Raw genomic sequence first — 144,179 nt, 5'->3', positions numbered from 1 at the left:
TGCAGATATTTCAGGGGTTTCCATAAGTTCAAGGTAGAGGCCGAAGGAAAGATAACAGGGGTCAGGGCCCAGGCTCCAAGCCTCAGCTTCAACCAGGAATGTGGCATTTGTATGTTACTTATATTACAGTGCTGAATTTAGATCATTTTGAAAAAATTGCTTTAAAAACATCATGCTTCCCAGCCCAATCAAGAAACTCAAATGTACTGAAGGATTGAGAATTCACAAAGATCACATAATTGAATAGCGGTAAAGTACAGTGAAAACTTGTGCTTCTGGGTCTCAATACAGTTTGCAGATTTTGAAATTTTAATCTCAATTTCAGATTTCAAAGCTCTCTGATTAATCTCTCAAGTGCTTCTTTGCAATATTGCATAAACTCACGCTGTGAATTGATGGAAAAATTCAGTAAAAATTCATGTTGTTCTAGGAAAAGATGGCAGCAAAGTAGAAGGATGTGGAATGCATCCCTCTCCACAGATGCGTCAGGAATACACCAAAAGATGCAATAATTCCCACAAAGAACCAGCTGAACACCAGCAAATGACCTCAAACACCAGAAATGACTGCAAAGATCCTGACATAACCGGGTAGGACAGAGGGAAAAAATAAAAATGGAGAAAGAGGAGGAGAAGAAAGGAAAGGGATGGGTCCCACACCCTAAGGTGGGGGATCTGAAACAGAGAGGAGATTGCTGAATTCAAGGAAACATCCCTTATCTGATGGGGAAACCCCTTCTCCTATGGGGAATTTCTCTGGGTCAGAAGGGAGGCATTTAGGACTGTTCAAAGAGGGTGAAGCAGCTGAGCTGTGGCAGATGGGAAAGAGTGAGAAACACACGGAGGGTCTGCACCACAGCTCAGTGTGCCTGGACTGAGACGATGATTCACAGCTGAACAGGGGGTCTGGGAGCTGGAGCGTGGGAACTGTAGAACTGGTTCAGGGTGAGAAACATTGTTGGCAGTGGGGAGAGGGACTGAGAGGACAGGAGGGAAGAAATCCACAGCAGAGAGTGCCTACCACAGAAAGCGGCATGGCCATAGTGGCAGCTGAATACTGCTGACTCACAAGCAGCGGGGAGGAGCCATGGGCATAGCCTCTCTCTCGGTGCCTGCCACGGACAGAGGAAGGACCCCTGTGGGCCTAGCTAATGCACTCAGGGATAACAAAGGCCCCCAGGCGGGGCTGGCCTAGAGTGCCTGCAGCCGAGAGCCAAAAGCCTGCAGAGTGACCCAGCTCTGGAGACATTCTGTTTACACCTGAGCCGCCGGTGTCCCTCTGCAACAGGCACCACCATGACCTACTGAACCACTGTGACCCAGGCAGGGCACCACTGCTCACTCACTCCCAGGGGAAGGAACCACTATTGTACCCTCTCTTTCCCCACACACCAGTGCTTACAGACAGACGATAAAGGGAGCTCTGCTGGTTGCAGAATTATACAAAAAGCCCGAGATGGGTAGAAGGACACTTACAGTGGAGACCCCAAGGAAACAGAAATATTAGTATTAATCCTATTGATCTGGTCCATTCTGGGTGTTTGTTTGTTTTTTTCTTTTTTCTTTTTTAATTAATTACAATCTTAGTCCTAAGGGATTTACACGTTTTATAACATATTTTTTATTCTATTTTTAATTCTATTTTTATTTTTAGCCTTTTTGTATATTCCTATTTCTAGCTAAGTTTTTTGTAGTGCTGACTGTATCTCTCCTACCTTCTTTTCATCTCTATCTTTTATATATTTCTATTTCTTTCTTTTTCTTTTCATATTTCCAGTCACACTATGCTCTTCTGTTGCCCTGTCTTCTATCCTTTTTTAGTTTATTTTATTTTAATATACTTATAAGCAATATTATCGGTCTGCTCTGTTTCCTTGCTTTATTCTCCAGATGACACACTGCTTTGGTTTTTATTATTAGGTTTTTGTCTTTGTCTTAGTTCTAGGTGTAATTGTCTGATTTCATTCTGAGAATCTTCAGTCAGTCTGGTGGTACTCTAGCTCTTTATTATATTTGATCCTAGCTTTCAGTATCTCCCTGGATTTGTGTTTATGTGTGTGTGTGGTGTTATTTGTTTGTTTGTTTTTGATTTTGTTTCTGTTTTGTTCTGTTTGGGTTTTGAATTTCTGTTGGTTTTCTCTTTGATTGTCTGATAGCATACTGGGGTTCTTCTGTCAGGTCTTTCTAGTGCCTTATGTTCTATTGGATTCAGTATTTGTATGTCTTATATATGTATGTGTTTCCTTGACATAGTATTTGTTTGACTCAACACTCTGCCATTAGTCTGGGGCTTGGACAGTCTTCTTTAAACCCCTTTATTGCCAGGACAAGCAACCTCTGAAGTTTGGACTACTGTGAGAAAACAAAGAAACACCATGCAGGCAAAGGAGCAGGAAAAAAACCCCACAAGACCAAATAAATGAAGAGGAAATAGGAAAAATGCCTGAAAAAGATTTCAGAGTAATGATAGTAAAGATGATACAAAATCTTGATAACAAAATAGAGACAATACAAGAAACAGTTAATAAGGACTCAGAAGAACTAAAGAGCAAACAAACAGTAATGGACAACAAAATAACTGAAATTAAAAATACTCTAGATGGCATAAACAGCAGAATAACAGAGGCAGAAGAATGAATAAGTGAGTTGGAAGACAGAAAAAGAAAAAAGAATAAAAAGAATGGAAGACAGTCTCAGAGACCTTGGTGACAACATTAAGCACACCAACAGCTGAATCATAGGCATCCCAGAAGATGAAGAAAAAAAGAAAGGGTCTGAGAACATATTCGAAGAGGTTGTAGTGGAAAACTTCCCCAACATGGGAAAGAAAATAATTAACCAAGTCCAAGAAGCACAGAGAGTCCCACACAGAATAAACCCAAGGAGAAATACACCGAGGCACATATTAATCAAACTAACAGAAATTCAGCACAAAGAAAAAATATTAAATGCAGCAAGAGAAAAGCAACAAATAACATATAAGAGAAAACCCATAAGGATAACAGCTGACCTTTCTGCAGAAACTCTGCAGGCCAGAAGGGAGTGGCAGGATATACTGGAAGTCCTGAAAGAGAAAAACCTATGGCCAAGAATACTCTACCCAGCAAGAATCTCATTCAGATTTGATGGAGAAATCAAAAGCTTTAAAGACAAGCAAAAGTTAAGAGAATTCAGCACCACCAAACCAGCCTTACAACAAGTGCTAAAGGAACTTCTCTAAGTAGGAAACACAAGAGAAGGAAAAGACTTACAAAAACAAACCCCAAATAATTAAGAAAATAGTACTAGGAACATACATGTCAATAATCACCTTAAATGTAAATGGATTAAATACTCCAACCAAAAGATACAGACTGGCTGAATGGATACAAAACAAGACCCTTCTATATGCTGCCTACAAGAAACCCACTTCAGACCAAGGGATACATATAGACTGAAAGTAAAGGGATGGAAAAAGATATTCCATGTGAATGGAAGTCAAAAGAAAGCTGGAATAGCAATACTCATATCAGACAAATTAGATTTCAAAGTAAAGACTATTACAAGAGACAAGGAAGGACACTACATAATGATCAAGGGATCCATTCGAGAAGAACATATAACAATTGTAAATATCTATGCACCCAACATAGGAGCACCTCAATACATAAGGCAAATGCTAACAGCCATAAAAGGGGAAATCAACAGTAACACAATAATTGTAGGAGACTTTAACACCCCACTTACATTAATGGACAGATCATCCCAACAGAAAATAAATAAGGACACACAAGCTTTAAATGACACTTTAGACCATGTCGACTTAATTGATATTTATAGGACATTCCATCCAAAAACGACAGAATACACTTCTCAAGTGCACATGGAACACTCTCCAGGATAGATCACATCTTGGGTCACAAATCAAGCCTTGGTAAATTCAAGAAAATTGAAATCATATCAAGCATCTTCTCTGACCACCACGCCATGAGACTAGATATCAATTGCAGGAAAAAAACTGTAAAAAATACAAACACATGGAGGGTAAACAATACGCTATTAAACAACCAAGAAATCAAAAAGGAAATCAAAAAATATATAGAAACAAATGACAATGAAAACACAACAACCCAAAACCTATGGGACGCAGCAAAAGCAGTTCTAAGAGGGAAGTTTATAGCAATACAGTCCTACCTTAAGAAACAAGAAAAATATTGAATAAACAACCTAACCTTACACCTAAAACAATTAGAGAAAGAAGAACAAAAAAACCCCAAAGTGAGCAGAAGAAATCATAAAGATCAGATCAGAAATAAATGAAAAAGGAAGGAAGGAAACAATAGCAAAGATTAATGAAACTAAAAGCTGATTCTTTGAGAAGATAAACAAAATTGATAAACCATTAGCCAGACTCTTCAGGAAAAAAAGGGAGAAGATGCAAATCAGCAGAATTAGAAATGAAAAAGGAGAAGTAACAACTGACACCACAGAAATACAAAAGATCATGAGAGACTACTACAAGCAACTATATACCAATAAATTGGATAACCTAGAAGAAATGGGTAAATTCTTAGAAAAATACAATCTTCCAAGACTTAACCAGGAAGAAATAGAAAATATGAACAGACCAATCACAAGTACAGAAATTGAGACTGTAATTCACAGTCTCCCAACAAACAAAAGCCCAGGGCCAGATGGATTCACGCGCGAATTCTATCAAACATTTAGAGAAGAGCTAACACCTATCCTTCTCAAACTCCTCCAAAATATAGCAGAAGGAGGAACACTCCCAAACTCATTCTACGAGGCCACCATCACCCTGATACCAAAACCAGGCAAAGATGTCACAAAAAAAGAAAATTACAGGCCAATAGCACTGATGAATATAGATGCAAAAGTCCTCAACAAAATACTAGCTAACAGAATCCAACAGCACATTAAAAAAATCATACAGCATGATCAAGTGGGGTTTATCCCTGGGATGCAAGGATTCTTCAATATACGCAAATCAATCAATGTGATACATCAGATCAACAAATTGAAGGATAAAAACCACATGATCATCTCAATAGATGATGCAGAAAAAGCTTTTGACAAAGTTCAACATCCATTTATGATAAAAACTCTCTAGAAAATGGGCATAGAGGGAAATTACCTCAACATAATAAAAGCCATATATGAGAAACCAAAAGCCAACATCGTTATAAATGGTGAACAACTGAAAGCATTCCCTCTAAGAACAGGAACAAGACAAGGGTGTCCACTCTCACCATTATTATTCAACATAGTTTTGGAAGTTTTAGCCACAGCAATCAGGGAAGAAAATGAAATAAAAGGAATCCAAAGTGGAAAAGAAGTAAAATTGTCACTCTTTGCAGATGACATGATATTATATATAGAAAACCCTAAAGACTCTACCAGAAAACTGCTAGCACTAATTGATGAGTTTAGTAAAGTAGCAGGATACAAAATTAATGCACAGAAATCTCTTGCATTCCTATATACTAACAACGAAAGAGCAGAAAGAGAAATTAAGGAAACTCTCCCATTTACCACTGCAACAAAAAGAACAAAATACCTAGGAATAAACCTGCCTAAGGAGGCAAAAGATCTGTATGCAGAAAACTAGGAGACACTGATGAAAGAAATCAAAGATGACACAAACAGATGCAGGGACATACCATATTCTTGGATTGGAAGAATCAACATTGTGAAAATGACTGTCCTACCCAAAGCAATTTACAGATTCAACACAATCCCAATCAAATTACCAATGGCATTTTTCACAGAACTAGAACAAGAAATCTCATGACTTGTATGGAAACGCAAAAGACCCAGAATAGGCAAAGCAATCTTGAGAAGGAAAGATGGAGTTGGTGGAATCAGGTTTCCTGACTTCAAACTATACTACAAGGCCTCAGTGATCAAGACAGTATGGTACTGGCACAAAAATAGAAAGGAAGATCAATGGAATCGAATAGAGAACTCAGAGGTAAACCACCACACATATGGGCACCTTATCTTTGACAAAGGAGGCACAAATATACAATGGAAAAAAGACAGCCTCTTCAATAAGTGGTGCTGGGAAAATTGGACAGCAACATGTAAAAGAATGACATTAGAACACTTCCTAACACCACACACAAAAATAAACTTAAAATGGATTAAAGACCTAAATGTAAGGTCAAACACTATAAAACTCCTAGAGGAAAACATAGGCAGAACACTCTATGACATATATCAAAGCAAGATCCTTTTTGACCCACCTTCTAGAATAATGGAAATAAAGAATAAACAAATGGGACCTAATGAAACTTAAAAGCTTTTGCACAGTGAAAGAAACCATATACAAGACAAGAAGGCAGCCCTCAGAGTGGGAGAAAATACTTGCCAATGAAGCAATGGACAAAGGATTAATCTCCAAAATATACAAGCAGTTTGTGCAGCTTAATACCAAAAAAGCAAATAACCCAATCCACAAATGGGCAGAAGACCTAAATAGACATTTCTCCAAAGAAGACATACAGATGGCCAACAAACACATGAAAAGATGCTCAACATCACTCATCATTAGAGAAATGCAAGTCAAAGCCACAATGAGGTATCACCTCACACCGGTGAGAATGGCCATCATCAAAAAATCTAGAAACAACAAATGTTGGAGAGGGTGTGGAGAAAAGGGAACTCTCCTGCCCTGTTGGTGGGAATGTAAGTTGGTACAGCCACTATAGGAAACAGTTTGGAGGTTCCTTAAAAAACGAAAAATGGAACTACCATATGATCCAGTAATCCCATTCCTGGGCTTATACCCAGAGAAAACCATAATCCAAAAAGAAACATGTACTGTAATGTTTATTGCAGTACTATTTACAATAGCCAGGACATGGAAGCCACCTAAATGCCCATCAACAAATGAATGGGTAAAGAAGATGTGGCACATATATACAATGGAATATTACTCAGCTATAAAAAGGAATGAGATGGAGCTATATGTAATGAGGTGGATAGACCTAGAGTCAGTTATACAGAGTGAAGTAAGCCAGAAAGAGAAAAACAAATATTGTATGCTAACTTATATATATGGAATCTAAAAAAAAAAAAAAAAATGGTACCGATGAACCTAGTGATAAGACAAGAATAAGGATGCAGGTGCAGAGAATGGACTGGAGGACACGAGGTTGGGGGGGCAGGGGGCGAAGGGGAAGTTGGGATGAAGTGAGAGAGTAGCATAGACATATATATACTACCAATTGTAAAATAGATAGCCAGTGGGAAGTTGCTGTGTAACAAAGGGAGATCAACTGGATGATGGGTGATGCCTTAGAGGGCTGGGACGGGGAGGGTAGGGGGGAGTCGTGGGAGGGAGGGGGTATGCGGATATGTGTATAAATAGAGCTGATTGACTTTGGTGTACCTCATAAGCTGGTACAAGAGTGTAAAGCAATTATATTCCAATAAAGAGCTTAAAAAAAATTCATGTTGTTCTAATTCATTCTTGAACAACAAATCCTTGTAATTACCAAGGTACTTTATTTTCTTAAACAAAAAACTTTCAGGCACAAACCCAAATGAAATTCTCCAATTTGGAATCCATCTGAGCACTTATATAATTTATTCTAGGGATAGATAAGAGGTTAGTTAACATACCAATACAGATCAACTGATCGTGACTGATTGAGAAAAATCTTGAGGTCACCACTGGCCACAGAGATAATGCAGCAATGATTAGTAATGTCTGCCATGGACACAGGAGGAAAGTGTGGTATGACTGCTTCATCTTTGCCATCCCTACCCTCTTCTGATTACTATGCTTTGGCTTACAAGTTATCTTGGAGTAGTTCCCTTTCCCAATTAGATGATGAATTTTCAAATTTAGGGACCATGACTGAAATGCCTAGCAAATTGCTATGTGTAAATGTAGGTGCTAATAAATATCAATAAGCATGATGGAATTGAGCTAAGTTGAACCGAATAAAATCAAATTGAATCAAACTGAGTTAAATGCTTCATCAATGTGAATACTCAGTGGAGAACGCATATATACTCAGAGGCCAAAAATATTTTCAGTAATACTTAAAAATAAAAATATTCTAGATTTCATTTGAGAATATCTCTCAACCAGTTAATTTAAATTGACCCATGGTTTCCAATTTTTTTTTAATCTGTAGGGTATCAAAGCTTAGCGTCTTGGAACAAAATTAAATCTAAACAAAAGTAAATATATTTTGTGTAATTGTACTGTCTTTGGCTGCTGAGTTATCAGTAGTCATGAAAAATGGGGATGTAGGTAATGGAGATCATGGAAGATTGATTTGTGAACATTTTTAAAAGAACGATTGAAAACAAGAATGAATTAGATCACACAAGGGAGTCAACTCCCCAGAAATTTGCAAACATCATGAGACTGGGTGCTATTTTTCAGTGCTGTTATTTATGAGTTAACTGTCCTTCCCAGGGAGCTTTGCTCTCAGCTCTCCTCCACAGCATCCCATTCTCAGTGCAAAACTGAAAATAGTGTAGGAAGTGTTTGAGTCACAGTGACAAATAACAGAAACTGGGTGGCCTAAACAACAGACATTTATTTCTTATGTTTCTGGAGGTTGGAAGTACCAGAGCAGGAGGCCAGCATGTTTGGGTTCTGGCGAGAGCGCCCTTCCTGCCTCGCAGATGGCAATCTTCTGGGTGTGTCCTCACACAGCAGGGAGAGAGTGAGCTCTCTGCTGTCTCTTCTGAGGAGGGTCCACCTTCATCACCTAATCACCTCCCAAAGGCCCCACCTCCTGTTGCCACCATACTGGGATTAGGGCTTCAGCATATGCATTCTGGGGGGACAAAAATAGTCTGTCCATTGCAGGGTGTGACAAGAGAGGTGGGTCTAGGGCTGACCTTGGGGGCAGTCTGGGCTTTCCCAGCTCATGTGAAGAGGGGACGTCAGCAAAGGGCAGAAGAGGTGCGGCCACAGAGGAGGAGAGAAGCCCAGGGGGCGTGGTGGCACAGGGCCGATGGAGAAGCCTGTGTCCCCTCCTCCCTGCAGTGGAGCCCCGACAGGCTGAGGCACGTCTTCTGCCAGGTCAGAGGCAGGCTGAGCCTTGATGACTTACTTTTACTTGCAAGACTGTTAAAATCGTTTTGCTGGTCTTCAGCATGGGTTTCAAGTACAGACTCTTTCCAGGAAAAAGTCTTATTTGTGCCTACTAGTTATAAATCTCAGCCACTATGTGACCAAAAACGCACATTTGATTCTGAGCCTTGCTGCCCTGATCTCACTGGGCAGCAAAAACTGAATCTCAGCTCATTGGATGCCTCTCCCCTTTCTCTGCGGCTGTGTAAGTTCTGTGGGGCGTACATTGAGCCAAGCCACCATGTGTGTGGGAGGAGACAGGGGACACGTTAGCTCAATGGTGTCTGTTCAAGCAGGCATCTGCTGAGATCTCCCTCTGCCCATCAGGTCTGTGGTCCTCAATCTGTGCAGGTCCTGTTGACTGGCCTCTCGCAGACTCAGGGGCCTGGCTGTTCCTTCTCTCTCTCAATCTGGAGCACAGGGATAAATCTGCTTCTGGCTTGGGAACCTTGATGAGACTCACCTTGTCTGCCTGGGTTTGCTGGTCCCTCCCCAAGATCTAGCCACTTGGGCAGGGCTCTAGTGGGGCCACCACATAGATGCCCCCTCATATTCTTCCGATTTCCCCCAGGCTTTGCTGCCTTGCCAGAAGGCAGGGTACAGAACCACTGTCCAGGGAAAGGAGAAGACCAGCCACATTCTTCTCAAAGCTCCTGCTAGTCAATATCTTGTGGATGCTTGAACTCTCCGATTCCCAACAGAGATGCTGGAAACGCGAAGCCAGGAGGGAGCACAGGCTCCTTTATTCACAGCTGATCTTCAGAACTGAGGTCTATGTCAGGCACGCACTCAACAAGTAATTATGAAATAAGTTAATATCTGAATAAATGAATGAATATCTGCTCTTCACACCACCACGTCCCCTCCTGGGACAACGAATACGGAAGCACTAGCAGTGACATGGAGGGGGAAACAGGGGAAGAAAAAAAACCTAATATTTCCAAAATATTACCCCATCACATGTATTTTGACCTGAATTTGTAAGGAACTCAAAGACAAATCTCGGCTGGGCTAACAAATAACCTCCACATTACAGGAGAAACACAACAGGTGTGGCTCCTTCGCTCTTTTTTTTTTAAGATTTATTTTATTATCTGTTTATTATTTATTTATTTTTGGCTGTGTTGGGTCTTTGTTGCTGTTCATGGGCTTTCTCTAGTTGTGGCAAGTGGGGGCTACTCTTTGTTATTGTGCGTGGGTCTCTCATTGTGGTGGCTTCTCTTATGGAGCATGGGCTCTAGGTGCATGGGCTTCAGTAGTTGTGGCACATGGGCTCATTAGTTGTGGCTCACAGGCTTAGTTGCTCCATGGTCTGTGGGACCTTCCCAGCCCAGGGATTGAACCCATGTCCCCTGTATTGACAGGAGGATGCTTAACCACTGCGCCACCAGGGAAGCCCAGATCCTTTGCTCTTGCACAGTATGAGTTGGAAAACCTCTGTTCACTGTGGCCACTCAGAATCCGGGATGATCAAGGGTCCATGGCAACACTTGCCTTTATGATCTTCAAAGCTGGAAAAGAAGTGCCTCACGCAGGAAATTCAGTGCTTCTGCTTGGAGGTGGTACACATCACTGCTGCTGGAAGCACAGGGAATTGCAGTCCTACCCAGTGCTTGGAAAGAGCAGAACAGAATATTTGGGAAGAGCCACAGTGATGGCCATTGTCCTCTTGAATAAGGGAAATAGTGTTCGTAACAAAAGCTCTAGATGCTGTGGACACTTTTCTGTGAGAGTCATACAACCTTACGTGCTGTTGACCCATCCACGTCAACTTTTACAGCCACAGACCCAACTCAGAGGAAAACATCTCAGTGACCAGAATCCTCCTACTCACCCTCTTTCCTTACCTTTTTTTTTAATCGGCAGCCTTTTATGAAGATTCTCACTGCTTTATTATACCTGAACATTCTCCTCACTCCAAAAGAGAAAAGAAACTTTGGAGTTGATGAGATTTAAGATTTTCCTTGCATCGCCTCCATTTGGAAGGTCCTGTCTCTCACTTAGCCCCTGTAGGTGCAGGGGCCCTGGAGTGTGGTCAGCAGAAAAGACATAAGCAGATGGTGGTTCTGTGGCATTTGAGTAACTTGGTACGTTTAATAAGCAAAGTACTTTGTATCTTCTTGTGTAAGTGAAAGTTAACAGTTTGATTTTATTTCACATTTGGCAACAGGTTTTGATTATTTGAAATACGGGGAAACTAGTAGAAAGCAAGAGGCTGAGTTCTCAAAAGTCTTTTTAGATCTTTTCACATTCTCACTCAGTGTGCAGCCTATACACCGTTGCGTGTGTGATTATAGCAGTCCAGTGCATGTGTTGTGCAACAGTTTTTACAGACACCCTAAGAGGGCATCATTAAGTTCCTGGGAAATTCTCCCAGCACTCAGGCCTGGCTGTGTGCTGGGTGTACAATGCTGAAAAAGTTATACAAGCAGTATTCACTCATGGAGGCCTTTCCTCCAAAAAGACACTACAACTAACTTGATTTTTATATCGAAATAGATATGTATAACTTCATAATTCCTATCTTATGTATATATATTTTATTTCCACATTTAAGAAATTTAAGAAGTCGTTCTATGATGACAGCAAAATTCAGGTGATCTTCTTTAAGGAGGTTCTATCAGCAATATGTAATAAGACATTTAGAAAAGCCTTAGAGGATCCTGGTGGCTTTTGCAGGGGGGAGTGAATCTAGAGATATTTGCTTTACACTGGTTATCACAGCAGAAACCAAGGAAGATGAACTCTATGTATGAATCTTTTCTGAGCTGAGGGCTGCCCTATTGGCTCAGATCAGAGGCCACTAAAAATTAGTGAGGTTAGGATTTCAGACTAAATTAAGATTTTTGTCATTTGCCAGCTGCAAAAATGTGACTTCTGCTTTTTTTCATGAGGAAAAGACAGTCTTCTTGGCACCAACTGAATAAAATGTTAGTTGTGAGATATAGATGGACCATTGATGTAGGGACCAAGTTTCTATTTCTAAGTTGTTGGCATTCAAAATTGCAGAAAGAGGCTGTGCAAATGCACTTGGGATTTTAATCAAAACCTAAGCATATGAGCAATGGTTCTGGGTGATTAATGAGCCCATAACAATGCAGGGGTTTTATCCACCATAACATGGCAACAGATACAGGAAACAGACTGCATTTAGGAACAGTGGTTGGCTCTCAGAGAGCAGAGAACTAAGGGTAGACTGTTCGTCAGATAAGAATAGTTGTACTTTTTATTTTCTCTCAGGAACATATTTGCAAGAATGCTCAACAAAAATACTAGAAAAAATTGAAATTAACAATATATTAAAATAATAATAATACTACATCATGGCCAAATGCAGTTTATCCCAGGAATGCAAGATCAGTTGGATATTTGAAATCTAATGATATAATTCACTATATCAATAGATAAAATAATAAAAACTATCTCAATAGATAGACAAAATTCAATGTCCATTAATGACAATATTTCAAAAGAAACTAGAAATAAAAGGGAGTAAGTAGTACCCCCCCAAAATAATAAATAAATAAATAAAATTTAAAAAAAAAAAGAGAGAGTAAGTACAAGATAAAGGGAATCTACAAGAAAAGCTTATAGCTAACATCATACTTAGTGGTGAAAGACCAAATGCTTTCCTCCTAAAATCAGGAACAAGGCAAAGATGTCGTCTTTCACCATTCCTATTCAATATCACACTGGAGGTCCTAGCAGAGTGATAGGTAAGAAAAAGAAATAAGGTGCATATATATTGGAAAGAAATAAACCTGTCTCTATTCACAGATGATATGATTGCCTACGTAGAATGTCCCAAGATGACAACAAAAAGTGTCCTAAAACTAAGTGTGTTTAGCATGATTGAGGACACAAGGCTGGCATACAAAATACATTGTAATTGTATATACTAGCAATAAACAGTTGGAAATAAATTTTGTTAAGTACCATTTATAGTATTGCCAAAAAAATGTGAACTATGTAGACATAAGTCCAACAAAATATACACAAGTTCTGTATCCTGGAAACTAAAAACACTGATGATAGAAATCAAATAAGATCTATATAAATCAAAAGATATATCAAATTCATGGATTGGGAGACTCAGTACTGTTAAGATATAAATTCTTCACAAATTTGCCACAGATTCAATGTAATGCTAATCAAAGTCCCACAATACATTTTTTTTGGTAGGAATTGACAAGCTGATTCTAAAATTTCTATGGAAAGGCAAAAGAACTTGAATAGCCAAAATAATTTTGCAAAAGAAGAGCAAAGTTGGATAACTCATATCACCTGAGTTCAAGACTTATTGTAAAGCTACAAAAAAAAGAAGAAGAAAAAAAAAAAAAGACTATGGTATTGACATAAAGGTAAACCAATGGAACAGAACATAGAGTCCATAAACAGACCCACATATACATGATAAACTGATTTTCAGCAAAGGCAATCAGATGGAGAAAGGCTTGTCTTTTCAACAAATAGTTTTAGAATATCACTGCATATGCAAAAAAAAAAAAGAAAGAAAGAAAAAAAAACATCAACCTATACCTCAGATCTTACACAAAAATTAACTCACAATAGATTATAGACCTACAACTAACAGCTAAAGTTATAAAACTTCTAGAAGAAAACATAAAAAGAAGTCTTTATAATTTCTTATTTCACTAAAATCACAATTCATAAAAGAAAAAACCTGATAAGCTAAACCAGCAAAATTTAAAATATGCTATATAGAAAATACTGTTAAGAAAAGTAAAAAGTCAAGCCATACACTGAAGAAAATATATGTTAATCATGTATCTGACAAAATCATCATTTCCAGACTATATAGAACAGTTTATAATTCAAAAATAAGTAAACAAACCACCCAATTAAAAGAAATAGACAAAATATTTTAAAAGACACTTCACTTTGGTGATACCTGGATAGCACATGAAAAGACGGTTAACGTCATTAGTCAATAGGGAAACGAAAGTTAAAGTGACAATGAGACATCACTCCATATTTCTTAGAATGGCTAAAGTTTTTAAATGGACAAACCCAGGTGCTGACAGAGATGTAGGGTAACTGAAACTCTCACACACATTACTGGTAAGAATGCAAATGGTACTTCACTTTGGAAAGCATCCTGACAGTTTCTTGCAAAGTTAAACACACACACACTTAGCATATGACAAAGAAAGTCCACTCCTGGAGAAATAAAAGCTTATGTTCACACAAAGTCCTGTACACGAAAATTTATACCAGCTTTATTTACAATAACCCCAAATCAGAAACTACTCAAACGTCCTTCCATCTGGTAAATGAATAATCACACTGTGGCACATTTATATGATGGAACAGTACTCAGGAAGCAAAGGGAACGAACTCTCTACGTGGCAACAGCAGGTACAAATCTCCAAGGCATTAAGCTCACACAGAGTGAAGGCAGGCTCAGAAATCTGTATGGTCCCTTTTACATGACATTCTGGAAAAGGTGAAATTATAGAGATGGAAAACAGGTCAGTTGGTGACAGGGCTGGCTGTGGGGAAAAGGAATTTGGGGGGTGATGGAATTTAATTATATTGGTGGTTACATGACTATATGAATTTGTCAAGATTCACAGAGACGTACACTACAAAGAGTGAATTCTACTGAACAGAAAAAATTTTAAGTGACTAAAAGCACATTATACATACACACACTCTCACACAGGAATATTATTCAGCCTAAAAAAAGAAGGCAATGCAGATTGGGATTGCCATCTATACATTACTAATAAGAAAAAAAACATCAAATTGTACACTTTAAATATATGCAGTTTATTGTATGTCAATTGTATCTCAATAAAAGTTCTTAAGAAAAAAAAAAGAAGGAAATCCCGCCATTTATGACAACATGTTTGAACCCAGCGGACATTACGCTGCGTGAAATAAACCTATACTAATGATTCCACTTATACGAGGAATCTAAAATAGTCAACCTCATAGAAGATGGTTGCCAGGGACTGGGAGAGGGGAGAATGAAGATGTCAAAGGGCACAAAGTTTCAATTATGCAAGATGAATCAGTCATAGAGACCACTGTACAGCATGATGGATATAGTTAACACTGTATTATATACTTAAAAATTTGAAGAGAGGGTAGATTTTACACTGTGTCCTTATCACACACAAAAATAATAATTAAAAAAAGAGAGTGGGAGGAAACTTTTGTAGGTGATCGAAATGTTTGTGGCATAGATTGTGGTGCTGATTTCACAATTGTAGACTTATCTTCAAACCCATTAAGTTTTATATAATAATTATATACAGCTTTTTGATGTTAACTGTAGCTCAATAAAATGGTTTAAAAACAAAAAATGAAAACAAAGAATGAACTGTAGTTGGAAAGGTCTCTGGAACTTAGTGATGATTTATTACAATTGGCTATTATAGATGTATGGATAGCTGTATTAATGATATTCACCTTGTATTTGAACTGTGAAGCAGATTACAAGCTATTTTCCAACTCAGTCATTGCAGATTAGCTCAGAAATATCCTAACTACAGACAAAGCCATGAATTTATACCAAGAAAATCTTCTGGAGTGGTCAACAACTTTGTACCTCTCAGACCACCATTTGTTTTTCATTAACTAGAACATGCCCAAAGGAGAGACCACATTTTCCGATTAAGCATCAAAAGCAGAACAGAGCATTGGTCACCAAATAAATATTTCCTATACAACGAAGCAGCCCAGAAATGTTGGAATTTAGAGAGTCTCAAAGCAGCTGTGCTTCACACGGACATAGAACAATAGAGATGACAGATGACATAAAATATCCATCACTTAGATATTACTTCCCGTAGCTTCGAAAAAAAAGTACAGCTTTTCAAGTACTGTTTTAAGATAGAGTGTGAACTCTGAGATGGGCATGAACTCTATGTGTTTGTTATTCATTCACACTCGCCAGTACATGCTGTCATGGAAAGTTTGTAGAATTAAAGAAAGGATGGATAAACACTGAAGGGTGAAGAAAGCCCAACATTGTTTCTAAACATCACCATGTGCTGAGAGCACAAGTTAATTTGCATCCACTCTCCCGACATGGCCCTAGGTCTGCAGCTGGATGCCACGAAGTCCTGGGCCAGGGTGAGCATGTAGAGCCCGGGAACAGCTGGCCATGCACATTCAGTCCTGAAGGAATCTCATTTTATTAGGGCAAGACCAGCTCCCACACAAAGCTTTCGAGATCCATCTGTGAACTGTCCCACTTTTTCATCTTGAGGCAAATCCATAAATTTCCAAACCTTCCATGGACGTGGTAGTGGGGTGGGGCTTACTGGGGTCTTGTTAGGGAGGTGGGTGGCCGGGAAGCCATGCCGACGTAGGGCCAGGTGGGAGGGCTGTGAAGAGTGTGTGCCGCCCATGTGCAGGGGGAGAAGGCAGAGCGCTCCTGAGTCTGAGGTCACAGGAGGCGGCTGGGAGGAATAACCCCAGGGTCAGTCCCATGTGAGGGAGAGGCATGGGTGCATTTCCCCTGAATTTAACTAAACAGTTGAGGGCAACAAACCCAGCTTCCCTCCCTTTGGTCTCCGTAGCAGCCAGCACAGTGCTGAGTATCTAACAAAGGCTTAGAGAAGCCTTGATAAATTGAGCTAAATGAGAACCTGTTGCTGAACAAAGCAAAATTTGTCAACTAAGGCAAAAACTGGGGTGGAAAACACTGAGTTAATTCAAACCATCATTTCTCCTCTATTCTGACCACATACTATGGGGCCCTGAGAATGAAAGTTTAGTTTTTGTCAGGAATCAAAACTAAGAAACATTGGGAATTCCCTGGCGGTCCAGTGGTTAGCACTCTGCACTTCCACTGCAGGCGGCATGGGTTCAATCCCTGGTCAGGGAACTAAGATCCCACAAACTGTGTGGCATGGCCGGAAAGAAAAACCTCTAAGAGACATTTACAGGGATGAGACAGTGCAGTGTGGAGATGGCAAGCATGTTGACTACTGGTACTGCTCAACTGAGAGCACTCCTGGAAGGTCCGTGTTGACACTGATGCAGCTTCTTCTGCCTTGATCGAGCAGCAATGTCTGTCACAGTCAGGGAAGTAGGAGTGGTGGCCACGTGCTCATATCTGCCGTTCCTGCTGCTGGGAGAGCAGGGCCTGTAACTAGGTGTGTGACTTTGGCCGGTGATTTCAGCTTTCTGGGTTTCAGTTTCCTTAACTATATAATGATTTAAACTAAATGTTCTTGAAAGTCTCTACCAGCTCCAGGAAGAGAAGGGAGTGCGTAGGCCCTCGTCCTTAACTAATTTTTGTTATGATATCATAATGGCCTAAAAGTAACGAATGATTGCGAAAAGTGCATTATCGCTTCCCAGAGGGGACGGAGACCTCTAATGTTGTCTCCGCAGATCTGCTCTCTTCCTTTCTTCACTCTGCTCTCTGCAGCTGGGGCCAACCTGTTTCAACCGCATCCACCGGCCTCCTTGCCACCTGGCTTCCAGGTGGGTATGGGTAATGAGGACTCTGGCAGGAAATAGCAGGGAAGGTGAGAGGAAGGGGAAAGAAAGAGAAGAGGAAGGGAGGAGAGTGAGCAGCAGAAGCCTGGGCTCCCTCCCTGCAGGGTTGCTTGGTCCCTTAAGTGGGGTCATCACTTCTCTAAAGCCAGGCTTGTCTGTCAGACTCCCCTTCTGGATTCTGCAACCACATCTCCCTCCGGCCCTCCAGGCTCCAGGAAGTAACAGCCCACTGATGCACTATTCCTTGCGGTCCCCACCTGCCCCTGCATAAACAGTCCCTTTCTTAAACCTCCTTTAATTATCCTAATTTGAAGGCGATATCTGTTTACTTGTGGATACTAACCCATCATCACAGGGCCTCCTACAAGTTAGTGAATAATAAATGTTTGCTTAATCAATGAAATATGTATAAGGTCTATATCTACTCAGATAGCTGTATTATCTTTGAAGAAACTGGACAAAGGTTGCAGACAGCAAGAACAGAGAATTGTGGAGCAGAAACCAAGGTTTCTGATTGAGTGCAAACATCTGGACCAAACAGAAGGATGTGGTGTTTGTAGGTCAGCATGGCTCTTCTGGCATCTCTCTTGTTCTCTGAGCCTCTCTCTTGGTTTCACTGTTGAAAATCTTGGTGGTGTTATTCTCCGTATCTATCTATCATCTCTCTATCTATCATCTATCTATCATCTATCTATCTATCTATCATCTATCATTTATCTATCATCTATATATCTACCATCTATCTATCATTTATCTATCATCTATCTACCATCTATCTATCATCTATCTATCTATCTATATCTATCTATCATCTATCATCTTTCTATCTATTCATCTATCATCTATCTATCATCTATCTATCTATCATCTGTCTATCATCTATCATCTATATATCTACCATCTATCTATCATCTATCTACCATCTATCTACCTATCTATCATCTATCTATCATCTATCTATCTATCATCTATCTATCATCTATCTATCTACTATCTATCTATCATCTATCTATCTATCCATCTATCTATCATCTATCTACCATCTATCTATCATCTATCTATCTATCTATATCTATCTATCATCTATCATCTATCTTTCTATCTATTCATCTATCATCCATCATCTATCTATCATCTATCTATCATCTATCATCTATCTATCTATCATCTGTCTATCATCTATCATCTATATATCTACCATCTATCTATCATCTATCTACCATCTATCTACCTATCTATCAGATATCTATCATCTATCTATCTATCTTCTATCTATCATCTATCTACCATCTATCTATCATCTATCTATCTATCCATCTATCTATCTATCTATCTATCTATCTATCTATCTATCTATCATCTATCATCTACCTATCTATCACCTATCATCTATCTATCTATTTATCCACCTATCTATCATCTATCTATCTATCATCTATCTATCATCTATCTATCACCTATCATCTATCTATCTATTTATCCATTTATCTATCATCTATCTGTCTATCATCTATCTATCATCTATATATCTACCATCTATCATCTATCTACCATCTATCTACCATCTATCTATCTATTATATATCTATCATCTATCTATCTATCTATTCATCTATCATCTATCATTGTCCATCTATCATCTATCTATCATCTATATATCTACCATCTATCTATCACCTATCTATCTATCCTCTATCTGTCTATCATCTATCTATCTATTCATCTATCTATCTATCATCTATCTATCTATCATCTATCTATCATCTGTCTATCTATCATCTATATATCTATTGTCTGTCTATCTATCATCTATCTATCATCTATCTATCTACCATCTATCTATCACCTATCTATCATCTATCTATCCATCTATCATCTATCTATCTATCATCTATCTATCTATCTATCTATCTATCTATCTATCTATCCATTCATCTATCTTCTTACTACCTACCTACCTGTCAGCTCCATAAAGGGGTGTGTAATCTGATGGATGCATCTCAGTGTTCCCTATTGTCACTCTCTAGTTCCAGAACCATTCTTGTCCAGCAAGAATTGGAGAGGGTAGCCAACTTTTGCTCTTTCAAGTGGATAGAAGTGTAAATTGCAGGCGCTCGGAGGGATCCTGTCCTGTCCAGTACAAGGGGACTGCAAAGGCATGAAAGACAGGCCAGAGAAGAGCAGGAAGGCAAGAAGTCAACATAGAGATCCATCTTTAGAATCTTTCTCACCACCCCTTCCCTAGCCTGAGACATAGCTCCCACCCAGGCCCTTCCACTGCCTGGCATCAACTGGCCTTCTGGAAGCTGGGGGAAGGAGTAGACTTCTTGGGGTCCCTATTTGCATGGGTTTTTCCTCCCCTGCTCAATTTTTTTTGCCCCAACTACAAGTTTTCCTGCTATCAGACAGAAAGAAAATAAACATAATAACCTTGATTTACAAGCCTTTTATAGTCTAGGTTCTATGTTACAATGACATGCAGTGTATCTCATCTCCAATTTCTAAATGGAAAAAAATCACAAAAATCAAAAACATTGTCACAGACCTGGAAATAAGCTAACAGAAGACCATTGTCAGACACTGGCCAGACTTCTCCATGGCAATGGGACTTCCTTGAGAAAATGATCTTGACCTCAAATGCTCTGAAACAAAGTGAACAGGGCCAGCAGACTGAACAAAATAGGACACGTCAAAGAAATGCACCCAGAAGAGAGCAGCAGAATATCCATTCAGTTATTCATTTACTCATTCACTTGCATTCAAGAGTTATTTATTGAACACATGCTATGGGCCAGGCTCTGGGTTAGATGGCAGGATGTGATATAACAAATGAAATAACAGATGTGGCCTTGTTACTGAATCAAACTTGGGTCCTCTCGGTCACACACAGCAAAGCCAATCTACTGATACTGGGTTGTGCTGAAAGAAAGTACAGCATTTATTATAGGCGCCAAACAAGGAGTTCAGGCAACTAGTGCTCAAAAGATCCGAACTCCACAAAGGCTTTCAGGGAAAAGTTTTAAAGACAGGTGAGGGAGGGGGTTGTAGGGTGTGTGACCTGCTCATGGACATTCTTCTGATTGGTTGGTGGTGATGTAATCATCATCAACCTTATGGTTCCAACCCGTCTGGGGTCTATGTGCGTGTGGGGAGCATGCAGTTAACTTCTTCCACCTGGTGGGGGTTTCAGTAGCTGTAAAACAGCTCAGAGGACATGGCTCAGAGTATTATCTACAGCCCTTGAGGAGGAACAGAAGGTTCTTGACTTTGTTTAAAGGCTAAACTATTATTGTTTTGTCTTGCCTGACTGTTTTCCTTTCTTTCTGCATTTTCTCACTTCTCTGACTAAATTTATTCTTTGACTAAAATTTTTTTACTGAAAAAAAGGCAGGCAGAGGACCCTGGGTGGGGAGGGGGTTGTCTGTTCTGGGAAGGCCCCATAGGGTCCTGCTCGGTTACAGCCTCTGCTTTCATAAAACTTATAGTTTAGAGTAGTGGGAATTGGTATGATGAAATTCCAGACAAGATAGACACCAGTCAGTTTTTCTGTTGGAGGGGAGATGTCAGCTCATCATGAGGTGAATACCTTTTTGTTCTGGGAAAATTGCAAAAGGACCCTTTTTCCACCCAAACATAAAGTCAGTAGCCAGTCCCTGTTGAGAGGAGGGACAAGGCCTGGCTGGGTGCTCTGGGTGGAAGAACTTTGCTGTCCCTCTCCTCTCCCCTGTCGATGTCTGGAAGTTGAAGATGGGTGACTAGTTGGTTGGGTGGACTTGGATTGGGGTCAGCAGTCCCTTGAGTGGGACAGGATCAACACCCTCTCTTTTATGCTGTAAAAATTTTAACAACATAACAGGCCAACTAGGTTAGTTCTACGGAATTCAAAGATCAGAAAATGAGCATTATTTTATTCTTGCTTTTAAAATTCAAGCCTGAGATCCCACTTGCCAAGGTAGAAACCCTTTGGTCTCAGATGTTGCCAGTGCTCCCTCCCTGCCCAGGCCCCTTCTCCCTAGCCGTTGAGGAGTTCCTTTGCTGCCTTAAGTCCCCACTTGCCCACGATACAGTCATCTGCTCTGTTTATTCCATTCACTTCCACCAGCTGACACCTGGTTACTGATTTGTGTGTTTTCCGTCTGCTCCGCTAGGATACAGTCTCCACGAGGGCACAGATCGTGTGTGTTGGTCACCCTACAGCCTGGAAGAAGGTCTAGAAGGATGTCTGGTGCATGTTTTGGATTCAGTTGACATCTGCTGAGTAAATGAGATGAGTGATTGTCACTAATGTGACATCTACCACCCAGGTCTCCATGACCCCAGAAGGCAAACACTCTTCTGCTCCCCTCCCCATGGGGTGGGACAAGCTCCGATGGGGTGAGCTGGAAGCCTCCTCTCACCCAGGTCCAGCCTCGTCAGCTTCCCACAGTCATCCTCACGCCACTGTATTCCCAGGGAGATGGAGAGGGTGTGGTCTGCGGGGCCCTGCTCCTCACAGAACTCAAACTAGCATTCTCCCCCCAGCTTGCGGGAACATCTCCACTACTCTCACCCGTCTTCCCCCTCCCACTCCACAGAGACCCCAGAGCACCCACCTTCCTCCTCTCCCACCTCAAATAATCTCTTTGTGTGTTCAGGCTTTTGAAAGAAAAGCCACGGGAGAAGTCACCGTCAGGTCTGTCTGTGTTCACCCTGAAACACCAAAGCCCCTTAAACAAGGACTGGGAAGCCCTGGCTGCCGTGTGGAGCTGGGAGGGAAGAGCCAGGCAGGAGATGGCTCTAGAAGGACATGCTGTCAAGAGCTGCCAAAAGGTCACAACAGAAACAGCCTGACCAGTGTCCACTGGATGCAGCCACTGGGAGAGACCTGGGAGAGCTGAGCCGGAGAAGCCAGGGTGTGGCCGTGTGAGAAAGGCAGGGGAATGAGGGGGGGTGGGGTGGAATGGGGCTGATTCATTCAGGAACTGAGCTCAAAGCCAGCACAGTGTGACGGGAGTAGCCAAAGCGGAACATAGGTGTTGAAAAAATTTTTAATTCGAATTAAAAAATTTTTAAGATGAGAAGGACTAGAGCACATCTGAATTTTGGGGGAGGATCTTTCAAAGGGAGACCCTGAAGTTATAGATCAGGGTCTGGCCCTGGGCCTGCGGGCGCAGCTCTTTGTGAAGATGGCAGGATGGGCACGGCTGCAGGTGTGTGATCTGCCACCTGCCTGTGAAGTGAGGCGGGGGTCTCCCGAAATGGGAGGGGAAGTGGATGGAAGTGAGTGGCGATGAGGGGTGGAGTGTGAGGACCATGGGGACGGTCTGACAAACCGCTGTGGAAACCTTCAGGGAGCCGAGAGGGAATCAGACGGGCTGGCAGGCTGGAGGGGCACACATTGCTCACTGAAAGAGAGGCAAGTTATTTCCTGTCCTGAGACCACGTGGTCCAATCTCACATAAACCCTTTCCTTAACACTTGAGGGCATTTCTATTCTTGACCAACAATCTCTGCTTGAGAGAGAATTGTTTTCCCAATTTGGACCAAGAATTGTCTTTGTGTGTTAAATTTATTGGCCTCCATTTCTATGTTGATTTTATTTCCCTTTTAGCATAAATCCTTATGTACTTGGCTCTCATCATGACTTTTAAAATGTGTACATTGATAATCTTACAACTAAGATTTAAAACTAGATCGCCATTCATGACAGGTATGCTTTGTGTTTTCATACAATTTTCCTGACTTAGCCTAATCTGAGAATGGGGACTTGGGGTGATGGGAAGGTATTTTACTTTTTAAACTCACTTCTTGTCTCCAATTGCAAAGTAGTTACTTCTTAAGGAGATGATTTTAAGGCATTACACCTGTAATCTGTTGCAGAAGTGTGGGATGATTCTATGAGTAGAATTGTTCTGTTGTTGTTGTTGTTTTAGAATTTTGTGAGAAATACATTCGTGTGTTTCATTAAGGAAGGATTTTTGCATTGAGTTTCACTTTTCTACCTGACCTTAAGATGACTATACATACTGAAAGGAACCTCACTGAGTCACAAGGCTCATTCTGGTCTGATTCACCCAGTTTGATGCTGTGTATCTTTTTTTAAAACATTAATTAATTAATTAATTAATTGGCTGCATTGGGTCTTCGTTGCTGCACGTGGGCTTTCTCTAGTTGCAGTGAGTGGGGGCTACTCTTTGTTGTGGTGAGTATGTTTCTCATTGAGGTGGCTTCTCTTGTTGCAGAGCACAGGCTCTAGGCTCTTGGGCTTCAGTAGTTGTGGCACATGGGCTTAGTTGCTCCGCGGCAATGTGGGATCCTCCCGGACCAGGGCTTGAACCTGTATCCCCTGCATTGGCAGGCGGATTCTTAACCACTGAGCCACCAGGGAAGTCCCTGCTGTGTATTTTTGAGCATTCCTTTTCTTCAGTTTCCTTATCTTTATTTTTTTGTTTTGTTTTCTGCCATGCTGCACAGCATGCAGGATCTAGTATTCCCCCGCCAGGGATTGAACCCATGGCCCCTGCAGTGGAAGCTCGGAGTCCTAACACTGGACGGCCAGTGGGGTTATAATTATGCATAGTGACTAAGACCTGTGTTCTGTGCAGAGATGCAAATGCATTTTAACTCCATTCATCACCACATTCTCAAATTCCCCACCCTCCTGGACTGACCGAGATATATGGCTTCAATAGGTCAAAAAGGGGAAAAATTAAGTCAAAACTCATCTGGTAATCTGGAAATTATGTTTTAACCAAAAGGTTATATTAAATATGCACGAAGTCCCCTAGAGACCATAATACTTCCTGAGACCACAGCACAGAAGGCTTGACCAACAGGAAACTGGGGACCCAGATCAACCACTCAATGCAGAGTTCAGATTTGATAGTTAGACAATAAACGTAACTCAAGTCAGAGAAGAGCCAACAAACATCTATTAAGTAGCATGTGCTAGTTTTAAACTATGGAGTTTGCTAAAACCCTCTTTAAACCTCAAGAAAACTCTAATCCACAGCTATAGAGACTTCGTCTTACAGGGTAAATATCTGAGGCCTTGGAACCACATATGGTCTCTGTTGCCCATTATTGTTTTTTTTGCTTGGTCTGTTTGCTTGTTTTGTTTACAACCCTTTAAATGCATAGAAAATCCCTTACGAGCTCACAGGCCAATTAAAAACAGCCTGAGGGCCTCAAATCACAAGTTTAGACATTTCCAGCTGTATTTAAGGTTTTTCAGTGATGAACATCTCAGTATTTTACAACAAGGCTCATTTGGTAATTAAACTCTTCTAAAATTATTCTAGAATTCTAAAACTTGTTGAGCCAACTCTTCTTTTCTTTTAATTCCCACTTTGTCTACTGTGACCTCCGGAGCTGGCAGACTCCCTTCCTCCTAGGGCCTCCAAAATAGATGAAGTCTTTAGGAAAAGTTCCATTAATTTTATCCTAACTTGATGTGGAATGGTTTCCAGACCCTCTACTATCTGAGGGCCCCCTTCTTGGCATCTCGCTGCCAATGGAGTCCCTAAAACATGTCCTCCACAACCACACAGTACTAGAAACTTGATGAGACTGCTGTGGACTCATTGGAACTACTGCATAAGCTAATTTGGAGAGGATCTTGAAAATAGTATCTCCTTTGCATAGATTCAGTGTTTTTGTTTTTGTTTTTGTTTTGGCTGTGCTATCAACTGGGATTTGTAGTAATTTCCATAAAGAATTACAAACATCTCTTTGTAATAAAAGCTCAGATTTCTAGAATCAAATACAGTCTAAGGTTCCAGGCAGGGCTCAGAAAACATCGCATGAGTGAACACCAGTGAAATTTCTTAAGTAAGCATAAAATCCTTCTGAGGGAAAAGTGTCCTTTTGTGTATGAAATGAGCATGAAACCCTTTGGGGAGAGGCCAACAGGGCACATGACACTGAATGTTTGAAAGTGTGGATCACAGAGGAGAGGTGCCTGCATCTCTGTGTTGGGCTCAATCCCCCGTCTCTCTGCAGGAGGCCCCATAATGAAGTCTGGCTTATTAGGAAAATTTCTTATACTTAAAGATCTTACCTTCGGCTTGGCATTGTGAAACATGTTTGAAGGTTAGTGTGAAAAATAGGTGTTTTTTTTTTTCTTTTTTGAGCCCTTTTAAATAATTCCCCTTTTATGTACAAGAGCCCCAGAAATCCAGAAGACTCTTATCCTCATCTTTGCCCAGGCCACCAGATCGCCTGCATTTTCTTTACTGTTGTTTACTGTAGAAGGGGGATTATGGCCGCTGGGGAAGATGTCAGCTCCTGCTGCCCCATCACAAAGATGCCACAGTGACTTGCTTCCTGTTTCACCTTCAAACCGACCAGACACATCAGGCTTCACCTCAACAAGGCGCTGGCACCGAAAATAACGGACTGCAGCAGCCAGGCTGCTCTCTGCCATTACATCACTTATGTGGTGGTACAGCCCCCGGGCCCCAGAAATGTGTCTGTCTCTGGCTTGTTCCTACAACTGACTCTTCTACCCTGAAACTTAGGAGAGAAGACAAAGCCTTCGTTCCCCAGAGCTGCCCAAGGACACCACATTTTAAGCACACGGAAAGGACACCACATTTAAGAAAAATTAAAATAAAGTGTCTAAAGAAACCTTCTTGTGCTGTGGTCAAGAGGGGTAAGATGCTTCTATTTCAAGGAGTAGATACTGAGCTAGGCAGGAAAGGGGAAAGGAGTTTTTTAAAACTGGATTTTAAAATCATCTGGGACCTAAAATCTTAATCTAGAAGCATACTGGGTATGTCCTCACAGAGACCACCAGTCTGTATTTCTCACGAGGACGGGAGGTGGAAATCACTCCGTGTGCCCCTGCTCACGGCCAGCATCGCTGCATCCCAATCATTGCCACAGCTCAGCAGCATTCACAGAAAGCACACACACCGTTCCACACTTGCCGTGTTACACAGAGCGCATGTTCTTTAGACCCTTCCAAAAAGATGCTAATAAACAGCACCTCTGCTCCAAAAAGTCCCGCACACGTTTATCTCGTGAACAAGTACAAATGCAGCGATTTTAATCAACGTCCTTGCAGACAAGAGTGGATATGTATATGCATATATACATATATATATCAAAATTGAGAATTTACAAATAAGGTTTGATACATTTGGTCTAGCAGTGGGTACGTCCATAGAATAAATCTTAAGTAGGCTACATTTCCTTTGGTGGCATTTTTAGTAATTCAGTTCTACTGCACAGAAAGAGATCCAAAGCTTAAATTTAGCTACTTTTGGAGGAGTGCAGTGAGAAAAAAAGAAAGCAGGTGGCGTTCCACGAAGCATGCACAGCGCATTTATGTCCCTGGAGATACCGATGTCTGAACTTTGTGCCTAAGAAGTATGAAAATCGCACCGGGCAATCCAGTGGCTGCGCATTTCTTCTGTCTCTGAGATGGGCTATTATAAGCAAAACACGTGGAGAAGCAAAGTTAACAGCAACACTGAATCCTGTGTGTGGTCCAGGCCAAGAAGTAGGACTGAGCTCGCAGATCGATGATGCCTGAAGTGTCCGGTGTCCGCCGCGTGGCCTGGCTGACACCGGGGACAGTGGGGCTTGGGACACCATCTCTCCTCCCGCTCACAGGCCCTAGTGCAAGGAAGTCGAGGAGGCCAAGCAGGGCGCACTTCCAGCATGACCGTCCTGTGGCTACCACTTCCCTGGGATGGTGACCCCACACTCGTACCAGCCCACGTAGTAGAAGGGGGTGCCAAACCCTATGCTGCCAAAGCTCACTGGCTCCTGGCGGTACTGGCGATAGTAGCCTGGAAGGTAAAAGGAGAGAGAGGGAAAGAATAATCAGTGATACTGTGATTTATAACAGAAAATGTATATTTGGTCTCCATCCCCATTCCCGGCAAAGAGCTCCTAAAACCCTTGGAATTTCCTGAGTGAAGAGAGCAATAAAGGCGGCTGGCATATCATTATCTTCACGGTAACCCTCCTTCAACCACACCTGAGTGCATGCTCATGACGTGACTTTCGGAGAGCACTTAAGGGTGAGGGCTGGTCACCAGAGGAACCAGTTGGGGGATGGTAGGGTGGGGACTTCCAGCCCCACCCCCACCCTCCGGGGAGGAGAGAGGGGCTGCAGACTAAGTTCAGTCACTAGCGGTCAAGAATCCCATCCATCAGGCCTATGTGATGAAGCCTCCAGAAAGCCCCCAAAGGACCAGTTTGGAGAGCCTGCAGGTAGGTGAACACAGAGATTCAGGGTGGGTGGCGCTTGAAGAGGACACGGACGCTCCCTGCCCATCCCACACACCTTGCCCTGTGCATCTCCTCCACCTGGCTCTTCCCAAGTGACCTCCTTTTACAATAAACCAGTAATTTAGTAAGTGAAATGTTTCTCTGAGTTTTGTGAGCCCCTCTAGCACGTTAATCGAATCCAAAGAGGGGGTCGTGGGAACCTCTGAGTTACAGCCAGTCGACCAGAAGGACAGGAGATGATGGACTTGTGACTGGCACCTGAAGTAGACAAGGAGGGGCTGCCTTGTGGGACCAAGGTCTTAAGCTACGGCATCTGATGCTATCTCTGGGTAAATAGTTTCAGAACTGAGTTGACCTGTAGAGCACCCACTGGGGCTGGAGAATTGCTTGGTGGTGTGGGAAAAAAGAAACTCCCACTTGGAACTGGTGTCCGAATCGTAGCACCAAAAGCACCTGAACCAACAGGAAAACTTCTCATGCTTACCACCTCCTTTCAGACTGAAGATTTCAGATAAGCTGTTCTTATGACAAAAGTTACATCCAAAGAAATATGACCATTTTCATGTGGAGTCACAACACCCTCTGAGGTTTATCCCAAGCATGATTTGTAGGATAACCTGGTCCCCACACTGTGGCACAGGTAGGAAAGCGTGTTCATAGTTCTGTCTCTCTCTGTCTCTGTCTCTCTGCAGAGGAAGATTGTTTTCATCAATCACTGTGGGACACTCACAGCAGGGCAGACCCTGAGCTGGGTGAGCCGCCGTAACCAAGTTTCCCACAGAACTTGGGGTCCTCGACTTGCCTAGCACCTCAAGCCTTCAAGATTTACTTCTTGGAATCTGCAGTAGACTTGTGGATCTTCCAAGAAAATCTCTCAAAGGAAAGAATCCTGTAGAGGTTCTGACCATTTCTCCCTTCAAGTAGAAGGGATGCTCCAACCTCCCCCCCAAAATGCTGGCAATTCAGCAACTGCTCTCACCCCTTTGGCCCTGTTTCCTTCTGTGAGACGAAAGGTTACCTGCCATTCCAGCAGGGAGGTTCTGAAGTGCCAGCACCTCTGTTCAGGGCCAAAACCACGATGACATTCACAGAAACACAGTGAAATACAAATACTGCACAGAACACTAACCCTGAGGGCACTGCAAGATCCTGAAACAACTAAGAAATGTGGAATATTGTGTACGTTTATTGTGATTGTTAGTCTTAGGTGTCAACTTGGCTAGGACATGGTACCCAGGTATTTGGTCAAACGTTATTCTAGGTGTTTCTGTGAGAGTATTTTCTAGATGAGATTAACATCTAAATCAGCAGACTTTGAGTAAAGCAGATAACTTTACTCCACAATGTGGGTGGGCCTCATCCAATCAGTTGAAGGCTCTAGTAGAAAAAGACTGACTTTCCCTGAAGACGGGGAATTCTGCCCCGCAGAAGCCTGCCTGCAGACTAACTGCAACATCGGCTCTCCCCTGGGTGTCCAGTGGGCTTGCTGCCCTACCCTGGAGATTTTGGCCATGCCGGTCTCCACAATCATAGGAGCCAATTCCTTAAAATAAATCTTGTTCTGTATCTCTCTGTCTCTCTACCTCTCTGTTTCTCTCTCCCTCTCTCTGTCTCCTATTGGTTCTGTTTCTCTAGAGAATCTTGCCTAATATACTTGTTTGACTGTTTTGTGTACTTTAATGTACAGTAAGTCCTCTACATATGAATGAGATCTGTTTTGAGAGCACGTTCGTAGTCCAAGTTTTTCGTAAGTCCAACAAAGTTAGCCTAGGTACCCAACTAACACAATTGGTTATATAGTACTGTGCTGTAATAGGTTTATAATACTTTTCACACAAATAATACATAAAAAACAAACAGAAAAAGAAAACATTTTTAATCTTATAGTACAGTACTTTGAAAAGTACAGTAGTACAGTACAACAGCTGGCATACAGGGGCTGGCATTGAGTGAACAGGCAAGAAGAGAAGGGAGAGGAGGTGGGAGGTGGTAGAGCTGAAGGATCGACAGCAATAGGAGACGGAGGGCAAGCTGCAGTGTCACTCACGCCTGACGCTGATGGCACAGGTTCTGGCTCCTTGCTGGATCCAGTTCTATCTACCCTCTTGAAAAAATGATCCAGTAATGTCTGGGTAGTAGCTCTTTTTTTCTCATCATAGATGACATGGTAGCACTGGATTGCATTCTGAACCACTGTTGCAACCTTCGTGTACCATTCTACGTTCAGGTCCTGTGTCTCAGGAACTAACAGTGCCTCCTCAAATAAAGAAAATCCCCTTGCATTTCCTGCATCATGAATCTCTTCAGTTCTTCCATTACTTCTTCTTCCTCTTGTCTCACTTCATCCTTTCTCTGGGCCTCCAGTTCCATCAGGTCTTCATTAGTAAGCTCCATGTGTTGCACAGCAAGGAGTTCAGTGAAGTCGTCTTCCTACAGATCTAGCTCCAGCTTCTCACTCAGGGTCACTATGTTGCTGAAGACCTCTTTGGACTCCTCAACCACATTCTCAAATCCACGAAAATTGTGAACAAACTTCGGGCAAAGGTTCTTGCAAACCCCATTCATGGTGACAGCCATAACCTCACACCAAGCAAAGTCAATGTTTTTTTATGGCCTTGTGGATGTTATAGTCCTTCCCAAATTGTCACAAGGTTATTCCTGATTCATCACTTGCCTTTACTGCCTTATGAAAAGTGTGACATAAATAATATTTCTTGAAAGCCGCTATAACTATAACTGCCTGGTCCATAGGTTGGATGAGCAACATAGTATTCAGTGGCAGATGCACGACTTTGACGTTGGGATGAAAGCTGTCCATGAATGGGGGTGGCCTGGGGCACAGTTGAGCAGCAAAAGAACGTTGAATGGGACGTCCTCCTCCAAGCAATATTTCTCTACCTCTGGGATAAAGTGGTGGAGAAACCAGCCCTGGAAAATGGCCTGTGTAACCCAGGCTTTGGGGTTACTCTTCCAGGAAGAGAGCCCTTGGCTGTGTTTTTAAGGGCCCGTAGGTTCTCCAAATGATAAACTAAGAGAGGCTTCAGCTTCATATCGCTGGACACACTGCCACCAAACAGCAGGGTTAGCCTATCCTTTGCTGCTTTAGAGCCTGGCATCAACTTTTCCTCCTTATTGATGTAACTTCGGTCTGGCATCCTCTTCCAATACAGCCCTGTCTCACCCACATCAAAAACCTGCTCGGGTAAATATGCGCCTCCATCAATAATTTCTCGAAGCATTTCAGGAAATTCCCGGGCAGCTACCGCACCTACACTTGCTGTCTCACCACTTACTTTTACGTTGGGAGGGCTGGCTCTAGCTTTGAACCAATGAAATCAGCCATGGCTGGCATTAAAAGATGCACCCACTGATTCTACGCCATGTGTATTCTTCAAGTCTTCATAAAGGGTTTTAGCTTTCCCTTGAATCAGCATTAAGCTGAGTGGAACTCAAAGCTGCTGCTGATCCTGCATCCGCACACTGAGACGTCTCTTCCATCTCCTTCATCACTTTTCCGTGCTTCTTCGATATTATTGTTGACATCACTGGCACAGCAGACTTCGCATGTTCCATGATCTTGTCCTTTTCTTTAGAATCGTGCCAATGGTTGAACAATTCATGTTATAAGAACAAGTGACATGGGCTTCCTAGGTGGCGCAGTGGTTAAGAATCCGCCTGCCAATGCAGAGGACATGGGTTCGATCCCTGCTCCAGGAAGATCCCACATGCCACTAAGCCCGTGTGCCAAAAAAACAAACAAACAAAAAAAAGAACAAGTGACATCTACCATCTTTTCGCCTTGCTCCATTCTCTTAATTATTTTCACTTTTGTTTCCATCATTGTCGCTTGGCGCTTCTTAGTAGTACCAGCCACATCACCACTGCTTTTACGCTTGCTGCTTGCTTCCAGACATCCTGGGCTTGAAATAAAGATACTGTACTACTGTACTCTATACAGCACCACAAAGTACACAACAGCACAACCACTTGTAAAGGATGCAAGCACGTGACAATGTACGCCAGACACGTGGACTAACTTACGTGATTGGACATGCAAACACACGTCGGCATCTTGGAAAGTTTGAAACTTGAAGGTTCGTATGTAGGGGACTTACTGTATCTTAATTCTTTGAAAATCGGTGATTTTTGTACCAGCTATGGTATTTTTTTCCAGACTAAAAAGTTTGATACATTAGAACAGCTCGTGTCTTGAAAATGCCAGATCACTAAGAGTGTTGGACTTCATTCAGTTGTTCTATTTGTCTGTTTGGGGTGTTGGGGGCATTAGTAATGTATTACAAGTAGTTAACTTTGAGATTAATGTACTTATTCTCACCTTACAAAGCCATTATGAAATAGCTGATACACGATCTCCTGAAGCATATCATGGTTAGTTTGCATACGTTTATTTTTTCTTTTTCTGTACTCTTGTTCATGACATTCTCCACCTGGAAGGCCCTCTAATCTTTGCACATATTTTTATGACTCAGCCCAGACTCTGCCTCTTCTGTAAACCCTCCCTGGCATCCTCAAGTAGCTGCCTGAACTCAGAGAGTGACTATAATCTGCACAATACCCTGACAACGGGACAATCATATGACATAACTCTTGTTATTATTTGTACTATAAGTTGCTCTTAGTTACCTTTTACATATTATCTCCTCTTCCCAAATTACTGACCATGTTTCCTGAGAGTAGGGCTAAGGTCTTACATTCCTTTGTATCTCTACCTCTCCCTACCACGTGCTCACCCCAAACCCAGCGCATGATAGAAGTATTTGATTGATTCTTGTTTTTATGATCCAAAATGCTGCTAACATCCGTCTTTAAATGGTAAACCAGGGCTTCCCTGGTGGCCCACTGGTTAAGAATCTGCCTGCCAATGCAGGGGACACAGGTTCATGCCCTGGGCTGGGAAGTCCCACATGCCACAGAGCATCTAAGCCTGTGCACCACAACTACTGAGCCTGCTCTCTAGAGCCTGGAAGCCACAACTACTGAGCCCACTCGCCGCAACTACTAAAGCCCGCACACCTAGAGCCTGTGCCCCGAAACAAGAGAAGCCAGTGCAATGAGAAGTCCGTGCACCGCAACGAAATGAAGAGTAGCCCCCGCTCTTCCCAACTAGAGAAAGCCTGTGCACAGCAACAAAGACCCAACGCAGCCAAAATAAATAAATAAATAATAAATCTTTAAAAAAAAAAAAAGAACCTTATCTCACTTGTTCACAATTGTATCCTCAGTATCCTGAACAATGGCATGCGCCCAATAAATATTTGTTGAAAGAGTGAGTTAGTGAATAATTTCTGGTTTTCTGACTTGTGCAAGTAGACAGAGAGTATGTATAAAAAAAATTTTTTTAAATCGTAAACCAAAGGCAGAGCTACACTGAATTTTCTGCTTATATTAGCTCTCCTCCCCCTTCACGTTACCTTGAATGGTAGGGAGGGCTTCTATGTAGGACTGAGGCCCTGTTCTTCCATCAAGGTGTGAATCCACAAATTGACAATGGTCTTCACCTCTTCCCCAACTGTCCCCAATGCTGTAGAATGTATCTGCATAAAGGAAAACAATGAGTCAGTGATTGGTCCCAAAACCCCACAGCTGGCTTAGGAATTTGCACAAGCTTTGAAGTGGGCACATTACTTAAACTCTGTGCGTCATACTTCCCATGTTTGAAAGATGGTGATAATGGCACCCGATTTCCAAGTGTTGTAAGGATTCAGCAAGGTCATGTATGCTAAATACTTAGCAGGTGTTCATTAAATGGAAACTACTAATATTATAGGCATTTTCAGCCTGTAAATGGGAGACTTTTCTACTCTTTGGTTTAAAAAGAGGAGGAAATTCTGATAATCAGAGAATATATTAATTATGGAAAGCATGAATATCTATAAAAATAGAAAAACCTATTTTCACACATAACTAGAAGTAGGGTGTGTGTCTGTAGCATGAGGCGCTATCCTTGGTCCTGAACCAGAGCTGCACAGTAGGGCAAAGTTGTTTCTCTCAACCCTGGGATACCAGACATGGCTGTGTAATCTCTCCCAGGAATTCTGAAGCAGAGGAGGAAAAGGGCAGTGTGGGAGAGAGAAAGAAAGAGCAGAGGGAAACAAACAGACAGTGGATGTTGGGAGAGCCATATACACCGAGAAATTGCCAGAGTAGGGGATGGTTGGGGAGATTTTGACCATAGAAATGATAACCATTAGCAAGAAACAAAAGAAACAAACAAAAAACTGACCTATGACAAAATACAAACCAGCTGAAGGAAAGGTTTTTTTTTTAATGTACGTACTAAAAAATTAAAAGTTGTGCAAATTTTGAAATACAAAACAATTTTGTGTAGGTGGGTGAGTGAAAACCAGCTGGGTAGAAATGGCATTTTGAAATGTTAGTAGTTCAAAGTAAATGCTTATGTTATTCTTTGTTTTAATCCCCTGCCATGATGAAAATAGTCTAATTTTTGCTTGGACACAGAACAAATAGTGCAGTTCATATATGTTTCTCTACCTACATTGTTTCTCTGTAAAGTTTTTCCAGTGGCAAAAACCGCAGGGGGTACTCTTCCTTGCTACTTCCAGCTTACACTCATACCTACTGTTATAGGATTAACAGCAAAGAAAAATTGCCTTTCCGTTTCTAACACAATTTTGGATTTCATTCCTAAAACGTAGATTTAAAATGTACACATATATTCCTGGGTACCAACTTAAATACTAGTCACTCCAGAATAGAGCCTGCAAAACTGGTTTGCATTAGAGAAGGACTGAGACGTGATGGGTCCATACCTCAAATCATTCTGATGCACCTGCTACGTAAAGTTAGTATCTAATAAACTAAACACTTTCCACACCTTCCCACAGCACACCATCCCCAAAGACCTACCTTTCAGGTTGTCACTGAGGTAGATCTTATACCGCAGTGAATTACAAAGAACGACTCCCACAAACTTTCTATACCATGTCCGCTTCACATACTGCCGGCCGTGGCAGTCCGTGTAGCCAGGGTCATGTTTGAAAGCAAATGGGATCCAGATGGGCTCACCACCTGGAAAACACACAGCACACCTTCTAAGTCATGGCGTTTCATGGTGTTTATTCTTGCACAAAATACCAGAGAATTTGATGTATTCACTGGGCCTCCTGCTCCTCTCAGGGCTTTTCTGAGCAATTTCCCCACCTCCCGATGGTCTCAGTCTCTCTCTCTCTCTCTCTCTTTCTCTTTCTCTCCCTCTTTCTCTGTCTTTTCTTTCTTTGTACTGAAGTACAACTGGGGAGTCCCTCGTACCTGAATGCAGTTAATGTATTTGCATTTCTATAAAGGATTCTCAGAGTAAGAAAAAGCCTAATTTAAGCCAAGGAACATAAACTATAATGGCAAATTTGACCTTGCAGGGCATGTCACCCTACCTCCCTACCCCCAAAATCCCTCAGCACAGGCGCCTCCTATTCTTGTCACTCATAAGAACTGTCTTGAACTTAAGCAGTAGGTCTTTCTCGGTTACTTAAAAAACAAAGTAAAATTTTTTTGAACACAACGCATTTTGCTATCTTCTCAGCAATTTAAAATATTCAAAGGGTTTATGAAAATAGTTATCTACTTTCTTAGATATTGGCCACCCATAAAGGCTTTTATAGATATTGGCTTCTATGGCCCTATTTAAAAATTTCCAGAGCATTCTTTTCCCTAGATTAGGATTATGGGTGCAAAGAAACCATAGAAGTTGTCAGAAAATTATTAAAATACAAAAACAGTTCAGCATGTCTACTTGTAACCATAACAACCTCATATTCAATATTCAACTTGATTACTAGAATGTCAAGTTTATCAAGAAGAGAAACTTACCTGGTGGCCTCACAACAAGCAGAGGATTGTCTGTAGAATGAAAAAGAAATAATTGACTTCACTATTATATCACACAGCCATGTAACTGTTGAGATGTGTGTTTGTAATTGAAAGAACTAACAAAGCTGGAATAGATAAAGAAACTGTAAGATTCGTTTGACAGATGCCAAGACTTTCCCTTAGTTCTTATTTTCTGTGCATTTCCTTTTGAGAAATACTCTTTTCTATTTATATTGCCTTGTTATTCATATAGAAGCTGTGGGTCCCTGAAGATAATATTTTGACATTGGGTACTATAAAATAATTCAATACTAATTATGTTTTAAAATGTGCCCATCTTGGGAAAAGAGTTCAGTGGTTTCTTTAAAAGATAAAAACATACACCTGCTATGCAATCCATCCATTCTACTCTTGAGTTTTACCAAAGAGAAATTAATGCATATGTCCATATAAACACTTGTACATGAATGTTCATGGTAGATTTATTTGTAACAGCCAAAAAGCAGAAACAACCCAATGTTTATTAACAGGTGAATAGATACAAACTGTGGTGCAGACATACAATGGAATACTGCTAAGTAATAAAAAAGAATGAACTACTCATAAATATGACAACATGGATGGATCTCAAAAGGATGCTAAGTGAAAGAAGCCAGATGAAAGAACTCACACTGTGTGGTTCCATTTATACAAAATTCTAGAAAGTGCAAATGAACCCATAGCAACAGAAAGCCGATGAGCGGCTGTCTGAGAAGAGGGGAGAAGATGGGCATACGGGGAGGGGCAGGAGGACTGGACTGTACAGCAGCAGGAGGAAACTGTTGGGCTGGTGGAGCTGTTCACCATCGCGACTGCAGTAGTGGCTCCAAGGGTATAAATATACCTCAGAACTTCCTCAGTTGTGCATTTTAAGGATGAACAGTTTACTGTATGCCACTTATATCTCAATAAAGGTGTTTTTAAAACAGGTCTGTATCTCAGCCCAAATAATGCCACTTAATATGAAACTACTTTTTAAGGAATTCTGCTTTAGAAGAAGTTCATTTTTATAAAATATCACAGGCCAGATAAACATGGGCCATGCTTTTGTTTTTAATTATCATAGAGTAAAATTACTTTTTTAGGGTACACATCCTATGAATTTTTAACACATGTGTAGACTCATGGAACCCCACCACAACCACACGGAACATTCCCATCACTCCAAATCTCCTCTGTGCTGCCCCTTGGTACAGATCATTCATTCTGAAATCATCTACCATCTACAAAATAAAGTGACATACCATTAACTGTAAGTGTAAACGCTCACTTTACTCTACTACTCTTAGGAAATAATCTACCCAAATGGAAGCGACAGCCATGTTAGTGTGGAGCTGACCCAGCTGGGCTTCTGCAGGTGCTTGTCTTGGGGCCGCAGGTATCAACTCTCCAGCCTGGCTTCCTATACAGAAAGGCTGCCAACCCCAGACCTGCCACCATGGGCCAGCTCTGTGTGTACTGCCTCAGACCATGACCATGGGGACATTTCACTCAAGGACCTGAAAGCTCAGCACACCAGCACCCCAAAGTAGGGACATCCTCTGAGTGACATTCCTTGCAAGATGGATAGGATTTTAATTAGACCCTCCATATTTAAGTAGAGGCATCTTTGTCTCCTAGGAAAGGAAGCTCTGAGAGATCTAATTGAAAGAAGCAACTGCCCCTCAGGTCACATGACACATGCTCTTCAGCTGTTTGCAATTAAAAAAAAAGGAATTATATCTGTAACTAAATCTCTACAGATAGATTCAAACTTCTCTTTCCCACATAGTTAAAAGCTGGATTTTTTCCTCCTTTTCATTGGAATTTGACCTTTTCAATTCCCAGGCAGTTCCAATGAAGATTATTTTAAATTTTATTATCCAACTTTTAGACTAGCAGAAAGAAAATCATGTTTATCTTATAAAATGACATCCAATGTGAATGGACTAAAGATAAGGATTTTACTCCTTCAGTTTTTATTCTATTGTAGACATGATTTCAGATTATTTGTTTTTAAGAAAAGGGAAAAAATGAGAACATGAAGTCACCCATACCTGATTCTGTGACAAACGAGACCGAAGGGCTGATAGGTCCGTAGCCATGAGGATTTTTGGCTTGAACTTTAAAATAATACCTGAAATTGGAAGAAAACATTTTTTGAAAGAGAACCTTGTATAATTTTTGTGTAATGAGACAAAACACCCAAACTACTGAGCACCTACTCTGTGCAGGGTTTGAGTCTTATTTTTTATAAATGCATACACCACTGCTATTTCTTTGTGTTATTTCTAAACTTTCTTATTTTTGAATAACCTTTCAAAACAATACATGTGACTAATGGGAACAGAGGGGCGTACTGGGCAAACAGGTCACTTAGATTGAGTGTGTTATTTACAGAATCCAGGGTTGAACCGCCCGTGCAAGACCACCTCACGCAGGCACGTGCTGGATGGAATGGTCCTCTCCTGTCCGATCCTGAGTTCTACTGCCTGAGAGGGAGAAGCTGGAACAGAGAAATGCTTACTGAGCAGAATTCCAACTATAACCTAATTCTAATCACTGGACTTCGTGGGAAAAAGCAGAATGTTTGACAGTGTGATGATGCAACCCATTGTTGGCAGGGAGCGGGTAAAGCAGTCTGGAGTCTGGCCTCCTCGGGGGAACTAACACGACAGCACTGTTCTGGGCTCAGGACAAGTGCTATGCTTGGCTCTGGAGGCTTAAGTCACTGAATTTCCAGCTTCTGTGCCTCGAGGAAAGAGAAGCAAGCCTGGGAAGGGGAAGTGGAAAAGGCCTGGAGAGGCTTTGCTGTGGATTAATCTTTGTCTTGGAATAGAGAATGTACTAGAAAGCACATTGTTTGAATCAGCCTGTTCATCTAGAGGGAGACTGACAAGACTAGGTTGGGAGTCCCAGAGCATCTCACTTTGGACTCTGATGAGCTATAGGACCAAAAGTGGTGATGAGAAAATACCGGAAACCGACACAGTTGAGACCCACTCTACCTAGTGTTAATCTCTGTGTGGTCCTCCCCTCTGGGATTCCAGATATTATCTGTGCCCTTTTAGTCCCTAACAATCAATACTTCCAGGTAAAGAAGGAGGGTAAAAAAGCCCTGGGGGGATGGCTCTCCACCACTTCAGAGAGTTCAAAAGGAGCCTTGGCTTCTGGCCAGCAGAAGCTATATTTCACTGTTACAAAATCCTATATTTGATTAAGTCAGACATACAGATCATATGCACTAATTAAGATGCACTAAATATTTAAAAGGAGAATTATTTACATTGAGAGAGAGCAAAGGTCTGTGTCCGCTGCACCTCTGCCCTGGCGCCAAGTCTCCTGAGCTTCTGAGGTCCCTGAGGGAGCCTCTGGTCTCACAGTTACACAGAGATATCTGACTTTGGGTTTGTTAAATAGAGAGCAAAGAAAAGCCTCATTCGGTAGAATCAAGCCTTCTTTTAAGTTTTTGAAGAAAGTATATTCACATCTCATTTAGGACAGAATCATTTTTTAAATTTCATGTTTTTTAAAAAAACACATGCACAATTAAGAACATATGAGTTCCCAAATCTCAATTCACCCAGCACGTCATGTTTTCTCAATTGTGCATACTTTTAACTCAGCGGTCATGGAGTTATTTAAGGCAAACTCTGCTGGCAGCTCAAGCAGCGGGTTTGGCATACATCAACAACAGTCAAACTTTACAGATACTTTTTTTCCTTAAAAAAATAGGAAATCAAAACCTAGGGAGTGACATTGATATTCAGAGGCTACAGCAGATCTTCCTGCTGAATATTTCTCAAGCCATCCCTGGAGCCAACCTGGTACCTCTTCCCCAGCTCCACAGAGGGACGCACTCTGTGCAGTTAAGGAGACAGCAGAGGGATGACCCATCAGCTGAGAGAGGCTATTCCAATTTCTTAGTTGTATCCATTTTGCTTTACCACTGAGACCTAAGTGTTCTCCAAATCTACACAGTGATTCCAGTCCTTCACAAAGCCCACATGGCCCAGTTCTAAAGATGTATTTGAGCTTCACCTAATATGTCAAAGTAAGTTTAAATATGCTGAGCTGAAAAACAACATGGAATTATGAAAAATGTAAAATTCCTATCTTCAAAAATCACATTAAACTTTTTCTACAGACTAAAATGTATATTTCAAACCCCAAAGAATCTCTGTTTCACCCAAGTAACAAAAGCAATCTATGCCTTGCCTTCTTATATAAGCTTCTGGCACCTTCTTTTGAATAGCCTCCGGGTGACAAATCTTTGTACTTTAGGTGTGGGCTTAAAATATGAAGATTATGAAGATTCCAGAAAGTGATTCGGGGTGGAGTTAGGTGAATAAGGTGGACAATGCCCATTTAATCTTGTCAAAAACAAGATTCAATTATAAAGAACCAAAGCCAGTTTTTACACCCTGTCTCCTTTTGCTCAGACTGACTTCTGCGTCTCCTACAAGGACTCTGCAGGGCGTCCTGAGAAGCCCTGAGGATTGTGCTGAGAATGCGGAGACGCAGCCTCCGTGGAATAAGGACGTGGACACTAAAGTGAGCCCAACAGAGACGCTCTGCGATCGGGTAACGCAGGGGAAAATGAGCGTCCTTACATAGTGTCGCGCTTCCCGAGCTGTAAAAATTCAGCAGCTGTTGGAGGGGTCTGGAGGAAATCTATGTAGGAGGAAGCACGCGCGCTCAGCTTTCCAGCCAGCGCGCTCCCTCCGCAGAACGAACGACCCGGCAGGCATCCCGGGGAGAAGCCGCAGAGGCAGCAGCTGCCCCCAGCCTGCCTGGGGTGCTCCGTGTGGGTGGACACAGGAGTCAAGCCTCAAGGGACACTGGGGCCTCCTGGGACCGGCCAGTCCAGCCTCCAGCCTCCTCTCCTCCCCACGGCCCCCGCCCCCGCCACATCAGCCTCCTTCTCTTCCTCAAACACACCAGCATCCCCACACCCTACCTGCCTGGAGCAACCTAACCTCTCACCCACCTCCTCCAGGTTAAATGCTACTTATCTTATTCCCACGGAAGCTCACCTGACTGCCCCCTACCCCCCAAGCTCAGGAAACAAGCCCCCTATTATACACTCAGAGCACAGCATACCTCTCCCTCGAAACACTGGCCCAGGAAAGTTCATATTTATGTGCTTATAAACCATCTGTCTCTACCAGACTGTGAGAGACGTAAGGGGCCGTGGTGTATTGTGTGCCCTTCCCCCACCCCTCCCCACCCCCTCCCCACCACCACCGTTCTTTCCTGAGGGGGGCCTGGTGCCTGGCCCCGGTGCCTGGCCCTGAGCAAACACTCCGTAAGCTCTTACTGAGTGAATCGTGGGCACTCGTTCATACCGATTGGAAGTATGAATAAATCATCCTACGTGACCATCCCTTGATACTATTCCAAACTCAGTATCAAAAGTTGGTACCAAAAGTTGTGGCAAAAACGCTAGACTGTGGGGGTGGGGGTGCAGGAGACTGGGATTTGCAAGCAGCTAAGAGGTCAAATATCTCTGAGGCCTCTTTCAGCTGATATGGAGGCAGTGTTGTAAAAACACTCACTCTGCCCACAGTAAAAAAGATGGGATGCTGACTTCGTTTTCTTTAGTGTTGTTCATGTTTTAATGAATCAACTTTTCATTACTATCAGGCAAGAGCTAAGAAAAAAGCCTTCTGAGTTTCCTGGTTTTTCACTTGCTGAATCCCTAAATTAATAAGAGTTTATGAAAGCTCAGTTCAAACGAACCCAAGACATTAAGAGGCCCTGAGCAAAGTTCTCCGCTAGTTCAGAAGTCTCCCGGTGCCCAAGGCTACTGTCCAGTTTCTATCGCTTTCAACACATTTCTCTTTTAAGGAGAGCATTTTGTTCCAATCTACTTTGGGTTCCTCTGATTGTGTAAAAAATGGGAGACCTTGGGCCCAGGTCGCATCACGTAAAACACTTTGCGTGGAAATACGGTGGCGTGACGTGACATTGTGTGCTGGGGCCATTCTACAGGCTTCAGGGAACCGGTCGTTAAATATCAAGAATTCTGCAGGCCAGGGTAGCCTGAAATTGGCCACCGTGGGGGAAACAGAAATTGACAAACACTATAAACCAGTTATTACTGTTGGGTGTTTTTTTCCAGAGAGCCAGTTTACAAGCACACCACAGCTCGATCATCGTGTGCTTGGTGCTTCGCGCATGTTCCCCCACCAAGGAAGCTTTCCTGAAGGTCATTACCAGCAAAACCAGTTACTATAAAAGAGGAAACGCACACCGACTTGGACCCTTGAAACAAGTTCTGCATATTTCACCCTGAGGGCTATAAACTCACTCCCAGATCGCCCTCTGGCTAGCGAGCCACTGCCCCGTTTAGGAAGCCATGCTTCCTGTAACCGTTATTAATGTGTAAAATACATCTTTCTTGAATGATCTGAACTTGTACAGCATAGAGCTTGAACACCTGCTGCTCCAATAATGTCACATACAAAGCTTGTGCCGCCTAAAGCCACCACAGGGGTTACTGCAAACGGATCAATCCCCTTTCAAGACACAGAACAACCTTCCCTTCCCCAGTGGTAGGTAGTTTTAGTCTCTGGAAAACAGGTAACAAAATATAAACACAATAATTTAACAATTACAATGCACATAGTACTTTCTCCTAAGAAAAATACATGACATATGGTAAGCATTCATTGATAGTCTATGAGAATTCAAAAGAAATCATAAAAACATTTTTAATTAATCCTTTCCTTTTCAGCCTGAGGATATCTGTGACCATGCACACAGGTCTCATTTTCTGTTCGTAAATGATGGACACATCGTACCTTGTGTTTGGCTTCAGATTCTCAATGGGCAGGTGAGTTACTGAGGAAGCTTGGGTGGACCACTTGTTCCTAATGAAGTCTTCATAGGATGCACTGTAAACCAAGTAACCTACAAGTGGAAAGGAGGCAGAACCCAATGAGCATCGGGGAACCACATCACACCACAGGCAAAACCCAGGGGAGGAGGCAGTGGTGCAGAGGCATTCCTGTGGGAGAAGTCAAGAAGGGGAGTAAGCAGTGTGTTGGGTTGGGATGGGGTAGAACACTGGTACCCACTGGTGAAACCAGATGCAGATAACAAAATTAAAGACACTTCCTGATGACTAGCTAGTTCCCTACTTCTCTTCTTTCACCTCATCTCTCACATTCCCTGGCCTTTCTCATCAGAACTAATACCATCTAACTGTGAATGCACGGCAGAAGAAAAGAGCAGTGACCTCCACCCAGGTATTTAAGAAGTTCCTGGTAGAGGTACTGTCCTTCATGTGAAACGAAGAAACCGTGATGGCGAATGCCGTGGTGTGTGTGACTGAAAGACCCCAGACTCAGAGTGGGTGGTCCCCTCACCTACTGCTATAGGCTCTCCTTTGGTTTCTTTTTTTTTAATTAATTAATTAATTAATTGGCTGCATTGGGTCTTCATTACTGTGCTCAGGCTTTCTCTAGTAGCAGAGAGCTGGGGCTACTCTTCATTGTGGTGTGCAGGCTTCTCATTGCGGTGGCTTCTCTTGTTGCAGAGCATGGACTCCAGGCATGTGGATTTCAGTAGTGTGGCACGTGGGCTCAATAATTATGGTTCATGGGCTCTAGAGCACAGGCTCAGTAGTTGTGGCGCATGGGCTTAGATGCTCCAAGGCATGTGGGGTCTTCTGGGACCAGGGAATCGAACCCGTGTTCCCTGCATTGGCAGGCAGATTCTTAACCACTGTGCCACCAGGAAAGTCCTCTCCTTTGGTTTCTAGTTGTTGAATATCTCTGGCTGCCCTTGACCTCGAGGTCTAGTGACAATAGCCAGGCAGCTCTTCTCTCTGCCTTATCGGCTGTTAATGGATCTCAGCAGGTGGGCTCTCAGCCCTGACACCTGCGAGGCTTCAAGGCTGCCTCAGGAGGCCAAGTGAAGTTCACATCACAGCTTCACATATCCTTTATTCTGGGTCTCTGGAAGGAAACATTTGTCAAGTACTCCTATGCGCCAAACATTATGCCAAATCCTTGGGGTTAAGTTTTACTTTGATGAATTCTCCTGATCCTAGCACATCAGTTTTCCTGACCCCATTCTGACACATGAGGACACTGAGTCTTGCGAGAGGTTAAATATCTGGTCCAAGTTCACATTCGTTCATTCATTCAACAAATATTTTGTGTGCCCACTATGTGTCAGATACTATACTAAGTGCTGGAGGTCAAACAGTGACTCATTTTATCTAAAACTCCAGGAGCAGTAGGGCAGGCAGGCAAACAGGCTTATACAGCTGTGATGAGAACTAGGAAGGGGCAGTTCATGTGCTGGGGGGTGGGGGGTAGGGAGAGCTGACCCAGCCAAGCAGGGCACGGAAAGCGTCCCAGGGGCCATGAAATGTGGCTGATAACCGAAGGATGGGGAGCAGTTAAGATGCATGCTAGGAGGTGTGGAGGATTCCAGGTAGAGGGAATTCCTGAGCAAAGATGCTGAAGAGGGAGGAAGCAGGAGAAGGAGGAGCTCCAGAGTGGTGGGGGGGGGGGGGGGGGAGGGCGGCGCGGACAACACGGAAAGAAGCCGAGGAAGCACAGAATGGAAAAAATATGCAGGGTCCTTTGGTCGTGAAGGCTTTTGCTTTTCATTCTAGAAGAAAGGGAAGATATTAAAGGGGTGACACAACCAGACTGTCTTCAGTGCATCTCTCTGGTGCAGAGCAGAGAACCGATCGGGTGTGGGGTGTGGATGGGGTGGTCTAGCTAGATGGCTGTTACAATATCCAGGGGAGAGGTGGCAACAGCTCAGCTACCGTGGTAGTTAATGGAGAGAAATGGATACGTGCAAGAGAAATCTGAAAGGTAAAGTTGACAGGATTTAGTGATGAACTGAATATGGAGGGGAAATAAAATAAGATTTTAAGATGACTCCAAAGCTTCAGGCTTGCAAAAATGGGTGGAAAAGTGAGGGTTTCTCCGAGATGGAAAACCCAGATGAGCAGGTTTGGGGCTCAGAAGGATGAGGAGTTTGATTCTGGATGTGCCTCATCCCACATGCTACGCAGGTTTCTCTGCTTATCCTTGGGTCTGAATTTTATAAATGTGCTTTCCGAGCATGTGTAACCCCTGCTTTCTCTGTTCTTATCAAAACCAGTCCTGAAAAACTCAGAGGCCATCACGTGGGTGAGTTCCCACAGACTCACTTCTGATGGAGTAATCGCCTCACTCATTAGCACGGGTCAGGGAAAGCAACGGGTCGCAGGCCTATTCACTTCTGCAGGAGTCTCATGTCCTTTGGATACCATCCGGTTCCACGCTGACTTAACCGCTTGTAAAATAAAGTACGGCTGGTGGAAAGCAGCAGCTCAGCATCCCGTGCAGCTAGCAGGACCCAAATGCCCTGCAGTGGGGCCGGAACTGTGATGTTCTGTTTGGGTCTAGGATGTATCACAGCTCAGCATCCCGCACAGCTAGCAGGACCCAAATGCCCTGCAGTGGGGCCGGATCTGTGATGTTCTGTTTGGGTCTAGGATGTATCTGTGTATCTACTTTGCCTTGTTGTTCTACAGCTAGAAGAGCTGGTGCTTGATTCATTTGCTGATGAAGAGATCCCATGATTTTCTCTTTTAGCCTCTGGGGTCTGATATGCTTCTCCTGCATATTGCAGGGCTGTCGTGCTTGGAAATCTTCCACAGTAAACAGCTTGGCAGGATCAGCTCAACTTTCTATTGGGAGTGCCTGAATCCCTGTAAATACCTCAGCCATAGTATTTATGCTCGTGGCATGAGTACTCATGATTAGGGCACTGAGGTTTGGTGTGGGGTTAGGTGTAGGGTATATAATGATGAGATGACCCCACAGTCTCTGGGGAGCTTTGGAAGGCTTGGGATGTGAAGTTAACAGGAGCGCGTGTTTCAGAAGCACCCCCTCTATGGGATGATACGGGAACTGCATCGGAGTTAAGTCCAGCAACATTTACTGGGAGTTCTCCGAAGGCTCCTCACGCTCCAGCCCTTGAGGCACGTCTAAGGTGGCTGGCGCTCTCATCCTGTATCTAAACTTCTGTTTCTCAGAAGCCCCATGGCTCAGGGCACAGTGGTATATTTATGCTAAGTAACATCTGTTATGCAAGAGATCAAAAGCTAAATAGCTTAAGATAAGATTTTCCATTATTTTTTTCTGTATGCTTACTTGCTTGCTTTTTAAAATTGCCATTCATAAAATCATATTCAGTTAATAAAAGGATTTTCTGGCTGTTTTGACTACAAGCTTTCCTCCTTTCATTGATTTATTTGCTTTCTATTAGGAACATGCTGGATTTCACAGGAGCTGGCCTCTGCAGCCCATGCAGCTCACAGGCTGTGGGGACCAGCACTTACAGTTACATCAAGACCCCGCCCCCTTGATCTGTACCCTTGCTCTCCCCTGGCCCTTCCACCTCACCTGGCACAATACCCAGGCACTCTTTCCTGTGTTCCTTATCCTGGCTTTTGGGCTGTTGTGCAAACTCCATTAGAAAAGTTGTTTTGGATGTGCTTGGATATTTTTTTTTAACCATTTTAAGAGATAATATTGGTGACATAAAGCAAAAGCACTACAAATTTTGAATTCGATGAACCACACTAGCATAATAGTAACAGATAATATGTCAAACTCTAACTTATACCACCATGCCCAGCCTTGAGGCAGGCACACGCACACACACACACACACACACGTTGCTTCCTCTTATATAACTCACTGATTCAAAAAGAATCATTTGTAAAAGAAGGGTCTATTAAAAAAATTCATTCTTTCCTGTAAGAACTTGGCTCAACAAATTCATCCTCAAATATATCCTTGGCAGAGTCAAATGAACTCATGAACATCTCACAGGTCAAGACCTAGGAGGCTCAAGATCCCTGGACATTTTCCCATCACATCCAGGTCCTACCTAAGGAATTCAGGAACACCGAGACTGGTCTGGAAGCACCCAGCAAACACGGAAAGAAGGAGCTGAGTCACGACCCCAGGGTTGACTGTGACTCCCGGTGGCACACAGTAGGAGCTTTTTCATCACCCATGCTGCAGGATCTCATCTTACAAGTGGCTCCGTGGACTCCCTGGCTATTCGTAGGATTATAGAGTATAAAATATGTAACCATATTTTGCATAGGAGGAAACCGAGGTCTAGAGAGATGAAGTAGGTAGCTCAAAGTCATACAAACCAATCTGGGACTAGGATTCAGGACTTCTGACATCCATCGAGTGCTCTTCATACTACCCCACAAGGCTTCCCTTATTGCCTATATTTCATCCTTTTAAAAGAAAACGTCTGCATTCATCCATCCCATTCAGCTATGTACCATCCATCCATATTTGACTTACCCATCCATCCTTGCATCCATCCGTCATTCATTTATCCAATCCATTTATTTATCCATCAATCCCTCCATCTGTCCATTTTCCATTCATCCATCCACCCACCCATCCATCCACTCATCCATCATCCATCAATCCCTCATTGTCTGTATTTCCCACCTACAGGTCGATGGGAACTCTGAGCATCAGCTTTGGACAGACCTGTTATCGTATCTCCCGGGGCGGCTTTGTCCCAGTCCACAATGACAAACGAGTGGCAGCCTTCCACAGCGACCACGGTGATGTTGCGGGGGGTGTGCTGAGGGGGCAGGTCACTCTTCTTCAGGTCATTTGGAATGATTTCATCCAGGCTGTCCACTTGGAAGTGATCCAGAGCATCAGTCAGAGAGCACGGGGCAGACGGATCTTTATTTAGGTACGTCACATAAGGAGCTGGAAAAAAACAAAGATACCCAATTGGGTTGCTGAAGGCTTCCTCTGGAGACAGAAACATGATGTCTGCTCCATGGAGTAGACCCACCACTCAGTCTCTTCCTGCTAAACATCAGCTCTGATGCCAGACTCAGACACACATCCCTAGCTCTCCTGAATGGATCTATGTATTTATATCTTTCAACCTGGTGATTTCAAAAGACCTTATTGCCCCATCAACATTAACGATTATGCCCTCAGTGGTTTTGAAACATCTCTGAACTACAACTTAACATACTGTAAACCTGCAGCATTCTGCCATTCCTATGCCCAAACACTTGGAAAGGTGTGAATCAGCCCAACTTAGAGTTCTCTCAACACAGTTCAGTCCCTAGACTGTCTTGGGACCAGAAAAAAACATACACTGATCAAGATGTACAGCCTTAGCCTCACTCCTGGGTGGCCTCCTCTGGGGCTTCAGGGACCCACATAACCCCCTGGGATGTCGCACAGGCCAGGCCTGAGCTGCCTTCTACAACATTACACTCAGGACGATAACACCTACTCACAACATTTATGGATAGGCTCAAGCTTTCTCAACATGCAGGATCTCAGCAGATACAGGGCGCCGAGACTAAGGCAGGACCAGAACTGATAATCCACACTCCAGCTGACGCTAAAGGTGCTGACAGGGGCCCACAAAGCAGGCAGCAAACAGGAGCCTCTCCCTCTAGTCCACAGCTCTTATTACATATGCTCTAGAAGTTAGAAAAGCCCTGAAACTGGATTGGGGCTTTATACATTCAAGACCCCCAAGTGCTCCCAAGTAACAATTTCTAGAACTTTCTAAATTTCCATTGCCTCTTTTCATACAGGTTCTCATTCTCAGTGGCTGTGAGGACTGAAAGCAATTTTCAGCTCCTCTATTCTCCAATACTGTGTATAAAATTCGGCCTTTCGAGCTTGTTCATGGACCTCATCAGGAAGCTTGGGGGAGTCGTCTACTACGCTTTATAGAGTTATAGGCATATGAAAATAGCCAGACAATAGTAAGCCTTTCAGTGTTTGAAGAGCTCTTTGGAACAGCTAATAATAGCACTGAAAGCATTTCAGTTTCTGTCATGGAACTCCAGAGAGAAAAGTCGGCACATTCAGTGAATTCAGCCAGGCTGCGGCGGGCCACAGCCAGCATTACCGTCTGCCTCTGGACTCCTCCTTCCAATTAATATTCTTGTTCTTCAAGTATGTGTGGTTCAGACACTCAATACCACATCTTGGCTGGCAAGAGCTGTTCTCTGCTGATGGCAGAACATTTGTTTTGGAAACAGAAAAGTGTGATATTAGTTTAAGCTGTTGCCTGTCTCCATTCAGTAATAAATTATTTTTTTTCCACTTAGTAACATGTTAATCTGTCTTGTTAGTGAAGTTCATTAAGGGCATTGGAAAAGAAGACTCCCAAAGGAAGTGAAACACAGTTTACTGAAATAGAATTTCCTCCTGACATTGTTTTAATAATTGAGAAAGATGGATAAAATCAATTTCTAGGTCGCAAGTCCTTGAGGCTCATGAAAACTATAGGCAATAAACTGAAGGGCAAATGAACCTATTTACAAAACAGAAGTTGAGTTCACAGCTGTAGAAAACAAACTTGTGGTTACCAGGGTGGAAATGGGGTAGGGAAGGGTAAACTGGGAGATTGGCACTGACATATATACACTATTATATACAGAACAGATAATCAACAAGGACCTACTGTACAGCACAGGGAACTCTACTCAATGCTCTGTAATGGCCTATATGAGAACAGAATGTGAAAAAGCGTGGAAGAAAAAAACGGAAGGAACACAGCTTCAGTTCTTTGAAACTGTAAGATGTACTAATAGCTCAATTCAGTGACCTGCTCATCTTTTAGGAAAAAGTTAACAAACAATGTGCAGGCGAGGCCTAGTAGAAGCCTCATCTCAGAAAAGTTGCTACAATAAAAATATTCATATTCCCTGGACCTGATGATTATTAAAAGTGTTCCTCACTCTTCTTCTACACAAGGCAATCTCTCGAAACTCTCCTCTGCTGGGTATCAAACATTCTTCTGCATGCACCCCTCTCCCAACTTCTGCGGAAAGCAAGTTCGTGTGCATCTAAACAGGACTGACTTGCTGAATCAACCCAAATGGAAACTTCACTCTGGGAAAGCTTTTGCTCCAAATGACTGTGTGAGCCAAGCCAAGAGATTAGTTCTGCTCTTCTTCCAAGAACGAAAGTTAAAAACCCATGTTTCTCTGATTAAGGAAGTTCTATTTACCAACAAATCGTTTCTTTCCAGCCAGATCGAATTCTTCTTCGGGGTAGGAACTGATGGAGCCTTCTGGGGGCACAACGGCTGGCGTGGCAGCAGTGGTGGAGGGCCTGGTAGTGGCCGGTGGCTTTGAGGTTTCAACTTCATAATCTGAAATGATGTGATGGCTTTGTAATTGGGTACTTCTGGGAAAGGGACACCGTGTGCCATCCAAAGATACCTTCTTAAGATTGAACTCTACACTGAAGTGTGTACATACACACACACACACACACACACACACCCCAGAATAAATAAATGTTTAACAAATGAACAGAATTTGTTGCTAACAAAACAGTATGTCCCCTCATTTCAGTCCTCTCAGAAAAGCAGCTCCTGGGAAAAGAAAGGAAGGAGAAAAGGAAACACAAGGACCAGAAAAATGAGATTTTAGGGTCAAAGCTGGACAGAACCTCAGAATTCGCCCAGGTTAGCATGCTCCCATTACTGGTCCAAGACCCTTCTCTGCCTAAATAATTTCCCCTTTTAAAGCCATAAAAGATTCACATGAGAAAAGAAACTTGATTTTTTTAAAATTTATCTTCTGAGTACGGGCTTTTCTCTGGGATTAATCCTATTCAGAGAACTAATCCCTTAACAAAAAAGAAAACTCTGGTCCCTTTTCAACAGCTCAAAATCAAGAAAGGTGCTATTTTCAAAGGTGCTGAGAAAGCTTCCTTTGCTTTCTCACATCTGCTGTTTTTCTTTTAAGTTCATTTTTGTTTGTTTGTTTGTTTTTGCAAACTGAGGGGGGGTTAACCCACTACATCAAATGATCCTGATTGCATCAAAGGTGACATTATTCCCACATTCATGATTTAAGGACCTTGAAATACAGACAGCAGCAGGCAGGCGGAGCACAAAAGTAAGGACAGATCTCCTGAGTGTCAAAGGGCAGCACTGGGGTGGGGACAAGATTTCCACGTGAATTCCCTCCATTGTGCAGGCAACTTACAAAACACACAGAACAATCACAGGATCACAAGAATAATGATAGGATTAGTTACCATTAATGGAGAGACGGTTCCAGATGCCATGCAAGCCATGAGGATTCTTCCTCTTAGAAACTTACCTTGACTTGAAAACATTCTATGATAAAAAAAAAATCAGCACATCTACAGCATTGCATTTTTTATGCAATTAGAAGAAGAGAGAAAGGAAAGAAGGAGAATGAGAAGAGCCAAGAGGGGAAGCTGAGACTTGGTTAAACCAAGTTGTTTTACTAAGAGTGTGGGTAGGGGTGGGGGGTGCCCTCAGACTGAAGCAGCTCCAGAATTTGTAGAGGAAGGAGGGGTTGAGAGGGAGGGAAAGGGGGGCTCAGGGAACTTGTCTGGAAGCAGCATCTGTGTATCAAGTGCACGGTTTTCCTTTAGATCAAATTTGTATTGGGGGGTAACTTGGAAGGGTGGGTACAACCACCCTTCCCTAGGCGTCGCCCTCCAGCCCCAAGTGCTGAGGGAAACGGAAATTGAGGTCTAAGATAAGATTCTCCGATCAGAAAAGTAGCCAGAGAATGTGTTTAAAGTCATTAATAGCTTCACAGAGACACAGCTGTAGAGAGCAAACATAAGGACACCAAGGGCGGAAAGCAAGCGGGGGTGAATTGGGAGATTGGGATTGCCATGTAATATATACATTACTAATAAGAAAAAAAATCAAATTGTATGCTTTAAGTATATGCAATTTATTGTATGTCAATTATATCTCAATAAAATCTTTAAAAATAAAGTCATCAGTACCTTCATCATAGATCACGTACGCCTCTTCTGTGGGCACTGCCGTGTTGGTCTCCAATCCTGAGAACTCATCTGCTGAAGGAGGAGGCGGGAGAGTCAGCAAATGCCCCAGGGTGTCTTCTCAGCATCGGGCCAAGGGCACAGCGATCCGGCCCCATGATGGTCCCAGGGGAATAAGCCTCCCCTGCCAGGGCCTCCTCAGCTTCCTCAGAAGGAAGAGCCTTACAACACGGTGATGGAACCCAGATTTTCTCTCCTTTGTGCTCATGAGAGGGCACTTGGGATGCCCTCAAAATCAAAACAAAGACACCTCCCCTGTGCTCCCCACCCTCTAGCACAAGGGGCTGCTCCTGACCCTCCTCCCACCTCCGAGGTGCCCACGCACCCCGCCTGCCCAGGGGCCCCCGGCCCGGGATGCTGCAGGCCCGAGAATAGGCATTCTCGGAGGCTGGCACCCAGGATGGGGACAAAAATCCTGCTTCTGGGAGCTCCTTTGCTCATGCACCCTCATTCTCTCCATCCCCCTGATCTTGCAGTTCCCATGTTCCAGAAGCAGGTGACCTCCTGCCTCTCCTCCATGCTAATCTGGCTTCACTGCCTCTCTAAGCTCCCACCCTCTCTCACTGACTCAGGAGATAAATCTGTACTGATGAGACCTCTTAATAATTATTTCCAAACTTCTCTTTACAGACAGGTTGGGCTTTACTTACAAAACCACGAGATCTCTCATGACTACAGAATTATCCTTCAGATGCAATTTATAGACTTTTATGTGTGATTTTTTGATGTCTTTTAGAAAGCCCTAATTTTAAGAACCATTGTTAAAATGACTATTATTAGTGATGGAACTAATATTATGAGCATGGATGACAACTTGGTTAAGAAAGGTGAGTGAAAGCAAAAACCACATATTTTTGCCTCCATTATCCGGGTACTTTAAGCAGAGGCTTTTTTGAGAAGATGGGAGCAAATCAATATATTACTTCTCTACTTGGGAGGAGGCAGATGCAGCTGAAAAAGGGAGAATGTTCCTCTGTAGTTGGTAAAATCTTGAGGCGAAAGATTTCCTAACTCGAAAAAAATTCGGAGGAATTCCTTTCCTCCTTTTGACCTGAAGCCACAGCAATTATACAGATCTCTCAATTCAAGGCACACGTAAAAGGCAGGGGGAGTGAGGAGACAGGAAGCAGAAACTAGGATTTACCACATGCCTTCTGGCATCAGGCACTGTCACGTATATATTGTCTGAGTTAATCCTCACATAAAATACCTGGGGTTTATTATACCCACTTCTCAGCCATGGACACCAAGGATCTATAACATGCCTGGAGTCACACAGCTGGTGAAGGACAAAGAGCTCAAACAGAATTGAACTTCAAGGCCTCCGCTCCAAAGACTATGTACTTCATACTTCATCAAACGGCCTCCACTGCTTAAAAGTTGGACTAACCAATCTTTTGCTTGTAAACCTTCAGGCATTTTGTTAGAATTGTCATCCTGCAGCATAATGAAGGGGGATTAAACTATAAAGTATACACACCCCCTTCACTAAAAAATTACAGGCACCAATGTTGAATTTTTTTATTGTGAGGAAATCACTGATCATTCCCCACAAATACGCCAATGTAATCATTCTACTAGCCTTTTTTGAGCCTACTTTGGATAACTTCAGGAACGTGTTGCTGCCAAAACAAACTCCACCAGCAGAGGACAATGGCAACCTCGCCTCTCCTGTCTGGCCCCTCTGCCGGGTAGACACCGAGGCCTGTGAGATACCCCCACCCGCCTCACCACGGGGGGTGGTGACACTGGAGGCCTTCTGACGGGGCCAGCGAATGTCAACAAAGTGAAGTTGTAAATGTTCTGCCCTTCAAGATGGGCATTTCAAGAAAAACACCACCTAACATTTGGCATTCTCTTGCTGTTATTTCCCAGAATACCATTTTCTTTCCTGTGTCCATTTAATGTTCAAGAACGTAGTGTTGTTTTACCTCATTAGCAGCTCAGATTCATTTCATTTCATTATCATTTTTGGTCAGGTCAAAATGAACAAATTGTACATATTTTGCATCCCAGAGTGAATGAGAAAAGGGGGAAGTATAGGGTTTCCTTCATGAATTCCTGGTACTAAATACAATTCCTTGAGGAGCTGAAATGCTGTGGTCCAGCACCAGGCCACAGAAATGATGCCTTTCACCTGCGAACTTGGATCACTTCTTGAGATGAGTGACAGTTAAATCTTCCGACAAAAGTAAACATCCTACTGAGTGATTTAGTGCTCCTTTTTTTTTTGTTTTAAGACCAAATAAAGTCAGGCGTAATTTTTCTAAAACAGCACCATCTTGATTCCAAGTAAAAGAAACTTCCAGACGTAATGAAATAGATTTGCAGTTTTGGGGGGAAAGCTGGCCCTCAGAATTTGCCCCACCTGAATGCCATTTTGAAGCATTTGGAGCTACATAAAACTGGACGTTTTATGAGCCAACCCAGAATCAATGTCAAAAGCGTCCACCTCTTCATATAAAAGTAGCTGCCAGCCACCAACCATGTGGTACAGTTTATTTTCTTAAGTGGTTTACCCAAATGGTTGTGAAAAAAATGAGTGCAAAATGTTCAAGTCTTATTTCCAGAGATATTTTTTAAAAACTATTAAGAAAAAAAAAGATTCTCATCAGAAGTTTAGAGAGAAGGTAAATTACAGCCATTTGAAACCCAAGGATATCTGCAAATTATTTGATTGTTCCAGCTCAAGTGAATTTTCAATTATTCTTTTTGTATTTTCTGTCTTGAGAGTGAGCTGTGGCAGGAGGGAACTGTTTTCCATAATGACTGATGTTCTTCTAAAATATGCCCTTAGGTCATGTTACAAATTGTTGAAGATGTTCAGCTGGCTCGTAACATTTCCAAACACACACGATACCATCAGATCCGCTGTCAAAATGTAACCTGAAAAACAAGGATCACTGGTAAAAGACTTCTCAGTAGAAAACAGAGAATGCGTATGGCTTGGGGTATGGTTTAGGTATCCAAAGATGCATAATTAGGTATCATGAAGAATCCAGGATGAAGCAACGGATGCTGTCTCTACTGCAAGGAGTTTATTATTTAACGGACAAGTCATAGCAAGCAAAACAGTGTGTGTGTGTGTGTGTGTGTGTGTGTGTGTGTGTGTAAAGAGAGAGAAACAGCACCAATATGCTGGAAACAAGCATATAATGTGCATCTGTGCTTACAGGAATATGCATACAATATGGCATCTATAACAAATACTTAAATTACTGGAATGATCTAACGACACAAGGTTATTCCCAGAACACTACTGTAAAGCAGTGTTTTCAAGGGGAAGAGGGGCATGATTTAACCAAGGGAGCCAAAACCATGAGATCTGAAAAGATGATTTTAAAGTTGGAGGGCTAGAAACAAAGTTTTAGAACTTCGCTAATGGAAGGTAATAACAGATGGTCAATTATATGGGGGTTGAAGAGGGTACTCGTGGAAGGGCAGGTATTCTCTCAGTGATCACAACACAGGTTCTAAATCATCATCCTTTCAACAGCAGTTTCAGGTTACTTGGCTACAAAGTGCCATGGCCAAAATTTGCTTGGTAAATAAATATTGGCTGTGTACACATGGAACCCCAGCACTTGTGGGGGTACATTATAGACTGAACTACAGTGGTCCCTCGATATACACTGGGAATTGGTCCAGGAGCTCCTACGAATACCAAAATCTGTGGATGTTCAAGTCCTTTTTATAAAATAGTGTAGTAAAAGGAATCCAAGTTTGGTTGAATCGGTGGATGTGAAACCTGTGGGTACAAAAGGCCCACTGTACGCTGAATATAACAAAGAAAAGTACTTGAGAGAAAACACAAACACGAGAGCAGAGGAAGAGGCAGGGAGACATGGTACAGGTGGTTCTGGGGGTGAAGTGTGAGGGGGAGAGTCAGGACGATCCCTCCACTGACATCAGCACCTGTCCTCAGTGTCATTGTCGCATTTACAGAACGCATTTTTGCACGCCAAGGCCATTGCAATGTATTCAACCAAGAAATGGCAAACTCTACTGTATTTTATAGATGATGCAGAGGATTTTCGTGAATAATTTTTTAAGCTCTTTATTGGAATATAATTGCTTTACACTCTTGTACCAGCTTTTGAGGTACACCAAAGTCAATCAGCTGTATTTATACACATATCCCCATATCCCCTCCCTCCTGCAACTCCCTCCCACCCTCCCTATCCTGGCCCTCTAAGTCATCACCCATCATCGAGTTGATCTCCCTTTGTTATACAGCAACTTCCCACTAGCTATCTATTTTACAGTTGGTAGTGTATATATATCTATGCTACTCTCTCACTTTGTGAATAATTTTGACTGTGATATTTAAATTACAAGCCATCTTCAGAAGGTAATTCCCCACTGAGATGCTCCCTTTCACCTCTACCTCTCTCCAGGATTAGCCCTGACAGTTGCATTCCAGTGACAGATGAAGCAGGGACTATGCTTTGTATTTCCAAGGCAAGCGCAGTGCCTGGCTCAGAGTCACACTCAAGGAATGTGTGTCGAGGTGCACATCTGGCTAGGAGGCGCATGGAGGCTGGTGTAAGGAAGCCCAATAAGGATTAATAATTTGAGTGTTGGGCCAATAGGGCCAGCTTAGCAATGGCAGTGTGAAATCTAAGAAATGTGATGGAGGAAGAATCAGTGGAAACTAATGAGACCTGACAACAGAGATGAGAGAACAAAGGGAGACGAGAGACACCAAAGTCTCAGGCCTGGAGAAACAGAACTCTATCCATCTTGCTCTGTCATAAACATAAACATAAACAATGTGATTTCCTAATGAGAGGGAGCTGTTTCTATCTGCTGAAACTTCAGGTAGATTATGAGTTAGATTGTGAAGTTTCAGAGGCACAGCTATGTCACCTACTTTTCTGTGTTTCCCACAGAACCTGATCCATGTGAAGTAGATGATTAATGATCATTTGCTGATTTTATTTTCCAAAATTATGAATGAAGGCAGAAAAACAAAAACAAGAGCTATTCCATCTTCTTTAAATTACCATATGGGTTTTCTCATAATGAAATCAATGTAAAATGATAAAGAAACAGATGAATTCACTAAATTAGCGTTCATCTAGACACAGGACTTCATCAGGTTCACTTTCAATTTCAGAACCTATATATAGAAAGTATGAAAAATAGCTATGTCAACATCATTAGTTATTAGAGAACTATGAATCTAAGCTACAATGAGATACCACTTCACACCACTGTGAATGAAAAAGACAGATAACAAGTGTTGGTGAAGATGGAGAGAAACTGGACACCTCATACATTACTGGGGGGAATAAAAATGGTAGAGCTGCTATGGAAGACAGTTTGGTGGTTCCTCAAAAAGTTAAACAGAGAGTTACCACTTGACACAGCAACTCTACACAAGAGAATTAAAAACAGGAATTAAAAAAAAATAAAACTGTACACGAATGTTCATAGCAGCATTATTCATAACAGACAAAAGGTGGAAAGAACCCAAATGTCCATCAACTGATAAATGGATAAAATGTGGTCTCTCCACACAATGGAATATTAATCAGCAATGAAAGGAATGAAGTACAGATATAGTCTACAATGTGGATGAAACTTGAAAACAAATTATGCTACTTGAAAGAAGCCAGACACAAAAGGGCGCATTTCACATGATTCCATTTACATGAAATGTCCAGAATAGGCAAATATAGAGACAGAAAGTAGCTTAGTGGTTTCCTGGAGTTGGGAGGAGCAGGGAATGGGGAGTGACTACTGATGAGTGTGGGATGTGTTTTGGGGGCTGATGAAAATGTTCTGGAATGTGATAGTGGTGATGGTTGCACAACTCTATGAACAGGCTAAAAACTGTACACTTTAAAAGGGTGAATTTAATGGCATGTGATTTTTGTCTCATGAAAGCTGTTATTAAAGATGTTTTTAATAAAAACAACTATGGTTAGAAATAATACTAGGAAGAAAATGTTTAATAAAGTTTGTTAGTGGAGCAGCAGAAATAACAAAGGAAGGTAGGCCATACAGAAGTGTTTTTAAAATAATAAATTATAGTACATTATTATATATGTTGCCTCTCCAAATTTAATTTTTTTTCAAGACTTTGTACTTATTTTCAAAATGCTGTCTAGAGAAAGATTATTTTTTTTTACTACCACTGAATTTCTTTCTTTCCTTCTTTCTTTCTTTCCTTCTTTCTTTTTTTATTGGAGCTTTTAGAGGCAAATTATTATTAACACTTGGACACTGATTTGGCTTGGGCTAGGCTGTCAGACAAACGGACAGAAGCAAAGTAAAAACAATACACACCTCTATCATGATTTGCAAAGAAAAGATGAAACAAAAATACCAAGAAAAATGTTGACTTTCAAGCCAACTAAAAAGCCCCAAAATACAAAGGAAATGCAAAGAACATGCAGTAAGGCCTACATCAAAGGAGACGAAAGAAAATGTAAACTATTAATAATAATAGTTAGTAGTAATTAGAACCAAATCCAAAATAGTCACTCTTCTGTTTACAACCAATTATTAAATAAATATCTGTTCTAATTATACTTCAATTAAAAAAATAAACACATCAATGTATGCAGAAGCAAGAGGTCAAGGAAAGTACATAATATTTCCATACCGGAAACCCAAAGGTAAATTCCAATTTGTACTCACTGGGTTAATTGGTAGTGTGAGAATTCTCTTCCCAATCGTCACCTTCTTCAGCGTGTTCATTGTTCTTTGGTGTGAATTTTTCAGATATGTCGAATGTTCCTGTTTATTTGGAACTTTTCCATGGAAAAACTAACTTCAAATAGGATTCCCAATTTGGAGATAGCATTCATGTTCAAATTGGTTGGGTTTATCACATCAATGAGGCATGCCTGTGATTCCTGAAATGAAGGGTCTTCACTCTGCATTAGCTTAAAAAGACAAAAGTTTTACAGCCTGCATTGCAATTCATTTCAACCTCAGGGAAAGGGGATGAATTTGCCTTCTCGAGCCTGAAGCAAATACAGGATGACCTCTTCTGAAGCAGCTTGAACAGGGACCGTGGCATCTCAGCTCCACCACAACTTGGCTGAAAGTGTCCGAGCTTCCATTCTTTAGGGGGAGCGATGGAGGGAGGGGGTTCTCAGTAGGAAGACACAGCAGGGGTGCAGGAAAGCCGTGACTGGGCGTCCCAGAGCCGGGAAAGGGCTCAGTCTTAGCCAGTGAATGGCTCCTGCTGCCGTGAGAGTCAAGCCACACAAGAATGAGCATTTTCCAAAAGGATTGCCAATTAAACGTGCTTGGGAAATGCTAGTTTTCTTGGAGATTCACAATAAGACTATTCACTGGTTATAGTCCAGCAGTAAGAAATTCCTTTAACCTTGTTTAAATCACGTAGCTAATCACAGAACCTTTTTTAAAAAATTATAATTACAGGAACTTCCCTGCTGGCACAGTGGTTAAGAATCTGCCTGCCAATGCAGGAGACACGGGTTCTATCCCTGGGCTAGGAAGATCCCCCATGTTGCACAGCAACTAAGCCAATGCGCCACAACTACTAAGCCTGCGCTCCACAGCCCGCAAGCCACAACTATTGAGCTCAGGTGCCCCAACTACTGAAGCCCGTGCGCCTAGAGCCTGTGCTCCACAACAAGAGAAGCCACCCCCGTGAGAAGGCTGAGCACCGAAGAGTAGCCCCTGCTTACCACACGTGCAGCAACAAAGACCCAATGCAGCCCACAAATAAATTAATAAAAAAGTTAATATTATAAAAAGTACTAATCTACTAATATCCAGTGGGACACACTTTGGGAAACACTGCTCCAAACTAACAATGTCCCATGTTTCAGCCAAATTTTTGACTTGGGTTGGGACAAGGGTTGCCAGATACAACAGAGGATGCCCACTTAGATTTGAATTTTAGATAGTTTTTCATGTTAGCAAGTCCCATGCAATATTTTTGCTTGCTAAATCTGACCTCCCTAGTTGTGACACAGCACCGTCAATAAACCTGGTGAGTTAGAAACGTCCCCAGCAGCGGTGCACTCACCCCACCCTGCAGCCTCTGTCTCTGACCGCAGTGTGAAATGCAGCGCTCTAGCACATGAGCTACTAACAGAACAAAGATGGTTACCTTCCTCAGGGGAGCACTCCGGGACCCCATTTGAGCCCATGATGAGGTTGCCATCTTCGTCATGTCGTTCCAGGGTCCCAGGGGGACAGGTGGGGATGGGGGTGGTGGGCTCAGGGGGGGTGGTGGTGGTGGTGGTGGTGGTGGTGGTGGTGGTGGTGGTGGTCTGCGTCGTGGTTCGTGTGGTTGTTGGGCGCGTGGTGGTGGTTGTGGTGGGCCGGGGGGTCGTGGTGGGCTGAGGGGTCGTGGTGGTGGTGGGTCGCGTGGTTGTAGTGGGGGCACGGGTGGTTGTTTTGATGACCTCCAAGCCCACCAGGGGCTTCCCTCCAAGACTCAAAATGGGCTTATCCTGGGCACTGGCCAAGGGTTTGCCATGTCGCCCCTGCCCAAAGAGGGGGAGGCCATCGGGGCTCACCACGGGCGTCCCTCCCAGATCTGAAACGAAATCAAACAAAAGCTGTGCAACAACGTGAAGCAACCAAGGGAAGTAACAAGCAAGTGGAAATTGTCTTCTCAAAGCTCATGCGGTCTTATATTTTCATCCGTAAAAGGCAAACAAATAGTTAAAATGATATCAACTGAGGCAGCGGTTATCTGCTGCTATCCAGAAATTTCTGGGCTTTTTATATTGTCCATTACTCTGTACTACATTATATAAATATATAAATATTTCACTAATATATCCCATATCCTGCAATAACTCTAAGTCTCTAGTAAAGAAAGGAATTCCCCCTACACACACACTTTCATTCCTACCCCTGAGGACTTCAGTGTTACTCTGGACCAGTGGTGACAAACTTATTCTGGAAAGGGCCAGAGAGTAAATATTTTAAGCTTTATGATGCCACTACTCAGCTTTGCCACTGCAGGGCAAAAAAGCCATAGACAGTACACGAGAAAATGCATGGTTCTACGCTCCAATAAAACTTTGTGTATGGAGAGTGAAATAAATATTCACGTCACAAATATTATTCTATGATTTTTTGGCAATCATTTAAAAATGTAAAAATTATTCTGAGCTCATAAGCTATACAAAAACAGGCAGCAGACAGGGTTTGGCTTTAGAAGCTGCTTTGCTGACTCCTGCTCTCGGCCGCCCAGTCTCAAGAATGAAGTCAAGGGCCACCTTTTCTGGAAGGAAGACAAGTGGACATAGAAAAAGCTAAGTGCCGCCCTTTCAGAAGCACTCCTTTCCACCTGGCTAAAAGTAACTGTACCAAGCCCTTCCACTAAAACTTAGGAGGAGGAGGAAGAGAGAAGTTGTTACTCTACAGCTAACTTAGGACACTTCTGTTCTTTAAAAACCATTCTCACTTACCCACAATGGTTCGACCATCTCCTCCTAGTTTAACCCGAAGAGGATTTCCTTGTGAGTCTTGGAGGTGCCTTCCTTCTGCGTTCAATACTAGCCCACGATCAAGATCCACTACCTAAATCCATGACACAGATTAAAGAGTATATTGAACATTTCAAAGTGTTCACCTTAATGCAACTACATGAACATATGTCAGTAGGAAACTATTTTTGTCAGCATCATTCATAAGGTTTAATAAGAATAAAGTATATTTCATATTATAATTGTTATTCCATATACTTTATAAATTGTTTTAATTTTTTTCAAATATTCAAAAGATGTTCAAAATACTTTTGCCATTTAGTATGTTGTGTGTAAAAAGTAGGAAATGACCTAAGTGTTCATCAATGGAGGAAAGAGATTAAATAAATTATGGCCCATCCTTACAGTGAAATACTACAGAGCCAATGAAAAGGATTTGGAAATTCTGTATTTATCCTGATGCAGACTTAGACTACAGGACTGATTATTTTGCAAAACTAAATAAAATATATTCATTTGTGTGTGTGTGTGTATATATATATATATATATATATATATATATATATAAGCTTAAAAGTGCGGAGAGAAAATTCTGGACAGATTATATCCCAAACTGTTAACGGTGGTTATTTCTGAGAAGTGGTTTGGGATGCTTATTATCTTAATTATCTTTTTCATACATTTATGAATGGTTTTAACTTCTTGAATATGACATGTTTCTGTTTGGTGGTTAGTGTTAAAAATCAACGTTGCTATAACAAAACCAATTTAATTTGCAATTAAATTGACTAATACAGTATGTATGCAAAAAATCCACATTCTAAGGAATTATAAAGCTTGAGCAAAAGGTATTAACATCTCTGTTAAGAAATAACTCATGCTCTACATGGTGGTTCTCAAAGTGTGGTCCTGGACCAGCTGCCCCAGCCTCACTTGGGAACTTGCTGGATATGAGAACTACCTGGTCCACCCAGACCATGTTGACAAGCCCCCCAGGAGTTCTGATGCTCACCAATGTTTGAAAACCATGACTCTGAACAATCAGGCCATTGGAGGAACCCCTGCAAGCAGGCCACTTTGTTGGGTGCTGTCTTGGTAATTAAAATAAAACATATTCATATAAACCCTACTTTTGAAATCCACTCCATACCATTTCAATTCAAAATTCTTTACGACACTCTGCTTTAATATGCACTCTTCCTTCCATAAATTTCTGTTCCTTTGGGAAATGATAAAATGTATCTTGAGGTAATCTATGACTGAAAATTCTTTAAAGTTCTTCAATATGTTTTCCTAAAACTTACTGTTATAAATGGGAAGTTCTGACTGGGAATTCTACTGTGAATAATTTTTTGATTCTTTGAAAAACTATTTTAAAACTCTGAACACTGCAAAGTGTTCCGCCCATCACCCTCAATCTGCCAAAAACTCCCAACATGTATCTTAACCCTAGGAAGGTAAAGTCATTCAGCTTAAACATACATAAAGTACCAATATTTATTTTTTATTTTGGTCAAACAACAATTGTTGGAAGATTCAAAAATCCCTATTTGATTCAGGGATTTTTGACTTGTTCGATTGTTTTTACCCTGCTTCTTTTTACAAAGGATTTGAGACAGTTTACAGACTATATGTATACTGTTTAATCAAAAAATAAGCAGAAAATAAACTAAAGCTATCAGGCAGGATTGGGAAAATGGAAGATGGATTGAGAGGCTGTGCCTCAGGTTCTCCGTAATTGATTGGCCCATACATTTGTGTGTCCTTTCTAACCAACTAAGGCAAATGGGAACAAAGGCCCATTCCTGACCTAGTTAGTTATGAGAAGAAAGCAAACTAGTTACTCAGGAGAGTCAAAGATTTTTCTGAGCACTGGAAGAAACAATATAGTATGTGTATACTGACATACAAGTGGTTAAAACTAGAGAAAAAAAAAGACCATTTCATTTTTTATTACACAATGCCCATCATTTTTCTCTTCCCAGCAGCATGAAAACAATCGGTACGTGTAAAGAAGTTTACCCTACCCACTTTGTTCCTTGAGGGCCATTGATAATTCTTTGTCCACTTGGTTTTCCATTACTACCAGGAAGTACTCTCCCTTCTCCATTGGATCTGCCATTATAACCTATACAGTACCAAAAGAAAAAAAAAAACACAACACAACCGGAACCTGGTAAATTCAACATTGCTGGAAAATTGGCTTCATACCAAACTGTAAATAGTAACACACCATTTCAAACAGAAACACTAGACAGAATTTTAAACCAATAGCTTGAATATATTAGATAACGATAGTCTTAAATTGTGACTTCTACATGGCAAATATGAACGTCTATGAAGAGTATGGTAAAGTCACAGTTTTCTGGCATTACTGTGGGAATGAGAATGTTTAGAGTAAGTAAATTTCCAGATAAAGCTTAAGACAGCAGTAGCTGTAGCTTTATTTTAGCCAGTTCGAAGGTAGAGGGAGGGAGAGTTGGAAGAAAGAAGAAGATTCTCTCTAAAGTGTATGAGAGCTGTCTTGCTCTCCTCCGAAGATCATACTAAACACGACCACTATTTCTAGGTGACTCAGGTCCCGATCATTAATCGCAGAGTATAAACGCACAGGGCTGACTCAAGCCTTGCTGACTTCAGTGGGGCTGCTTGAGAAGTACTTGCTCAGAGAGGAAGAAGCAGGCCCAGCTGGCTGCCCTTCAGGTGCTCTCTGTCTGCTCCTTGCACCTGCCTTCTGTCTTCACTGCATCAGCTGCAGTTTGGTCAAGGACCCCACTGGGTGCACTCTGCTCCAGCCTGGCCTACTGGATAAGGTACTTGGGCTTCCCAACAGCTATTTGCAGTTCAGAGACATTTTTCTTGCTCAAATAGTTAATGAAAGTTTAAAAATGTACTGAGTTTTTAACTATGTACAAGGGAATGTGGGTTTTACATCTATTATCAGGGTCTTAGGTTTGCGTAAAATAGTCCATTATAATGGAAAACTGACCTCCACATGGGCTACTGTTCTGTCTCTACATTGGGCTAAATGAACAATATATTGCACAGATTAGCAAATACTAATACATTCATTCAAGAATATACTGTTGGCTGTATAACAAAGGGAGATCAACTCAATGATGGGTGATGCTTTAGAGGGCCAGGACAGGGAGGGTGGGAGGGAGCTGCAGGAGGGAGGGGATATGGGGATATATGTATAAATACAGCTGATTCACTTTGGTGTACCTCAAAAACTGGTACAAAAGTGTAAAGCAATTATATTCCAATAAAGAGCTTAAAAAAAATAAAAGAATGTAGTTGGACTTCCCTGGTGGCGCAGTGGTTGAGAATCCGCCTGCCAATGTAGGGGACACAGGTTTGATCCCTGGGCCGGGAAGATTCCACATGCCTCAGAGCAACAACTAAGCCCTTGTGCCACAACTACTGAGCCTTTGCTCTAGCGCCCACGTGCCACAACTACTGAGCCCACGTGCCACAACTACTGAGCCCGTGTGCCACAACTACTGAAGCATAGAGCCGGTGCTCTGCAACAAGAGAAGTCACTGCACTGAGAAGCCCGTTCGCCACAACGAAGAGTAGTCCCCACTTGTGGCAACTAGAGAAAGCCCACGTGCAGCAGCAACAAAGACCCAATATAGCCAATAAGTAAATAAATAAATAAAAATAAAGTTAAAAAAAAGAAAAAGAATGTACTATTAAGCCCCGATTTCATGCAAGGAGAGTGCAAGGCACCACTTAACTGAATGCAGATTTCAGGTAAACACCTTAGATCCTGCCCTGGGGTCCATGTAGACTCCAGTTCACAGCTGCCTACATTCTGTCCTCCACATAAGTCACACATCTGTGTGACAATCATTTTAACATGCCTTTTCTGGAGGCTTTAAACAACATTCACTGATTGCAACGTCTGAGCAATCCTCACCCAAGATATGTGAATTTGTCTCAGGGTATTTTCAGCTGAGGGTTTTATATGCAGATTAACAAGAACAAGATCCAGCCTACACAGGGGGCTAATCCTCCCTGTGGATCCCTTACTATGCCCTGGCACAGGAACAACTAAAAATAACCTAAAGCACAGGAATCTGAGTTTGGCATCATGGCTGTGACAGTTTCACAGATTTAGAGCATATGTTAAGGAACTCAGAGAAGTAGTATGGGATAGCAGGATGGCAGCGGGCTGTGGAATTAGCGTTTGGGATTGGAATTGCAGCTCAGCCACTTCATAGCCATCTGGCCTCCAGCAAACCGCTCAGACCCTTAAGCCCTGGCTTCCTCATCTGAAGACCAACAGAAGCAATACAAACCCAGGAGATGGTTAAGAGGAAAGGATCATGTTACGTCTGAAAAGCTCCTAACACAATGCTTGAACAGAGCAGGTGCTCAATAAAATAAAAGGCTCTCAGGAACTGCTACAAACACTGCTGACAACCATAAAGAAAATAAGTTGAAAACAAATTACCTTGTCTGGAAGGGGGTCTCACAGGCGCCCGCGAGAGGGGGTTCCGGAATCTTGCGTTCATCATGCGCTGGCGCAGGGAGAGCATCGGGGTGGTGGAGGAGTAGACGGCAGGGGCGCGCGTGGTGAACCGCGGCGGGGAGGGGGTACCCACCGTGGGGCTTGGGGTGGCAGGGGTGCGAGGGGGGTGTCTGGGCGGGAGGTGCGTGGCTCCCGGGGAGCTGCCCGGAGGTGGAGGAGGAGGACGCTTCGCCGGGGTGGCGTCCTCTTCCTGCGGGGAGCTCACTCTGGGGGGGGCGAACACGACGGCAGGCTCCCCCTTAGCGATGTTCCCATCCGCGTGTTTGCCGCCCCTGGGGATGAAGGAGGAGGGCCACTTTGGAACAGAGGAAGACAGTGGGTCTTTGTCCTTGTCCTTTCCGCCTTTAAAAAACATCACGTCTTCATCTTCCTCCTCGACCGAGACCGACTGCTGAGATTTTGACGGCAGGGGCTCCCTTTTGGCTGGCGTGGCCTGGGACGCGCCGTACTTCTTCCCCACCGCCTGGGGCCCTGCTCTGCTGGGGACCCTGGTGCGGGCGTGGGGGTGGAGGCTGCCGGGGCGGCCTGGGGGTCTGCGCAGGTGACTGTCGCCTGCGCTTCCTGCCTGAGCCTCCACCTGGCGGTGCTTGGGAAGGGACGGGGTGGCGTCCTTCGCACCCGCCGAGTATGCGGGAGCCCGGATGCCCCCGGTCTCCGCTTCTGAGCTGTCGTCGGATTCCTCCTTCTGATTCTGCGGAGAGGTGGGGAGCACCCCCCGGGAGCTCGCCGTGAGGGAGGACTGCCTGGCCTGGGGGAGGGCGTGCTGGGGTTTGGAAGGCGGATGCTCCACATCCTTACTCTGCGGATCCTGGGGCTGTTGCTGGGACGCGGAGACGGCCGATGTAGGCTGCTTCTCCAGAGCGGCGGACTCGGCACTCACCCTTTTGGGCAGGCTGGACCCGCGGTGGTGCGGTGACCGTGGCGCAGGAGACAGGTGCGTTTTGGGAGACCCGCCCTCCGCGCCCGCGTCTGTGCTCTGTTGAACATCCTGCGGCTTAGAGGACGGAGATTTGGCCTGAGGATGAACCCCCGCCCAAGTCCCCGCGGATTTGGGGTTCTCTTCCAGGGGCTCCTTCCACGGCAGGCTCGCCCCTCTCTGGGGGCCTCTTCTCAGATGGTCCGCGCCCCGGGAGGCAGGCTGCCTGGAGGAGGAAGACACGTGGTCATTCACCACGGTGGCAGGAAGTGGCTGTTCGTCTTCTGCCTCCTCTTCGCTGTCTTCACGGCCACCCGACCCTCGCCTATGGTCAGCAGCTGGGTGAGAATTCACCCTCGAGTGAATGCGGGGGGACACGGTGGACGGCGGGGAGCTGGAGGGCTGTAACCGGGGCCCCCGGCCGCTGCCAAACCTGTGTGGATATCTACCGTGGGCAGCAAAGGGCCTGTTTCTGAGCAAACTGAAATGTCCAGAGACAGGCAGCCGGGATCGAAATGTTGGGGCCGTGGCTTCAGCCTGTCTCCCTTTACCTGCAGCATCCTCGTCACCATCTCTATCAGAGTCATCTGCTCCCTCAGAGGCCTGTGTCCTTGAAGAGAGATGAGAGGAGACCGAGGAAGGCTGGGTAGACCGTGACGCCGAGGTGGACTTGGCAGCTGGGACGTCGTGACCGTCCCTCCAGCCCCTGTAGAGCGGAGACCCGGGCTGTTGTTCGGTGGACAGCAGCCGAGATGACCCCCCATGGGATGGAGAAAGTCTCAAAGGTGGGGCCGAAGCCCTGGAGTTTTCCTCCCCATCCTCAGAATGGGGCGCCCTCCTCGCGGGCAAGGCTGGTTTTGTACCGTGGTGCGCGGAGCCTCTGTCGCGCAGGGCGCTCCAGGCAGGGTGGCGGCTGGGCGACAGGGCAGCCCGAGTGTGGGCTGCGCTCCTGGGAGGCAGCTGCTGGGAGGCGGCATCCTTGGGGTGCGGGGAGCCTGCGGTTGGTTCTTCCTCCTCTTGGCTCACTGAGTCATTATCAGTAGAGCTGGAAGGGCGGCGAGCGCTGTCCTCGGGGGATTTGGAGGGGGCAGAAGATGCGTAGGGGGGCGCGCCTGGACGAGGGTGGGAGATGGGCGAGGAGCCACGCCTGTCCGCGCCTTCCTTTCTGGGCAGCACCGGCATTCGGGCTCTCACTGGAGTCCTCCCAGGAGCGAGGACCGGGTGGACAGGTCTACTTGGTGGCCTCTGCTGGGGCTTCTGGCCTTGGGTCTCTGAGGGTGAGGTTGGGGGGTCCCCTCGGGAATCCAGCACTTCCTCCTCAGTGATTTCTGTCGACTGAAGATCCACCCTTTCACTCTTCCGAGGGGGAAGCTGGGGTTTTCTGGGCAGCCCTCCATTAGCCAATATTTTGTTCTTCAAGTCAAGAAGCAGGCTCTTGCCATTTCTCCCTTGGGGAGAAACAGGCAAATGAGTGTGTTTTGAGGAAGCTGGAGCTTTGAGAGAAGATGAGGAAGGCTGGGGCTTTTCCGGCTTGTGATGATCTTCCCTGCCGATTTTCTGCTGAACATCAGACTCACTGGTAGGGGCTGTAATAGATTTTAAAGAATTTGACGTCAAAGAAGAACTATGAAAGATGTGCAACGGAAAATGAGTATTTAAGATGGCAGTATGGAGGTGTTTAAAATTAGTAATAATTGATAACTTCTCCTTTAGACATTGGACACATTTTCCCAATCATAGCAATCTCCTTTAAAGTTCCATTTTGCTTTAAGTAATATAGTTCTAAAAACTATATATATTGAGTTTCTATAAATTGAATCAGGCTATGTATGCCACAGCTTATTTGAAGGAATTCTGAAATGAGTACTTTGAAGTAATCCATTGATTTTGTAAGCACAAAATCTTATATAGGACTTCCTTGATATAACTGTCAAGATATTACAAATGCACTATAGCTGTTCTTTGCAATGTAGGCTAGAAATACACATAAGCCTGGCACAAAATGTTGAGTGATCTACACTGAAAGCCATATGGAGATATGTTGTGTCTAATTTGCAAATGACTGGGTGAGCTACAAATTTGTAATTTTTGAGGCATTACAAAGAGTTCCCTATATCACATAACATGTCCTTACTTGCTTTTTTCTTGGGTAAAATCCCTTTAATAATGGATACATTTGTAATCCCACAATAAAGCCTAAAATAAAAAAGACCCCAGGGTAGGCAAAACGTTATATTATGTGTACCCTACAATTTATCCTTTCTTGAGAGCAGGGTTGAATGTGGGAAGGGATGCTGTAAGGGGAGAAGGATTTATATAGCAATGGGGGACCAGAGAGAGGAAACTTCATCTATTTCAGGTTTTTTTAGTTTTGTTTTGTTTGTTTGTCTGTTTGTTTTTAGGATAGAACTGTTTAATATCGCAGTATACTGTAGCTCCTCACAGCATGTAATGAGGGAGAGAGCTTCCAATATCTGGTGTAAATGTGGAGAAGCAGGAAAGAAAACACAGTCCAGAAACACCCCACTCCAATTTTGGACTTTATTAACCTGCTGGGGTTTGATACTGAGCAGATAAACAAGGTAACTGAAATTCTTCTCAGTAAAGTTGCACTCCAAATAATGGAATACAAACTATAAAAATTTTATGTGCTATTTATTCATTAAAATGAGCTAACAACTAAAAATGTCACATTATGCCTGTAAAAATGTTCTTTCCCTGTCATCATAAACCCCAAATTACATACTGATATAAGATTAATCACATAATGAATACATTAATCACATAATTAATACATAATTCATAATTAAGATTGTAATAGTAATTAATGTTATCAGCAATCAATAACATTTTAGTGTTTGGGGAGACAAATTGCTAGAGGGACCACAAAAATATTTTAGACCTCACTTATGGTACCTTAACCCCAAAATTCATCAACAGCGCATGATTCAAAGGAACACACCACAATTAGCAGTAATGAAGAGAGAGAAAGAGAGCCACAAATACACAATGCTTACTTGTTGGCAGAGCGACAATGAAGGCTTTGGAATGAGGCCCCAGTCCTCTCCTGTTTGCGGCCCGGATTTTGAAAAGATAGCGTTCCCCAGGCTGCAGACCATCCACTAGGGCAGAAGTAGTCTCTCCAGGGTAGGTGAGGGACTTTGCTCCGAAGGGTTTGAGAGCCGGGGCGTATGAAAGAATGTATTCTGAAATGATTTGGCAGACGGTTGGAAGGAGGAAACTGAAAACAGTCCTGTGTCCAGTAGACAGACTGTATGGGCAGGATGAATTAGAACGTGCATTACTAAAATTAATACTCCAGCGATGCACGCCAAGTCAGCAGCTGGAGCATAAAGACACAGTAGGAGGTGAACTAGCAACTCAATCAGGCTACCAGACAGACCCGCCAAGTCAATCAGCTGGCAACTTTCCACTTACAGCAAATGAAACACATGGACCCCAGGAGGCCAGTCTTCTATACAGTTAACCAAAAATATTTACACTTGGGTTTGGGTTTTTTCTTCATTGTGTTTATTTACTAATTTACTATGACAGACTATATGCAGAAGAAAAGAAACCCCAGGAAAAAAAATGACAACTCCTAGGAACTGATTCTGAATAGCTGCTGACACCTTTAAGAGTTACATTTTATTAATCTAGGCTATTTGCATTTGTACATTAAGCTAGATAAATTCCATATTTGGAATATAATTTCACTTCTATAAGAATTATGAAAGTTCTTAATATATTCAGATAAGGATTTTTCACGTATTTAAAAGTGTGAGGAAAAGTTGCTGAGTCATATAGATTTATGTTATGTTCAGTGTTTCCATCCTTAATTGGCTATATCTTTAAACATATAATGCCCCGGGCCTTTGGAAAATCATAACAAATTCAGTCCAAGGAACTAATATATCTGTATGCTTATATGGAAATACTGCAACATAAGGAAGCCACGTTTTAAAGCGTAATTTTCACCCTCAACTAGAAACTGTCATGCCTGTTTTCCTGCTAATGAACTCAAGATTTACAAAACTTATCAAATTAATATGAGTAGGAGCTAACCAAGGAAAATAATTTGAACTACAGAATGACCAAGCAATTATCATACTTCCTAGGAAAGTGTGGACGATCTTTCCTTTTTCCTAAGTTCTAATCTTTACAAAGTACATTAATTTAAAAATCTTTACAAAGTACATTAATTTAAAAATTTCAACCAAAAATGCTTTTGCAGCATTTGTCTGAAAAAACAAAACAAAACAAAACAAAAGCCAAAAAAACCCCAGCATTCTTTTATGGTTGAAAATGAACAAACTAGTCATTTGTGGTGGTCAAAAGTAAGAATTAAAAGAACCCACTGTCTATAAAATTTTGTAATTCAGATTTTTGTGTGTGTGGATTCAATTCATCTGGAAAAAATTTAACCACGTCAAAGTATATTCTTTTATTATGTTTTCTATTTCTTAGACATAAAAAATGCCCCAGGATAATTGTGAATTTACAAGCCTCCCACTACACCTTTAGGTTAGTGAGGTACATGAGTTCTTTCAGACATAAAAACTCAGTAGCTATTATTACTTCTGGCAATATTTAATGGACTACCGGGGAGATTCTTTTGCCAAAAAGCTATAAAAATAAACTAAGATGTGGGAGGAGGAAAAAATAAGTAGCGTGGTAATAAGGTCACCAAAGGAGCAATAGTTGACTATTTTTTAATAATTTTATAACTTTTTTATAAAAAAGGTAGTCAGCTAAAACTATCTTTATTCGTTTCAGAAATCTTTTCACCATCATAATAATGATACAGAAGCCAACGTTCAAATTGTCATGAAAAGAACAATTAAAATGGGCTATTCCAACTGTTCTTTCTCTTCGTTTCTAATTTATTCCACTGAAAAATTGAGCAAGAATAGTACAATATATTCTTTAAAAACCTGAGAAGTGAGCAAGCATTAAGTTTAGAAAATACAATCCTACCTCTACCTTCTGTAATTTCTATAGTTCAGTGAAAAGATATCCTTACAGGTCAGAAAAGACAACTTACGATTGAATACAAAAGAGAACCATCCAATTTCTTCAATTAAGAAATTCTCAAAGGAGATCAGTGATAATTTCTGAATTTCCTTAAGCTTACACAAACTTTCCACATTAAAGTTTTCTTCAGAAATCAAGCAACAATAAAAAGTACCCTTAGAGCATATTTGTAGAGGGGATGTCAGGAGAAACCCTTAACACCACCCTTTTAAGTGTCTCCAAGTAGATTTCCAAAAGGTTCTTGAATGTTTGTACATTAAAAAGAAATTATCTGTGCTTTTATTTAATGTTCTCAACAGACTATTTTAAAATTTAACTAGTTGTGGATATTTTATTCTATTTTCATTTTCTTAAATCTACAGTATTTTTTTTTCTATTTTAAGGTCATATTTTCATCAACACCTACCCCCCCCCCCCGCCAAATCAGCTGTTTAAAATGCTGACAAATAGGGAAAAATCTATTTAACATTTTGTTTTATTACTTGATTTTCAAATCTATTAAATATTTATAGTCCCATTCGAGACATTTATGGTCCCATGGTGTTCCTGCTCCCTCCTACCTGCTGTGATCTTACTGGCACCATGACAAGACCCATAGCATGAGAAACAGGGTATCATTTTGTTTGGTTAAAGGTTATGAGGCCACATCTATATGATTAAAAACAGTCCTCTAGATAATTGCATCAAAATCCCTGCACACAGGGAAGACGACGTCATCTTCATAATGACCTGGGTCTTGCTGACAATGAAAACTCTGCATGAAACAGCTTTGTCCATTGGCTTAGCACCCCTTATACTTATGTTGCTTCCCTGTTGCTGTTGGAGTCACCGAGCCTACGATTAGAACCAATGTTTATCATAGTCGATGCACATAGCTCTCTTTGGGGTATTTCATTCCCACATGCGCCTTATACTTTAAGAAATGAGGTTCCTACCTTTCACTCTCCCCTCAGTCTCAGGCAGTGCATCCCAAGCTACAGTGACAGCCGTAGGTTTGCCATTGACTGGCCAGACGGTTAAATTTTCAGGAGCTGTGGTAGGAGCTACAAAAGGACAAGGATCCAAGGTTTAAAAATGCCCTTATGGGTATTCTAAAAGTAAATGACATATGGTCCGACATACACATTTGTTATTGCAGAGCTACTGTGTTAATTTTCATTATACATGAGAGAAAATTCTCCACTTGCTCTTTGTGTATGTAGTGATTTATGTCAGTTTTACCAACTCCTATATTAAGGTTGGACATACATGGGGAAATGCTTTTAGGAATTCAGAATTTCTCTCGTTGCTAACTGTTGAAATATATAAAGAAGATTAAAATCCAGCTCCAACTTCTTTTGAATAAGGTTTTTAAAGACACATTTTAAAAGAAAATAATTGTAGCCTTAAATATAGAACAAATTTCTCCCCAAAAATCAAACATAACCTCAGCCTTAAGAAAGAAGAGTCTCTCCTCTATTCTGGAGCCACGTGTTGTCCAGGGGCATTCACACATACAGCGGGGACTTACGGAGGCTCCACGTGGTTTTAATGTGCTCCGCGTGTCGGAATAACATGCTCATGAAAATAGCCAGTGAAGGATAAAACATGGACCCAAGGAAACGTCTTTGTGTTCATACATAGAAATGTTTGCAAGATTTAGGGTTAATGTTACTTTGAAAAATGCCTCTGCTGGCCTTTATCACTACTGGCTTAAACTGTCTTGAAATCTTCTTTTAGGGGTAATTCCCAAGTTGAAAGTCCAAAGGCCATTCTAAATACAGACCAGATTCCGGTGTTCTCTGGAAGACAGATGTACTCCATTTGCCATCGCGTTCACCCTGTGAGATGCGGACTGCAAATTCATACATGGTGTCTGGAATCAAGCTCTCAATCAGCACACGTCTGTTGGAGACCTGCTTGTAATCCCACCTCGCTGATTCCCCCTTTTCTCGGTAGCGCACCGTGTACTGTCTGTAAGAAAACGCAAGGCAACAACACACCCCGCTAACCAATTCTCTGCACCTGAACACTGGATTCCTTGATGTTTTCCCTTCCCCGTAAGTGATGACTTTTTGGCGGTAAGTAGAGAAATCAAAGAGGAGAAAATTCTAAACTTTTGATTTTGTTATTGGCTCAAAGAATCTACTTAAGTTCCAGGGAGATGTGTCTAAAATAGCCCAGGAAAGATGGAACTTAGTGCCTTTTCAAGACCAAAACGCCTTATTGCTCAAAAGGTCAAGCAGAGATTAAAAGGAAAGGATATAAGGGAGACTGTTTTTATGAGGCAAGGTCCTTATTAGGGGGGTGGGTGTGTGTGTGTGTGTGTGTGGCTATGTACACTACTTAGTCATTTAACACACAAAATTTTTACAACTATATTAATCTACCAATAACTAGAAATGGTATTCACCGGTGGCCATTGTTTTAAAAAAATGGTCTTTTTAACACAAAAATTATTTTAACCTTATGATTTTTCTTCCGTTGCATTGCAAATAAATATAAAAACCAGAATAGCATAAGGTCATGGCTTAAGACAAAATACAGTGCACGTTGTTACACACAGAGGAGCTGGACAGGAAGCAATGCAGTGTTTGAAGACTGTCGAAAGAGGAACTGCTGTGAGCAGGGCATTAGACAAACGCCCACCACTCTACATAGGACCCTTCCTGCTGCCACTCTTCCCAGATAACAGGAAGACGGTAAGACTCTTCCCAAGATGGACCCACGTCTTCTGTGTGTGAACAGAACATTCATGAGACAAAGCAAAACACAACCGGGGGCAAAGAAAGAAACAGAATCTAGGAAAATTCCAAACACAAGATAAGACTTTGAACAGATGAGATGTGAGGTCCTGCGGTGTGTCTTACACACATCTGATTTGTGGGCAGTGTATACCATACTTGGGATTAATTAGCTAGAGTGTCATAGAACCATCTACCCGTCAGCTACAGAAGAGGTCAGCATTCACATATGTCTGAAAATACAATTGTTCAAATAAATACATGTCTCTTCAGGGCCAGAAAAATCATGTCTCTCATATAGACAAAGAAACAAGGAAAAATACCTTGATGCAACAGTTTTCTTCTGTTTTTCCAAAACAGGATCCACCCAGGCTACCAGCACAGATTGTGACGACATTACCCGAACATTGATGTCTTCAGGTAAGTCCAGTTCATCCTCTTCTGCAATGACAATGGTGCACATGGAAAGGCTGTCCCCAATAATAGGCTCTGCCCTGAGTCTCTCTGGTCCCCAGAGCTTATTTTTTTAATTGCTTATGCTTGAGGTAGATAAAATGAAATGAAAGGCAGTTATTTGATTGGTCAATGCAGAAAACCGAAAATCCCCACTCTTCCTCTTCTTAAGCACATTCTAAGCTGCCTAACCCAATCCACATAAGAATAGTAGCACAAAAGGAGGTGCTCTGCCTTGGTCAGAGATGCTCCAAGTCACTCAGCGTTTTCTCAGTATACATGGTGAGTTTCTGGGAAATAATGCAATTTTTACAGGAAGCAAAAGTTTAGGGGAAGAAAAGCTCAATTCAGAGCATTTCCTGGGCAATCATGGCATGAAATAAAAATTCTAGCTCAACAACTGCACAAGTCAGATTGAGTCCAATGTCCTCACTATTTAGAACGTGTGATTCCAAGGCAGGTTAAAAGTTATGTTCAGACAGAAAAGAGAATTCAGCCTGCCAGTTTCCAATGGAATACAGTAAAGTCACAAAGTTTATAGTTTTTGTTCAGTCTGTAATATTGAGACTCACAAGATGTCTTCAATTTTGCTTTTAGTCTCTTGGAGTTTTGGGGTTTTTTTGTTTGTTTTGTTTTTTCTTTTCATCTTTCAGGGATCGTGTTTCAAAAGGATGTGGCTTTTACTACAAGTAGGGGAAGGTAGAAATATGTAGCCTGTTAGAAAAATACAGGGACTTCTAGAGCAGCAATTAAAGAATTTAAAAAGTGAAACATCATACATGTGGGACTTTTCTTACACAATGTACAATTATACCAATTATCAATATAAAAGTAGAATATATAAATATATGCTATATTATAGAATTCAAATAAATTGTGAATGCATGAAAATCATTATGCTGTAGGTTGCCTCTTTAAATTAAGGCACATGATCCCGAAAAGGTAGGTGTGATTTGTTACTATATGATTGATATAAAAATATCTGAAAAGAAATCTGTGAATGGATGTGGAAAAAAGCATCCCTTAGTAAGTAACCAATGATCAGGCCATTATTACAATTTTTCTCACTCTTCTCAATATTATTTTTAGGCAATTTTAGCTGAAATAAAGTTTGAGTGTGTATCTTCCATGCTGCCCCCCAACACCTACCCTTCTTTCTCTTTGTTCCCAGTCTATCACCAAAGGCAATTTATGCGTGAATCAGACTGTGCCTGTAAATGGAATACATGCTTGGCGCTCCTATCATGACAAATCTGAGGCCATTCAAATATACACAGAGATAGATTTCATCACAAGAACACTCTAGCCTCTGAGTAGAAAAGAAACACACATGCCTCCAAAATGTGACCAAGTCTGTCCTGATGTTTCCTTTTTATACTCAGTAAAATCCACGTACATCGTCACCCAGCCAGCATCATTTGGAAACAATGAAGCCCTAGACCATGGCTTGACCAGATGCATCCATGGAGACATACCTGAAATCTTCCGCTTCGTTAGGGCAGCCCTGTAGACAGGCTGACTCTGCCCCCGGGAGTTCATGGACTGCAGGGAGACCACGTATACCGACTCCGAGGCTGCGGACCAACAAGCAAGGGATGAGGTTCTGCAGCTGGTTTTCTGGAAAGCACACCCCTGCTCGTCTGTGTTCCCTCCCCTTACCTCCTTCCCTTCTCATCTCTCTTGGGCATTCCTACTTATCCAGGACAACTACAGATGAGACCAAGAACTGTAGGGACAAAACTCAAAAAGAACACGATTTATGTCGGGAAATGTGGAAGTGATTTTTACCTACAATTCCTGAAAAATGGATTTCTAGCTCATTAGCATCAAAGAAAGATGAACAATGTTTAAAAAAGAAAAGAATAGTATATTTACCCACACAATTCCCTAATTTCTTAACCTCCTAATAGAGAGAGGAAATGACTCTGTTTTTATTTGTTGTCAAAAAGAAGGGAGAGAGACAAGAACAGCCAGTGCACCAGGCTCGCAGCCCAGGAGGGATGCTGTGCCCTTGAACTAAAATCCTCAGGACAGGGTCTCTGAAGATTAGCTAAGAGCAAATGGAAGAGTTGAAACTCACTCTTTATTTCTGGAGTGTTCTTTCAGTTAGTTCACCCTGCCCCCACCCCGCCCCAGTTGTGCATCGGGCCAACTAATATCCAACTTAATCTGGACTTGAAAACTTTATTTGGAAACAAATTACAGTATTGCACTAAAACTTACAACTCTCAAGTACTGTGGAATCATGGAGTCTGAGACCTAGCTGAAACCTTTGCTGTCTTCCAATTTGACCTTCTTATTTTACAAACAAGAACACAAAGCCATAAAAATAGATTGACTTGAGGGTCACATCCCTCAAGGGACTCAATCTTCCCGAAATCTAAAGTTGCTAATGCCCAACTTCAAGTTCTATCGACCTAGTTTCCTGTAGCAGCCTTGATCAATTCAAAAATAAAAATGAGGACACCTGACATACTTCTGACGCAGACAATTGTATCATCAGGTAATACTCAGCACATTAACAAGGTGGCACTAAGACCGTAAAGGAATCTCCTAGCACTGGTGTCCTGCCTGCAGGAACTGCAAACTTCCATATGGCAGTGGGAAAATAAGCCTGTCATTTTTACAAACAGTGTGTCAAGTTAAACATAAAGGGAGACCCGTGCTCCAAAATACTCACACTGAGAGCCCTGTTTATGTAAACTTCTATAGACTAATCACATTTCTTTTTTTAAAAAATTTAATTAATTTATTTTATTTTTGGCTGTGTTGGGTCTTCGTTGCTGCTCTCAGGCTTTCTCTAGTCACGGCGAGTGAGGGCTACTCTTCCTTGCGGTGCGTGGGCTTCTCATTGTGGTGGCTTCTCTTCTAAGCATGGGCTCTAGGCATGCGGGCTTCAGTAGTTGTGGCACGTGGGCTCAGTAGTTGTGGCACACAGGCTTAGTTAGTCCACGGCATGTGGGATCTTCCCAGACCCAGGATTGAACCCTTGTTCCCCTCATTGGCAGGCAGATTCTTAACTACTGCACCACCAGGGAAGTCTCCCTAATCACATTTCAAGGGAAGGGGCAATACTTGACTACCTGCTCCCTTCTGTGTGTGTGTGTGTGTGTGTGTGTGTGTACACACAGGGCAGGTAAAACTCACACTGTGACATGAGTAAATTATTTAGACGGAGACTCTTACGTTTTATTCTATCAGAGAATTTTGAAATGTATGTTTCACAAAAGGGAAAAATCAAGTTTGTAACACCTGAATTCACAGAACATCAAATTAAGCTTGTCAACAATGGAGTCCCTTCAGATCTGTTCATTTCTTGGTGCTATGGCAAATACCCCAAATGTCAACAAAGAAAAAACTGCCATTCAACCTGCCATATAAACTCTGCCATCTATACAGGAACATGTATAAATAACTAAATGTGAAAAGCAGTGGCTCATCATTTACCAGGAACCACCAAGAAAAGAATAATTTCCGATGATTGACTCTTACGTATCTTCAATGCATTTCTTAAGGTTCTTGGATTTACTGAATGCCCAGATTCTTGATTTGCTGTGCTATCCAAGTCAGCGTGGCCCAAGATATCTCGAAAGAACAGTCTGCACTGAAGTAAACTGTAACAATGGTTCACACATACTGGGTCTAATCTCTGTGCCGTGTTAAGTATTTCACATCAATTCTTCATTTAGTCCCGACAAAGCCCCACGAGGAAGCTACTCTCATCATCTTCTTTTCACAGTTGAGGAACCAGTTCAGTGGGGTGACATGACCCTAAGGTCATGGCCTAAATGCAGAGCTGATCTCCCACCCAGGTCTGTGTGGCCCCAAACCTCCTGCTTTGTTAACACAGGTGAGGAGGGGGCAGGGCCCAAGGCCAGTGGCAGGGCCCAGGGCTCACTGGGCACTGGCCCCAGGGCCGAGAAAGCACCTGACAGCTGGGTATGCAACAGTTCATCTTTTTTTCATAGAAATATAATAAGGACACAGTGGTATAAAAGCTCGCTTCTTTCTGTGCTCCTGATTATTGAATAAAGGGTAGAAATAAAGTTTCCAAAATGACTGCAGCATCACCAGCCCAGGGACCCCTGGGCCCCCAGGCCCCACCCCTCCTTGTCAGAGGCACCGTTTTCCCTCACTTCCCGACCTCGGTGTGATGTGGCAGAAACTCTACTTCTGAAGGTCCATGGAAACTTTCTGAAGGACTCCAAACGTGTGCTCATTCATTACTGTCCGGCTCCCACCTCACCTGGGCTAACTACCTCCTCTCCCTCTGTATTCCCATACCCCCGGGGACTCCTTTGAACAGGAGTCAACACTGACACCCTCCCGCCCCCAGAGACCCAGAGCTTCCTGCCTCCAGTGCCTGCTTTGCCCTCTCCAGCTGCTTTCACAACAGTGAGCGCTATGTACTCTGGGTACCATCTGCCCCTGTGAGGGACCACAGAGGAGCTGGTACCCGGGATGGTGCCTGACATGGAAGATGCCCAGGAGGACGTGTTTAATGAATGACTCCAAGAGCAGGGTTTCTGCTGACAGGACCACAGGCCCACTTTTCTCCAAGTTTCCTTAATGTTTGGCCATTCCCTTCAGTACCACACTTTCAATGGCATCTCAGTTATTAATGGAATTAAAATCCTATGCAGGATAAAAAAGGAGACAGGCATCCCCTAACACAACAGGCCACTCTGACATCCCTGGGAAGTCACATCATCCCATCCTCATCCCATCCTCCCAGCCAGGCGGGAGCAGGTGTCCAGTGAGACCCCCTCCTCATGGTGACCACTTGGATCATTCACAATGGCAAGTCCAACGCTTTGTATTTGGTGAAAATTCCAAAGCTGGCAGATTGTACTGGAAGCCCCAGAGTCCTGAGCTGTCAGCTCAGGCTGGGATTGGGGCCCAACCCCGACCTCAGTTCCAACATTTGCTCTAGTTCAGGAAGCAAAAAAAAAAAAAAAAAATCCTTCTGCTACACTCAGGTGAGCCAGGGGTTCACTACTGAGAAAACAAAATGTTAACAGAACCAGTCAGATGAAAAACTTTTTGACACCAAAGGACATTTTAATGTGTGGTGTCTGTGAAAGATGCAGAACAATGAAAACTTTCCACTTACAAGATGATCTCCTGCAGTATCAGAAATGAAAAACTGGTGACTACGTGTCTGCTGATATTCTGGGTAGAATTTGGCCTGAATCACCAAAACAGAGCCACTTAACCTGCACAGTACAACCATCAGGGCAAGGGGTAGGCCCAGGAATGAATGAATGAATGAATGAATGAATGAATGAATGAATGAATGAATGAAGAGCCCCTAAATTATTCTGTGGCTCCAGGTGTTGAGCGTCTAGCTCTGGGTCTCGCTGCTAATAAGGCAGCTGGGCTTCACAAAGCACGGACAGCTTGCACTCCTCCATTCCCTCCCGCGACCCCTTGTGGTCCGTGAGGCTTTGGAGCAGACAGGTACCTAGTCTCTTCTGGCTGGAAAAAGCCTGGAGTCTACTTTGAGGCTTCGATGCCATGCCTGGCTCACTGCTGCCTGTGCTACCCCATGGAGACCCCATAAAGTCCACAGAACAGCAGGCTGACCCTGCGCCACGAACACCCAACAGACTTTTCCAACAGCGGGTGTCTGAGCAGAGCAGCTAAGGTAACTTCTGAGAATCTTCCAGGAGTGAACGCAGCCTGGCCTCCCGTTCGTTGTCTCCACCAGCTCAAATCTGCCCTGGTCGGTCTCCAGCCCCCATGGCGTGGGCTGGGGGCTGAGCCACACCTGAGGGCACATCTTGCAGAGACTCTGGCTCCCGCTGGAGTCCCAGGAGGGCCCAGTAAACCACTCGTTCTTCCTGGCCTGAGCACTGATCCAATGAGAAAGTGAACAAGAATAAGCAGTGGAGAACAAAGTATCTGTGGCTGGTACAAACTAAGCTGGAGAACACAGGGCAGGTGTACATTCTAACAGCAAACCCCCAAGTCAGACCTTGCTGCCCCAGCAGCCCTGGGCCCTCCACGACTGGGCACGGAGAAGCAGAACAGAACGTGTGCTCTGCAGCCCGGCTTCCCCCAGGGGAGGCAATAGGAAGGCGCCGAGCCAGGCTCCTCCAGCGCCTCCTGCCAACCTCATCACGCAGATAAGGGGGCATGAGGGAAGGGAGAAAAGCAGGAGTGCTGCAGGAGTGTTGCAGTGTCTCTGCCCCTAGGAAGCGCCAGGCACAAGGGATCACTGTTGCCCCCTGGAGCGTGGCCCGGGTCCAGGCCTGTGGATGAGCAAGGTCAGCAGAGGTCAGGCATCGAACCAAGCAACCAAGCACATAACCTCTCCTGCTCACAGCAAATGTTCCCTTCAGCCTCCACAGCTGATGCTCCCCACGCTTCCTTCACGAAATGAGGGTTTGCAAAGAGGAAGGAGGGCAGGCTTGGTCTGCAGGCTCTATCAGCTGCCACCACATTTCATCTCGATGGGACGCAAAGATCTAAGATGAAGCTCAGAGAGCAAAATGATGAAAGCAGTGCCAAGATGGGAAAAGCATTAGCCCACCCCCAACGTCCAGAAAAACGACCCGAGTCAAGGAATCGGCACGACTGAGTCAGGAAGCCGCTGATGGGCACTTGTTGGGCAGCCTTGTCCCGCTGCTAACGGAAGGTGGAAAGGATGGGGGGCACAGACGGAGGACAGAACAAAGAGTGAGTTTCTGAATAATTGTAATACCTGTTACAAACAAGCTTCGAAATCTTGAAATGATCACCAAGATTATTAAAACATCGAATAGCAATGAACATGAAACTCACCTAGCTTTTTAATTTCATGTGTTCGCTCATCTCTTGTCAGTGGAACATAATTCATCTTCCGGCCACTTTCCCCGTAGCCCAGAAGGAAACCCCGTGATCTGCGTGGACTCTTGGCTCCAGATAGGCGCGGCGCCTTCCACGCCACGGACAGCCGGTCATCGGAGGAGCGGACTCGGACCCGCAAGGGCTTGTTGGGCACGTCCTTTTCTTAAAGAGGACACGACACAGAGACCATTAAACAGCAAACCCCGGAGCTCACCACCGAGGATGGAAAGTGTATCCAAAGACTGAGCCGACACAATTAGCAGCTGGGTTTAAAACATCCATTTTTGGTAACCAATTCTAGTAAGAACATTCTTCCCCCAAGGGCATCGACACTCCATGTCCTCAATCCTCCCCACAATGCAGATTGAGAGGTCTCAAGGACTTAAAGTGAAAACATACCATGTGTGAGACTGCCAGCCAGAAATCTTGGATGTTTTACAATGTTCCTTTTCATCTATTTCCTCTTGCCCCCTTAAAGCCAAAACTATATATCCTCCGGTGAAAGCGAAAGGTCAGCGTAAAACACAGCAAACATTTTCATGCTATTTTTAACTTCCTCTTGGAAGCTTTTCCACTATAAGTTTGAAAAACTGCGGGCTTTCCTTGTCTTTATAGTGAATCACTAAGAGCTAAATACCGGTTTCTGGTTTTGATCTTCTCTTATGTGTCCAAGTCTTGCCCCTTCAGACAAACCCAGCTGCTATTTCCCATGTCCGCTGTTGCCTTCCTGCTAAATGAATCCATTTCCAGAACTCCTCTTACTAAACTGACCAATCTCAAGAATCGCTCTCATTGTTAACCTTCTCAAAGCAAGGCATTCCAGAGGTCAGTACTTAGTGTTCAAAGTTTTGCTTTTACATCAATGAAGAACTGCTAAGTTTGTGAACAAGAGCTATGGACCATGTGACGACTACACTGCCTGGTTCTGACAGTGGGCCACGTTCTAGCCCTTTTGGGGGATCCAGTTTCCTAATGAGTGTCTCTCTGGTTAAGTAAGCCAGGTACTTCTCAGGCATTCTTCCTCCACTATGTACATCAACCCCATCATCAATTCTGTCAAATTTTATTAGACTGGAAAATTCCCACCTAAGCTAACATTTCAACACTAAGACAAAATACAAAAACAAATGTCATCAGTTAGTGTGAGTTTCAATAGCACAATAAATAGCCATTGGAGATGGTTATTCCAAAAAGTGAGACACATGGCTCCAATGTCTCGAACCAAACCAAAAGGAATATTCTTTTGTATATTAGCTGGAGCTATCTAATCAGTCACTAGGTACCCCCATTCCTAAAGGCTACAAAGAGAATACCATATAATGGTTCAGCAAATATTTTTCCCAATACACAAAGTAGTGATTACTGAGATGTTTTTGCTTTTAATTCAATAGCATGGTCAATGAACTAACTATATAAAACTTTGTCTTGCACCCTGGTGATGTGAGTGTAGCCACTTTCGCTGGGGTTATACTAAACTGATTTCAGTTTTATTCTAAGTTCAGAGGTGGGCTCTCCATTTCAATCTCTAGCCTCTATAAAAATTAGGGACCACCAAGCAATTATGGAAATAACAATGCTCATCACTATAATTCAAAAGAAAATAATCTGCCCAAAGTGTTCAGTACTAATAGTCCAGCTCATTAATGGCATGGCATTGATTAATCGAACAAGTTCCTATATTAATCCTATGAGTTGCTTATTCTTATGAGTTCCCTATGGGAATCTCTTGTTTCATACTGATAACAACATGATGCCCAAAGTTTCTAGAAAGATCCAGGCAGTCAAATCTTGTTAAGCATCTGAGTTATCTGTGGGTGACTGTGGACAGGGATTTCTCCATCAGCATGTGTCACTGTTGAGCAGACTCTGTGTGGAGCTAGGGTAAGAATAGTTTTTTAAAAATAAATAGGGAATGGATAAAGAAGATGGGGTACACATATACAATGGAATATTACTCAGCCATAAAAAGGAACGAAATTGGGACATTTGTAGAGACGTGGATGGACCTAGAGACGGTCATACAGAGTGAAGTAAGTCAGAAAGAGAAAAACAAATATCATATATTAACATATATATGTAGATCTAGAAAAATGGTACAGATGAACCAGTTCGCGAGGCAGAAATAGAGACACAGACATAGAGAACAAATGTATGGACACCAAGTGGGGATGTAGGGGCGAGGGGGGATAAATTGGGAGATTGGGATTGACATATATACAGTAATATGTATAAAATAGATAACTAATAAAAAAATTAATGGAGAGAGCCCTGCCTTCACCCTTCTAAAAATAAATTAATAAATAAATAGGGAACATGTAAAAGCAACTTACGAAAAGCAAAATCTGGACAAGGAGCAGCAGGTTTAATCTCGATGAAACTTTGGTTTGGTTTTTGAAGTCAGCACATTTTGGGAAGACATTCATCAGAACAAAATACACAACTGAGTTTAACTTTTCTGGAATAGAGTTCGTCATTTTCAGATTTATGCAAAGTTATGAAATAAACTTGAGCCATCAGCCGTGGAATAGAAGTCAAGAGAGGAAATTTTAAAGGAAGCAAAAAGCCTTGCTTTGTTCTCGTCACATCTTCTGAGTCCTGTTTTACTCTGTGTGCCTCCAATACAAACAGTTGCCACCCACAGAGCGTTGTTTTAACAGGAGCCCCTCTCATGAGTGATGCCACAGTCTCTCCAAGGTGGACACCCTGAGGTTGGTGTTTGGTTCTAGAGTGCCCAGCTTCGGGCAGGGGTCAGGACTATGCTTTTTAAAAAGTCTATAAGGTGAAAATGCTCTCTGCCAGTGACATATGATGTTTATTTTACTTTTAAGAAAAGCTCATACCTCCTCAAGGGAACGTCAGTGACTTGGGGGTAAGAAATGATGCCTGTTGAAGCTGCCACAGGCCATTTGCACTGCTCGCTTTCCCGACAGGACTGGCAGGTTTCCCCCAACCAACCTGGCTGCCACAGTCTCTCTCCCCAGGGGCAGCAGTAAACGTGGTGGGTTTCCACAGTGCTGTCACTGACTCGAATGGCCTCAGGGCTGCCCTCCACAGCTCTTGTTTTAAAGCCCCATGTGACACAACCACGCTCCCCTCCATTTCAGAAAGCAGCACATGAGCACGGGAGTTCTGGGATGATCTCCAGCAAAATGGGCAAATCTGCCAAAAACACATGCGTGGGTCTCGCAGGAGTCAGCTGAAAAGTAATGACTGACCAGAGGTGGCATTCCCCGCTCTGTGGCTCTGCCCCCATCCTGGGATCCTTCCAGACACCAGTTTTACAGTGGAACCAGCATCGGTGGAGAGCACGCTGTTACTGTGGGGCCTGGGGGAGTGTTGTAGGTCTGTGCTCTAGGACAAACAACCCCTGACACAAAACAGCAAAATTCTGAACAAACAGTAATATGGAAAAAGACCACTGGAATGTCCTAACATGACAGGGTCCCTGAAGAAGAGGAAGGGATGAGGTTCCAAGAACAAGGAGCTCGGTCTCAGACAGCACACGATTTTGCCTGAGGTCCTGACCCACGCCGCCCATCGGCAGGGTCAGCAGGCGCCCCCTCGGACTGTACGGGCTTTCCCCCAGGCTCCCGTCGGCTGTCTAACCCCCCACACCAGGGTTCGAGAATAGGCCAGGCCTGCTGAGCAAGCTTCGGGAACAGGGCTGAAGCTAGCCCTTACAACCCACCATGCTGCCTACTCTCTACAGAACGTCACAGGTTGTCATGAGCTCTCGCATGGTTCATTTTAGTTGTCCTTTCAACATTTCCCAGGTGAGGAGAATAGATGTCATAATCCCCAGGAGAAAACTGAGGTTCAAGAGGTGAAGTGACTGATCCAAGGCCACATGGCTAAGTGCCAAGCAGCAGTCTGAGTCCAGCCACTCATGCCAAGTTCCCTTCTCGTCCACATAGACCCCTTCCATTCTCGGTCTCCCCACACCCGTGAGCCACCGCACCAACCACCCAACCTCTCTGCTAATGAGTGTGAGATGAGGGTTCTGAGCTGGACAGGCCCCCTTCCCAATGACAGCATAACGCCTGGCACAGCAGGTATTACATTTGCATGTGTTTTGGTTTTTTTTTTTAATGGATCAGACAGTATACTCAGCAGGTAGCTAAGGAAGCAGAGAAGGCCTCTTCCCCAAGACTGTCCTGGACAGCTGTCCCCAGACTGCGCGGAGGCCACTGACTGGAAACCAGAGTGAGGTGACAATGTCCCTCTACACACAGACCTCCATTCTTCAAACCTCTCAGTTTAGAAAAGCCAAGTACTTTGAAAATTTCCTTCCTTTAAAATTGTGTGTGATACATACTGGCAAGCAGCTTTTCCAGATCTTTTATAGATCATCTGGGAGTCCTCTTTCAAGCCGATGTGCACATGAAGAAAATCTGTTCATATGGTTTGAATTCACATGCAATGAGATTATCTAAGTGTTTTCCCTAAGTTGTATGTGATAGCCTCACAGAAGCCTTCTGAAATTTTTCTAGTAAATCCCTGTAAGTCTTTTATCTTGAAAACAGGAAGTCACAATTGCCACGAGTAGTCACGTTCACATCCACCAGGGCCGAGTGTATTTTAAACTTGGCAGGACACACTCCCTCCACTGCTCTGGGTACCACGTAACCAGGTAGATGTTGCTCAGAACAGGTCGATCATAGAAGACCTACAGCGATTAATTACACACCGTCCACGAGGCAGGTCAGCAGGTGAACCAATTACCATGTAGATTACAATGAACATCTGAGAGCCGGGCAAAACTAGAGCATCTCTCCTGACTTGTATCGCCAGCTATGCAAATTGGGAAGTATCCTCAAATTGGAGAGAATCAAAATCTGTTCTTATCACAAAGAAAAAAAATCCAGAATTCAATATGATGCTTTGCCCACTTCCAATTCAATGCTAGTTAAACGTGTAGCTTCTGAATTGGGCTTCCACAGGCTCAAAAGTCTTGGTTTGAATCTGAATCTAACTCTCACTGCCTGTGTGACTTTGAGAATCCTCCCCAAACCTCAGTTTCCTCCTCTGTAAAGTACTGTCTAGCATATTTGGGTTTTGTAATCTAATCCACATAAAGCATTTCACATTGTTCTGGCATCTATCAAGCACACATTAAGTGCTTGTTGTGTTTGTGGTCATGATAAAAATGAAATCGCCCATTTGTCAGATTCAGTGGATGGGTGGGTGGCTCCTTCCAGAAAGTGAGCTGTGGTTGCATCACAGAGCTTTCCATGAAGCCTGACACACAGTGGGCACTAAAAATAATGGTTTCCAAGGAACCAGACACAAGCTAAAGAGACGGACTTATCACTAAAGACTCTACAAATATGAAAAGTACAGTAGTACAGTACAACAGCTGACGCTTCTTAGCAGCCCAGCTACATCACCACTGCTTTTACACTTGCTCCCAGACATCCTGAGCTTGAAATAAAGATGCTGTCCTACTGTACTCTATATAGTACTGTAAAGTACACAAAAGCATAACCACTTGTAAAGGACACAAGCACGTGACAATGTATGTCAGTCATGTGAACTAACTTCCGTGACTGGACACGCAAACGCCCTTCACATCTTTGAAAGTTCTCAACTTGAAGGTTTGTATGTAGGGGGCTTACTGTACCTGGTCAGCCACCCCAATGGCCTGGCTGCCTGACTCATCCCTGGAAGCAATGTGGACACCAAGGGGAGAATTAGTGTGACAAGCACACGTCTCACCATCCTTTAGAGACACCAGAACAGCACTCCTAAGCCGTCACCTGGAGTCAGTCCATCGTTGCTGCTTTTTCAGGGCTTGGGAGAAAAGACAAGGTCTTGAAAGAAAAAAAAGAACCTTGATCTCCCCCGAGGTAATCAATACCAATTACTAATAACATTAAGGGTTGGGGAAGATTTTTATAAAGCATTTAAAACTAACTTTTAAAACAAACAAACCTAAGTGCCCTCAGTTCAAGATTTCTGCTGCCCCCGTCCGGGTCTTCACAGAGATCCCTCTCCTCTGCTTCCTAGGACCATGCAGGGACATCCTGGCTGTCACCAGATGAGGAAGCCACAGGGAATCCTACTCGACATGGGGTATAGAAAGGGATGATGTAGTCAGAGGCCAACCCCACAGGCTGGCACAAAGGCTGCCAACATCTGTGCCCCCAAATGTGGTCCTCAAAGTCCAGCAGGACTGTCTCAGAAACAAAGCAAATGCATCCTACTCAGGGCAGTGACGTAAGCCTGGAACAGCGACACCGGCTGCCAACATCCTCAGCCCCCTGAACCAGGGTGAGCCCTTGCCTGGCCCCAGCTCAATGGCTCCTCACCCCTGGCCCAGCCCCCACTGACTCAGCGTGGAAAGAAGGATGGGGACCTGCAGGTGATCAGCTGCAAAGTTCCCTCCATGAGGGATGTGAAAGCACATCATTAGAAACATCACTCTGGACCCATCTGGTGGTGCTCAGTTTCCAGCTGCACTTCCCAGGACTCTTGAGGGACACAGAAAGCAAAGGAAGCAATCTTTCTTTTCAGATCTCCTCAACAGCTGAAATGCGCACATCTGGCGTTTCCTCACCCCACAGCAGACACAGAGGCAGCCTCCTGGTCGATGTAAGTCAAGCAAAAGGGGTGTTAAATAGTCTAAGGAAAATCATTCAAAGGTTTTTTCAGTTTGGTTTCTTTTAGTTTAAAGCTCTTCTGCATTTGTTTCCTTTGGGAGTAGGATACTCGGCAATGCAGTTGTTTTCTGGGTATGAAAGATCATTTTCTGTTGAACGGCTATGATTATTTCAATTTTTAGTGCTATCCAACATGTATTTGCAAATGAAAGGTCCGGTTACAACATATGAATAGGCTGACAACTGAGAAAAGAAAGTGCTTTCTTTCAGGACTGACATCTACATTCACAGGGAACCTATATAAGAAGCTGCATCCCTCTTCAGCGGCATCACCGCCCCACCCTGCCCTCTTCTTCACTCCAACATCAAAAGCAAAGCCAGTGACAGATACACAGTCAGAAAGTGGCATCCGGTCCCCAAGATGCTGGCCTTATCGGGATGTCAGGTTTATCAACTGCTGCAGGTTCCTTTAGGATCTGAGGGCAAGGCTGACCAACATTCCATTCAATGCCACACATGTGAGGACAGTGGCCACAGTTCATCTCCTCAGCTGTCCACAGCCCCTGCCCCGCCCACTCGAAATGCCATCCAGCCCCCTCCAAGAAACAGGGAGCAAGAATTAGGATCTCTGACTAATGACAACACCACAAAGTGGCGACAAAGCGGTCTGCCCAGGGCCACCCCCAGAGTCAGCGGCTAAACAAGACAGGGGGTGCCCAACCTCCTGACACACGGCTTATTCTCCAGAGCACAGGGGCAGAGCAGAAGCCGCCTCCAAATGCATTTCACTCCGCAAACATTTCTTGAGCACCTACGATGTGCTTGGCCCAGGCTCTGGAGATACAAAGGTGAGTAAATCACTGTGCCCTGCCCCCGAGGCACTCACCATCCAGACCAGACCACAAACCAGGTCTGCCCTGCAAATTGCACACTTAAAAAAATGATAATAATAATTGCATGAGAGAGCTACTGAAAAAATAATGTCACAGACATTATTAATTCCCTGTGGGCCAAAGATTTTTTAAATTAAAACTAGTATGCGAAAAGAGGACAGTCCATGATTCATAATTAATGTAAAAACTGTGAACTGGGCTACACTTATAGTTCAAGTCCAACACTCAGCAGCCCCAGGATCTGGCTCCAGGATTCACTGACGGTGCACCCGAGGGGCCAGTGCTGTATGTGGTTTGCCTACTGCTGTACCGCACCGGATCCTCTTACCCAGAGTCACACACACACACATCAGTTTAAGTGAGTTAAGCTGTTTCCTTGGCTCATTTGGCAGGATGCCTGCCATCTGCACCCAGAGAAGGGGAGGGCATCACTTCCAGTGTATGACTGGAGACAGTTCTTTATCCTGGGCACCTTTGCGTATTCCGTCACAAACCCAACAACCAGAAACTATATCTCAGTGTTTCTTCCTTGGCTAATACGGTTTTTGGATTTGCTGACCTAAGACACTCCAAGTAGGGTGGAGACCAAGGCAAACAGCCATTTCTCAGGAATTCTTCCCAACTGCTTGCAAAGCTTAGGATCACTCATTCAAAGTGCCTTAGTGTCATGAATTCATGAAATCAAAGCTGAAAGGAACCCTAGAAGCTTAGAAGGAAGCTTAGAACCTAAGAAGGTTCTTAAAAAGGTGCCTGGAGCCTTCCTGGGGAGCCCCATCATTGTACGGCTGAGGGACTCAGAAGAGCCGTGCTCACTGTGGGCTGAGCCTGAGTCTGGGGTGCAAGAGTGAGCAGTGGAGGTGGTCATGATTTGATGGGTTAATTATGCTCTTAAGTCAAGAGATTGGGAAAGGAGCCCATCTCAAGACAATGGGGTCAGAATGTTCAAATTCCACGTCAATCACATCTATATAAACCAACTAGCAAGAAAATGGACCTGCAGATGGGTGCCCATTTTGACGAACTATGGATAGAAAAGACCAAAATGAAAGCTTGGGGCACGCCTTCCCAATACGTCCACAGATGTTTCCTATGAGAGGAGCAACAGAGAAGAAAGGAAAGATGCCAAGCTTTGGTTTCAGGGTGTCATAGTTCCACTGTTTCAGTGTCAAATAATCTGACACCTGTGCACATCAGCTTTTGAGCCAGGTCCTCTGGGGGAGGGGAGGCTCCAAAGACGAATCCAACCCCAGAACAACCCTCAGGTCTAACCATGCTTGCAAAGAAGCTTTACATGTCTGAAGCCAGCCTCAAAGAGAACTGGTGACAGCAACCTTTCCTCAGAGCCAGGAGGAGGGAGGGGAGCCATGAAGGCTTAGAAATCAAGGAAGTGGGACTTCCCTGGTGGCACAGTGGATAAGAGTCTGCACTCCCAGTGCAGGGGGCCTGGGTTCAATCGCTGGTCAGGAAACTAGATCCCACATGCATGCTGCAACTAAGAGTTCACATGCCACAACTAAGGAGCCCGCCTGCCACAACTAAGACCTCGTGCAACCAAATAAATAAATATTTTTTTTTAAAAAGTCGAGGGAGGGAAAACAAGAGATGTCACCCTGATGAACTTATTTCCCAGGGAGGCAAGGAACAAGGTCACCTGCTAGAAGTGAGAGGAAGGCAGGCGGAGGAAGGAGCCTGAAGCAAGTGGCCAAATGTTGGACTAGCCATTGTGGGAGTAAGAAAGGAAACTGAGTAAGGACAGATAATCGCCAAGCAGAGTCAAGGGCCCAGATGAAGTTAGAAGACCAGCTGTAAGAAGCTGTCACGATGCAGATCAGCTTAGCTCTTTATTTCTCCCACACGGCTCAGCAGTTAGCACGCAGGAGGGAAAACCAGAGATCTGGGAGGAGGACAAGGGCGCACTGGCATAGCCGTGCAGGCAGTAGTGCGGTTGAAATGCTGGGAACCAGATAAACTAAGCAAGAACTGAGCCAGAAGACGGCTTCTGGACTCTGGAAAGGGGAAAGGTCTACAGACCCAAAGCCTGATTGGATCTGAAATAAGCTTCTGACACGAGGGCACTGAAGAAGTGAGATGCTGGGGAATTTCATGATTCTAGATTGTGGAGGGGAGCAACTCTATCCTAAGTGACAGAAGGTGAGACTATCAAATGGACCATCGTCACAGAGGTGGATGCCATCCAGGACACAGGTATGGAGATGTGTATCATGGACCAAGTGCCCTCAAGCTATTTGGATCTGGGGAGCAACCTGGGGGTCAGGGAGTGACCGTGATAAGGAAGGAAATGGCTGGACTACAGGTATCATGACAGGGTTGGTTGAAAATGGCCTAAGAGAATTGTGAACTCTATGTTGAACTTGAGTCTGAGCTATAATTTAACTTTAAAAAAAAAAGTAGTAAGCTTCATGAACTAAAATATAATGTAAAGAAAATAAGAGGCATAAATCTGACTTTTATTTTATGTCTAGTTTGGGCAGAATAGCTTAAGGAAAGCAAAAAGGACTAGATTTTCAGAAAGCCATAACATTATTAAAAATACATGTGAGGGGGAAAAAAAAGATGGTGGCGAAGTAGAGAGACGTGGAGTGCATCCCTCTCCACAGATGCATTGGGAATGCACGGAAGGACGCAGTCATTCCCACAGAGAACCAGCTGAACACCAGCAGACGGCCTCGGACACCGGAAAGGGCTGCGGAGAACCTGACATAGCCGACTGAATATTCGTCTAATCCAATACTTGGACATTAGTCTGAAGCTTGGACAGTCTTCTATAAACACCTCTATCACCAGGACAAGCAACCCCCAAAGCTTGGACAACCATGAGGAAACAAAGAAACACCATGCAGGCAAAGGAGCAGGAAAAAAACCCACAAGACCAAATAAATGAGGAGGAAATAGGAAAAATGCCTGAAAAAGAATTTAGAGTAATGATAGTAAAAATGATACAAAATCTCGATAACAAATTAGAGAAAGTACAAGAAACAGTTCATAAGAACTCAGAAAAACAAACAGCAATGGATAACAAAATAACTGAAATTAAAAATACTCTAGATGCTCTAACCAGCAGAATGACTGAGGCAGAAGAACGAATAAGTGAGTTGGAAGATAGAATGGAAGAAATAAACGCCACAGAGCAGGAAAAAGATAAAAAAATAAAAAGACTAGAAGACAGCCTCAGAGACCTCAGTGATAACCTTAAACGTACCAACATTCGAATTATAGGCATCCCAGAAGAAGAAGAAAACAAGAAAGGGTCTGTGAAAATATTTGAAGAGGTTATAGTGGAAAACTTCCCCAACATGGGAAAGGAAATAATGAACCAAGTCCAAGAAGCACAGAGAGTCCCATACAGAATAAACCCAAGGAGAAATACACCAAGACACATATTAATCAAACTAACGACAATTCAACACAAAGAAAAAATATTAAAAGCAGCAAGAGAAAAGCAACAAACAACATATAAGGGAAAACCCATCAGGATAACAGCTGACCTTTCTACAGAAACTCTGCAGGCCAGAAGGGAATGGCAGGATATACTGAAAGTCCTGAAAGAGAGAAACCTACAGCCAAGAATACTCTACCCAGCAAGAATCTCATTCAGATTTGAGGGAGAAATCAAAAGCTTTCCAGACAAGCAAAAGTTAAGAGAATTCAGCACCACCAAACCAGCCTTACAACAAGTGCTAAAGGAACTTCTCTAAGTAGGAAACACAAGAAAAGGAAAACACCTACAAATACAAACCCAAAACAATTAAGAAAATGGTAATTGGAACACACATGTCAATAATCACTTTAAATGTAAATGGATTAAATGCTCCAACCAAAAGACACAGACTGGCTGAATGGATACAAAAACAAGACCCTTCTATATGCTGCCTACAAGAAACCCACTTCAGACCAAGGGATACATATAGACTGAAAGTGAAGGGATGGAAAAAGATATTCCATGCAAATGGAAGTCAAAAGAAAGCTGGAGTAGCAATACTCATATCAGACAAATTAGACTTGAAAGTAAAGACTATTAAAAGAGACAAGGAAGGGCACTACATAATGATCAAGGGATCCATCCAAGAAGAACATATCACAATGGTAAATATCTATGCCCCCAATATAGGAGCACCTCAATACATAAGGCAAATGCTAACAGCTCTAAAAGGGGACATCGACAGGAACACAATAATAGTGGGAGACTTGAACACCCCACTTACATCAATGGACAGATCATCCAAACAGAAAATAAATAAAGACACACAAGCTTTAAATGACACATTAGACCATCTCGACTTAATTGATATTTATAGGACATTCCATCCAAAAACGACAGACTACACTTTCTTCTCAAGTGCACACGGAACATTTTCCAGGATAGATCACATCTTGGGTCACAAATCAAACCTCAGCAAATTCAAGAAAATTGAAATCATATCAAGCATCGTCTCAGACCACAATGCCATGAGACTAGATATCAATTACAGGAAAAAAACTGCAAAAAATACAAACACATGGAGGCTAAACAATTCACTATTAAACAACCAAGGAATCACTACAGAAATCAAAGAGGAAATCAAAAAGTATCTAGAAACAAATGACAATGAAAACACAACAACCCAAAACCTATGGGACGCAGCAAAAGCAGTTCTAAGAGGGAAGTTTATAGCAATACAGTCCTACCTTAAGAAACAAGAAAATGATCGAATAAACAACCTAACCTTACACCTCAAACAACTAGAGAAAGAAGAACAAAGAAACCCCAAAGTGAGCAGAAGGAAAGAAATCGTAAAGATCAGAGCAGAAATAAATGAAAAAGAAAGGAAAGAAACCATAAGAAAAATAAATAAAACTAAAAGCTGGTTCTTTGAGAAGATTAACAAAATTGATAAACCATTAGCCAGACTCATCAAGAAAAAAAGAGAGAAGATGCAAATCAACAGAATTAGAAATGAAAAAGGAGAAATAACAATGGACACCTCAGAAATACAAAACATCATGAGAGACTACTACAAGCAACTATATGCCAATCAATTGGATAACCTGGAAGAAATGGATACATTCTTAGAAAAATACAATCTTCCAAGACTGAACCAGGAAGAAATAGAAACCATGAACAGACCAATCACAAGTACAGAAATTGAGGCAGTGATTAAAAATCTCCCAACACACAAAAGCCCAGGACCAGATGGATTCACAGGCGAATTCTATCAAACATTTCGAGAAGAGTTAACACCTATCCTTCTCAAACTCTTCCAAAATATTGCAGAAGGCGGAGCACTCCCAAACTCATTCTATGAGGCTACCATCACCCTGATACCAAAACCAGGCAAAGATGTCACAAAAAAAGAAAACTACAGACCAATATCACTGATGAATATAGATGCAAAAATCCTCAACAAAATACTAGCTAACAGACTGCAACAGCACATTAAAAAAATCACACACCACGATCAAGTGGGGTTTAACCCTGGGATGCAAGGATTCTTCAATATACGCAAATCAATCAACGTGATACATCATATCAACAAATTGAAGGATAAAAACCATATGATCATTTCAATAGATGCAGAAAAAGCTTTTGACAAAGTTCAACATCCATTTATGATAAAAGCTCTCCAGAAAATGGGCATAGAAGGAAATTACCTCAACATCATAAAAGCCATATATGACAAACCAAAAGCCAACATTGTTCTCAATGGAGAAAAACTGGAAGAATTCCCTCTAAGAACAGGAACAAGACAAGGGTGTCCACTCTCACCACTGTTATTCAACATAGTTTTGGAAGTGTTAGCCACAGCAATCAGAGAAGAAAAAGAAATTAAAGGAATCCAAATTGGAAAAGAAGAAGTAAAATTATCACTCTTTGCAGATGACATGATACTATATATAGAAAACCCTAAAGACTCTACCAGAAAACTGCTAGCACTCATTGATGAGTTTAGTAAAGTAGCAGGATACAAAATTAATGCACAGAAATCTCTTGCATTCCTATACACTAACAACGGAAGAGCAGAAAGAGAAATTAAGGAAACTCTCCCATTCACCATTGCAACCAAAAGAATAAAATACCTAGGAATAAACCTGCCTAAGGAGGCAAAAGATCTGTATGCAGAAAACTTTAAGACATTGATGAAAGAAATCAAAGATGACATAAACAGATGGAGGGATATACCATGTTCCTGGATTGGAAGAATCAACATCGTGAAAATGACTGTACTACCCAAAGCAATTTACAGATTTAATGCAATCCCGATCAGATTACCAATGGCATTTTTCACAGAACTAGAGCAAGAAATCTTACGATTTGTATGGAAATGCAAAAGACCCCGAATAGCCAAAGCAATCTTGAGAAGGAAAAATGGAGTTGGTGGAATCAGGCTTCCTGACTTCAAACTATACTACAAGGCCATAGTGATCAAGACAGTATGGTACTGGCACAAAAATAGAAAGGAAGATCAATGGAACAGAATAGAGAACTCAGAAGTAAGCCCAAACACATATGGGCACCTTATCTTTGACAAAGGAGGCACGAGTATACAATGGAAAAAAGACAGCCTCTTCAATAAGTGGTGCTGGGAAAATTGGACAGCAACATGTAAAAGAATGAAATTAGAACACTTCCTAACACCATACACAAAAATAAACTCCAAATGGATTAAAGACCTACATGTAAGGCCAGACACTATCAAACTCCTAGAGGAAAACATAGGCAGAACACTCTTTGACATCCATCAAAGCAACATCCTTTTTGACCCACCTCCTAGAATCATGGAAATAAAATCAAGAATAAACGAATGGGACCTCATGAAACTTAAAAGCTTTTGCACAGCAAAAGAAACCATAAACAAGACTAAGAGGCAACCCTCAGAATGGGAAAAAATAATTGCCTATGAAACAACGGACAAAGGATTAACCTCCAAAATATACAAGCAGCTCATGCAGCTTCATACCAAAAAAGCAAATAACCCAATCCACAAATGGGCAGAAGACCTAAATAGACATTTCTCCAAAGAAGACATACAGATGGCCAACAAACACATGAAAAGATGCTCAACATCACTCATCATCAGAGAAATGCAAGTCAAAGCCACAATGAGGTATCACCTCACACCAATCAGAATGGCCATCATCACAAAGTCTGGAAACAACAAATGTTGGAGAGGGTGTGGAGAAAAGGGAACTCTTCTGCACTGTTGGTGGGACTGTAAGTTGGTACAGCCACTATGGAAAACAATTTGGAGGTTCCTTAAAAAACTACAAATAGAACTACCATATGATCCAGTAATCCCACTCCTGGGCATATACCCAAAGAAAACCATAATCCCAAAAGAAACTTGTACCATAATGTTTATTGCAGCACTCTTTACAATAGCCAGGACATGGAAGCAACCGAAATGCCCATCAACAAATGAATGGATACAGAAGATGTGGCATATATATACAATGGAATATTACTCAGCTATAAAAAGGGATGAGATGGAGCTATATGTAATGAGGTGGATAGAACTACAATCTGTCATACAGAGTGAAGTAAGTCAGAAAGAGAAGGACAAATATTGTATGCTAACTCACATATACGGAATCTAAAAATGGTACTGATGAACTCAGTGACAAGAACAGGGAAGCAGATACAGAGAATGGACTGGAGAACTCGAGGTATGGGAGGGGGTGGGGGGTGAAGGGGAAACTGAGAAGAAGCGGGAGAGTAGTACAGACATATATATACTACCAACTGTAAAATAGTCAGTGGGAAGTTGTTGTATAACAAAGGGAGTCCAACTCGAGGATGGAAGATGCCTTAGAGGACTGGGGCAGGGAGGGTGGGGGGGAATCGAGGGGGGGGCGTCAAGGAAGGGAGGGAATATGGGGATATGTGTATAAAAACAGTTGATTGAACCTGGTGTACCCCCAAAAAAAATAAAAAAATAAAAAAATAAAAAAAATAAAAAAAAAAAATCTAAAAAAAAAAAAAAAAAAAATACATGTGAGCCTATTGAGAGCTAAAATTTCCCAGATGAAGAGCTTAATGAAAGCAGATGAACTGCGCTCTGAGTCCCTGGGCTGGTGGGAAGCAGAGGTGGACCGCGGTCCTCATCCTGACCCCCATGCCTGGCTCTGCACAGAGCTGACTGCCCAGATCCAGTCACAGAAGATAGCTAAAACAACTTCAGAAAAGTCTGCAGGAAAGCGAAATGATAGGATTCCAATATGTGAAGAGACTTGTGACATTTTTCCCTGGGGACAAAACAAAGGGATATGGGTTTACATCTCAACAGGAGAGATTTTACATTTAAATACCAAGAACACTTTCTAACAAAAAGATATGAGATGAGCTTCCCAAAGAGGAAGTCAAAATTTCTGCCCAAGAGTTGCATTTTTGCTTAGTCCTATCATTTTCTGAGTGCTAAGAGTGCCCACATCTGCATGAGTGACCTTCTGAGAATCACTCAGGTCCAGCCCACCTCCAGGACTCCCTGCACATTCTTCCTCCCTCTCGTGTGGCTTCTGGGACAGTCCCCACAGGGGCTCAGCCTGGGGCCACCATGTCATTGGCACCTCCCAGGCTCCCCCGCCCTGCTTGTTCTATATCACCGTGCTGTTTGTTCTTCAAAGAATTTATGATTATGTTACAGGCTAAATTTTGTGTCCTCCCTCTCCAAATTTTTATGTTTAAGACCTAAACCCTAGTTACCTCAGAATGTGACTGTGTTTGCAGACTGGGCTATCAAGCAGTGATCAAGCTAAAATGAGGTTACTAAGGTGGCCCTGATCCCATCTGACTGGTGTCCTTAGAAGGAGCTGAAATTTGGACACACAAAGATACCAAGGATTCATGGCCACAGAGGGAAGATAAGCCAAAGAGAAAGACCTCAGGAGAAATCAAACCTGCTGACACCTTAATCTTGGACTTCTACTGTTTAAACCAGTCTGGGATATGCTGTTATGGCATCCCTAGCAAACTCATAAAGATTGTACGCATTACTTTTTGCTTACATGTTTACTGTCTTTCTTTCCCACTAGAACAGAGTCTTCCATAAGGCAAGCCCTTGTCTATCTTATTCAGTATTGTGTCTTTTGCACCCAGAACTCTGCCTGGAAAGCCACAGGCCCTGAATGAATGAATTAAATAATTAAAGTCCTATTTTTAAGTAAAGACAATGAGGTCAAGACAGATTTCACCAGCAAAGGAGGCCTTCTGAAATCTGAACTGAAACCACTGTTTCCAGCACAATAAAAGAACAGATTTTCCCTTGGTTTCAAATAAACACTGGAAGAATGTGAGGTATTACTGATCAAAGCACTAGAGCCAACCCTTGGGGCCTCACACCAGGTGCAGCTGCTAATGTCTGCGTTTCTCGGACGAATCCCTTCCTTTGCATGAAGATACCTGGAATTCAGAAGAGTACTACTTTTGTTTAACAGGGTTATCATATAGTAACCACTTCCTCGGAACAGTAGCATAGCATATTTTCCAGGCCATATTAAAAAAGGTACAGATGCGTGTTTGATCACATTGATAAGTTCTCATAAATTATTTTTATTAGTTTCATTAACAATGAAATGTAATTTTTTCTTTTGGAGCACTGTAACCAAGTCTATGCATTCTGGATATGCATTTTTTTTAAAGTTCTGCTTTATATCATATGCTGCAAAAGGTTTTGACAAGCGATTTCTTCCAGTATCTTTTCTAACATAATATATGGCAAATACAGAGTTCTGTATTATAGCAGACCATTTCTTTGGCAACTAGGGCCTACAGAGGGTCCTGTAGAGAGAGGTTAAAGGATCTCACAGTCCATAAAACCAAGAGTGAGCTGGGGCATGATTGTCTGTGATTTCCAATTTGCAGGGTTTCTGTAACATGTGTTACTCAGAAAGCACCCCCCCACACACACACCCCCCTCCCTGTTTCTATTAAAGAAGGCATAAGAAATTAACTACTTAAGAAAAAGTAAGAAAATTACTTGTTCTAAAACTGCCACTCGGAAAACTCTATCAGGAAGGTGATAAAAATAAAACAGTTATTTAAAATACAAAGTAGAAGATTCAGATACAAGGCACAGTACATCTGACAGTAAAAGGTATATGTGTGCCTGTGAATGTTTACATGTGTGTCTTTAGGGGTAGACAGCCTCTGAAATAAACGTCCTTTCCTATTTTGCACATTTTCTAGGTGTACTACCTTCTTGGCTCTTTTACTATCAACATCTTCCAAGGTTTGATCCTTGGCTTCTGCTCTCGTCTCTCCTAATTCTCACTCACTCATCACTCTCCCTACTCTGACTCTCCCTCTACAGCATGACTCCTAAATCCATGCCTACCTCTTGCTTCTCTCTTCCAACCTCCATGTCCTCATCTCCAATCACCTGTAAGACATCTCCGCTACATCCCCTCACGTCAACATATTTGAACAAGAACATATCACCTTTCCTAGAAACCCAGTTTCCTTTTCTGGTTGTTTTGTTCTTCCACTCCCTTCGTGTATAAAGTGAACTTTGAAAACTGCCTACACCCATCAAATCTGACCTGAGAAGCAGATTATGGTCATTGGTTTCAACATACTCACCTTCCTCTCAACAATAATACCACATTGATGTATTTAAAACACCCCTCCTTGCCACATTGCCTTGGGATATTACCCATCCACACTCTGAAATAACTGCTTTCATTCTGCATTATTCTTTAACCAATAATTATATTCAGGAAACACACAATAAATGTTGTCAACACTTCTCTCAACAAGTAAAACAATATGGCCAGACAACATCAACATTCAAATGATAAAACACACATATATACAAATATGGAGCAGAGATGGAAGGCAGGTTATCTAATATATCACAAAATATCCCATGGATAAGAAACTAGAGAAAGCCCTGATGTCGCATATTAGCCAATAAAAGCTACTGTTTGATGGACCCATTCATTTCTGCATCCACATGTGGAAGAGCTGTAAATATCCTCATCTGCCATCTCAACCACCATATTTGCCTGTTAACAGAGCAACAGCAACCCCAGATGTAGACGCGGACACCAGAACAGGAAAGAGCGGTGAGGAATGAGCAACACTGGCTGCAGTCTGGTCCATCCAGTGCAGAGCAGATTGACCAAAACTGTGTGGCATGTGTGTTAGTTTAGCGATGGGAACCAAATGAAGGTTTGTGAGCACATGTGTGTGACAGAAGCACAGCCCTCTTTCGAGATGGTGCTTCAGTGAAGACATGAACCGAAGGAGCAAGTAGTACCTGTGCCGGTTTCATTAAATGATCCTGGACCCTTAATGGGAAAACCATCAATCTTGATCCATTCACCTCCTAAATTAGGAAAATGCAACTTGATAGTTAGAAAGGAGGACTATTGGATTTTCCACATTTCAGTGCATCCCTAAACGTACATTTCAATGGTCTTCTCAACAATCTTCCAAAGGATCTGCTCGGGCCATACAAGTGACTAGGCCCCTAAACTGTACGGACAGCGCACATTTTTGGTCGTTTATCCATGGTTTACTCTAGTGAGTACTCCAAAATTTAAGACAAAATGCCAGGAACCTACATCAAAATTATTTTAAAAGAAGGGATAAATCTATCCTAGTTTTTAATCTTTCAGCTTGCTATACAAGTCTAAAAATTTCCTGTTTGGGAACTCTTTAATGATTCTAAATTTGTATTGACCTGAAAGCAAAGACTCTCCCAATCTAAGTCACAAAAGTACAGCCTCCAATTCTAGATAAGACTTACCAGGCAGGCTTTCAGCTCTGTAAACTGGACGGCTCACTCCATTGTTGTTTTCTGCAGTAACCAGCACAAAGTACACTACCCCCGGCTCTGAAATATACGGTTTACATCAAGCCACCGTTTCAAATCTCCAAGAATGACAGTTTAAGCCACCATCTTCCTCATACCAGTTATAACCAAATATAAAAATCTGAATTAAGTGACCAGTCTAACTATAGCTTTCTCTCTTTTCTTTAATCAAAACCACTAACATTTATCTCAGGCAACTGAAGCACACCTGACCAAAAGAACACAAAATTTATTTAGTACAAAGTACATGACATGCGTAATAAACCTGGATTTGTGAGCAGTCAACAAAAAAAAAGCTTTTGAGATTTTTAATGTGAAATTAATGTAGGAAACAGGCACGCACTGTCCACCAGATAACTGTTTTAACCTACAGTGTTAGCAACTACGAAGAACATTTCCCAATGGAAACTCCAAATGGCAACCTCCAAAAAATAGTAAGAAAATTTCAGTGTAGCTCATAAAATTGAGTTCATGGGAAATCTTCATTGCAACAAATAGAGCATCATGGAAGTTTCTTCTTTTCACAATAAAATATTTCCCTTACTAAGTGTGCATGTTGTCATTGACTATTTCAACAAAAATCTAGAAAAACATTTCCTGGGATCTTGGATATGCTAAGCTTGAAATAATTGGGCTTCACTTTTTGCATCTACGGGTCAATGACACGTAGCAGAGGTCTCTTTGGCTGAGATCCTGAAGTGGCTGGGATGTGAAAGGAAACCCAGATGCTGTGTCACAAAGTGAGGGTACCCTGAACTGGCAGCTTCGAAAATCAAAACTCTAGTAGTGCTGATTTTCCTCAAAATGAATTATTATCTTATGAAAGGTAAGCGAAGGTGCCAATTCCTTGAAGAGATGAGAGTCTGTGGGCATTTGAGAGCATGAAGGGTCAGAGGGGTAAGAGTTCTGTCAAAGGCAGTAATGATAATTGCACTTCTCAAAGTGAGGAGCGTTCCTTTCACAAAATTTCAGTTCTCAAGCCAGAGGCCCAGGAGCAGCGACGCATCTGGGACCCCTGCTATGCTCAAGCCTGGTCTGCCTTCCGTGGGACCACGGCAGGGCCTGGGGGCCTTGAGGGTATGGCATGACCTGCCAGACTAACTGGCAAATGCTCTAGGTTCAGACAAAAAGCAAAACCAGGCTTCGCCAGGCACCTTCCCTCTTCATTTTGAGCTTATTTGTATTTCAAAAAAATTTCACCCACGTATCTCTGATTCTGTTCAGTTAACTCATCACAAAGATGCTTGGGAGACACTTTGTTTTCAGTGAGTTCTAGAGCTCTCTGTCTGCATGTTTTTCTTCCCTGCAGCAATCCTAACAACCTAGAGGTTGAGCAAGCACATGCAACCCTGCTCGCACCTTTGGTCACATAGAATCTCCGTTTAACGTCACAGTTGGACTCTGTGGGGCCCTAGTGACATGGAGGAGATTCAGAGAAACGTAAGTTTCGCTGGAACCATGAAGACGGGAATCTATCCCCCTTTGTCTCCCTTCTGGACATTCTCTGCTCTGTTACCCAGAAAGCCTAATATCACAGCACAGGAGGTGGAGGAGAAATAAGTGTACTGGACGGTGATTAGGAAACTAAGGAGCCACGAGTTGGTTTTGATCCACTGAAGGAAGGCAGCAGAATGCTGACGTGGCTGGGGGGGTGGGGGTGGGGGGACCTGGCTGTCACAGGCACTGACTTCTGCTACTTCCTTATAATCTATCTTAAGGCTGGGCCATGAGATGACTGGAGAATAAATGGGGTTTCAGGCCAGTGGGACCGAAAAAGCAGAAGACAGAGGATCCGCTGGAGGCAGCTCAAAGCCTAAGTTCAAAACCACCTATACCTGCACTTGTAAGAGAATATATGTAGGCAAACTGCTAAACACCCCAAACTTCCAGAATCAAATATAATGGGGAAAAATGTTATGTCTCTGAATCAGATGTGGCAAAGCAGGGCACATCACACACCCCTACAGGGACATATTACTTGAGTAATCCCTAATTATAAAATGGTTTATAAATTAGAAATCTCAGGATCAGGCTACAAACTTGTCTGATAGTCAAGTTTCTATGAGCTAAAAAAGGATCAACGTATTTTCCAGAAGCACATCCAGAAACTAAAAATTGTTTCCTACATCAATTTGGAGAGAGATCCAGGAATACTGGATTCAAATGCAAGATGGGAAAGCCCACGGGCAAAATGAAGGCTGTTGCTTAATAGCCTCTTGACCTTGGCTACCCATCCCCAAAGAACCACTGGGAACCATTTTCGTCTCACAAATAGCCTGAGAATGGAAGGAGAATGTAGGTGTACAGTTAGTTCTGACCAGGAACAAGACCAGAGTGTCACTTACCCACATCCTCAATAAGGAAGGAGTGTGTCTCCGCATTCACCTTGATGTATTTAAGACTTTTCAGTGACTTCCCATAGGCAATGTTGTAATGCTCCACAGGTCTACTGGTAGCATCTTTGGGTGGGTCCCACGTGACTTTCAGGCCCATTTTAGTGGACAGCAGTTTCACATGCCTTGGCTTCAGTGGGTGGTCAGCTATGCAAACAGCGCAACTATCAACTTACGGGAAGGGCAGATTGGGAAAACGAATTTTTTCCAACGTTCTCTGACATGGTTAGCAAAAGAGCAAATGACTCTCAATCGGTCTGATCCTAAACACTTTAATGCCGCCATGTTTGGACATCATTACAGTGTGAGAGCAAAACAAACATACCAAGCCCACAAGGTTGTACGTATTTCGGGGAACTGTGGGTGGCAAATTTAAACCAAAAGTGAAACAAATCAAAATAAACTCCGGCCTGATTATGTTGCCTTGCTAGTGCAAGATTAACAAAATAGTAATTTGACGTATACTCCGGAAGCATCCATATATTAAATAAATTCTTAGGATTTTGCATGGTACAGCTGGACAATCTTTAAAACAACTCTAAGAAGAATAACTTAAAACTCTCAGGATTGAAGAACATTCACTGTACCCAAAGTGAGATAACAGAAGCATTCATTTCCACAAACCAAGATCAACACCTTAAAAGAGAGATAAACCTCTGGTTTTACCTGCATGTAGCTAATGTAAATGTTTCCATATTTTGTCCCAGAAGAAGAAAGACAAATTATTAAGAAGCAAAACACTTTTATCTATAGTTAAGAAGTTCCAAAAGAGTATTCTTGATTTTCAAAAATAACCAAAATGAAACATAACATTTTGTCAAACAAAATCTCCCAGCTCATAATGTAACTGATATTGCAATGCAACATAATAAAAATAGATGCTAAATATTCACGAAACAGTCAATTTGGGGGCAAATCTGGATCTGAAACTGATTACTCAATGATGCAAGGCATTCTCAGGAAGGTGGGGAGTAATCTTAAAAACCCAGAAACATTCAAACTTAGTAACATTAAGAAAAATGAATTTAGACTCTCATATAAGAAAGGGAAAAGGGAGTGTTTTGTGATAACATATAGATTGGTTAGTATGTGGTTTTTAACACTAAAGAAGATTCTGAACAAAATAAGTATGTCAGATTCTAACATACATCACTTATTCTTCCCAAAATTGCCCCACTGCCTCGGGAGTAAAAATGATAAGAAAAGGAGAGAACTCCTGGGATCCCACTAAAGAAATTCAAGGAATGAAAAAATAGAGTATGAATATGATAATTTTCGAGGCACTAGAGAAAGAATGTCCACTTTGGAGACAAAAACACGACGTCAGAGGATAAGCACAGGCCAAACCCCAGACAGCATTCCTTCCTCTGGGTCAGAGGTGAGGGTCCTGTAAACCCGAGGAGGGAGAAATCACAGACAAGAAGCCTAATGCCATGGGGGAGATCTTGAGTGGAGGAGATGATAAAAACAGCACACTAGTGAGTTTCTGGATATTTAAAATTAGCAATCATGGCGGTTCTGCCATAATTCTCACAGGCCCTTCCTCGCCTACAAGAAACTTTTCAGGATTTACTTTGCCGGAGGATGGGGGTTCCCTTTCCTCAGTTTCCTTTATTTCTCCCAAGGCTTCAAGTACAAAAACCTCCCCTCCTTCTCTGCCACGTGTTTGCCCTTCTCTAGTTGCAATCCCCATTTCCTGCAATAGCAGAAATCATTCCCAGGAATCCGATATTTCACCCTGACCAAAAGACCGGTGGAAACAAAGGAAGGACTCCGACACCACGAAAGGATGCTCATGGTTAGGTGATTCGCCTAAGGAAGAAAACAAATGAGTGAATATGTGAATAACGCTTTTCTTTACAGTTCAATTCCAAACCTCCCTTCAGGAAAGCTCAATCCTGGACAGACACTGAAATATGAGACTGGCAAAGCCCTAACATAGTCACATTTTTTGCTGGGCACGAGTGATTCCATCAGTTCATGATGGCCTCGGCCTGAAGATGACTTACATTCATTCCTGACATCCGAAAACAGGAACAATCTATAGATGTGCTCATCACTCTTTCCTGCTCTGCCTTACCTCTGTCCTTGGACACAGCAGGGAATCATTTCTAAGTCACATGAGAATGACAGTCAAGTGGTTGCAACAGCCCAGCATAGGGGGGACGTCCAAAATCTCAAGGAGCTCCAATAAGATGAGGAAAGTAAGGAAGAACAAGGGGCAAATCCTCCTGGGTCGCCAAAACCTAATGCACACCATTGCCTTCCGCTTCTCCCATCAGTTTCCAAATGCGTCCACACATGAGTCTGTTTGTTCTCTTCTCGCCAATGATCAAGTTCCACCAGCGTGTCTCAACTCAGATAACTGCCTCTGTCAGCACGTGCATGCTGAGAAAAAGCCCATGTGGTGTAAAACAACTCTAAAGTATAAAAATGGCAGAGGGAAATAAACAGGAAAAGGGGGCTTATTAAATGCCTACCACCTGCCACATTCTGCCCTGAAACTTACACTGCATGAGGTGCTCTTAACACACACAGCCTGGGAGGTGTCATTTACTCCCTCCATAGGACAGATGAGAAAAGCAAGGCCTGGAACAGAGAGGTGAGGAGAACAGCCCAGAGTCACACGGAACCTGTCCCTGCTCATAAATGACCAATGATCACACCCATGGAAAATTAATTTAGGAAGCCACTAGTATTCTAAAACCAATTGTGAGGCCTCCAGCTGTGCTTACCGTTTCCTCCACCCTCTACCCCACCTTCCCACACCGTTTTCCCTCGGGGGCTACTCCGCACCCACCTACAGTCAGCTCACCTCTTGCTGCCTGTCTTCATCCCCTCCTCTGTCCGGAAGGAATGGAGTAAGGGAACAATATCCACGTTCTTACCACAAAATCTTAGGCCAAAGGAATAACTTTCTAACAGTGACATTTTAGGGCTTGGAGAGTTACCTAACGAAGGTCGTTTTTGAACACAAAGGCATTTGGAGGACAGAGGCGTCCACTGAAATCATCCCCTAGAGGCAGCCTTAGGGTCCAATCTCCTTGTAAAATCAGTCCTGAATTTAAGGTTCTCCAAAGGCCTTTTGTACCATAACCCCCTCCCCCAACCCAAATCCCCAACACACACAAATTGGGCCAATTAAACAAAATACTACAGTGACTTAAGAGACATTTTCATTCCCTGAATTCTCATCAGCTTTGATATTCATAATTGGTGTCATTGCTGATGCTGCCTAGTCAACGTCACCCATGCCTCGTCCAGAAAGGATTGGACAGGATTTCCCTGGTGGCGCAGTGGTTAAGAATCTGCCTGACAATGCAGGGGACACCGGTGCGATCCTTGGTCCAGGAAGATCCCACATGCGCAGAGCAACGAAGCCCATGTGCCACAGCTACTGAGCCTGTGTTCTAGAGTCCTCGAGCCACAACTACTGAGCCTGAGTGCTGCAACTACTGAAGCCTGCAGTGCTCTAGGGCCTGTGCTCCACAACAAGAGAAGCCGCTGCAATGAGAAGCCCGCGCACCGCAATGAAGAGTAGCCCCCATTCGCAGCAACTAGAGAAAGCCCGTGTGTAGCAACAAAGATCCAACACAGCCAATAAACAAATAAATAAATAAATATTAAAAAGAAAAAAAAAGAAAGAAAGGATTGCATAAAAGAAGAGCAGGAGGGCTAAATGAAAGGAAGCTTGTGGTCATTCCGGGCCCACTCCTCACCCTCCCAGTGCCTTAGCTCTCAGTATTCATCAAACCAGCCTCTATCTAAGGAAGAACCACTCCAGGCAGGCACAGATCAATGTGCATGAACTTGGATTACTTGACAGAAAACTTATTCTCGGGGTTAGAAACACGGCAATGTGTTCTATTCCCGATCACTGTTTTGTAGGTCTCACGACTTCATTCCTTAAATGTGAAGTAGAGAAATGAGGAGTGTGAAATTGGTTTCAGGGTCTGCAGACTGCATTCTGGGTTCTGCGTTTCCGGATCGGCATGCTGGTAGCGTAAAGTTGATACGTGACATATTTGCTTTTAAGTGCTCTTAGAAACTTAGAGCAGACCAGCCTCGCTGCTGGATAAATTAAGCACAGCACCCTCTTGTAATAGTTTTCAGTACTCTCATCTAATGAAGATGATACAGGGTATACTCGTTAAAGCCATGTATGCCATGAACTGCTTCTCCAAAGAGAAAAAGGACAAACCCAAAGTCAATACAACAGGAATCACATGACCCAATACAGGGGACCTCAGGAGGGCCCCTCACAGAGCATGCATGACAGGTTAGGGCTGTGACAAGCTGTTTTTCCATCGCCACTGAAGGCAAAATGAGGAAGCGAGCTCGAGCTGCAGCCTAAGGGGTTTTAGACGAAGCAAAAAAAATTCCCTGTCTGTGTCCTTCCCCATCTCCCCCTCATTCAAGGCTGTCTCTGACTGGAGACAGATGGTAAGGTGCTCGAGACGAGAGCAGCAGCCAGCGGAGTCTGCCACGACTCAGGCACAGTCATCCTACAGTTCATACCACTAAAGCTCGTCCAGGGTGGACACTATTTTACCAGGTACTGAGTGGCAAAATGGTATTTTGATGATATTTCAGACACCTGGTAATGGCCAAGCTAGACATCTCCGTGCCGTGGCTCCCATGAGACCTCTATCGGTCTGTTTGGGAATGAAAAATAAGGGACAGGCAGCACCCAGAGTTCTTACTAAGCTCCAAACTCCAGGTCTCATTCAAGAGACGCCAGGAGGCCAACGGAAGGGTCAAAGTATGAATCCTCATCGGTTCAAGGATGGATTCCAAGACTGCAAGGGCTCTGCAATGTCGATCTTTGGAGAGTCCACAGAGCGGCCTCAAGGGATCCTCCAGGGCTGACGAAAGCCCTCAGGAAGCCTGAGTCCAGAGCCGGGTCTGCAGGGCCCATTTATCATAGTGGACGGGGCACAATCCCTCCCCTGCCCCTTCCCCGCCTCCCCACTCTGGCATCTCTCTGGGCATCGGATACTGACCACACGCTCAGTACTCACTGAAACGGCTGATGGACCGAAGAGAAAGACGTTAAGACGGTTTAGATGAATGAGGTCAACCAAGGGTCCCCAACCCAAACACCTCCAAGGACCAGGAAGATGAAGCGTGTATTAAGGAACGTACACTCTGTCCAAACGCACAATTTACTTTCTGACACCTGTTGACAAAAAGGAATTCAGGGTCCAAATTGTCCAATATTCTGTGGATTTTTTTCTAAGAAGCCGGAAATCCTGATTTTTGTGTGAAATTTCCCAATTTTATACTAATTCACTTGTTTTAAAAAACACTGTATGAAGAAACACACACATACACACATGCCAGCCGGCCAGACTCAGTCCGCTGGCAGCCCACTGGTGACCTGTACCTTAATTCCAGGAGAAACCATTTAGTTGCTGATCTTGACAACTTCCTAATGCCCTATGTGAATGCGGAGACTGGGTCCATGAGTAAGGGGTCCAGGTTAAGGTGAATGCTGGAGTCTGGAGAAGAACCAGCCCTATCCCCTCCCCCAAAAGTGTAAGATACAGATCTGTTCAAGGACTCATCTCCCACCTCCAGAATTCCCTCTCTGTCCCAGGAGACCAAAAAGTGGTGAAAAAACTGGCCTGGGCTCCAAGGAAGTAAGAAGGACCCATCCTAGGATGAGTCTGGGGAGGGGATGGTGAGGTGCTACCTAGGCTTCAACTACTCGTACAACAAATGACTTCCACGTGCCCAGCTCTGACTTAACCATCCCAGACCAAGAGTCCCTACTGCCTATTTGAGAGGCCCATGTGCATTCCAAACTGAATGTGTTCAAAATGAAATGATCTTGGTTCAGACTCACCACCCATCCTTAAAGGTACATAATCATCCACAATGGCTAGAAATAAATACATTCCTAGAAAGAGAGCTCTGACAAGGGCTACTTCTCAGATTAAGAGAAGGAAAGCTCAGAATCCATTCATACAATGAATCGATGGTAAGAGAGATCCCAAAATGACATAATCCATGGAGAAATCCTGCTTCAGGCTGTGATTCAGAATAGTGCCCAGATCTTTCTGGATCCAAAGGGCTGTTTTTGTTTGTTTTGTTTTGTTTTAACTTTAAAAAAAATCCTACAATTACTTTATTACCTTCTCCACACAGGCAAAAACAGAAGGGAAGGTAGACGGATGGCAGACGTGAGGGAGAAGTTGTGAGACCACTGCTAACGTGCCTGCGTGCTTCCTCTGTGCCTGCTCCATCACAGCTTCCCAAGTTGACTGACTTCAGCCAAATCTGCTACACCAAAGCGTTGGCACAAAGAGTTCAACAAATACCAGAGGAATGCGTGAATACTCCGAGCTGGATTTACAGCCAACCTACCACCTAGAAACAAAACAGTAGCTGACAAACATGCCCAAATCCTTTCATCTCTGTGACTTCACAGGATGGAGCTACCACTCATGGATCACCGCAGACAACGAGGCTGCACCCCACAGCTGAGGTAGGAAAATCCACCGATAAAATGTTGATTGGTAGAACCCAGTGTTTTCTGAGGCAATAATTAATGCAATCATTGCAAGAGAAAATAAAAGTATTTCTTGAGTTTTCTACTGCATACTCACTGAGGGAAATGACTCAAACAAGAGCAGTGTGATTTGACTTAAAAATTAAATCTGAAAAATAGATTTGGATCTCAAAACTCAAGGTCATATGGTACTACACAATTTATAGACTGCTGTTAAATAGCAACGAAAGACAACAGTGAAAAACGGCCTAGATGTTTCTCCTGAGCTGATAAACAACAAATCACATATGATTTTATCTCACCTGACTAAATGCGTGAAGGAGCTCTTCCGGGATTTGAAGGACAGGGGACAAAAGTGGTCCTTAGGACCATCTGAGCTCAAAACCAATTTGAGAAAGTAGCTAAAGAAGTCAGAAATCAAACTTTCAGTTTTATTAGTGATGAGGCTGCGCTGGAGAAAGTGGACCTAGTGTGTGACCACCATCATGCCTCCTGTGCCCCCTCCCATCTCCAACTCTGGACCCTCAAGTGGACACAGCTAAGCCTGCAGAGCAGACCTGCTCAGGACCACTGCCTCAGAGGCAGGGTGAGAGCGGCAGGCCTAGGCCTCCACCCAGTGCCCCCCACTGGCAAGCAGGAGTGGAGCCGAATGCATCCTTCCTGCAGGAAAGCTGACTCCGAGAGGACACCTGTGTGCCTGTGTCTTCTAATCTGTGAATGCCACCAAGTAAAGAAAGTAAACCAATGGAGGCTGGGCTCTCACCACCTACCCCTTCAATCAGCACACCTCAAGGAGGGGAGGAAGTACGGGATGAGGACAGAGGCCAAACGTGAACATGAGGAGAGGACAATGGAAGTCCCCGAGCATCCCCAGAAGCTTGTTCCCTCACTCCACTGGGCATGACCTCAACCTGAGGTCAAGTGTGGCTGCATCTTCAGAGCAAAGGTCAGGACCACTTGCGCCCCACCCCCACCCCACTGAGAGAGTACTAATCACTGTCCCACCAGGTATCCTCCTGGGGTTGTAGGTGGGGACTGCCCCATCTTGGGTCCCCAAAAAGCTCTGAAATGAGGAAGGCTCCAAAGCCAAGCTGACCTCTAGCCTGAAAATCCACTCCTGGCCTTTCCTATTTCAATCCCAAATGTTGCCCAGCTCATGGTGTCCAAAATAGCCCACGGGATTTCAGCAATGAGAGGAAGGGACAGGATAAAGTTACTCTGAAAATATAATACCAGCAACATAAAAAAGTCCCCACTTCAATATAAGTCCGTCCCATTACGAAAGTCCCAAGGAAAATGTAAAGTTCCAGAGCGAAGCCTTCTCAGCCTCCCAGCTTAAATAAGATAGGAAGATTTGAAGTCCACATTGCTTTACTCCCTTACTTCTTATGCTGCTGAGCCTCCGCCAGAAGAGATTAATTCGAATGCCCAGAGGGGGTCAGGCTTCTATCAGAACTGCGATCTCTGCTGTTTTTTACTGGAGTTGGTGTCGACTCTTCAGGATTACCCAGAGTAAAAATAATTCAATCCAAAGTCTCTCAGCTGCCTACTTTCCTAAAGAGTCCTAGGACCCGAAAATCTCTGCAAGGCAGGGAACCCAAAATGTGCTGTGTGAAGGACACATATTATTTTTCTCTACCCAGTGAAACCTCCCCCAGTTCTTCTGGTAACAGACCTCTGGTCCTGTGACCCAGCCGGTGCCCCAAAGACTTCAAAGGAATTGTTCTATTCGGAGCTGAACCCTGGGCACTGCCTTTGCTCTCGGTTGGAATTAAAACCAACAGAGCTGTGGGTGACCAGCTCTTGCTGACACACAGAGAAGAGACCAGAGATGGAGAGGAAGAGTCTAGGCATCCCTAAGACCAGCTCAGTCCCTGTCCTTTCCAGTGTATTCCACAAGCCAATGAATTCTGGGATTTAAATTAGTTCAAGTTGGGTTTTCGCCACTTGCAGTCAGAACCTAATGGATTAAGAGCCTATTAATCAAAATCTTCTAATGGAAGTAAAAAATAACGTTTTTGAAGCTACCCCAGCAGCCAGTACATTTGGTCACGAAAGGCTGCCAGTACAGACACACCCAAGGAAATTAAGGCAAATACCAGCCAGGGATGGCTGCCATTCTCAGCCGAGGGCGCCCTGCAGCCCACCCAGTCTGGCAGTGGAGGCCGAGGAGCAGGAGAGGACAAACTTGGGTAAGGAGAAAACCCCAAAGGGATGTTGAGAGCTTTGGAAATAAACTGGTCCCTTAAAGCCCAAAAAAGCTAAAATTATTTCGTAAGCATACCAAGTATTGCTCTTTAATGCAAAAAAAAAAAAAAACTTCATGTTTATGTAAGTCTCCCTCTTGCTTCTTTGTTTGAAATTCAAGTTTGACTTTCCACTGAAAACCGCCAAATACTTCCCAGATTCTGAAACGAAGAAAACACAGATCTCAGTGTAACCACGAATGTTTGACCAAAAATCCAGTCGATAGGCCAGAAAAGGTTAGGATGTACTGAAGTGCAGTGTAGCTTGGGGGAGGAAGCAGTGTGGTCTACAAATCTGACTATGATTCTGAGGAAAGCTGGAAAAATTCAACAATTATCCATAAGATACCAGACAGCACAAGACTATCCAGAAATGCGGAAACATCCAGGTGGTTGGCAACGTGCGGGCAAAACACTGAAATGACTGCATTTTAAATAATTTTTCAAATGAATGTTGGAATTCTATTCGCCAAATAGTTATGACCCTTCCCTTCAAAAAAAAGCCGGGGGGGTAGGGGGGATAGTACACAGTGTTATGCAACTGTGCAAAGTAAAACTGATACCAGTAAAATTTACAGATGGTCAACTGAGTTCTCCACCTGGAAATCTGGGGTTGGGTAGACAGAGTCTGGGGATTAAAATAATGGCCTGGCTCCTCTTCTGACATTTCACGCTAGGCATGGGGTTCAATCAAAGTGTTCCCGACAGCTGGCCTGGTCCTTTAGGGATAACTGCACAAAGAATGAAACCAAACTCTAGGTCTTTGGAGTCTTTAAATGCAAAAAACACTCCCAGGAGCTGAAAGAGCTTTGCAAACAGAACCTCTGACCCCACCACGGGGATCCACACAATGCCGGCCTCGTGCAGAGAGAAACACCAAGACAAGCAGATGTCCCGGGTCCCTCGGGAGGTCAAGGGCAGCCAGGGCTCTCCGAACTTTACTTCTGCTTCCCATTCCTCAAACCCAGTCAATGTCTCCAGGTCACGGTGACTTACTGGTGACATGCCCCCAAACATGGCACATATGCCCTGTCACCTGGTGAGGGTGTATATGAGTGGAGAGAGAAGCTAGAAGACTTCAAATGGCCTGGGCAGCACTTGTGTGTGGCCAGAGCACGAGTCCGGGTTTCCTAATGACCAGAGAGGCCAGCCGGGCCCTGGGCCCAACTGCACTCTTGCTCACCTCGCCTCTGCTAAACCTGAATTCCCTGCAAGGGCCCCAGCCCCTAGGGCATTTTCCAGTATTCTGATAACAGCAAAGCATCATTTTATTCAGACAAAAAGGCCAAATGCGCATGTGTACTTGCCAACGAGCTTATAAGGGCGCTAGATGGTCACTGAACACAGTGGAGAATCACATTTTTCTCTTCATCAGCTCCAAGAAGCCAAATGGTGAAGCCATCCAAATCTCAAAATTCGAGCCACTGGCTAGTCTTTAAGCAGAGTCTGTCTGAGTCGTTTCCATCCTCTCTTGCCTGGCAGCGCTACCACACCCTCCTCCGGCTCCAGGCAAGCATCCTCCGTCTCCAGCCAGCTTCAGGCAGCCTCAGGTCACGGACAGAACTGATCCTCACACTTGGCTATGGGAAACTTCTCCCCTTGGGGGCTGCAAGCAAGCTGGTCACACCCAAGGCCACCAGGCACTCCTGCGGGCATGTGGGGACTTCCCAGTGCCACATGGGCAGCGCCTTCTCCTTTGTCCCCTTCTCCACAGGAGATGGCCCCCAACCTCCCGCCCATGGCCACTTGCACCCTCAACGCAGCCACAGTCCCCCGATGCTGGTAAACAACACTGTCATTCAAACACTCGCAGCGCCTCAAGGGTTAACAGCTCTTGATGGACCAAGTTTGCCTAGAATGTTCTAGATTCTAGGTTGTTTGTGTGTGTTTGGGGGGATACTGGGGTGAGGAGAGGAAGACAGAGTATTTGCTAATATAGTTTAATCTCTTTTTATTACCCTCCATTATCTTCTTTCTTCCTTCTCTCCCGACCTCCACCACCTTGGGAAAGATCTACAAAGCAGAAAAACACAAAAATGGACCAAAAAAAAGAAGCGGCAAAGAATTCTATCTCAAGACAAACAGCAATTGGCAAAGCTAAAATCAAATTCTCAAGCCCAAAGGATACTCTTAAAATAAATCTGCCTTTTCCCTCAAGATGTTTTCTGAGACGTTTTAAGTTAAATTTTTATTAGTCCCATTCAAGCCAAGTTTCCCAACTAATTAAGAACAGTTTAGCAGTTTGCATTGCATTCAGAAATGGCCGTGTAGACACTGTGGGTTGGGTACCCAAGAGCCACGCCCAGCTTCTTCTTTCTCCCTTGCCTTCTTCTACAGTAGAGGCTGAGGATGCTGAATATTCATGACCCTTCAGCTTCCCTTGTTGCTAGGGGTGATCATGTTGTCAACTCTAGCCAATGATACACATGAGGAAGTGACTGCTGCCACTTCCAGGAAAGCATTATCAAAGGGTCAGGATCTGCCGTCTGTGCTTTTGCCTTTTGTATCTTTCTCCATCTCCCCTGCCCTGGGATGTCAATGTGATACCTGGAGATGCAGCAGCCATCTTAGAACATCAATCAAGTGACAAGTCTGAGAAGGATGACTTGGCCTGGGGTGGCAGAATAGAAATACAAAAAGACCCTGGGTCCCTGAGAACCTCTTTGCTCCCGAGTTCATTGGTGAGTAAGATACACAATTCCCTAACCTGTTTAGCCACGGCTCACCAGATATCATGTTATCAGCAGGCCAGTCCTTTGCTACCTGATATCATCATTTCTGGATCCATAAAAACAAGTCTTTTCTCTTGATTTCCAAATGAGAACTGCTTTAATTTCTTTCTGTTTGTTGCTTTTAAGGGATCCACCCGGGGAATTTAATTGTGACAATACCAATGCTTTATTTGTCAGTATGCCATGGACTTCAGTAAGTACATCTACCCAGATCATGGTGCAGCCAGAAATCAGAGTGACCTTAACCAGCAGAACTGGCAGAATTTGATCATTAGGAGTCAAGGTTTTAAAACCCTTGGCCATTTTATTCAGGAACCAATGTAAGCAAAAGCTACTATTCCAGAGACAAAAAAAGAATTTTTCCCCATCTAAACCACCAGCTTTCCAGAATGCTTTAGGAAAATGTAATTGGAGGAATTCCATAGATATATTTATTTACCACAACAATAAGGAAACAAGGGGTCCTAAAAAGAAAATGCCTAGGTATGAGAAGGGAACACAGGACTCCTGTCCGCGGTTGATCGGTATCAGAGACCCTACGAGAAACTGGTACTTTCCAGGTTTGTGGGATCCTTTGCACATTCTTCAAATTCAATTCACAGCTGAGAAATAGTTTCTTAAAGAATTACCATTGTTTGCTGGTCCAGCTTAAACTCAGCCTACTACAAACTGCTTGACATGCCAGCCAAAAAAAACTCCCGGAAAACTCATTCCTTGTCCCAAAAATGTGAAAGTCATTGTCTAACTATGCTAAACACTTGGGCATTACTGTCGCTAAAATCACCACTCGTCTTACTCAGGAAGCTCCCTGAAAAATACCCTTAGAAAAAAGGCCAAGCAAATGCTGTGGAGAGGAAGGTACGAAACAGAGTAAATGAGGCAGACGTGACCAGAAGCCAACCCCACATGGACCCAGTGACAACCCAGACTGCTAAGGATAATCACTTTCTAAAATGCGTTTTTGTATTCAAAATTTTTTAATATTTCAGAAAATCACTTCCTGGTCACAAATGGGCAAATACTCTTTCAATGAAGATGAAAAAATGCACCACACACCCAATGAGCAAGAAGTTTTAAGTTTTGCAATGGGACCATTTGCAAAAAGGAAAAAATAGAGCAAGGAGTAAAGGAGAAGAAAGGAAACGAACATGTGTTGTGTACCCACTAAGTGCCAGCCATTTCATTTTCTTCTGCACCAGATACTTACCGAGCACCTATGATGTGTCAGATTCTGAGCTACTCACTGGGGATCCAGAGGTGGTTAAAACGCGTTCACATGGTCATAACCACTAGCTCTTCAGTCTCCAGAACGACCCAGCGAACTGTGCTTTGGTATCCTCATTTTTATTCAATTTTGTTTTTACTTAAAGCATAGTTGATTTACAATGTTGTGTTCATTTCTGCTGTACAGCAAAGTGACTCAGTTATACATATATTTACATTCTTTTTTTATATATTCCTTTCCATTATGGTTTATCATAGGATACCGAATATAGTTCCCTGCGCTATACAGTAGGACCTTGTTGTTTATCCATTCTCCACATAAAAGCGTACATCTGCTAACCCAAGCGGTATCCTCATTTTTACAAATGAGGAAACTGAGTCTTAGTTGAGTGACTCACCAAGGGCACACAGCTAGTAAGTGAAAGTGGTGAAACCCAGACCTATCTGAAACCATAGACCATGCTCTTCCTACTATATCTGGTTGCCTCTCAGCTGTAATTAAAACTACAAGGAATAAACGTAGGCCTGGAGAGAAATCAAAACCAAAGGTATAAAACTAAAAGTCATTATTGGAAACCGAATTCACGGGGACACATGAGTTCACTGCACTGAACGAGCTCTTGTAATTGTCAGGAAGACTCCATGTTGCCATATCCTCTTTCTCGGTCCTTGACTTACTCTACTTCCAACAACAGCTGAACGGTGCTCCTCTTGGAAGCACCTCTCCTGTCCTCCCTGACCCCACAGTCTCCCATCTTCCAGGACAACATACTCCCTGGTTTCTCTTCCCCATCACTGGTCTCCTTTGCCAGCTTCTCCCCTTTTGCCAGAACTCAAAACGTTCAAGTGCTTCCAAGCCCACTCTGGACCACCCTCTTCTCCATGAGCACTCCCCAGGCCTCCTCTAAGTTAGCACATCCAGTCCCAGGACTGCAAACACCATCCACGTGCTGATGGCTCCCAAGTTCATAACTCCAGCCCTGGCTTTTCCTCGGAGCACCAGCGCATCCAACTGCCTACTTAGCATCTCCGATAGAAGCCAAAGAACACTGGTGTCTAAAGGATGACCGGGATCAAGATGTTTTAAATATGAAATTTTAGTGATAAAGAGGAGAACCAGGATTCGAGTTGCATCATGGGAGACAAGAGCAGAGAGATTTTCAGGAAGAAGAGGATGTCCATCGGTGTCAAGTCAAGTCAAGGCTCAGAAGAGCCCATTTTTCTCCGCTTGTAATTAGGACACGTCCACTCCCATTCAAAGCCCCCAACCAAGCAAATATGCCACTGAAGTTTCACTCTGCAAATATCAAACTTAATTTGTTCCTTTTCTACAGCTACCCTCCAAGGCTTTTTGTGAGAATAAAACATGAAAGAAAATCATAAAGCACTCAATAAATGTGAGATACAACAGTAAGAAGAAGAGCTACAGAAGGACCAATGTCACCTATTACAACCCAATAGAAAATGCCCTGGCAGGATTCCCAGTACCTGGGCTCTCGGCCAGGGCTCCCTCCTCACACAGCAGGACGGCGCTTTGGGTTCTCATTTCCCTCATTCTTGGGAATTATATTTACAGAATGCACGTATTAGAATTTTAAAATCTTGACAGTTGAAAGGAAAGTTGGGTATTCTGATCTAATCTCCCCTCTTCAATCTGCCAATCAACTGCGTGTCTAAAATGGTCTTCAATACTTTCCATGACTAGACGGTTCTAGCCAAATTCCAATAGGTTTCCCCCACCTTCAAAGGTAAACATCTATGCGTGTGTCACTCAACTGGACGACACAGGTTTACTAAGCAAGGCACAGCCCTGGGATACAACTGAAGTAATCACAAACATATAAGAAAGGCAAATGTCTTCAGTCTCCCGAGGGAAGCACTCTATTGGCATCTGAAAGGAAGAGCAAGGGCACCCGACATTAAACATCAGCTGAGTACTACTAACAATAAACAACATCAGGGCTCAGAAGGTCCTCCTCAGGTGAGGATGATCAGAGAACAAACTACAGCATCAAGGGGGATTCAAGGGGGGCCTTTGCTAGAGGTTTCTCCCATGAGTAGAGCACTGGCCACTGCTTCCCACAGCTTGATTTCTAATAGGACATTTAATCTCTTAAGACTCCAACTCAGCCTACCCTTTATCCCTCAGAATGTTCCTGAATCGCTTCCTGCAAGAAAAACTCATTACAACTTCAGAGCATCATCAGACCTTAAGGAATTCATCCCAGAGACCCCTCATGTTCTACAAGAGAGACACACAACCTGCTCAGACAATAGCCTGTGCCTCATCTCCCAGACCTCTTTTTCCCCGGGTGTTAGAGTCAAAATGTCGTCATGACAACTGTAAAATAAGATCAGCCCAGGTATTAGGAAGGTCAAGGAGCTTAGTATTCTCTGCCCCTCTTTTCTCTTCCCTTTGACTGTGATGTGATTGGATATCTGTAAAGGTATGTATGTGGATTCTGAGAGTTACTCAACATAAGAAGATGCTTCAATCCTCCCAGTCTATCAGAAAATAATAGAAATAAATTGTTGGATAGGTTTGAAAATGGTATTAAAAACAGCAGGGTCAGGGAGGTCTTACAGCAGAAAGATAGCGGGGTGGCTTTCTATCACATAAAGAAGATCAGGGAGTCAGACACTCCTGGAGAGCAAGGCTGCCACATCACACAACCTAGAAGTTTCCACGAGAAAACAACCTAGATAAAAGAAAGGTGGCAACACATCTCAACTCTTACTAAATAGGAAAAAAAATGTATTTTGCATCAACTTCAAAGTGCACCCGGCAGGCCAATTCCTTGGACAAATCTGGAGATTTCTCTTCCTGATCCTACTATTCTATGTGCATCGGTGTAAAAACATTCAGAACCTGACACTCTGTATGGCAGGTGGAAGTTGATTAGAAAGTACAGATGATGCTGTATTGCTACACTGATCATATTTGATGCCAGTATTTATTGTTACATCAATCCCAACTTCTTTATTAAGTCTTTGTAGCCTTTGCCTTAGAGCCTAGCAGAGCTACTTGCCCATAGAAGACCTGAGTTAACTATTTAATTACTTACTTTATGAATGAAGGCTCTAGCCAGGCTGGATCTATGAACTAGGCTCATTGAATGCGCGTAGGTGTTTGGAGCTCTGGGCTGGCAGTTCAGCACACAATGCAGCACAGTGACTCATGTCTGCCCACTTCTCAACTATGGCCCAGGCTGCATGAATTCTTTCACCTACTGAAAAGGAATCGTGTTGGCATGTGGGCATACCATATGTTGTGGGTTGAATTGTGTCCTCCAGAAAGATATGTTGAGCTCTGATGCCCAGTACCTGTGAATGGGATTTAGAAACAGGGATTTTGCAGATGTAATCAAATTAAGATGAGATCATGCTTGGCGAGGGTTGGCCTTAATCCAATATGACCAGTATCCTTAAAAGACGACACATAGGGAGAATGCCATGTGACCACAGAGACAGAGATTGGAGTGAAGCATCTACAAACCAAGAAACACCAAGGATTCTGGAAATCACCAGAAGCTAAGAAAGCAAGGATTCTTCCCTAGAGCCTTCAGAAAGAGTATGACCTTGCCCTGCAGATTTCAGATGTCTAGCCTCCAGAAATATGAGAGAATAAATTTCTGTTGTTTAAAGGGCCACCCAAACTATACTCCAATAAGATTTAAAAAAATAAAAAACAAAGGGCCACCCAGCTCATGACACTTTGTTACAGCAGCCCTAGGAAACGAGCACACCACACAAGTAAAATTCTTCATTCCTGCTGCAGACGGGACTTCCAGCTCAAGCCAGCAGTCCTCAGAACTCACGTCTGACTCCACAGGTTAGGGGGAGAGGGATGCCAGGGCCTGCCCCACACCTGCCAACCCCACATATCCTGCTGGTGTCAGGCCAACATACATAAGCAGATTTAATGTATATCATATGCAATTAATACCAAAGAAAACACATCCGATCATTCGGTGAATATTTATTAAGCATTCACTACTTGCAGGTAGTGTTCCAGGCAATGGGGAGACCTCAGTGGAAAAAACTGACACCATGCCGTGGGGTCACAGAGCTTCAGTTCCCGAGGAGGAAGACAGGCAATTACCACCACACACGTGAAATACACAAGCTCTCAGGTAGTGACAGAGTTTGTGGAGAAAAATAAAGCTGGGATAAGAAGTGCTGCAGGGTAGGGATAAGATTACACTGTTAAGTGGTGAGGAGTGGTCAGATGAGGCCTCACGAGAAGATGATATGGCATAAAGAACCTGAAGACGGTGAGGGATATCCCATACATGTTTATGGAAAGTTGTTTAGACCAAGGGAACAGCAGGTGCAAAGGCACTGGGGCTGGAGGGTGCCTAGCACATGAGGGAACCAGCAAGGAGGCCCAGGGGCTGAAGCTGATGGTGAGGGAGGGCCTGGTGAGGAAGATGATCATGTGTAGCCTTGAAAACTTGCTAGGACTTCGGTTTTTATCTGAGAGGGTAGAAGGTTCTGTGACTTCATGCATTGTGAGAATCACTGTGCTGCTGTTTTGAAAATAGATGCAGGGGGAGAGGGCAGGAGCAGGAGGACCAGTGAGAAGGTTATTGCAATAATCCAGGTAAGGTGGCTTGGGCCAGGGTGAGCACAGTACTTCCCTGCCATGACAAATTACTCATCGCAATATCTCAGTACACACAAAATACTTGCAAACTAAATATAGTGATCTCAAGCAGAATGGGCAAAAATATGTACTTTTTAAAAATAGGTTTTACCAATCTCAAAGGTTATATACACAATTTCATCGATATGCCATGACTTTTTTTTGGCTGCACCATGCAGCATGCAAAATCCTAGTTCCTCAACCAGGAATTGGACCCCCCACATCCCCTGTGGTGGAAGCATGGACTCTTAACCACTGGACTGCCAGGGAAGTTCCTGATATGACATTCTTGAAATGACAAAATTACAAAGATGGCGCACAGATTAGTGGTTGCCAAGGAGGAGGGGAAGAAGAGAGGTGGGTATGGCTATAAAAGAGGAGCAGGAGGGGGTCCTTCTGATGAAATGTTCTGTATCTTTACTGCGGTGGTTGCACAATCTACACGTGTGATGAAGTTACACAGAAACACACACACACACAAGCACATGAAACCGGTGAGCACTGAAGAAAGTTGATGACTTGCACCAAGGTCAGCTCTCCGACCAGGGCAGTGCACCGCAGTCATGCAAGATGTTATCTTCGGGAGAAACTGAGTGACAGACACAGGCTCTTTGCATTATTTCTTACAATTGCAAGGGAATTTACAACTCTCTGAAAGTAAAAACTTTTAAAAACCACTAAAAAAATAATCTTTTACACCTATAATGTCATCCAAAGTCCTGACCCTCCTGCCTGGGGAAACGATCACATAAAGCTATCTTTAAACAGACCCACAACAAGCACAATACGCCCCCTGGATTCTGCGTGACAGGCTCACCTACGCTCTCCACTTTCTCGGTGGAAGCATAAATGTGACGACCACACAGCTGGGCCATCACTAGTCCGGAGAGGCTGAGCCTTCTCTGCAGAGGATTTTGTTTTATAAAACACTGCGAGGGACTTCTCTGGTGGCGCAGTGGTTAAGAATCTGCCTGCCAATGCAGGGGACATGGGTTTGAGCCCTGGTCTAGGAAGATCCCACATGCCGCAGAGCAACTAAGCCCATGTGCCGCAACTACTGAGCCTGCGCTCTAGAGCCCACGAGCCACAACTACTGAAGCCTGAGCACCTAGAGCCTGTGCTCTGCAACAAGAGAAGCCACCACACTGAGAAGCCCAAGCACCACAACGAAGAGTAGCCCCCGCTCGCCACAACGAGAGAAAGCCCGCACACAGCAACGAAGACCCAACACAGCCAAAAATAGATGAATAAATAAAATTATAAATAAATCTTAAAAAAATAACAAAAAAATTTAAAAATAAAATGAAACCCTGCAAGTAGTAAATATTTAGGCTTAGCCTCTCCAGACTAGCAATGGCTCAGCCATGTGGTCATCACACTGATGCCCAGGGAATTATACCATTATCTTGTAATAACCTCTAAGGAGTATAATCTGTAAAAACACTGAATCACTATGCTATACACTTGAAATTAATATTGTAAATCAACTATACTTCAATAAAATAAATAAATTGAAAAAAGAAAAACAACAGTTGCGAGGATGAGGTGGTGCTGCCCTCAGGAGATCATGCCGGCAGCTTTCCCCTCCATCTTTTTCCCCTCTGGTTCTTCAGATCGCAGCCGGCAGGGCCTGCCTGGCCCAGCCTGGCCGGGGTTGTTCCTCTGAGCTCCCAGGAGGCCACCCATGACTGCACAGGTCTCCCACCTTTTTGGTCCTGCCCAGCCCTGGACAGGTGGTCCAGCTGCAGGTGCCTGTCAGTGGGATTGCATCTGCAGACAAACGTGGTGTTGTCTCAAATCAGGAGCCATGGCTGCACACCTGCTCGGATTGTTTATTATGATGCTAACTGGTTCCAGCCACAGCGCTGAGACACAGGGACCCACCGACCACCCTTCTCCCAAGAGCAACACAGGCGCATCCCTGATGCATGTCTGCTGGCTTTGACCAATCATCTGCCCAAGACAAAACAGTCTTCAAACCCTGAAATGAGTCGATTTTTAAGTAACCTTCAGAATGGAGGTTTAGACTTTGTAAAAGTCTACATAAACCACATCCACCGATTTCCTCTTTAATCCGAGTTACTTACAACCCTCCCCCTGCCCCCGCGAACCCCTAAAATCACTCACAGCATTTTCCCTTGGAAACCGCACTGAATTCTGCCCACAGACTCACCCTTGACCCGAAGCCACTGCACTGACCGTTGATGCTCTGACCCTAAATATCCTGTCTACCCATCTGCCCACCTGTGGGTGCATAAGAGTCTGCCCTGGGACCCTCTCCACAATGGACTATTTCAGAACATATGAGCTCTTTCTTCAAACACGGAACAAAAAAAGATTCTTCAAATGAGACAGGACTGAAGGTAAAGACTGCAGTTAGGTCAATATTGTAACAAAGAAACCCCCAAAACCCCAAGTAAATCAGCAGAGGTAAAAGAACCCCTAAAGACAATGAACAGAACGGTCAGCTGCCCCACCCACCTGACTCCAGCGCCGTTCTCCACCCACGGGACCTCTCACCAACTCGCACCGCGGACCCTCCTCCAGCGGCCACGGTCGCTCTAGATTATGGCCAAACTCCAGGCCCCTCCCGAGCTGGCTGCTGCCACCCCTCTAGCCCGAAATTCAATCAGTCCCCCAGGGGCCACTTGCAGAAGCCACCCAGAACACTCATGTTGCCTCTGGGCCTTCAGTGCATCAAGGTCTGTTCCTCCATCTGAACTGTCCTTCCTCACCTTCCTTCACTAACTAACGCCCATCCCTTCTTCAAAAGCCAGCACCAGTACCGCTGACCTGGACCTTCCAGTCCTAACATGCACCACACACCATGCCTGTGCTGTCTACAGACAGACTGTGTTTACTGGACTTGGCATCCCTGTGCTTGCTGAATGAATGAATGGATGGATGCCTTTCAATGGAAACTCCCACAAAATTAGAGCTGGGAAGGGCCCCTCACCAGATCTCTTGTCCAATCCCCTCATTTTGCAGATGGGAAAACCGAAAGCTGAAGAGTCATGACCTGCCAAAGGTCACAGTGCAAATGAGTGGCTGGGTCAGGGCTAATGGAATGAATGAAGAGATGTGATGCCAGAAAGTAATCCCTAAAAGACAAATCCCAGCATTTAAATGACACATCTCTTCTGAGAATTGCAACACTTTAACGCTCTTATTATTACAGTCTCACCAGACAGACATCTGTAAACATCACAGATTAGCAGCTCCTGTTTCTCAGCACTCTTCCTTGTTTAACTCTCCGCTGTAAACAAACTTAAATTCTGGGAGCCTCCTGGTTAAAATCCAAGGCCAAAGGTTCAGGGTTGTGAATTTCATCATATGGATCAAATGTTCACAGAGAACCCCTGCATTCAAGGTTGAAGGGTTCATGTAACAAACTAGACACAGAGCACTGACCTCAAGGGCAAGTGTTAACAGGAGCCACTAAGTAGAGGGCACTTCCCACAATGAGGATCTTGCTTATAGCCAAACGCCAAATTGATTCTGTAACAGGGAATGGGGTTCTGAAGTTAAGCCCTACCGGAGTTAAGCACGCTTCTGTGTACGACAGAATCATCTCTCAACAGCAATGTGACCAAAGCATAGATGTGGAAGAGCAAACAGAGCAGATCAGAAAAGGGGGTGCTAGCCTAACGACGAGAACAAGGGGAATATAGGAAAAGCCCAGGCTGGCTGGGGGGGGGGGGGGGCAGGGAGTCTGCAGGAGGAACGTGGGACCTCAGTCCAGAAGACTGGGGTCCAAATCCCAGGACAACCACTTAACTAGATGGCCAACTCTGGGAAAACCAGTTAACCTCTCTGAACCCAGTCCCCTTGGGGTAAGATGAGGATGTTACCAACTTCACGAGGCTACAGTGAAAATTAAATGAAATGACATACAGGGAAATGGTAAACTGTGGCACTTCTAGCTTCCAGTTCATATTAAAAAGAAAGTAAATGCACACCTAAGAACTCCTCATGAAGATGAACATAGAATTGCACAGACTGTACTTTAAGGATTATAATTTTATCATTGCCTCCACGTACAGGAGGCCACAGGAGAAAAATCAACATTAGCAGCTCTCCAGTTATTTCACTGCACTTATTAAACCTGTCTTAGGGTTTGTATTACTCTCCCTGAATACAAAAAGAATCCGCTGAGTGTGGAGGGGAGATACTGAGAGCGACAGATTCACCAAAACTCACTTAAAACTGACTTCCAGTGCCCAGGAGGCAGGTACCACCCCTCAGGGTCCCTTGTGCTCACCCATCACTCAGCTGCTGCAGCTTTGTCCTGAACCTGCGGATAAACCAGAGGTACCCCAGCAGCTAAAGGGCCACTGACCCCAGCTTTAGGTTTAGGCTTCAAATATTTCTCACCAATGATCAGGTGAAAATTGCTAACTTGCACTCAGTGAGTGATTTTTCCTTTCCAGCTTACTACTTGAAGCAAGTTCCAATGAGCAGCAAAATTGAAGGAAAAAAAAAAGGCAAACACTAAGGGAAAACCAAATCAGGTAACTGAACTCGTGTCCTAAGTTTCTTGTCTCCATAAAGGCCCAGCCACTGGGGCTGGAAGGCGAGGGGCCAGCGAGCAGCGGCAACGCCGAGGGAAGGCCCAGGGCGCCCTCTAAGGGCCGTGGGCCGCAAGTGCTGCCGCCCGCCGGGCTAGGAGCCGAAAAGAGAAGTGGGAAAAAAATGTCTTCCACATGACGTCACCTGATACTCAGGGGCACAAAAATTCCTTATTCGAAATTTCTAAATTTTAATCATCTGACCGATACTGGAGAATTTTCCTTAATAAGATGATAATAATAACACAATTCCCCCAAATTACATTAATCTTCTTTGTAACTAAGACAAGGATAAGGTTTTAGAAGGAAAAAAGGATGTTCGCCATGTGTTTAACAAATATCTCCCTGATTCCAAATGCTCTAAAGTATGTCTACTAAAATAGTTAAATAATATCCACCTCCACCCCCAGCTACCCAGTTCTCCCCAAAGGCAGCCGAGGTTTCAATTTCGGATGTATCCTAACATAAATATTCTATGGATAAACATGTAAACACACATACATATATTCTTCTCTTTCCTTTATCTTTATACATTTAAATATTCACCTCCATATTTTCTAACTTAAATAAAAGCTTCTGATAAGAAGTTTTACTATAACTCAATAAATTCTTAAATTCTATAGGAACCAATGAAAAGAGCTCTGCTCCTTAATCGGCAAATCATGATAGGGCCTTTCCTGAAATGTTTGCATCTAGGCTCCCTTTACTCCCACCCTCACCCCTTGCACTAGCAGAATAATGGCCCCCAAAGATGTGCATGTCCTAATCCCAGAACCTGTGAATGTGTGACCTCACACAGCAAAATTGACTTTGCACTTGTGATTCAGTTAACGATCTGGAGATGGGGGAATTGCCAAATGTAATCGCAAGGGTCCTTATAAGTGAAAGAGGGAGAAGTAAGGTCGGAGTCAAAGAAGGTGATGTGTGGTTGGAAGTGAAGTGATGCCACTGCTGGAGGGGCCACAAGAAGGGTTGCGAGCACCTCTAGAAGCTCGAAAAGGCGAGAACCGGACTCTCCTTAGAGCCCCCAGAAGGAACACAACCCTTGACATTAGCCCCGTGAGACCCATTTCCGACTTCTAACCTCCAGAACTATAAGATAACAAATCTGTGTTATTTTAAGCCACTAAGTTTGTGGTGATTCATTATAACAGCAACAGGAAACTAATACACCCCTCTACTCTGCACCCCCAACAGGGCCAGTTTTTATGGGTCTTTATGTCTTAAATAGAGCGATGAATGGTCTTGGCAAGATGATGAACTGTCCGGTGGTAACTTTCCAGGGACATAAATTGTCACACTGCAGTTCTATCACAACCTCTAATTCCTACTAATGAATTGTGTGCTCAGTTGACAGATAAAACAGTTCTTTCATCTGGGGGTGGGGGGGTGCCCTCCAATGCACAAGATAAGAGGAAAGGGTGTGTTTGTTCAGCCCCTCCTCTCAAAGAGGATAAAAGTAGGAGGGAAACCCCACACAGCTGCAGAGCCACAGGAAAGCCTGTGAGGGCTTCCAGAGGTGGAAGGAATCTTTCCATTTGCTTGGTCTAGTGGGGACTGACTCACTGGGCTGAGGCCAGTGAGTCAGCAGGTGAACCGCAGCACTGAGACTCAAACCCAGGTGCCCTGATGTTGAACCTACATCCTCTCCATACAGCAGTGGTGATCAAACTTCCTGTTCTCAGGTTCCTTTCTACTCTTAAATTAATGAAGCCCTCACAGAGGTTATGCTTATGTGGGTTTTAACTATCCATATCTACTGACCAGAAATTAAATCTAGGAAGAGGTTAAACTACCTACTTATTAATTCATTTTAACATAGCAATAGTAAACCATTACAAGCTCACATAACAAACTGTATTTTATGAAAAATAATTTTTCCAAACAAAAAGACATAATGAGAAGAATGGCATTTTTTGGCATTTTGGCAAATCTCTTTCACAGAAAACAGAGGGATCTCCTACCCAATTATGCCTTCAACCTATTTCAGTATGTTGTTTTGGCTGAAGTACCTGAAGAAAATCTGGCCTCATACAGATATTGGAAAAGTATTTTAATAGCCTTACAGATAATTTTGGAAAATCTTTGATACTACACCAAAACTCATCAAGTAGCAGTTTCTTAAAGGTTAGTTGCAATGTACAATCTGAAACCATATACAGGATTTTTCACATTTTGTTATATTAAAAATCCACTGGGTTATTTTGCACTTTGATGGACCTTTTGCTCAGGCAAGATTTTGTAACACTGAGCATCCGTCACCTTGGATTTACCAGTTCCCTTGCTTATGCAGAGCATCTAAATGTTGACACATTTTATAATACACTATTTAAAAGTCACATTCATTCATATCACCACCCATCTTCTTAGAAAAGTTTCTAAATACTGAGAAGATTTCCAGCCTAGGATGTTGAAGTTGACTTGGCAAAATTCTAATTTTCACTTGACAGCTCAAATTTTCTCACTGGCAAGACATACTGGCAGTGAGAAGTGGCAGACTGCCTTTGTTCATTTCTTGAGATGTCTGCCAAATACTCAAGTCAAAGTGACTGGTTTGTCTGCAGCCATTCTTTCTGGTAAAGGTGGCATTCCACAAAAAAAAAAAAAAAACAGCTAGTTCAGCTCACAACTCAAACTATCACACAACTGCTTTTCTGCAGGATGAGTGATGAACTTGGGCAGTCAGCAGAAGTGTTTTACGTGCCTCTCCCATTTCTTCACACGGAATATTAAAAAGACACATATACAAGTGTAGAGATTTGGTTAAATTAATAATTTTTACTGTTGCACCAAGGACATTCTTCATTGAAACTGGCATGTCCTTTCTTAACTTCAAAAGCCTGAAAAGCGCAATGACTACCAGCTCATGATTGCACCAAAGCTGATTCACAATAGAGCACCTGCAGTTGCAGTTTTCTCAATAAGCTTTTGTACCCTCCCTACAGACATCAACAGTGTGAAAAAGGCAAACTGTATCTTAGTATTACTTTGAAAATCATTTTGACTTTGCGGATTCCCTGAAAGAGTCTTCAAGCTTTCAAGAAAAAAACTTTTAAATCACCCATAACCATCCTAAGATAATCACTATAAATGTATGAGTCACGTGTTTTTAGAAAAACATATCTTATCAGACTGGCAAGCACAACCATAATTTTAATGATTCGTAGTATTTTATTACAAGGATGGGGGGAGGAGGTATCACTTGCTTATTTTGTTTTACATTTTAATTGACCACCAAGTTGAAGGGTTTATTTAGATCTTCCACAGGCCCTGCAAATCACCTCTGTTTTAAGGAAAGTTCCTCTCAGCTGTGGTGGGTCTGCCACTAGGAATGTGGCTCTGGGTGATTTCATGACAGGGATTCTGGTCCCCAAGGTTTGCGGGATAAGAGAGGACCTGCCTCAAGTAGCTTGCTTAGCCCATGCATTAATTCAGCGACAGAGGAAGCAGTGTGTCCATAGCCCTGCTGTAAGTACCAGAGTACAAGTCTCGAGCAGTGACTGTAGCTATTACAGCAAGAGAGACAGGAAGCCTTCCAGAGAAGCAGATGAAATAAATTACATGCCCCCTGATTTCTTCCCCAGCATGGGGAGCTCTCTGCAGGTGACGTCTGTTCCTTCCCGTCTATCATTTAAATGCAGTAGATATGCATTTCGAAATGTGCTTGTCCTCCTTTGTCTGCTTCTAGTCTGGTCATCATTTTACTGCAAATCCCACGTCAACACAGTAGAGAGAAGTGCCAGCACGCGTTCCAGCGCCAACATTCCACAGCTCAGTGATTTACAGAGCAGGAGGCAAGAGAAGGAGAGCGCGGAACACAGCAGGATTCCGGCAGCAATCACAAGCCGCCCTGACTCCCGACCCACTCAAATGTAACCCATCGGGCAGGTGGCAGTGGAATCTAACGGGTACAAGGCTGTAAAACGCCAGTGTGGCACTGGTTCTAGTTTCAGTCTGTTTTCTGATACAAAAACCCTTTCAAATTCAGAGAATTTTAATTTAGGGGGGAAAAAAAAGCCATGGGTTTTAGGTGGGGAAATTGAAAGACTTTAAGGTAGTTTTACTCTTGATAAGTACTATAAAAATACTCACTGAATGCTTTCCTAGAAGTAGCTAACAGAGAGGAAAACAACCTACAACTGGAACTTCCTTTTATGAAAAAGTGGCATTTAGCATCCCAGCGCTTGCCATAATCCTGAAACAAGCGTTATGCACGATGCACCCACCAAAAAGACTCACAAGGCAACGTGACCCCCGACTTTCCCCCTTTCCCTTGTAGTAAGGGGGCAATGGAGACACTAAACAGCATCATAAAGCAAGTAGCCCTCCTTAGCATCGCATCTGAACTTTTATAACCCAGCTGGGAGTGAGCAGTATCAACAGAAATGTCGAGTTCTTGGATTCCCACAAACCGATGACATAAATAAAAGCCACGCGGTGTCAAGTGTGAAAATGCCTGCACAGGAGGTGGAAACAAAGGCCACCAACGGCTTAGGGATGAAAAATGTGTCTCTCTCTGCTGGAAACGTACAAGGAATCTGAAAACAGCGCGCTGGCATTTTCTGAAAAGCGTTGCTCACATTTCAGCCCCCAAAGAACTCTTCCACCGCGTCTCCAGCCTCAGCCTTCGGGGAAGGGTGAGCTTCTCCCAAATTGACTCTCCCTCTCTCCTCTCCCTCCTCTCAAGACAAAGGTCCCCTTCCCAGCTGCAAAGTTCTCACCGAGATGCACCATTAGAGCGCGGCTTCTTCTTGGGCACCGCGGTACCCGACCGCTCCGCGGCGGCTCACAGCTTTCCCGGTGCGCTTCTAGAACAGTCCCGCCTCTCCGCTTCCCTCTGGTCTCCGTCCTTTACCAGACATCCCTGCCTCGGGCAGGTGAACTGGAGGAAAGACGGACGCCCACGGGGAAATCCTGGGCAAAGGAAAGCGTCACCCCCTCCCCCACCGCAGCGCGGAGAGGTCGCTTTTCTTTTCCTTTTTTATTTTCCCCTTCTTCTTTTCTTTGCCTGAATGTTCGAGGGATGTTAGACTGCTGAGTCTCCCGACTCCGGGGGTTCGACGGCAAAGTTGTAACCGAGGGCGCCGAGGTCCCCTGCCGCCGACCGTGTCCCCGCGCCCGCCTCCCGCGCGCGAGGTACCGAATGCCCGGACCCGCGTCCCCAGCCGCCCCTCCGCGCCCCGACCCGCGAGCGATGAGGACGCACAGGTTAGTGACAGGACATGCAGCCAGTACAGAGCAGGGCGGCGGTCCCCCGAGAGGTGAGCGGGTGAGCGGCGCACGGAAGGTGGACGGAGAAGCGGCGAGGAGGCGCGGAGAGCCCGGCAGCGGAGCCCGGGACTGCGCGTACCTGGAGCCCCCGCCGAGGAGACGACTGGCAGCAGCGCGGCCAGGAGCAGCAGCGCCGCCCAGGGCAGCGGGCGCGGCGCGCGCCGGGACGCCCGGACCTCGGGCGCCATCGGGAGCCCGGGGTGCGCGGCGGGCTGCGCCGGGCAGCTGGTGCGTGGGCGCCGGGCGGGAGTCTGGGAGCGCAGAGGAGCCGCCGTCGGGTCCCCGCCGTCGGTGTGCGTCTGAGCGCGCTGCGCGGTGTCCGCGCGCCCTGGCCCCGCGCCGATCGCTCCCGGCCCGCGCACCGGCCGCCGCGCTCGGCACTGAGGCCGCCGGCCGCCTGCCGCGCCTTTTAGCCGCGCGCGGGCGCCCCCTGCCGGCGTTCGGGCGGCGGGGGGTGGCGGGGTGGCGGCCCGGGGCGGGCGGGGCGCGGGGCCGCGGCTCAGGGTGCCCAAGCGCCAGGGAAAACCGCTGGGCCGGTCTGAAAACGCAGTGACTGTGCGCGGGTGTGCTCCCACTGCCTAACCTCTCTGGTTTTCTGGCTCAGGAAATGGCCCATCACGTCCAATCCTTGGCCAAGCCCAAGCATGCCCTCTGACACCTTAAATAAATACCTCTGGCTTCGACGTTGCGGACCCCAGCCAGGCCCCTTCACCTCTACCTGCGTGTTGCGGCCGTTCCTGCCGCTCACCCCGGCCTTCGCCACACCCCGCGCCCGGGAGAGGGGGTTTTAATGTCCTTAGACACTGCTGCTCCAGGCTGTGGTATCTGCGGAGCGCGTGAACGGGGTTCAAAGGGAGCGTTCTGGAAGCGCGCGAACTCAGGCCGAGCACGTGCCTCGCCTCGCTTCCTCCCATCTCTATGATGTTGACACTGCTTAGGGCTCCTGATCCCTCCCGATCCCCACCTGTCTGGTCAGCTCCGCGCCTTGGAAGCCTCGCCGCCCGTCACAGTGGCCTGGGAGCGCCCCTGGAGGCGACCGGGACGCCTGCGCCCGGGCAGGTCCGCGCTCTGGGCGCAGGTTGCCGCTGTCGCCCAGCAGCGTCCTCGCAGACTTGATCTGGCTGCAGCGCTCAACCTAAGGTGGAATCAGGCCTCCATCGTGACAGCCCACAACTTGACCAGATTTGTGTACTTCTGCAGAGAGGAAAAGATGGCGAGACGAATTCTCAACTGATGAAAAAGAGACACTGCATTTCTTTTCTGAAAGAAAACGCCACATCCATGCTTTAAGCCTTGGCAGGCGTCTCTTGCCCAGTGAGCACCCAGGAAAGGCAGAATTCTATGGCCTTCTTTTTGGGAAAACTTTCCCCTGGGTTCCTTCTTCATTCATCCTGCAAGTTCTATGCGCTCCCAGAACTCTTCTTGTAGTTTGCAACCGCTTTAATGCTGAATTACTCCCCAGTTTTGCAGTGTTTCCCCACCACTGTTTAGTAGAGCTATGGCTTTGGTCTGCACAGCAACCTCCCCTCCCTGCTCTTATTTTGGGAGTAGTAGCCCCCTCCTCTACTCCAGCCAAGCAGCTCCGGTGGGCCCTGTCCCCTCCCAACCACCCTCTTTCCCACCCCAGTTGATCCTAAGATCACCAGTGGCCCAAGCCAGGTCAGTCAGAGCCAGGACTTTTCTAGCTGCAGCTGGTGAAAAATTTTTTCCCTCGGGTCATTCATGGATGCTGGAGGATGGTAGCTGAGGTAGGCTGAAATATGCCCCACCCCTCAAAGATGTCCACTGTCTTAATCCCTGGAACCCTGAATATTACCTTATGTGGTAGGGTGTGAAAATGTGATTAAGTGAAGCATCTGGAGATGGAGAAGTTATCCTGGATTACCTGGTGGGCCCTAAATACCATCACATGCATCCTTATAAGAAGGAGAAGGAGATTTGAGATACACAGAGGAGGAGACAAGGTGTGCACAGAGGCAGAGATGGGAGTGATGCAGCCACAAGCCAAGGCACGCAAGCAGCTGTGAGAAGCTGTGAGAGGCAAGGACCAGATTCTCCCCTAGAGCCTCTTCAGGGAGCACAGCCCCGCTAGCATCTTGATTTCAGTCCAGTGGAACCAATTTCAGGCTTTTGGACTCTAGAATTGTGAGAGAATAAATTCTGATTGTTTTAAGCCCACAAACTGGTAATTGTTACAGCAGCCGCAAGAAACTGATACAGTAGCCAAGAGGGGCCTGTGTGTCTGGCTCCAGCCTTGAGGGGTACCATCCAGAGGGACTGAAGCCAAAATATGGAGAACAACCAATCAGGGAGAAGGAATCATGCAGGTGGGCAAGTCCTGGGCTCCGGCCCCAGCTCTGCACGTCCTGAAGATTGCTTCTGGGAGACAAAAGTTTTCTTTGGCTAAACCGGAGTGGGATTTCTATCCCACAACCTATGAGTTCTAACCAGTACCTTCCCCCTGTCCTTAGGAGGATGAGAATCAAGATTTGCCTTACATCCTGTCTACCACCCCAAAAGGCCATCACAGTACCAAGCACACAGTAACTTCCAGGAAATACTGATAGATCAGGTGGTATTCATTTGTTCACTCAACCGATATCTATTGTGTATCTACTTCATGCCTGACACTGCTCTAGGCACTGGGGATCTAAAACACTCAAATCAGCAGTGATTAAAAGTTAGAGGAGATAAATTTTAAAAGATGAGTGTCATCGTAGTAAGGACATTGCAGACTACAGTAAGGACTTAGGCTTTTACGCCGGGGGTGAGAGTGGGGGTCCGCATTGGAGGATTCTGATCAGAAGAGTGACTTGACAAGATTTACGTGGAAGCAGAAAGACCAGTAAGCAGGCTCTTATAGTCCAGGTGAGAGAAGACAGTGCTTGGACTGGAAGGATAGCCATGGAGGAGATGAGAACTAATGAGACTCTGGGTACAGCGTGAAGGTACAGATAGGATGGATTTTCTGACTACCTGGATGAGAGGGAACAGAGAAAGAGAATTGGCGATACAAGAAATCACACTGTTCTTACTCTGGTCATTAACTCTCCATTAGGACTTTTGAAATTTCAGGATTTCACATGTCAGTTTAGTTTTAAGAAAATGACCAGGTGACATAATCAGCAGAAGCTCATGGGGAAGGCTCATCAAAGGGTAGTTTCCTTCCTTCCTCTTGAAATACATGTGTGTTCACCTACTTCCCGAGCATGTTCATTATGAGAGCCACTTTCCTCTTTGGACATCTCAGAGTAAAGTACAATGCAAAATCACCTCCAGCTTTAGAGTTTTGATGACTAGATCACAACAATTGGCCATGGGCTGTTCAATAGTAAATGAAATACCTAACCTTTAAGAGTCTGGATTCTGACTTGATTACAAACTTAAGAGTGTGTTTGATCTTAAAAGTCCTAAGAGAAATTTCAGAGATTTTAAAAAGATTTTAAAAATCTTTAAAAAGACCTCAAAACCCCTGACCTAAGAGCCATGGTCATCTGCCCTGAATGTGATCCTCCCAAAAATATAAGCTCTCTGAAGCGTCCTTCCTTCTGGCCATTTCTTCATCCGCTCTATTGTTGCAATTGTCCTGATAGACTTTATTAATTTTTTCACATAATTTCTTAAGCTCCTGGTTGATGCTTCTATTTTGTTTGTCAAAATAAAATAGAGCAATGTCATCTCTGGGCTAGGCAGATCATCAGCTGTTTAATTGTGAGCCTTTACTAGCCTGCCTCCAAGTTATTTCTGTGGCTATTCCTAGCTTTACAAACCAGTCTGTGTGCACGCACGCTATCTCTGGTTCTAGTTAATTGTTAAATAACGTACATTCGGAGAGGTCAGCACTCTGCATACACGTTGTCATGGATTCCTATGCAGCAGAGTAGATTAAAATGCTCTTCTCCTGTTTCGTGTGGAGAAATAGAAACCAAGTCCTGATGGCCTTCCAGCACCAACTGCAGTAGTGTTGACGGTGCACGTCTCATACTGTCCTCTGACGTCAAATCTTGTTCAGGCTTCAGTTTGGCTCGTGGCTCTTTAATTCCCTTTTAAGCACTGCATTTGAATGTGTCCCTGAGCTGTGACAGCAGCAGGACATTGTACAATACCCATTACACAATAGTGATGTGCACACAACTTTTAAAAAACTCTAACTAGAAGTAGATTGAAAGAGAGGGCGTACCCACAGTGCTTGGAGTGATGGGGGGAGGGGAGAGCATTAATTCGGGCACAACAGACCTGGAGGAAAATATCAGTCCTCAGAGGGGAAAGGGAAAAGAAAAAAAGCAAATCAAGATAAGCAAGTAGATTCCACCTTGACACGGAAGAAAAAAGATAGAGGTTGCTTCTAACCAGCAATAAAATAACGCTTCATCAAATTTCCTTAAGTAGTAACCATTTCATTCCATGTGCCACAGTAACCTCAGAGCCATCACTCTGATTTTACAGAGAGAAAACCAAGGCTCCAAGAGGCTGTGTGCCTTGTCCACCCACACTAGTGACCCGTGAGGGTGAGAGTCCAACACGTCTAACCCCAAGTGCATGTCTTTGCCGCAGCACCGTGGCATCTCTGAAAGCTCCCTCTCTATCAGATTTTCAATAAAAGCATCAGGACCAAGGCAGAGAGTGCAAATAAAAATGTTTTGCCTGCCCCATATCCACTATAGATTTATCAGAGACACCTCCTTATCATCCAAATGGTGAGAGATCCTTCTGAGCCAACAATTACCAAGACCTGAATATTACATCATTCATCATCTCAGAGTTTGGAAGGTGCTCCTTAAACAAACTGCTATAAATCCATCACTGCCTGAAATGTGCTTCCTCTGCACAGATGTTCTAACTTGTTCCCCCTGCAAGGCAGTGCCAAGGCAAGTTCTCTTTTGTACAAATATCCTGGGAATTAGTGAAACATAAAGGATTACGATGTCAGATACCCAGCCTAGCATAGAAACTGTTCAGGATTCTAATTGAGAATGTTTCTCTTGCCATGATGTACAAGCCCACAGACCTGTATCCCAGGGTCTTCAGTCCCACATATTATAAGTGGAAGCAACTAGACATTTCAATTCTATCATCTACCCCTTGTCAACGGGCTTAGGGCTTGGACTGTATTGAGAGGAATCATTCATTAATCTATTTTGTGTCAAGTGATGTGTTTGGATCTGGGGATACAAATGTGGCTGGGAGTCAGGCAGCCCTGCCTCACAGAGCTCACACTCCAGGTCAGAGAGAAGTGAGTTACAACCAGAGGGCGGTGACCTTAGGCCTTGCAGCTTACAGGGCTGGTTCGCAGTACGGTCCCTTTTTAGCCTTGCCTTGTTTTCTTTTTTCCCCAAGAAGGTTTTTAACCCTATGCGTGCTTTCCATAGAGGGACATCAGGTGAATCCACTCTAGTCCTGTGGAATTAAGAGAGCCCCGTTGTGGGGGAGGCGTTAATAAATTGGGGTGGAACAAGAGCTCAGGAAGGACGGTCTTCAGGTTGCAGTCGGCCATTTCAGAAGCTGGCCCGGGCACTGTGCTAAGAGAACACACATCTGGCCGCCTTCCACCTGCCTTTGCCTGACCCCACCTCATGTCCATGACATAACGGTTAGCCAGAGATATGACAGGCTTGGTTTTTTTTTTTTGTTTTCATTTGTTTGTTTGTTTTCCAGAAGGATTGTGTTCCAATTATTCCAACTATTAGTGGCTTAAAGCAATACTCGTAAACTATTCTTCATAGTGTCTGTGGGTCAGGAATTTGGAAGCAGCTTGGTGGGGCTGCTGGAGGTCTCTCAGCAGTCACAGTCAGAATGTCAGCTGAGGCTGCCCTCATCTGAAGGTTGGACAGGGCTGGAGGACTCACTTCCGAGGGGCCTCACTTGCCTGGCTGGCAAATCCGTGCTGGCTGTTGGATGGGGGCCTCAGCTCCTCTCCATCCCGGCCTCCCACAGAGCTGAGCGTCTGCAGGTGGTGTTCCCTGGAGCAGGCAATGCAGAAATCAAAGGCAGAAGTAGCAACCCTTTTTACCACCAGCCTTGAAAGTCACCCACAGTCACTGCCAATATATTCTGTTGGTGGCACAGACCAACCATGACTTAACATGGGAGGGGACTACACAAAGGCGTTGAATACCAGGAGGTGCAGATCACGGAGGGCTGACCTGGAGGCCAGCTATCACAAGTCGAGGCTGTAGCAGTGTCCCTGTTTTCATGCAGATCCCCAGATTCACTGACCAATGATTTGTTTCTCTTTGAATCTTTCCTCCAAGCTCATTCACCTTTGTTCCAGCTCAGCCCATGTTGCTGGGGAGGACACACCACCTGCACAGGCCCCAGGAGGCCTGCTCTACAGGGTCACCAGACATGACGTTCTACCCTCCACTGTCTTCCCCTCTTATTTATGCCTTTGTCTCTGGTGCCCTTTGCCAGTGTATCTCACTATCCCGTGTCCTTGGGCATGTCTTTAGATTATAATCTTCTGGTTTGCTTTCATGACACGTATCCTTCTTGCATGCTCATAAGTATGACGTAGATCGCAGCTCGTAAATTCTATGAGTGGCCCTTCCAGGCTGGATTCCATTTGCAGCATCACTGTATGTAGCAGGGCCTGTATAGCATCCCATGGATGGAAACCACGCAGGGTTTTTCCCCCTTCAGTGCTTCACTAGGCCACCCCTCCTCTGTGCCCTCTCATGTTCCTCCTTAAACCTAGAAGCCCCCACCCACTTTCCCTTCATGTAACCAGTTCAGGTCAACACATGTTTTTCACAGCTTGGATTGAAATATTATGCCACCTCTTCCTGGAAGCCTTTCCTGACCAGACCCTCAAAGAATATTTCCCTGCAAATTTCTTAGCACTTGTGTCAGCATCACACAGTTTATCATCACGTGTTCTTGTTCCTGACTTGATGGCAAGCTCCCCTTCCTCTTTGCCATCCCATAAAACCATGAAGACCCAGAGAATCATTTTTAAATAATTTAAGTCTTCAACAAACGTTCATGGAGTACCTACACTGTGTCAAGCACTATGATAAACACCCAGGGCACAAACATGAATACGACACAGTGTCTGGAGTTATCTTTCAGACAAAAGATATTTTGGTAGCAGCAAAGTACGAGATCCAGTCTTGTATCATTCACTGTAATGTGCATTATCTGCATGGTTTAATAAACTTTATATCAAATAGATGTTCAAATGCAGCAATCAAATTGTGGTCGCTTTGCATATTGTGATACTGAGCAATATCCTGAACAGGTTAATTAAGCAAGCTGGATATTCTCTTTAGGCCTCTGCTGGCTTGGTTTGTAGACTAACATGAAAATGTCATTAGAATGTATTTTTAAAAGCAAGATGTCTTGTTTTAACTAGTGGCAAAAAAGAAAATATGCAAAGTTTCAACGATCACAAGGAAAACTTGAAACTGCTGAACCAACCAACCAGGTGACTGTTACAGGTTCCCCAGGAAGAGAGACAGTCAGGGCTTCTCACCTGAGGGAGCAGCATCGCCTTGGCAAACACATCCTCTGGCAGGTGGACTGAGGGCCCACTGCTCTCACTGTCTACCCCTGCCTCGCCTCTGATACCCCTTGGAAGTGGATGCCACTACCAGACCTGGGTTCTATTCATTCATTCAGGACTGAATCACCCATTCAAGATTGTATCTCTGGGTTTTTTTTTCTCTCCTTTTTTCATATAGAAAACAAATCAGTAGAAAGCATTTTTAGCCTTGGCTTTTCAAAAGTAAGTAAGTCCCCTGGAATCATCCACTGAACACTTGGCACTTCCAGTCCCACAGTTTACGATCAATCAAATATGAGATCATAAATCCCCAAAGAAACAAACACCATGAGAACAGTTAGCAGAAACAAGACTTTGGCTCCCAAGTACTTTATATTAGAATTATTAGATTCACAACATAAAATAATTACACATGATATGATTAAAGAAATAAAAACAGAATCAAAAATAAGTGATGGTTTGAACAATAGCCAAAGTAAGTCATAGATGAAAAATACTATCATGAATAATAAAAACTGAGTGAATAAAGAGCAGTTTAGACATGGCAGAAGAGACAATTAGGGAACTGGTCAGAAGAAATTACTAAAATTGCAGCACATGGATACAAAGAGAGGGGAAAATATGAAGAAAGAAAGAGATATGGGAAAAAGAGCCCCAGAAGAAAAAAACAAATAGAAAAGAAGCAATATTCAAAGATATAATGGTTAAGAATTGATGAAAGGTGTAAACCCACTGATGTAGGAAGCATAGCAAATACCAACCTGGATAAATACAAAGAAATACACACCTAAGTACATTGTAGTGATGTTAAAAACACAGAGTGTAATGAGATGATTAAAAGCAGCCAGAAATAAATAAGAGAACGCCTACAAAAAGACTAAGTTGAACAGCAATCTTCTCAACAACAGGTTGAAGATGGTGGAATAATATCTTCAGACTTGGAGAGAAAATAATCTCAAATCTAGAATTGTGTGCCCAGAAAAATTATCTTTCAAGAATCAAATAAAATAAAGGCATTTTCAGATAAATAAAATTTTAGAGTACTTATTACCTATAAACCTTTGCTATAGGAACTTCTAAAAGTACTTCTGGAAGAAAAGAATGAGCTCAGAATAAAAGTCTGAGATGCAAAGTGGAATGGTAAGCACAGGAATTTGGAAATATGTAGGTAAGCCTAAACAAATACCAGTTGTGTAATACAAGAAAAATAATATATAATCATGGAGTTAGAATAGAAGACATCTAAATTGCTGGATCACAAAAGAATGAAATCTAGGTGGGGTCATCATTGTTAGGAGTGTTAAAATAAACATGTATTGTCCAGAAATGAGGTTGGGAAATTTAGTTTAGATTTTTTAATTAAGTACAGCAAAATTTTAAGAGTAACAACTAAAAATATAGAGTATATAGCTTCTGAACCAAGAGAGGAGAGATTTCAACATTCCTTCCTCAATTATGGGTATATTAAGCAGGTAAAGTAGTAAAGCTGTAGAATATTTGACACAATTAACAAGCTCTATTTATTGGTCATATACAGAATATACATTATTATTGAGCACACATGGAACATTTATAAAAATTGGCCATGAATTAGGCCATAAGGAAGTCATATCAAATTTCAAAAAAAAAAAAAGGTATCATACAGAGTATGTTCTCTTACCACAGTACAATGGAGTCAGAAATCAAAGACAAAATAAAATTTTTAAATCTATACTTGGAAAGTAAACACAGACAAAATCATAATAGAAATTTTCATGCTGAGACCTGGACAGTAAGTCCTATACATATCACAACACGTAGGATGTTGCAAAACTAGAAAATATATATTAACCTCAAATATTCATATATGAGGAAAATATACAACCTCAAATGCCTGCATTTAAAATTATAACATTGAAAACAAGCTCAAGGCCCAATTAAGAAGTTAAGAAAAGAATAAGAGTAAAGAATAAACTCTTTAAAGGAAAAGGAAGGAGATAGTAAAAAAAAAAAAAGAGCAGACATTAATGAAATGAAACTCACAGCTACAACAGAGTATAATTTTTAGAAATGGTTCTTACTGGGGCCCCTAGATCAGGCATCCAGAGACTTTTACTCCCTGACAGGCAGGGTAAATGCCCCTACTCAGCCTTGAAGCAGTTACAGAAGATGGACCATCGCCCCTTTGCTTCTCATAAGAATATGGGAGTAAAATCTCTGATGGGGGAATAAAACAGAAAAGAAGGGGGCACAGCACAACCTTTAAAAAAATGACATAGCCCTTGAGGATATGATGTAAACTGGTTAGAACCAACTAGGTCCAAGATGGCTGGAGATTCACCTTCCAGGAGACCTTGAGCCTCATTATACACTCATTATAGTGCATTAGCTAAATGACACACCCACAGGCACCTTGACAGTTCCGAGGCCAACCATAAAAAGCCCAAAAGTAGGTGGTGGTACAGTTCCTGGAAATCCCCACCCACACTCTGTCTGTGGAGTGTGTTTCTCCCAAGGCCGCTCTTGCCTTTTGAGATGGACTGCATGCTGTCTATGGAATGTGTATCTCTCTAAGTAAATCCACTTCTTACCTATCAAAATAAATAAATAAAGATAAAGATAAAAATAGAAAATGGTCCTAGAGTAGCAACTATATATTTCGTGAAATTTATCAAGAAGAAAAAGGGAAGAAGGCACAAATAAAGGGTAAATAGGAATAAAAAAAAGAAGACACAACTACATAAACAGCAGATTTTAGAAGGAAAAGAAAATATTATGAATTAAAATTATTTTATCTGATCATCATAATTACTTCATCTGCTCATAAATAGAATGTTAGTAAATTTGAAAACTTATATGAAATAAATTCCTGGAAAATTATAACTTACTAAACTTGACTCAAGAAGAAAGAGAAGGCCCAGATGGTCTACAATTATTAGAGAAATTTAATCAGTAGTTTAAAATCTTCCTATGAGGAAAATAGCAAGTCAGCCAATTTTATGAGCAAATTCTACATAACTTTCAAAGAAACAATTTTCCTATCTTCTAGAACAGGGGTCCCAGTCTGTGGCCTGTTAGGAACCAGGCCACACAGCAGGAGGTGAGCGGCATGCCAGGGAGCGAAGCTTCATCTGTATTTGTAGCCGCTCCCCATCACTCCCATTACCGCCTGAGCTCCGCCTCCTGTCAGGTCAGCCAGCATTAGATTCTTACAGTAGCGGGAACTCTACTATGAACAGCATATGTGAGGGATCTAGGTTGCACGCTCCTTATGAGAATCTAATGCCTGGTGATGTGAGGTGGAGGTGAGGTGGTGATGATAGCACTGGGGAGCAGCTGCAAATACAGATTATCATTAGCAGAGAGGTTTGACTGCACAGAGACCATAATCAATCAATTGTTTGCAGACTCATATCAAAACCCTATCAGTGAGTGGCAAGTGAAAACAAGCTCAGGGCTCCCACTAATTCTGCATTATGGTGAGTTGTATAATTCACAACAATATGAATTATATTCATGATAATGCACACAATTATTTCATTACGTATTACTATGTAATAATACAATAAAGTACACAATAAATGTAATGCACTTGAATCATCCCCAAACCATCCCCCCCACACTGGTCCATGGAAAAATTGTCTTCCACGAAACAAGTTCCTGGTGCCAAAAAGTTTGGGGACCACTGTTTTAGAAGATGTAAAATGAGGAAGTGCTCCCCTAGGAGGATTCCATGAGGTTAATATAACCTTGATGCCAAAACTAGACAAAGATGATATGGTGAGAGAAAATTAAAGACACTCTGATAAACATTGATGCAAAAATCCTAAACAACATCAGCAAACCAAATCCAGTCAAGTATAAAAACAAAAATATATCTTGTCCAAATATGGTCTATCCCAGAAATTCAGGGAAGGTTTAACATTAGGATAAATGTAATCTACCACATTAATAGCTTAGAGGAGAAAAACCACATGCTCTTCTTATTTGACTCAGAAAAAGTATTAGATAAAACTCAACATCACTTCATGTTTAAAAAATTCTTAAGAAACTCAAAACACAAGGCAGAGTCCATAAACTGATGAATAGGATCTATAAAGAACCCCCAGGAGTTACTCAATTTTCTGGGGTCTCTCCCACATATACATGCTATTAATTTTTTGTTTGATTTATCTCTTGTTTTAAAAAAAAGAAAGAAAGAAACTCCGTACAGCAAACACCTTTCCTAATTGTGAAATAGGAGAAGCACGGGTGTCCACTCTCATCAGCCATCTACACTGGAGGCCTTGGCAACTAGCCTTTATCTATTTCAGGCACTTGGTAATTTCTCTTCTGTCAGTTGCACTCCTTGTCACCTGAAAGGCAATCTTTTCCCTGTATCTCAGTAACAAAACAACCCAACTTTATTTACTCAAGTGATCTTCCTTTCTAAGATCCTATAAAACACATGGTGGTAATTGATTTAATTTTGCCTTATATATTCATTTACATTGCCACACTGGCTGTCAAATATTTTGACTAGCCCTGCAGCTCTTAGGCAAAACCTTGCAAAGCCCCTGCACCAACACATTATAATTATCTCTCCTCTGGACATTTTCCTTTCCTCTCTAAAGGTCAACAAAAGTAGGTGGAGAGAGGAGAGGAGATAAAAGTCAAATGTGAACAGTTTTTCCCCCTTATTTAAGCTGTAGGAAATGGTTCAAGAAGTTGGGGGTGAGCGTGATTTCATGTCTCCATACTCTCCCTGGTACAGTTCTTGGTAATGGAGGGCTCACTATTGTTCACCTTTATTTGTGGCTCCAAGTGTCCATAACTCACCTGGACATGCTTCTTCACACAAGGCATGAGCCCTACATGGATTGCTCTTAGTGATGGCATTTGCCCAGTTGGAGGATCTGATTTTTTTTCACATGCCTTCAATTCAAATTGTTCTGCTTCTACAGCTGGTTTTTCTAATATACAAGGGTGAGTCAAAAATTATACGCACTCCAGTTATATTAAAACTTCTATAAATTCTACAGCCAGAGTATGGATAATTTTTGACTCACCTTGGTACATTTAAAGTAAGAATAAAGTAATTGGCAAACATGATGTGAATTAAAGGAACTTTTTGTACGATACTTGACCGTTTTGCTCATACTTGACAATTACATCATTGTTTACAGTTGCTAAGGTGACCATGTGAGAATACTCAGTTTGGGACTACTCTGAGTCCAAGTTTGTGGTTCATATACTTGTGAATCATTCCACTTACAAATAAAATTAACTTGACCCTGGGCCATTTCATCAACTATACTTCTGGCAAGATAATACAAGCCTGTCACATACTAGGAATAATGTTATTTATTGGCCAACTCACTGAAGAAAATGCCATTTCACTCAGTTAGAAGTAGAATCACTCTATCAGGAAATCGAAGTGGTATTGTATTAGAAAAATGGAATAATACCACAAAACTGTTTAAGGCAAATCAAAGTGAAATGAAGCCCCAAAGCTTCCAACTGTTGGTGGAAGTTTAAACTGCTATTTCAGATGGGAGGGCAACTAGAGGTATTTGTCAAAATATTAAATACACATATTCTTTATTTCATTAACAAACAATAGAGACATGCCCAGGCTAGATTTAAAACAAAAACAAAAACAAAAAAACCCACAAAAAACAAACACAGCATTAGGAGAAAAGAATAACACGGAAAAAAGGAAAAATAGGACTCAGTAGAGCCTTAGGGAAGAAACATTTGGTCAGCTTCTTTAAGGTACGTCTTTCGGGACAAATCATCCCCAAACTCTTTCCATTTTTTGTGTTCTTGGGAAGTAGCATCTGATTACCTTAGTTGGGTCACATGCCTCCTCTTTCCCAGAGGAGGACAGGATGCCAAGTTTCTTCCCCAGGCAGGGCAAAGCACTGTCCCCATTGTATTTGCTTTTAAATAATAGCAGAAGACAAAAATTTGAGATGTTTTCTTATTACATCTCCATTTTCCCAAAGGAAAGTAGGGATACCAGTATCAGAAAGAAAGAGAATAAAGGGTAGAAAGATAAAAACACACGGGGTCAACATGTTCTATGTGACAGCAGCTCCACGTCAGTGATCTGTCCAGAGAATCTATGCATAGGTGTCACACGGGTGGTAAACAATATTTTTGCAATATTATTCTTAATAGCAAACAATAAAAATAATAGGAATAAAGGCCCGGTGAAAGCATTGTACATCCAGACCCTAGAATTCTAGGCAGCCGGGAAAATCGATGGATTGAAACTAAACTGACACAGGATGATGTCTAATACATGCCAGGGAGTGACTAGAGGAAGTTTCAGAAAAGTGCGTAAAGTA

The 144,179-nt window shown here is 43.4% G+C and overlaps 1 protein-coding gene across 3 annotated transcripts; it reads right to left on the bottom strand.

The window, feature by feature from the left end:
• Positions 1-26,589: 26,589 nt before the first annotated feature.
• Positions 26,590-130,645, bottom strand: FNDC1 (fibronectin type III domain containing 1). 3 transcript variants are annotated; one of them, XM_057740274.1, is made up of 22 exons: positions 103,120-103,309; positions 100,709-100,795; positions 100,217-100,285; positions 81,428-81,634; positions 76,117-76,215; positions 74,512-74,629; positions 73,231-73,418; positions 72,401-72,508; positions 69,449-69,637; positions 65,438-68,017; positions 63,006-63,106; positions 60,961-61,072; positions 59,646-60,077; positions 51,491-51,559; positions 49,719-49,862; positions 47,207-47,437; positions 42,473-42,581; positions 37,724-37,803; positions 35,649-35,678; positions 34,689-34,850; positions 33,233-33,355; positions 26,590-27,355 (listed from the first exon to the last, which is right to left on the bottom strand). In XM_057740274.1, exons 1-22 carry the CDS (start codon positions 103,265-103,267, stop codon positions 27,240-27,242), a joined length of 5,502 nt encoding a protein of 1,833 aa, XP_057596257.1. In that variant the 5' UTR covers positions 103,268-103,309; the 3' UTR covers positions 26,590-27,239. The 3 variants fall into 3 exon arrangements, with proteins under 3 accessions (XP_057596257.1, XP_057596255.1, XP_057596256.1); XM_057740272.1 differs by having other exon boundaries at positions 51,491-51,562; positions 103,120-103,299; XM_057740273.1 differs by lacking the exons at positions 100,217-100,285; positions 100,709-100,795; positions 103,120-103,309 and adding an exon at positions 130,447-130,645 and having other exon boundaries at positions 51,491-51,562.
• Between the last annotated feature and the right edge of the window lie 13,534 nt (positions 130,646-144,179).

Source organism: Hippopotamus amphibius, chromosome 6 (assembly GCF_030028045.1).
Source record: "Hippopotamus amphibius kiboko isolate mHipAmp2 chromosome 6, mHipAmp2.hap2, whole genome shotgun sequence".
NCBI classification, from domain to species: domain Eukaryota; kingdom Metazoa; phylum Chordata; class Mammalia; order Artiodactyla; family Hippopotamidae; genus Hippopotamus; species Hippopotamus amphibius.
Note: the sequence above shows the minus strand (reverse complement) of the source record. Positions and strands in the feature narration are given on the sequence as shown.

Bases quoted from the DNA above. Each gene is read 5' to 3' on its own strand.
- FNDC1 (XM_057740272.1), bottom strand. From the start codon at position 103,267: ATGGGCCTGAAAGTCACGTGGGACCCACCCAAAGATGCTACCAGTAGA. The intron at 81,635-100,216 runs GTACTACTTGCT...GTCCTCTTTAAG, and splicing joins ATTTAATGAAACCGGCACAG to AAAAGGACGTGCCCAACAAG. The intron at 33,356-34,688 runs GTAGGTCTTTGG...TCCTTTATGCAG, and splicing joins CCTCAGTGACAACCTGAAAG to ATACATTCTACAGCATTGGG.